At 39.4% G+C, this 144,179-nt stretch overlaps 1 protein-coding gene across 5 annotated transcripts; it reads right to left on the minus strand.

Annotated features, from left to right (window-relative positions):
• Positions 1-8,588: 8,588 nt before the first annotated feature.
• SLC1A3 (solute carrier family 1 member 3) lies at positions 8,589-119,678 on the minus strand. Of its 5 annotated transcripts, XM_020995933.2 has the most exons (10): positions 119,520-119,678; positions 117,678-117,963; positions 96,134-96,271; positions 37,244-37,448; positions 32,601-32,643; positions 25,675-25,967; positions 19,649-19,882; positions 17,939-18,133; positions 13,901-14,035; positions 8,589-10,766 (listed from the first exon to the last, which is right to left on the minus strand). In XM_020995933.2, exons 2-10 carry the CDS (start codon positions 117,856-117,858, stop codon positions 10,562-10,564), a joined length of 1,629 nt encoding a protein of 542 aa, XP_020851592.1. In that variant the 5' UTR covers positions 117,859-117,963; positions 119,520-119,678; the 3' UTR covers positions 8,589-10,561. The 5 variants fall into 5 exon arrangements, with proteins under 5 accessions (XP_020851592.1, XP_078009342.1, XP_078009340.1 ...); XM_078153216.1 differs by lacking the exons at positions 117,678-117,963; positions 119,520-119,678 and adding an exon at positions 98,505-98,583; XM_078153214.1 differs by lacking the exons at positions 117,678-117,963; positions 119,520-119,678 and adding an exon at positions 95,683-95,784 and having other exon boundaries at positions 96,134-96,218.
• Positions 119,679-144,179: the final 24,501 nt, after the last annotated feature.

Here is a 144,179-nt window from a genome sequence, read left to right on the forward strand (position 1 = left end):
CCTCTTGAAATACCCCAGTTATCACTCTTTCACTCAATCAATCGACAAATAATTTAACAAGCATCTGTAGTGTGCCAGCCATTGTACTGGATATTGGGGATATAAATACAATGAATGCAACAATTTTTATTGGTCAAGAGCTTACATTCCAAAGAATACAAGCCCATACAGGATAGCTAGGTAGTGCAGTGCATAGAGCACTAACCCTGGAGTCAGGAAGATCTGAGTTCAGATCTGGCCTCAGACACTGCCTAGCTGTGTGACACTGGGCAAGTCACTTAACCCTGTTTGCCTTGGTTTCCTCATCTGTAAAATGAGTTGAAGAAGGAAATGGTGAACTACTCTAGTATCTTTGCTAGGAAAACCCCAAATGGGATCATGAAGAATCAGACATGACAGAATAATAGCAACAATTCTGAAGTGTCAGACATGACTGAACAAAAAACAAATACATACAAAAGAATTATAAAGGCAATAAATACAGATATATACAAAGTAGTTTAATCTGAAATAGTTTGGAATGTTGGGGGAATCAGGAGAGGCTTCACATAGAGGTGATGCTTGAGCTGTGCCTTGCAGGAGAGATTTACTGTCATAGGGAAACATGCCTTTTTATGTGAGGGTTGGATAACCCAGAAGGGCAAATGGCTATTTTCCTGGGGATCTACATTTTATTTTATTGTTTGTGATGAGTCAGTGTCTTTCTCCTGAGCTTTAGCCAGTGCCCTGTCCTCATAGGAATTTGCTTGGATCTCTGTATGATATTCATCTGTAATTATGACTAAAGAAAAGTGTGAACCCTGAAAACCATGCAGTAATAATACGAATAGCTTATATTTCTACAGTGCTTTAAAGTTTGCAAAGGATATTCTTTCTAGCCATCATGTCAGGTAGTTACTTCAAGTAGCATGATTGCCATTTTATAGATGAAGAAGCTGAGGCTTTGATTTGCCCATGATCATACAGCTAGCAGCAGTAAGCTTCAGAGTTGATATAGACACCCAGCTGGCCCATAGTCACTTCTCTCCTCGTCATATTCCTGGGAAGAGCTGGAAGTCATCCCTTACTCTCCACTCAAATGGCCAGTGCTCAAGTTCAGAAGTTTATGGCTCACACTGGACTGTTAAAGTTGCCTCCTCATTGGCTCTCTAATGTATACTCCAAGATGCGGTAAGCACAGGTCTGACTGTGTCATGTTCCCTTTCAATCCAGTGGGCTATGGGTGGCTCTGCACAGGCCATCGCCCCTGGCCGGCGAGCACTCTTTCCTTACCTTTGCCTCTTAGACTGCTTAACTTCCTTCAACACTCAGCTCAGGTACCATTTACATGAAGTCCTTTCTGACCCTCCTCGTTGTTGTTGTTGTTGCTCTCAAATTATCTTGTGTTTATTTATTTATGTTTACATGTTATACTTTTCAATAGAATGTAAGTGCTATGAGGCCAAGGCCTATTTCCCTTAAATACTACCCCCCAGCCATAACACATGCATATATATCTATGTACACATAGAAAGCCTATATACATGCTAAAATATATACATTACAGAAAATATATATGTATGTATACATATACATATATCTCTCTATACACATATATCTATGCACATATATATTTTTGTTGTTACTTAGTGGATTAGTTTTGTCCAACTGTTTGTGACTCCATTTGGGGTTTTCTTGGCAGAGATATTGGAGTGGTTTGCCATTCCATTCTCCAGCTCATTTTATAGATGAGGAAACTGAGGCAAACAAGGTTAAGTGACTTGCCCAGGGTCACATGGCTAGTAAATGTTTGAGGTCAGATTTGAACTTACGTCCTCTTGACTCCTGGATCAGCACTCTATCCACTGAGCCACCTAGCTTCCCTGTATATATGTGTATATGTATGTATATATGGGTATATGTATGTATGTAGCTCCTAGCACATGCTTTGTACACAGTAGGTTATTAATAGCTAGGGTGTTTATTGAATGAATTACTTTAATTAAAGCTGTCTTACTTGTACGTTGATAGACTAAGACGACCTAGTTGGTAACTGTGGACCTTCAATGATACTGATATCACTACTCAAGAAGCCAGATGTAGCAGTTGGCACAACATTATCTCACTGCATTATAAATGTTTGGATTCAATCGTCACCCTGAAGACCTTCAGCATTCTGGGGAAATTGAGACCATATTTAATCTGCTGGCCTCCTTGAGTCAATTTTCTACTTTGCTTATTTGTATTTTGTGGGCCTAAATTAACATATCTTAAGTATACACTGGAATGACCAAGGAGAAGATTTTGGAAGCTTTCTGTTGCTTATAAAAACCCTTGGCTCATTGTTCGTTTACCTGAGGGCAGGCTTCCGGTGGAGGCAACAGCTATTGCCTTCACAGTGGGTCATGTCTTACCCTGGAACATAGCCATCAATGTCTAGGAGTGCTTGGCTGGTTGCCTGTAAGACTTATTATACCAAAACACTGTTAAGTTAAATGAGTGTCTTAGAGAAGCAGTGAGGTCCAATCTAACACCAACTTTCAGTCTCTTTGCTTCCAAGCATAAAATAGAGCAAGGGGGCAAGTACTTGGGATTTAAGACTGATGAGCATCTTTTTTTCCATCCTTCTCCATTAGGGAGGCAGTGAGATATAGTGGAAGGGGAGTCAGAAACAATTTTTTTTTGTGTGTTGGACGATAAAATTGGCAGAATAAATGTATTGTCCAGAAGGTGAGAGGTGCCGATGGCCCATTGGACTTGGCCTTCTTCAGACTTCTTCTGGACAATTGTGTGCCATTTTGAGTGCTATGTCGTGGGAGAGACAGTGACAAATCTGTCTGGAGGAGTTTGACCAGGATGGTAAAAGGACTTGAAGTCTTACTATATGAGCATCAGCTGAATGAATTGGGATTTGTCTAACCAGGAGTCCACTGACAAGAGACATGATACCTTGGCTGCAACTGGGGAAAGTTGTAGAAGGGCAGAGCAGGATAATTTAAGGGGGAGGGACTCCCTAAACATTAGTGCTGCCCCAAAGTAAGATTGTGTCTTTTTTATGCTACTGCCTTTTTTTTAATGTTTTTTTTAAATGCGACTACATTCCCCTTTTTACATTGAGCCCTCCTTTATGATAAAGAAAAATAGTTGAAGACAAGGTGGATTAGTAGGTGGCATTCTGGACTTGGAGTCAGGAAGTTCCAGATTCATATCCTGCCCTTGATCATTACTAGCCGTGTCATCTAGGGTAAGTCTATGCCTCAGTTTCCTCATCTGTAAAATGAGGAAAATTAATTCTATGACCTTTAAGGTCCATTCAAGCTCTAGATCTATGGCCTTGTGAAAATTCACCAAGAATAGTTACTCCTCAATTTAATTTTTTCTATTGTGAGCCTCTTATGGTAACAAAGTGAGTTCACCAATAATGATGGTGTTCAAGTGAAGCCGTGTGGTCATTTGCAGAGATGTTGGAGAAGGGATTTCTGTTCAGCTGTAGTTTGGAATGGATGCCCATTGGAGTGCCTGCCACTTGTCAACTGGGCAAACTTTAGCAAGTCCCTTCACTTCTATGAATCTCAGTTTTCCTCATCTCTTAAATGAGGATGATAATAATTGCTCTGCCTCCATCCTACTATAGAAATAGGAGCTGTTACTTCTATAAATTGAGCTATGATTTGTTTAAGCTATTCCATTGTGTGCTTAAAGTAGGAGGTTGCATGTGATGGTTTTGCACTAGAGTCAGGATTATTTCCCACTGAGACACTGGAAGAAGACACATTCTCAATCATATTGGCAACTGAAAAACTGTTTTGTTTGAAAAGTGTCTTTTTAAAAAATATTTGAACATTAAAAAAAAGTACACCCTTAATGAAAAAAATGTGTGTATGTTATTTGGAATGAAAATATGTGTCAGATTTTTTTTTTAGCTCTGAATTGGATTAGAGAAAAAGGCCAGAAAAGATTGTGTGAGTGTATTTGTGTGTCAGCATCAAGGGAAAAAAATGAGAGGAGGAAAGAAAAACAGATGTGAATCTGAAAATACCTCAACCGTCAATAATTGAAATAATCTTTTAATTAGTTAGGACCATGATGTGAGATTTCAAAAAGAAATGGTTAAACTCCAAGATCTGATCCCCAGAGAGGACATGAGGAAATTCGCCAGCCTCATTCTTTGGAGAGGTAGAAGACCACAGTTGTGGAAAAGGTTGGTTGCATCTGATGCCAGAACTGGTTGTACAGTGTCAGTTGGCTTTGTTTAGTTATTTTTCTTTCTTACAAGGCAGTATTTTTGGGTGGGGTGGGGGCAAGGAGAACAGAGGGAGAAAGGATAGTGGTGTATAATCTGGAAATGACTATCCTAAAAACGAAAGTTATTAATGGAACTTTTTTTTTGAAGTAAACAATTAGTCAATGTTTTAAAATTATGGGCACAAGGTTTAAGAGACAGTATGACATAATAGCTAGAAAGTCAGTCTTGGGGCAGCTAGGTGGTGCAGTGGATAGAGCACTGGCCCTGGATTCAGGAGGACTTGAGTTCAAACCTGGTCTCAGACACATAACTCCAGCTGTGTGACCCTGAGCAAGTCACTTAACCCCATTGCCTAACTAAAAAAAAAAAGTCAGTCTTGAAGTCAGGGAGACTTGGGTTCAAATTCTGCCTCTGACACAAACTAGCAGAGAAGATGTCAACCTGCATTACAAAAGGGAATTTCTTTACTTGGAAGTTCCCTTTCTAATGAAACCACAATTTTAGTTCTTATTTCTATGTTCCTGAGAAAGGGTTGAGAATAATGGCCTGAATAGGGATATACATTTATATCTGTTCTTACTGGCAAGGTGACTTCAAACCATTTCTGATGCGAAGTTTAGGCAAATTGACTTTGCTGCTGTTTGTTGTTCAGCCATTTCTGACCCCCATTTAGGGTTTTCTTGGTAAAGATGCTGGAGTGGTTTGCCATTTCCTTCTCTAAGTCATTTCACAGATGAAGAAACTGAGGCAAACAGGGTTAAGTGACTTGCCCAGGGTCACACAACTAATGAGTGAGGCCAGATCTGAATTCAGAAAGATGAGTCTTCCTGACTCCAGGCCTGGGGCTCTGTGCACTATGGTGCCACCTAGCTGCCCTTTTAAATGGACTTTGTTTTTCAGCCGTTTTTCAATTGTGTCCTGTTCTTTGTGATTCCATTCTTTGATTGACTTTAGAGGTTGGAAAAGCCTCATTTCACCACTTGTTTATCATGTGTAGATGTAGACACAGTGTGTCCACTTAGAAATTTAAAGAAAAATTTTATTTATTCTTAATTTATGGAATAAAATAAGCATTTCCATAACATAATGTAATAAAAAAAATGATTGCACATGAAACTGCAAATCTATTGGTACAATTTGCTATTCCTTTTAAATATATAATAAAGTTATCATATACATTTCTTTTTTTCCCTTTTCTTCCGTCTCACTCCCTCCGCCACCCTAGAGATGGCTACCATTAGACACAAATATGTATATAGATAGATAGATAGATAGATATGTAAAATCATTCTATACATCCTTCTATTTATCAGTTCTTTCTCTGAATGCAGATAAGTATCTTCCTTTATATATTCTTAGCAGTTAATTTGGGTATTTGTAGTCAAAAAGACTTAGTTGCTTAAAGTTGTTTTTAAAACAATATTGCTGTTACTGTATACAACATTCTCTTGGTTCTCCTCATTTCACTCTTCATTATTTCATACAAGTCTATCCATGTTTTTCTAAGATCACCAAGCTCATCATTTCTTATAGTGCAGTAGTAGTCCATCACAATCAAATTAAATGAGTGTTAGACTGTCCTACAGAGAAGGGGATCTAGTCTAATCACTAGATGATTTCCTCCCCTTCCTCACCCTCCCTCCCAACAACTCCACTTATTTTGCACTAGCACACTTCTTTCCTGCTGTGGTGAGCTCCAATGAAGCCAGATATGAGCTCGGGCTCCAACCTGTGGCCACTCAGTGGATTGCTACTTCTGTTACTTATTTTTTCCACTGGAAGTTTGACTCAAGTCTTTGTGGTCTCTCATCATCCTCCTCCCCCTCCCCCTTTAAAATTTAGTCTTCCAGTGTCCTATCCTGTGGGCTTCCTTCTATCTTTCTTTATGACATGAATCTATACCCTTCTCTCTGTCCATTCATTCATACCCTGCCCTGGCTATGACACCAGCAAAATTGCTCAGTTCCTCAGGATTTGGCTGCACAGAGCTTGACATTGTATATTCTCTCCTGGAGAACACCCCCAGATTGATCCTATAGTAAGGAAAATGGGCTGTGGAAGGGGTGAATGGCTAGCAATGGGCCCTGGGGTCAAGGACTCAGTGTGGTCCTTCTAGAGTGAAATGGTGCCTTCCTTAGTCCCAGTTTACAATAGAATACAATCTTCACTTTTGGGGTATGTAGCAGTCAAGCCCTTCAGGCAGAGAAATGAGCCCTCCACTCAATTTCCCACAAACAGATTTGCCTTTGATCCTTTCAGCATAGTTACCAGAATATTGTTTTCTGCCATGAATGAAATTTTGCTTTGTTTTGTTTTGTTTTGGTCAGGGCTTCTGGTTTTGTTTGTTTGTTTGTTTTGGTGTAAGGTACTCCTTCTGGGGAAATTCTATCTACCAATGCAAATCAGCAATGGTTCTAATTCTAAATTCTAATCTTACAGTGTTGTCTGGGACACTGAGAGGTTAAGTGATTTGCTCAGGGCCACGCAAGCAGTCTGAATGTTTTGAACCCAGGTCAAAACTCCTCCAGACAGTGAGGCCAACTCGTTATCTAGTCTGCCAAGCAGCTGGTCTTGAATGGGGAAATATTTGATGCAAGTATTGCGGAGGGAAAAAAAGGAAAGAGCTTAAGAAGAGAAAGTTAGGGCTGGGAAATGGAAATGCTGGAAAGACTTTCTGGGATTTTGCGATATATCTGACAGAACCTGGTGACCAGTGGGGTCTTGATCACTGTCAAGGCCTTGAGGAAATATAAATAAGTTAAAATGAACTCAAAGCCTATCAGTATTATAAAGAATACTGGATTTTGTATCAGAAGGCCCGAGTTCAAATTCTGATTATGCTACTCACTACCTCTATGAACTTGGTCACATTCCTTCCCTTAGTGAGGCTTCTCTATCTGCAGAACGAAGACAGCGGTTAGATGATCTCTAAATTTTATAATCTTAGATCCTTGATAAAGAAACTGCCAGCAGGACAGTGGGTTCCCAGGAGATGTTGTGGCATTTTTTTTCTTGACAATCTAGATGTCCACCCATATGGGGTGGCTTATCCTTCCTGAAGGTAGGCATTTGGCCCAGATGATCACTGGAGGTCACATCTAACCTCATGAATCAATAATTTTGTCTCCTAACTCTTCATTAGAAGCATCATACAAACAACAATGTTAATGCCACAGGATTTCTAGTTTCCTTAAAATTTTTTAAAAAGCTGCTTTTTGGCATAATGCTTCCTTCTGAAAGAAAGATCTCTTTAGATTTTATTTAGCCCCTTATGTAACTTTGCCTTCAAAGCAGCCAGGATGTGCAGTGGTTAGATACAATGCTGGGCTCAGAGTCAGGAAGACCTGACTGAATCCTGCCTCACACACTTATCAGCTGTGTGACACTGGACAAGTCACCTAACTGCTGCAAGTCTTAGTTTCCAGATCTGTAAAATGAGGATAACATCTTCTAGGGTTGTTGTGATGATCAGCTGAGATACAATCTGTAAAGCACTTTTTTAGACCCTGAAGTACTATGACTTATGATTATGATCATACACCATTGGTGAATGGGGGGGTAAGGGAATAAACATTTATATAGCACCTACTATGTGCCAGGCACTGAGCTAAATGCTTTTTTATGAATATTCTCTCATTTGATCCTGACAAAAACCCTGGAGGTAGGTGCTATTATTACCCCTATTTTATAGTTGTGGAAACTGAGGAAAAGAGATGTTAAGTCACTTGCCCAGGGTCACACAGCTAGGAAGTATCTGAGGCTGGATTTGAACTCTGGTCTTTATGAATCCAGGCCCAGTGCTCTATCTCCTGAGTCACCAGCTGCACTGGAATGACAATTGCAAAGACAGATTTAATTGGATAGTCAGATTGGAAACAACTTTGGGGGAAGAAGAATAATTTTGTAATCCCATTTTGGGATTGATTGGGTGCGTCAGAGAAATTTGACTCACAGTCATGCATGGCACATGGACAAGCTCTAGTAAAACAGAGGTATCAAACACTGACATAAATGGATTAAAATGGAATTGGGAAACATTTAACAAAATAAAAATATAATAGAACATAGATAATGTCACTATGTGGTTTTTCTAACTAAATCTAGAGCCCAGAGGAAATCCTTTGTATGGTTTAGTTCCCTTCCTTTTCTATTCGAGTTGGATACCACTGTAGAAAAGAATGCTACTTTATTACTCTACCTCTTCCAAGAGTCACTTCCTTCCTCTCTGTCAGCCTTACCCAGCCTACCAGTAGCTTTCCAAAAAGGAACCTTTTGCTCCACCATAGGACTTATTTCCAATTATTACCAATACTTATTGCCAATATTACTTATTGAAGAAAAATACCACGCTGCACAGGTGAGCTAATGTAAAACTATTTTTTTTTATTGAAAATACATCTACATAGTAATGTTTCTCAGTCCACACTGGATGTATCTACCTGCAAAGCCAATAAAGGGTAGAAGGGGATTATTCTAAAGGACCTGATTTCCATAAGAAACAGAGTTAGTATATAAAAAAAACAAGAACAAAAACCCCAAGATACGTGTTGTGTCACAATCCATTTTCCTCCATAGATGTCATAGAAAGACAGCCACTTTCATGAAGTCTTTGCCATATATTTTTCAAATAGAGCCACAAAAATCATTAAATGTTACTCTGTATAGACTAACATTAACCTTTTATATGCACAAAATGCACTGAATTTCTAGAAAAAATAGTTCTAATTACATATCAGAGGATGTGTGGGTCTAGATAGTCAACCTGTTAGCAAAAGCAAATCCATCCTTTGCTGCTTTCAGTTACAGACTCAAGCACAGCTTGCATTGTCTGACAGCTCCCAGATGATCACTTTCACTGGATATTCCTAAGGGGGGTTGGGGGGAATTATACCTGTCTCTTGACTCAAAACTGAGGAGTTGCCTTGTTTAAAACTAATGCTCCCTCCCTAAGTCCAATGAACAACACCTCACCGATCATTTGTTATTTCTCCTTGGAACAAGGATGATGTAGTCGAATATTGTGAACAATTTGATGAGTGGAATTCTAACTCAAAGAAATGTATCCTTTCCTTATTCAGTGAATATTTGATCACAAAGATAGTTTGACATGAGAGGCCCTCACTCAACTTTCAACCTCCTCCCTATCTCTAACCACATTATAAACCTCTTCCATTTTGACAGCTTCAAAATTTATGAAAAATGAAAATATATAACATTGATATTTTGATCTTCAGGTTTCCTTGGGGAATGATTTTGGACTGAACAGAAAACACATCAGAGTAAAGAGTAAATCTCCCCCCCTTTTATTCTTTTCATTTATATTCCTCAATGGAGACCCATAATGTCACTCTTTAAAATTCTTTTTACATTTCTGAAACATGTCATCCACTCACTATCTTGCGTTTCATGTGTTTTCTAGTGCCAGTAAAAGCTTAAGCACTCCATTAGTTTTCAGTTTTATTTTCTAAATTACTATTCTTAGTAGATATAGTGGATAACAATTCTCTCCCTCCCCCCCAAAATTCCCCCTATTGGGAGGAAAAGGAAGTGAAGCTTGACCTTTCACTCCTCTCTTTTCCCTGTCCAAAGCATTTGGTGAAGTTTCACTCCTGGAATGACCTCTTACTTGGTGCCTTGTACAGATGCCAGTTTGGAAAAGATGGCTTCTGATCTAGGACTGGGCTGCCACCTTGCCATCTCTGCCTTAGAAATATTCTCCCTGCAAATCTCCCCCTCTAAGAAATGCCTTTTATTGCAAGATTCCAGAAAGGGACACATGGCCAACAGCCCCTGAACTGGCCTTTCCTATACACTTGGATGGAGGTTCTTCTATTAGTGAGATGAGACAGGAAGTCACAAGCCAGATAAAGAGAGATTCTGATTGCCTATCTTCTATCTGGTTGCAGTTATATCAAGTTAAGCTATATTTTGGGACCTAAACTGGATTGTGTTCTATGGGTCGAGAAATTTTGAAATAGGAGTTAAGAAAAAATATAGATATTTCCAGCCTCTTCTACCTAATTTTGACTTTTCAGCTTATAAAATATAAGATCACATTTACAGGGTTGTGTGTGTCATATACACTTGCATTTTTTGTTGACTTGGTCAACGACCTTTCTGATCTCTTTTTGCACATACCTAGGCAAGACCAGTAGATAACTGTCCATTTTTTTTCCTTTTGTTTTGAGAAACAGAATGACAATCATACATTTTGGCCCCATCAAAATTTTGTTGATCATTTTTCAATGCTATCCAATCAGGAAGAGAGAGCAAGATAAGGGATTTCTGGAAAATGAGATGCAACTGGGTGGGAAAGTTACATTTCATTGTGCCAGTCTACATCTTGGTTTCGCTGTCAGTGGGTTTTTCTGTCTCATTTTCCTGGGAGATGAGCTGATAGGGTTTCTTCATTTCATTCTCTTCGATCACAGAATTACCCATTTCTGCATCTCGGTTCTTCAACTCATGTCGTGATAAGTGCTCAACAATTCCTGCCCCAAGAGAGTCTCCCAGAACATTGGTGGTTGTACGAAGACGATCCCTGTAGGATGAAGAAAGAAAGGAAATCAACTGCACTGACAATGTGCCCACTTTCATAGTCTTTTTAACCAGGCACTTTCCTAGAATCTCTTGCACAACCCTTAACTTTCCCCTGCTGTCCCCAACCTGCTCAGCCCTGCTCAGCTCCCGCCATTTGAATTCTCCACTCTTGACTAAGGTTGTTGAGCAATGCAAGAAAGAGTTACAAAATCAAGCACATGGGCAGAGTCTGTTTTGTTTTTGTCCCCTGTATCCTCAGTGCCTAGCATTTGCCTTGTACATAGCTGGCACTTAATTCAAATGTCTGTTGAATTGAACAGTTCTCACTACCCTAAATTTATGACCCACCACAACAGCTAGGTGGCTAAGAGGATAGAACAATGGGCTTGGAAAGAGAAGATTCGTCTCCATGAGTTTAAATCCAACCTCACATACTTACTAGCTGTGTGACCCTGGGCCAGTCACTTAACCCTGTTTGCCTCAGTTTCCTCATCTACAAAATGAACTGGAGGAAAAACAGCAAAACACTCCAGTATCTGCCAAGAAAACCCCAAATGAGGCCACAAAGAGTCTGACACAACTGAAATGACTGATCAACAAAAACCCTAGGTGGACTCTCATTTGGGCTAGGCAATCCTTCTAGTCTATTTTTCTCATCTCCCTTACTCATTTACTTACGACTCCTAGTCCAACCTTTTCATTTCTCTTTGGGCCCTCACCCTTACCCCCAATGCCCCACCCTTAGCAAAGAGAATTAAGTTTCCTATTTAGTATCACAGGATCAAAGAATGTAGAGCTGGGAGGGACTTTAAAAACCATGATCTCCACCCCGCTCATTTAACAGATGATGAAACCACAGTTCCAAGAAGCATAATATTATAGGATCATAGGTCTAAATCTGGAAGTGACTTCAAAGGCCATTTAGTTCAGTGCTCTCATTTTATAGATAAGGAAATGAAGGCTCAGAGAAGTTAAAATACTTTCTGAAGGCCAACTTAAGTCATTTGCCCAAAGTTACACAGATAGTAAAATAGATGGGTAAGCCACGCGGTTCAGTGGACAGAGTGCTGGATGTGGAGTCTGAAACACTCATCTTCCTACTTTCAAATGTGGCCTCAGACACTTACTAGCTGTGTGATCCTGGACAAGTCACTCAACCCTGTTTTCCTTAGTTTCCTCATCTGTAAAATGAGCTGGAGAAGGAAATGGCAAACCACTCCAGGATCTCTGCCAAGAAAACCTCAAATGGGGTCATCAAGAGTCATATATGACTGAAATGACTGAACAGTAACAAAATAGGTGAGCTGGGAAGGCCTGTGACATCGGCTCCTTCAGCTCTTCTCTATTCCTCAAAACACCTTAGTGTTGCCGATGCAGGTTCGCTGCCTTTGGTCACAGAAAGAGTTTTTCTCACTTTGATCCTTTCCCCTCCTCATTCACAGTTCTCCCCATACCCAAATGCCCTGCTTCCCCTTTCTCCTATAAGTTCCTACCCTTCCTTAAAGGACAACTCAAATACCACTCCCTCCATGAAGTCTTTTATCATTCCCCTAGTTGGTCCTCTCATACCACTTTGACACTCTAATGTACTTATGCAACATGGTATATCAATGGATGGGTCAGGCCCCTGATCAACCATAAATAAACTACAGGGCAGACTTATTTCTCTCTGTACCTGGAGCAATGCTTAACACATAGGCAGTGAATAAATTTTTGTTTAGTCAATGAATGAATGGATGAATGATAATGAATGAATTTCACTGGATTCCCAACTTGTTCAGAAAGCTGGTTAATTTATTTGTGATACCCCTCTACATGTGACTTAGGAAAAAATCTTGTAACTGGTTAGACAGGAGAAAGTAAAGTATTTCTAACTGTAGCTGTTGCCCTCAGATTACTCATAATTGACCAGAAGCTATTTAATGGAAGTAGTTTTGGGGATTCTTTCTTTCCTTTTTTTTTTTCTTGGAGACTTTCTCCTGCCTTAGTATTCCTCCTTATTTTCCCTTTCTTATGACTCACTTTCTTTTATACTGTGAAATTCTTTATAAAATGTTTACTTAAAAACTCCCCCTGCTCTCTATAGCAATTCATTCCTTGTTCAGTGCTAGAATCTCTCTCTGTCTCTCCATCTCTGTGTCTCTGTCTCTGTCTCTCTGTCTCTCTGTCTCTGTCTCTGTCTCTCTCTCTCTCTCTCTCTCTCTCTCTCTCTCTCTCTCTCTCTCTCTCTCTCTCTTTCTCTCTCTGTCTCTGTCTCTCTCTTCCTCCCTTTACTGAGAGCACTTGGGTTAATCTCATTCCTCCAGATTATCCATCTATGGAGCTGTCTTCAATAATGTGGTCAGTCACATAACTATGATGGACTGAATTAATCAATAAGCCTTTATTAAACACCTAGATGAGCCAGGCCCTTGCTGTGCTGAATGCGGACACCTTTAGCCCAGTTCACAAGATGGTTCAGAATATTCCCATCCTGCCATGGTGGCCATGCCCATCCTGAGAAGAGGAAGGAAGAGTGATAGAAGGAATGAAGAAGAAAAATTCAACTGGGGTGGAGAAAAGGAGGAAACTTGGGCCTCAGGGGTAGGGAGGTGAGGGCACGGGGAGGTGCAGTTCTATCCCTAGAATGCACCCTATAGACAAATGGCTCTAGTCCTAGAACTGTTATCCATCTTCCCAGGGACTGTATTTCTGTCCTTTCCTTGTTCAATTCAGATGTAAACCATCTGTATACCAAATTATGCCACTGAAATAGGAAACAAAAGGCAGAGTGATGCCCTAGCCCAAGTGTGAAAATTAATGTTTTTGTGGCTTAGTTGCTGATCTGAGATGTTGGGTCACAGGACAATGTGCTGATTTACATTTTAGTCTGATATATAGAACAGTTTCCTGGTCACTAAACTGCTTTTCTAAGTGAAAAGTATAAGAGCCAGCCATGTTGTATGGACTGATAAGGAAGTATAGACCTATGGCATCTTACGACTTCATGAATGAAGCCTTTGATCTCTAGCTATGGGCTGGGCAGCAGAGACAAGGGCCATGCAATCCTTGGTTGGACTGCCTTTCTCCACGTGGCTGTGCTGCTTGCTGCCTGGGTCTCTGGAAGCCCATGAGATGCTCTTGGCTCATACTCACAGGAACCAGTCCACAGCAATGATGAGGGTGATGTCATCCGTGGGGAGCCCGACAGAAGTCAGCACGATGACCATAGTGACCAGCCCTGCCTGAGGGATCCCAGCAGCTCCAATGCTGGCAGCTGTGGCTGTGATGCTGTTAAACGAAGCACCAAGTGCAGAGAAAAATGTGTCAATGTTTGGAAAGAATTCATCCCCACGGCACAGTAAACACTGAAAAACATTGCCCACGCCAACATGACTAGCTTAGGGCTTTCATAGCATGGAGCAGGAGTTAGGACTGTTCTAGGAAAATGTAAACCGACCCTTTGATTAGGTGATAGCTATCCTGTCTCATACGTAGGAGTGATGCAAACAGAGATGAGGTTCTAAAAGTCATGCAGAGCTTTTTGATTTCAGGTTGGTACTAGGGTATACACATGCCAGTTTTTGTAAACTAGTAGAGAGGAGTACATTTGGAGTCTGGAATACCTGGGTTCAAGTTCCATCTCTGACACATGACCCCATGCACAATGCATCTAATTCTGGGGAGTCTGAGCCTACCCTGAATTTATCTAGGAAGCTTCCACTCTGGAAGTTCCATACATGTATGAAAATCATAGGTCTGGATTAAAAAATAAATAAATGTGAGATAGTCTGGTCGACTACTTGGCAGTGTCTCAGGAATAACTTTGAGGAATGAGCCAATCCAATTCTGATAATGCCTGTTTATCAAAATCAACAACCCTCCCCAGTGGAGAAATGGGCAAAGGATACAAACAGGCAACTCTCAAGGGAAGAAAGGAAACAAGCATTTATTAAGCACCTACTATGTGCCAGGCACTGGGCTATGCTCTTTACAAATATTCTCTCATTTGATCCTTGCAACAACACTGGGAGGTAGGTATTATTGTTATCCCATTTTACAGATGAGGAAATTCAGGCAAACAGGTTGACTTGCCCAGGGTCACACAACTAGTAAGTATCCAAGGCTGGATTTGAACTTAGGTCTTCCTGACTCCAGGCCCAGTGTTCTATCCACCGTACCACCTCAACTGCTCCTAATCCAAACTATCAATGGCTCTATGAAAAACTGCCCCACACAACCACAGACAGACTGAGTGAGGAGCTCATTCAAGAAGCCTTTACTAATCCATTACCAGTTGGTTTAATAATACAGATGGCCAATGACAAAATGCTATGGCTTATACAACATCATATCAACAGATTCAGTTCTCACGGTCTGAAGAAAAGTTGGAAGCAGGAACACAAAGAGACGGGAAAGAAGCAGAGACAGGACAGCATAGTGACTGGGGAAGAGAAATATCTCTCTGCAAATAGCTGTAATATAGCTTCCTTGATGCAAGCATTAATTACAGTCTGAATTCTAACTGGAGAATCTTTTTTCATGAATGGTCTCAATGAAAAAAATGTAGATTTTAAGGGTATTAAAATATCTTTGTTTCGTACAAGAGTTTGTCGCTCTGGTATGACTCCCGTATGCATTGTGTATTGTGATTTATTACTGCTGGAGATTGGTAGGCAGTTTCTTATTTTCGTTTTGAATCATGCTACTTTTGTATAATTCAAGTGAACAGCTGGGTTAATTCATCATGTTTGCTTTTTTAAGAATAACATACAAGGGTAGAGTTCATTTTGAAGGCAAGTTGCCTTTATTATACAATTGAGTTGGTCTTGGTTGTGTAATGTCTTGCATGATAGCCTTAGCTAGATTTTTAACTGTTGATGTATTTATTGAAACTTAATTTTTAAAGGTTTTTTCCCTCTTTTTGTTGCTGGTAAACCATTCACAATTTAAGTGGCTACACATATTTTGGAGGAGAGAGTTGGGGGTCTTTTGTGTAATTTTGAAAGCTAAATGTTAATCCTTAATCAAGTGTTGTCCAACCTATTAAATTTAAAGATCCCCTGTACCCGTTAACAGCGTTTCCCGCAATTAGCAACACTGTTTATTGTGCCTGTTAATTCAGTATGTTCTTCTGAGTTAGTTATTGAAGATCTTCATTTGGCCAGATTTATCTTTGAGTTTCCTTAATTTATGAATGCTATTTGATCTCATTAATGTGTTGAGAATTTAATTTGGTACTATTGAACTGCCATCCTTTTCATTTTGTGTATTTTTTTTCCAAAGCAAAATCTTAAAATGCAACCATGTCCTCTTCTAGAAAAGGGGGGAAAACTGCTCTGATTACTTATAATAAAGGAAATGAAAATTAAATTAAAACATATGAGGTTCCCCCTCACAGCCACTGTAGATTGGCCAAGATGATGAAAATTAAAAGCGACAATAGTTGGAGGCATCTGGGAGGGAAGCCTGCTAATGCACTGTCAGTGAAGCTATAAATCGGTCTAGCCACTCTGGAAAACGATTTGGAACTACATGCCAAAAGTAACAAAATGGTACTTACCTTTTAACCTAGCAATACTACTCTGAGGCCTATATGAGGAAAGAGGGAAAGGACTCAAATACTAAAAAAAAAGAAATTCATTAGCAGCACTTTTCATTGGAGCAAAAAACTCAAAACAAAATAGGGTATTCATCAATTGAGGAACAGCCAAAAATTATGAATGTAATAGAATATTATTGTGTCATAAAAACGATGAAAGGGATGGATTCAGAGAAATTTGGGAAGATTTGTATGAAATAATGCATAATGAAGTGAGCAGAACCAAGAGAATATATGATGTCTACAATATTATAAAGAAAAAAGTCTCTGAAAGACTTAAGAGCTCGGGTCAATGTAATGAACACCCATGACTCTAGAGAATCCATGATAAGCACGTTACTCACTTCCTGACAGAGAGGTGATGTACTCAAGATGTAGAATGAGACATATATTTTTGGGCATGGTCAATGATAGAATTTGTTTTGCTTCACTATGAATATTTGTAATAAGGAAAGGTTTAAACAATTTTATTTGTTTATTTTTTGGGTGAAGGATGGCGGAGGACTGGTGAGAGGGAATGGGTACTAGTGATAGTGACGCTAACAAAAAGAAAAGAAAGAAAAGAGTCCTACTGAAACTTTTTAAAAAAAACGCACAGAAGAGATCACAAAGAAGTTTAGATGGAGACACAAAAAGAAAGGGAACATTTGTTAAGCAACTACTATGTTCCAGGCAATGGGTTAAGTGATTTACAGATTATCCCATTTGAACCTTACAACAACCCTTGGAGGTAGGTATTATTATTATCCTCATTTACAGTTGAGAAAGTTGAGGCACGTGACTTGTCCAGGGTCACACAGTTAGTAAGTGCCTGAGGCTGGGTTTGAATTCAAGTCTTTCTGACTGCAGTTCCAGGGGTCTCTGTCCACTGTGCCACCTAGTTCCTAAGCAGAACAACTTTTGAAATTAACATGTTAAATGTATTATGTATTTACATATTTTATATGTAATCCTCTTTTCTATTATTTGTATATAGCAATGTTCATGTTTGTTGAAGTTAGAAAAGTTTAGAATAACAAAAAAGTAAATGGCACAGTGGTTAGAATTTCAGCTCCGGAGTTAGAAGGACCTAAGTTCAAATCTGACCTCAAACACTATCTGTGTGATCCTGGGCAAGTCACTTAACCCTGTTTGCCTCAGTTCCGAGCTGGAGAAGAAAATGGCAAAAAGCGCCAATATCTTTGCCAAGAAAACCCCAAATGGGGTCATGAAGAGTCAGACACAACTAAATTGACACAGCAGCAACAGCAGAAACTTAAAAAAAAATTTAACCTGTAGGGGCAGCTGGGTGGCGCAGTGGATAGAGCTGGATAGAACGCAGGTCCTCCTGACTCCAGATCTGGCCTCAGACACCTGACAGTAGCTATGTGACCCTAGGTAAGTCACTTAACCCCAAATGCCTCACCAAAAAAAAAAAATTAACCAGTAAATAAGTTTTGTTTTTTGTGACATCTGCTATCTCTCCCTTTTCTCCTTTAATTCCTCAAACCTTAGGTCTTGTTCCGATCTTTTAAAGCCATTCTTAAGGAAAATACTGCACAAATACATACACACATATGTGTATATATGTATGCATACACACACATAATTACCTGATGGTAATAATCTGTCCAAAGTTCAGTTCAAAGTTATTAACTTGAGCAATGAAGATGGCGGCAAGGGCCTCATACAGAGCAGTCCCATCCATGTTGATGGTGGCACCCACCGGTAGAACAAATCTGGTCACACGTTTGTCCACTCCATTGTTCTCTTCCAGGCACTTAAAAGTGATGGGAAGGGTAGCAGAACTAAAAGACAGTTAAACAGGGTTAAGACCAGAAACACGGGCATTATTGGGAATATGACATTCATGGTACTATGACAGAGGATTCTTCTGCCAGCTACTAACTTGCTAGTAACAAAGCAATCAGTTTTGTTGTCTCCCTTTAAATAGAGGAGTAGGTATTCCCTGTCATTAGCAAGATGGCAGCTCAGGGATCTTTACACGTATGTCCCTTCCACCAGCTAGGCTGCAGATGACTCTCTCTGCAAGGGGTCACTTTGGGGGGAACATAACTATTCTTCCTTCACACGTAAACTTGGAAGATAAAGAATAGAGGGTAGGAGAAGGCAGCTCATCCTTCCTCCAGGCCAAAGAAGACAGATTTCTACCACCCAACTAAATGCAAATGGGAATGATGTTATCATAGGAGCAATTAAATCAATTCATATTCCTGAAAGTTAAAAATTTTTTTTTAAAAAAAACTTCTTGCCATATCAAGCTAATGGCCATTTATTAAAATAAAACACAAACATGGTGTGATGATCAACTTTGATAGATGGGGCTCTTCTCAGAAATACAATGATCTAAGATAATTCCAAAAGATTCATGATAGAAAATGCTATCCACATCCAGAGAAAGAACTATGGAGTCTGAATGTCAATTAAAGCATACCATTTTCACTTTTTTTGTTGTTTGTTTTTTCTTTCTCTTAGTTTTTCTCTTTTGTTCTGATTCTTCTTTCACAACATGACTAATGTGGAAATATGTTTAATACAATTATACATATATGACCTATATCAGATTGCTTGTCATCTTGAGGAAAGGGGAGTGGAAGGAGGGAGGGAGAAAAAAAAGTTTGGAACTCAAAATATTGTAAAAGTGAATGTTGAACACTTTCTATACATGTAATTGGAAAAAAATTATTAAAAATAAAATACAAGATGAATTTTAATAATAATAATACTTAGTGAAACTGAACTCTGTGTAATGATAATTATCAAAGTTGACTCCAGGGAAAAGTTGAGAAAAATGCACTTTTTATGCAGAGATGGGTGTGTGTGTGTGTGTGTGTGTGTGTGTGTGTGTGTGTGTGTGTGTGTAATACTGCATATGCTGTCAGGCAGGTTTAATATGTTCCTTTTTTTTTTTACCAAAATAACTTTTTTTCTCTTTCTTTTTAAGAAGTGATAGCTGGGGAGGGGCATATTTGAAAATGAAGGTGTAAAAAAAATGCTAATAAAAATAAGATAAAATGATATGATAATAATGCATCTCATCTGTTTAAGCCTTATTTTTTTCCCTAAAGGCTTTCACATATATTATCTCATCAGATCCCATAATAACCTTATTATCCCTGTTTTATAGATGAGGAAAGTGGAGCTTGGTGCAATTAAATACCCTGGCCCAGGTCACGGGATTATTGAGATGGTCTCTGGTGGTCTATCCCCCGGGCCAGTGACCTTTCCATGACCAACCACACCAATACTGCCTCTTAAATCCTCAATTAGAATAGGAGTAATGCCAGGGAAGGTCCAGGTACCTGGAGGATGTCCCCACAGCCGTGATGAGCGCCTGTAGTAAGCCTCCAATAAAAACCCAAGGATTTTTTCGAGTTACCAAGAAGTAGAGAAGTGGGAGGACGATAACTGCATGAATGAGCAATCCGATGATGACGGTGATGGTGTACATGGCCAGCTGCCCACCAATCACTCCCATGTCCTCCATCTCAACAATTTTTCCAGCAATCAAGAAGAGGATGCCAAGTGGAGCGTACCTACACAGAAGAAGATGAATAATAAAACTCAGAGCTTATTTTTCCATGTAATAAGACATTTAGAACAACTTTGAAGAACTAAGTCATTTTGAGTATTATAAATACTCAAATCAACTACAAAGGACCTATAAAGGAAGATGCTCTCAACATCTAGAGAAAGAACTGATAAATAGAAGTATATATAGTGTGGTTTTACATACATATACATATTTAGTGTCTAATGGCAGCCTTCTCTAGGGCGAGGTGGGGAGGGGGAAAGGAAAAAAAAGGGCACAGCAGAGAACAAAAAAAAAAGCTTAGAAGGAAGCACAGAAAAAAAGGTAGCTTTGAAAACAGTCTCTAGTATTTATTACATGATTTTACAAAAAAAAAGTAAACTGTGAAATGGAAATTCATGGTTTTATATTGAATCCTCATTTTACGTTGTGCTTTGTACATGGAAATATTCTATTTTTTCTTTCTGTATTTCTGTATTTTTTCTTTCTGTATGTTCAAAATGAGTGAATATAATTAAAAAAACACAGGTCACTTAGTTTGTTACCAAATAACAGGATAATATCATGGACTTCTTAAGCTTTCCTGTCCAGGTTCTTTTTCAGTATCTGATCAGATCTCCTAAATGCCCTTTCTGTGTTTATTTTTGTTTTCTCTTCTTGTTCCATGGCAAGGGTTGTCCTCACTTTCAGAATTTCTCCATGTTGCCTTTCTTTCTCCTAACCAATAAGAAGAAGCAGCTCCCTCTCCTTTTACCTCACCTGGGTAATGTCTACTTGGTGTCAAGTCCCTAATATATACAATCCAGGACCTACACAATTATTGACCAGAATTTGGAAAGCATCAGCTCCATAGAAGGGATGTGGGAATATATTGGTACAATTAAGTCAAGGAAGTGTTACATAATGTCAATTTTATACATTTTTAGCTAATCTTGTGTGTGTATGTGTGTGTATGATAGAGACAGACAGACACACACACACAGAGACCAACAGAGACAGAGATACAGAGAGAGAGACACAGAAAGAGCTAGGTGGAGACAGAGAGAGGCAGACAGACAGAGACAGAAAGACGAAGAGAGGCATTAACTCCATGAGTGGGTTGCTGTTGGGAAGTTTGCCATGGTGGGGGGTGTGCTGGGCTGGAGCTAGGTGACAGGGCACTAAACTGGCTTTGTAGCTGCAGTGTGGAAGGAAGTATGCCATCTGGTCACTTTCCTGTTTTGACTAATTACTCTTGCTAACTAGAGGGCATGCAAGTGTTGTTAGTGCTCTCAAAATTTCACCACCCATGGGACCAAGCCTCACTTCCCCCAAACTAGTTGTAGCCTTATCCTTCTGAAATGAAACACATATTTAAGGAGTCGTGGCATTCTGGCTTTAAAAGCTTCTGTAGGATTTTCCATTTCTCAAAGTTGTTGGATCTGGAGGATTTGACTACCACCAACTTGGAACACTTGCCAACCTACAACACTGTTGTCTAATTCAATAAATAATAACTGTAAAGCTATTGCTGACCCCAAAGCTGTTGCTCATGAGCTTACTCTTGCTGGCTCTGTGAGAAACAATGATTGATTGAAAAAAGGATAGAATGATCTGGGGGCAGAGTCTTTTCCCCTGTGGATGTGTGTGACCTATAGGATCCCAATGGCAATGTTGGCCACAGTGTATAAAAACTGATATCTCTGAAAGAACAGAATAAAATTGCCAACAAAAAGGGATCTATGGGAAACCTTGTAGGTTTCTTTGGGAGGGAATAAAAAAATACATCTATTACTGTTGGCAACAGTCTTTTAAAAACACAGACCAGGAAATCACAGCAGTACCTGTTTTATGGAATTTAATAAGAATGCAGAATGTGTGGGCTAATATACAGCTGGAAAGGATAACCAGCCAGGTCCATTCAGTATCACTGAATGGGCTTCATTCATCAAAGAGATGAAAGGTAGAGGGATTTTTAATAATATGAAGATAAATGTTCACTTGTAGTGCCACAAGGATTTCAATGGGGCCTCCCATCTAGGGGCTCATGGGTTAGCTTCTCCTGTGGAGCCAACATTCTGACTGGACTTTGTGTCTAAAATCCATGTTCAGCCTGTACAAACTCTTGAAAAATGGATTTTTCCTCCCCTGGACTCTGAAGGCCTTGGGAGCAGAGAAGACAAAAGGCATTTCTAACCGTAAAGGCTGCTGAGTGCTTTCTTTAGAAATAAATATTCCTTTTCATCTTAGGTGCCAGGGAGGACTTTGGATATTCATTCATACCGGAAAGGGATGAAACAAAAGAAGTTCCCACAACTCTACCTAAGACTTTAAATTGTCTTGCCTCTTCTGGGGACAGCCAGATCCAATCTAATACAATTCAACAAATATTTATTAAGCACCCATTAGGTATATGGAACCTCACTAGGTGTTACAGAGAAAAAGCCTCTGTCCTCAAGGAATTAACATTTTACTGTGGGCTACAGCATATCCACTAATGTCCCTCTCTCTACATATGTGTATGTGCATATGCACATGTATGCACATGTATGCATTCTATACATATATATCCATAATGCATGCATACACATATGCATATGTATACATTCTATACAGGTACATCCATAATGCATGCATACACAGTTACACATAGACACATGTATATATACATATGCTATAATACATACACATATAGACATAAAATATGCATCTACACACATGAATGTACATCTATGTATACATATACACACACTATATATACACATACATATATAAATACACATAAGCTTATTACACCTCTCTCTCTCTCTCTCTCTCTCTCTCTCTCTCTCTCTCTCTCTCTCTCTCTGTGTCTCTCTGTCTCTCCAATCCTATATATGACTGAGGAGGCAGGAGAGAATGCTAACAATTGGGGAGATTTAGGAAATGCTTTCATAGACCCTTTTTACCCATCTTCATACCCCTATGAGGCCTAGCACAGTGCCTTGGAAAAAGCTAAGTGTCTGTTGTAGGTCTGAAGGCAAATGTTACCCTCTGGGTAGAGACCTTGTCCTTGTTTCCTGACTTTAAGATTGTTAAAATATTTTTTGCAATAAACTGTCCCTTGACATTCAAAATAATTTCTTAGGAATGTTCCACTTAGATAGCCAAGCTACCATTGGCTTTGGTACCTTGGGTTGCCAATAGACTTGAGCTGTGACACCTGTGACTGGCCCATGGAAGCCAAAGACGGAGGTTCTTAGGGTCATGGTGCTTTGGTTAGGGGGTATGCCCCATGTTTGCCACATGTTAGACACGAAAGTGCCTCTTCTCGTCTAGGACTGTTGTGCTGAGGTGACTATAAAAAACAACAGCCCTAGACACCTTTTTGATGCTGGTTATAGAAACCTAGCCCATCTCTGTTTAATGGAGAAAGAAAGTGCCAGAAAGGTTCCATTTGGACCAGTTATCTATAAAACGCCACTGTATGCCACCTGATGGCCAACGCTCCCCCTCCCCCCACCAGTGTGTATATAATGTGTTTTTTACTTGGATGCATCTTTTGGGTTTTGGCATCATTGAAGATAAGTTTCCATTGTTGCTCTCTGCTTGTCTACATGCATTTCTGTGGGATTGGAGGAAACTGGATTGGCAGCTGTTCATTAGAGCTAAATTCAATTTATTCAGCATCTGAAAGTATGCCCTGAGTGCCTCCCTGTATCTGGTAACGATCCCCACAAGGACTTAAAAATAGAAGAGAGTTGTTTCCCAGATTTTGTGCTCTTTTTCAGTTGTGTTCAAAAAATGGGGGAGATAGGGCATAAGCCTTCACTTGTACTGGGGAAGCCAATTGATTCTATTAAAAAATAAACATATAAACGTAAATAAGGAAACTTATTTGTTCCATCATTTTAGTTGTGTCCAACTCTTCGTGTTTGGGGGTTTTTTTTGGCAAAGATACAGGAGTGGTTTGCCATGTCCTTCGCCAGCTCATTTTACAAAAAAAGAAACTGAGGCAAACAGGGTTAAGTGACTTGCCCAAGACTTATTGATAGCTTCAAGAAATCTTCAGACCTCGAGAATTCTTTCTATGGAATTCCCACAAGTCCCCATCCCACTTAGTTCAGAAGTATTTCTATTACATCAGTCAATCAACAAATACTTAGTTAATTAGGACATTAATTAGGAGAGTTCCCTGATCAACTTGATAAGATGACCCTGATCAACTTGTAAATCTTTGTTAGTGACCCAGTCTCTTAGGATTAGGGAACATCTGCCTGGCATGCCTTCAAAGTCTCAGATGATTAGGATAAGGTATCTGGCTCAGGCTGTTGTGGGTTGGAATCACACTTCTGTGTTGGGCCTATCTAGAAAGGGTCAATTACAGATCCTTTTTTTGAGAGATCCCGAGAAAACTGAGACAATCTAAAGACCAGAAACTTAAGAATGGCCTAGGGTGGGGGTAGAAGAGAAAGAAAGGGGACTTTTCTCTAGGGGCAGAGGCACATGGTTTCACTCACTTTTACACATGCAGCCAGTAACTATGGTGGTCTCTCAAGAAAAAAAAATTACCCATGACACATTTTCAAGGATAATCAGCACTATTGACATTTTGTCTATCACTTTCTTAGGTCTGGACAATCAACAAAACACTATATTAAGCCCTGATTTGTGAATCTGGCATATTTCTGAGGCATAAATGCTTAACACTGAAAATTTAACAACTGGCTTTCAGAACGTAGTTTGAGCTAACTCCAGCAAATGCCTGCAATTTGGTGGGTTGTTGTCCGTTGTTCTCGAAGAGGACCAAAATGACATCACTATGCCAGAGTCAAGTTATGGTGTGTAATAAGTAACTCTAGAGCTAGAGGAGTGCAGAGCAAAAAAAAAAAAAATCTGGATTTTACTCTCCATTACTACCGTATAATTTTCAAATGGTGCAGCCCCTGTGGGAATGAGGGTTGCCTTTTTAACATCCGCAAATTTATTTCCTTTGGGGAAGGAATGTAAGCCCTTAGGTTAGGTATCATAAGATTTATATTTCAGGCAGTAAGGTGGCTCAGTGAGCACTGGGCCTGGAGTCAGGAAGACTGAAGGTCAAATCCAGCTTCAGACACTTAGTAGCTATGTAACCCCTGGACAGATCTCTTAGCCAATGTCTGCTTCACTTTCCTCCACTGTGAAATGGGGATAATAATAGCACCTACTTCTCAGTGAGAGGCGAGGATCAGATAAGATCCTATTTGTAAAGCACTTAGCACAGTGCCTTCCACCAAGTAGGCCCTTCAGAATGAAACTCACCAGAAAATCAGGGGTTGTCATTTTAACAACACCAAGTTTCCTTTATGAAGCCAAACCTCAGGATGATATTCTAAGACTAGAGAACTAAATGGTTCTGAGATGATGATGGTAGGACTCGTTAGAGCGGCAGGAGCATTGTATTTGCTCTTTGAAGATTATTTTGTGGCTATTTGTGGGCAGAGTCTTTTCTGTGATTTCTGAACTTTCTGTAGGATGAAAGAGCTATTAGCCTGCATCCCTGTTAGGCACTGTTAACCTCAAGTGCTTGCCTGGATATTGGGAGCCTCTTTACCCATACCTGTGGAGATCTAGACATAAGTGATAAACTGAGATTTCCCAGCGGAAATTCTGAATTGGTGGGGGAGGGGGCGCAAAATAAGCCAAAGACAGGAATTAAGGAAGAGGTCTCCCAGACCACCCCTCAGATTTGGGGTCATCGAGCCACAGGTTACAATAGTAAAAATAAACAAACAAAATTCCCCAAATACAATCCAAATACATACCATGGAAAATAACAGAGTAAACGGAAGTACTTACCACATGATCACAGCTACCAGTCTCATAATAGCCTCATTGAGGCAATCAAAGAAATCTTTCAGTGCCTGCCCCTGCTCCTTCATATTCCCAATGACCAATCCAAAGCACATGGAGAAGACAACCAGGCCCAGGGCGTTCACTCCATTCACAGCCCCTGGGACAGGGACCATCTCCTCTTTTATACGGGTGAGGGTTTCCATGGCCTCGGAGACATTGTTTATCACAGAAGCTAAAATTGTTTCATTGGGCGACATAGGCACCTTAAAGCTTTTCTTCTCATAGTTAGTCTTAAACTAAAATGACAAAAGAAAGCAAAACAAAACAAAAAAAGAAATAAACAAGAGGTGGTAGGTGTACCATACAGAAATGCCATTCTTAGATTTAGAGTTGAAAGGGACCTCAGAGACCATCTAGATCCATGCATTTTCATTCCATCTCATTTTGCCTATGAGAAAACTGCAATTCACCCAGATTAACTGACTCACTCAAGGTCACATGTATAGAGTCAGAGTTAGGATTTTAACTGGATTAAAATTTAAAATTTAACTGGTCCTTGGCCTACAGAGTCATTGGTCCGTCTACTGTACCCTGATGTCTACCTTCTCTTCAAATGAGCCATTCTTCTTGCTTGTGACTGTGGAGAGTGCTACTGAATTATAGAACATTAGAACTGGGGAGGGAATTTAGAAATCATCTAGTCTTCCATTTTATAGAGGGAGAGTCTTGAGGCTCAGAGATATAAAATTACTTGCTTGAGGCCACAACAACAAACTAGCTGGTGGGGCTGAGACAAGAACTCAGGCACTTGTGACTATTAATTCACTATTGACTCCACTTTGCTAAGTTGGTTCTTTGGTGTTGTCTAAATGACATCACACCTATTTTTTCAAAGGGACCCATGAATAGGTATGATCCTTACAGGGCAGCAATGTGAAATAACAGCTATAGAGCTCTTCCTCAACCCCTATGTGACATTGACTTAAGACATGATCAGTTCCTAAAAGCCTGACCCCTTAGAACCCTTAGTCCTGGCAGTTTTACCTTATGACCCTCTCTCTATCCAATAGCCTGGAACCATGGGAATGTTCCTGGCTTGTTGAGTGAGCATACACTAGGTTCTTCCTGATGTTTTGAATCTGCAAGGTCTTCTAGCATCATTTTAAAGTATTCATTAATCTCTTAGGGTCAGACAGATTACTGTCATGGTGGCTTTGCCTCATTCAAGTAAGCTGTGCAAAGGCAACAATGTACTGGTAAATGTTTAACAACTGGTTCTCCCCTAAAAATTGTATACATAACACACTTTTAAGCTCAATCATCGAAATTAATATTTTCTCCATTACTTTCTTAAATCTAGATAATCAAGAAAATAACAAATCAAGTCCTGATTTGTAGGGTTTATTGATCTCTGAAATATAAATACACTGAAAATTTACCAATTGGTTCATGAGCCTGTTTGAGCTGGTTCTAGCACACCCCAATTAGGCAACTGGCTGAAGCTTTCCGGGGGTTCTGGGACTTCTAAACAAAACCCCATTCCCAAACAAAACCTAACAGAAGTATGATTTTTATCCTCTCTATCTTCAGACTCAAAACTCCCCCTGAACCAGTTTGGGCAATGGCTGTAGCTTAGGGAAATGTTAGGCAGAGAAGTTACAAGCTCTAGAGCTAGAAGGAGACATAACAAATCATCTTGTCCAACCTCCTTATTTTATGGAAGAGGAAACTGAAGATCCAAGTAGAGCCAGAATTCACACCCAGGGCTTTAGTTCAAAATCTAGTCTCTTGCAGCTACACCAAATTGCCCTCCAAAGGAAGCAGTGTCTCCTTGGGGTGGAGAGGAAGGTAGGGTAGTTGAGAGAAAGGGAGGGATATCAGTGAGTGAGTTCACTCCCTTACATCCTTTTGATGCTAAATGGGCCACTGAGGCAGGAGAGTCAGTACAAGAAAAGGTTAAAAGGTGGGAGACTGGGAGGTGATAAGAGACTTTCCTTGCTTCTTTCTTTCCTGACTTTAAAATTACCCATGTGAATTATGCAAAGAAAATGATTCAAACGTCCAAACTCAGAAATCGTATTCCTGGGCATGCACACCAAAGAAGTCAAATATAGAAAGAAAGGTCTTATATAGACCGAAGTATTTCTAGCAACACTTTTTTGTACTGTCAAAGAAATGAAAATAAAATGGATGCCCAGCAATTGAGGAATGACTAAAAAAAGATATAGTACAAGAATATAATAGAATAATATTATGCAATAAGAAATGATGAATATAATTGTAATGGAGGACTGGCCAATGAGGATCCATCCTTTAAGCAGATGCAATCTCCTCTGCCTGGTGCCAACCCACAGATATGCTTGGGGAGCTCCTTTCCCAGCCAGTCCTCATATTATATAAAGAATCCATGCCCAGAGAAGCCTGTGGAGACTTACGTGAGCTGATGAAATGTGAAATAAACAGGACAAGATGGTCTCCCAGGATAAGCTCATCACTTCTGATCTGATCACTGTACTACTGACTTGGACATTCAGCACCTTCTCCCCTCCTTCAGCCTCCTCTCCCCTCTGTCTGGAGAGCAGGAGGATGGAACACCGAACTCCACCTAAAACTTTCCTTCAGAGAGGACAGGACCTGGACTTTGCGGCTCTACTTGGGTTTAACTCACTGCAACAACATGGCCCTTCTCTGGGCACCCCTCCCCCACTTTCCAAGTTCCTTTGTGTGCTGTCTTTCCCCATTAGATTGTAAGCTCCTTGAGGGCAGGGGCTGTCTTTCTTTTCCCTACTTGTATCCCCAGTGTTTAGCGCAGTACCTAACACATAGTAAGCACTTAATAATGTTTTTTTTATTTGAATTCACATATACACATGAAGACAATAATGCAAGCAGAAAGAACAGAGACAAAACCCAAATGAAAAGTTCTGTAAATATAACAATCAAATGTGGTCCTGAAGATAAGAGGGAAAATGTACCTCCTTCCCTTCTTTCCAAAAAGAGGGAAGACTATGAGTGTGGAATACTGCATAAACTGTCAGACTCAATTTATTTGTTGAGTAGCTATGCTGAACTGGTTTTTTCCCCCTCCTTTTTTTTTTTTAAATTACTACAAGAAATGGCTCTTTGGATAGGGTATGGGGATATTTAGAAATGAAAGTGATATAAAATCAAAGCATATCAATTAAAATAAAGTTACTCATGCACCATACAAGACATGGAGATTGACCCTGAGGCAGGCCAAGTCTGAAGAACCTTCATGTAGTTGCTGCCTTATTGGCACAGGTTAGCTGAGCCAGTCCAACCTTAAGTGGCACTTTCACACACCCACTCATTTTATTTTATTTTTTTATCCAGGGAATGACACATATTTTTAAAAATTCTGAAATGTGAAACCTATGACTGGGTGTTCTAAGAAAATCACTATGCCTCCTAATTGCAGGACATTTAGATGGCTCAAAATCAAAACCCCCCTAGCAAGATCTAGACACTCCTGGCTTTGTGGAACCATTTCATAGCTCATCTTAAAATAATAGAAACTGAAGTTAAAGCTGTCCTTCTACTTAAATAAATAAATCCACCCCAAATAACATCCTGTTCATGGGGCCAAATCCAAAATTCATGTAAGCTTTTCTGCAGAGATGAATGTAACCCCTGAAGGAAGCATAGGGAAAGATATCTTTTAATTCTGACTCAGTGGGGTGTTCTTGTATTGGCCCGTGGTAAAGCTTTTGAGAGGGTTCCAGCCTAATCCTGAGGGTCAAAGTTAAAAAAGAAGGCTTGTCATTAAATGTGTATTTCTTAAGGAAAGTAGAAGAATGGAACCCTGCTCTCTGTGGCCTTGTTTATTGAGGTCTGTTTGTAACTAGACAGGAGGACAAGGTACAAAAACATGGCACTTTGGAATGGCATTCACACTCATGGGCCATGGGGACCTCCTGGTGTTTGTAAGAATTCATACATTTTCCAAAAGCTCAACTTAACCTAACAAATGAGAGGAATCAGGTTGACTGTCTCTGAACTCAGGGGAAATAAAAGGCAATTACATTCTTGCCTACATTTTCCTGGCTTGGGGGTTAAGTAGCCCAAACTAATAACAGAAACACCTGAAAAGGATGTATTGTTCATCTGAATAAAAGCATTGTTTTGAATTATAATTCCTAAATGGATGGGTAGCAAATACTGTACAGCAATCCCCTGATATATATCAATTCAATATATGAACATTATGAAGAGGGAAATGAGTTCTCCATGTTTTACCTATTACTTGAAGTTATGTAATTTTGAGCTTCTCTATGATTTCCTAATTCCATCAGATCAAAACCCCATATATTGGAGAACACTGAGGTGCCCCAAGGGGCTGGCCTGAGCTGGCAGCGTAGGGCTTGGGCATTAACAATTGTCACATCTAAAGATCCCACGCTGAAAGTCAGGAGGACATTCCTTGTGTTATCAATCCCATAAGGTGGAAATTCTATATCAAGTTTCTGCATATCAGTGGGAACTGGACCTCCTCTTACAGTGAAACCCAAGTAACACATCTCTTTGTAGTTGACTTTTGAAAACATCTGCTTTCTTGGCAGCTCACAGTCATCCAGCTGCCTGACTGCTATGTTGGAAAATAGAAAGTCAAAGTCAGGGTCACAGAGATTACAGCCCAGCATACAGAAAAATGATATGGGGCATCAGTTTTAAAAAATATATCAATAAATAGCATACATAGAAATCTTGGCTTCCTGATTCAGCATTCCTGCTATGGACCATAAACATTGTCATAAAAAAAGCCTCACCACTTCTGATGGAAGTTGAGGTATGCATCAGCAGGACTATAACCAGTGCCTGGGGAAAGGTTGATTAAACAGGGCTAAGAGTTGGAAATTTGAAAAAAAAAACGACCATAGGGAAACAGATGCCTCCAGGTATTAGCTACACGGGGCATTCTGTTTGCCCTACCCTAGTTACAGCTCTGTGTCTTTGTCCAACAACAAAACTTAATACTTATTGAGATTAAATGAAATGACATGAAAATGAAAGTGAACTGGCTTGTTATTACTACAAAGTAAATGATGACGTGAGGTCCTTTCCAACTCTAAGATTCTATGAGTTCCGAAAACCAGAATTGGCCCCCACCTTCTCCAATCTCTGCATTAAATTAAAAATATAGACACAGATATATCTTTTTCCTTTGCTAGCATTCTAAATTGGATCCAGCTGCTTCTTTCTCAACACTCTAAAGGGCAAGATGCCTGCTGTGGTTTCACATTCATGCTTCCTTGAATTGTTCATATCTTTTAATATATCTGTCATATTAGATTGTAAGCTCCATGAGAGTCACCATTCCTTCATTCATTCAACAAGTATTTATTTATAACTTGAGCATTAGGCACTGTGCTATGCATAGTCCCTGCCCTCGGAGCTTACATTCTATTGTGGGGAACAACATGAATACAGATAACTAGATACAAAACATGCAAGAAGTAAATTAAATGCAAAATAATTTCTGCAGAGGAGGAGGAAACTAGAGATTACAGGAAGCAGAGGCAAGTGGGAGTACATTCCAGGCATGGGAGGCAGCCATACAAAATTATGGCCATGGGAGATGGAATAGTGATTTCAGGGACCAGTATGTAGACTAATTCAGTTGGAATGTATAGCGCATGAAGCAGAGGGATATAAAATAAGTTGGGAAAGATGGGAAAGAAGTAGGTTGTAGAAGGATTTAAATCCCACATAGAGTCATTTGTATTTTATCCTAGAGTCAAGAGAGAGTCACTAGTCAAGAGAGGATCACTAGTCAAGATTGGGTCACTGGTCAAGAGAGACCATAGCTTCTAGCTGCTGATATAGAGAATCAAGAGTTCCCTATTTTAGTTCCTTCATTTTCTTGTACAATGAAGGCGGCTATCATCTGCCATAACAGGAAGTTTGCTCACTTATTTCAGAGAAACTAGATATTTGCTTCCTCTCTGCTGCAGCCGCAAGGTGTTCCTGCCACCCTGAATATTTCCTGGCATAGTAGCATTGTAACCTCGGCACCTCTAGGGCTCCAAATTTCCTTTCAATTCTCTACTGCCTGTAAGCAAACACAGAAGCCTAGAAAGCCCCCAAGAGCACCTTGTACTGTTACTGTTGAGCTGTTTTTTTAAGTCATGTCCAACTCTTTATGTTTGGTGTTTTCTTGGCAAAGATACTGGAGTGATTTGCCATTTCCTTTTCCACAATATCATCTTACTATTTAAATATATATATATATATATATATATATATACATATATATATAAATACAAAAATATACACACATATATGTATATATACATACATACATATGTGTGTATGTGGGAGTGTGTGTGTGTGTATATATATATATACACACACACACACGCACCCCACACATACACACACATGCACACAATGTTCGTAGAAACAGGGTATCATGTATGGAGAACTGGCCTCTGAGTCAGGAAGATCTGAGTTCAAATTCCACCTTTGACACATACTGGCTTTTGACCCTGGTCAAGTTAATTAGCTTTTCTGGGTCCCAGACAACTTGTGAAAGCAGTAAGTTGCAGAACAATTGAAGATCTGCACTGGGAGAGGGAGCTTCCTTACCAAGAGTTCTCTAAATAAATGAAAAGACAGGTCCAAATAGCAACAACAGCAAAAATTCACTTGCTGGATTTTTGGGGGGCTCCTGGATGCCCTTACTGTACCCATAAAAGGATATCAGGTGGGCTGTCTCTGGGTCAGCTTCTCTCTTTCTGGGTGACTCTCCACCATCTGCTATACCGGGAGTGAAATGAACAAGAGCATCTGGTTCCTATGCTACTTGGTACGGCTTCTTGGCCGTGATGCTTGTTTGGCTATGATGCTGATACCAGCAAAGTACCTGAGAAGAATTTTAAAGGTAAAATAAATAGCCATTAGGTTTTTACCTGTTTAAAGCAGGCTTCCACCAGATTGGGAGGGAACATGTTCCTGTGAAGAGAGAAAGGAAATCATTGGGAGAATATCCTGAAAAAATTCAGTTATATTCCTTTACCACCTCTTCACCTTTTCAAAGATGAAAGTTGATTTGATTTATGCCAGCAGTGGGCTGGGGATGGAGGTAAGAAAAAGGAGCTAGGGGGAGATGCCATCAGAGGGGCAAGTGGTCATACCTAGGCAACAAAATTTTAAGTGCCTTTTGCATACAAAGCACTGTGCTGGGTGCTAAAGGGGATCTAGTTTAGTTAAGACAGAGCAGAAGCTTATAGTCTGGTAAGGGGATAAGATACCAACACACATAGCTACAATACATAATATTAATATGATATGATGAGCACGTTAGAAAGTTATAAAATAAAGAGATATTTGAAGCAACAGAATCATAGACTTAGAGCCGAAGGGACCAACACTGTCAATTTGCAGATGGGAAATGAAGGCCCAGAATTTGACTGGAGGGTGGTGTACATATAGAGAAATATATGAGGTAAGGCTGAAAAGGTGAGGTGCCATGAGATAGTAAAGGGCCTTGAATGCCCAGCAAAGAGAATGGAAACAACTTCCGTGAGAAATAATATAGAATAGATGACATCTCTGTTGGATTTCAAACCCCTTCCCATCCTCAAGAGTAGTCTGATTCACTGAGGTGTCAATGTGTTGTGATCACTTTGGCATCATGCCATGTTTGCCTCCTCCATGAATGAAGTAGAATTCAGGAGAAGGAAGTATGACCCTAGACAAATTCCTTTACCTCTCAGGGCCTTGATTTGCCTCTTGTGCAAAATGATTTTGAAGGTCCTTTCTGGCTCTGACATCTGTAATGTAAGACATCTATGAGAGGATGGAGGCTTATATAGAGGATTTGGAGAGCCCATAGTATGCTACCGGGTACTTTTTAAGGTTATGAACAGTAGTTTGAAATGAACTTTTTTAATATGCCACCCAATCCACTGTACCAGCATGAGCACCAGGCTCAGATCTTTGACCCCTTTTCAATGGTCACCATTGCTTTCAATGTTACAATCCGTGCTAGTGTTTCCATGAACACTAACAGCAATACTGAAATCTAGGAGATTCCAGGCTTAAAGTTTCAAGGGACATGGCTTACTATGAACATCATTGGAGGCAAAGGAGGAAGGAAAAAATTCAAAGTCTTAGCCTTGGGGTGAAGTTCTATTATTAGTGCTGTTATTACATACAAGAGCACAGAGAGAGCTGGCAGGTCAGCCTGTTTCATTTTCCACAGGCAAACGTAACATGCTTTATAATTTCCCCCAAAGTTGCATTTGGTATTGGCCCAGAATGGTGAAATGATCTTCTCCTTATTCATGAGGGGGATATGATGATATAATATTATTACATGTAGTCTTCTTAAAAAATATAAACCTGTGTTTGGTTCAGTGGAGTGTTAGATTTGATGTCAGAGGTCTTCAATTCAATTCTGACCACAACTTACTACCTATATGACCTTGAGCAACACATTTAACCCCTCTTGGCCTCAGTTTCTCCATTTGTAAAAGGAGAGGGTTATCCTAGATGACTTCTGAGGTGCTTAACTATCTCTAAATCTGTGATCCTTTAAGTAGAAGAGAATTCCAGAGAACTGTTGGAAAATCTATTAACACTATTATTCAGGTCAAGATCTTTTGTTGTTATTGCGGTAAACTTGTTGGGAGGAGATCTTAGGTTATGACTACGGTTACCATATTTCCTGAACTCAAAATCAGGACAATAGCTGGTCTAACAAAGGATTTAATCAGTCATTTAATTTATGGGGACTAAAGCTGAATCTTTGAAATCAAGACTCTCCCAGAATACCTGGGCTTCTCTGGACTATGGTTCAAATTCAGCCGTACTTTAGCAACTTAGTTACGTGAACTTGGGCAGATTCAGAATAAGGTACCCACTGTTGATTGGTCCCAGTGGATGCCCATCACCTCAGTACTACCAATGAACTATGGATCAGGGAAAGCCAGAAGAAGGAACTTTATGGGAAATTCACCACTGGGCTCAGGAACCTGAATAAGAAAGAATAAAGTTGTCTTCAAGATTGTGCTGAGGACAGCATGGATAATCAAAGCCTTGGGCAGATATTACAGTGCCACAGGCCACATGGGCTCAAGGAGTAGATCCCAGACTCTGGGGAAAGACAATAAATGGATGGGCCACACTTTACCTAAAGGGAAGATCAAGTTGTTACATCTGATTAGAGAATTTGCTTCAGTAAACAGAAGCTGGGTCATGACAAGAAACAAGGTCTAAGATCTGAGGCTATTGAGATCACCAAGAGCTAAGTGAAGCAGCTGTGAGAATTTATTCCCAGAGATTAGAAGATCAGGAGGAGAAATTTTTGTAGGCCAAGTAAGGGAATGAGGGAGTCTTCTTATTTGATGGAGCCAGGGGACTAAGAATAGGACCCTGACTAGTTCAAAGCTGAGAGGATTATGGGTGAAAGAGGTTACTTACAGTCTTGAAGCCAAGGGGAGGAGGTGCAATCTGAGGCCTGAGATTCTCATACCTGTAACTAGACTGAGGAGTATATGTTGTTTCTCAGCATAGAAGGGCAGAGAAACATAATAACTTTGACCAACCAAATCTATCATGTTATAGTAGAAATAGAATTGGATTGAGAGTTAAAATATTTGGGCTGAAGTCCAGACTCACCCACTGACTTCCTGGGCAATCATGCGCAAGTAAGTTAACTTCTCTGGGCTTCAGTTTCCTCATCTGTAAAATGAGGAGGCTTGACAAGATAGCTTCCATGGTTCCTTCTAATTTTGTATCTATGATCCTATGATCCTATAATCCAATTAGTTAAAAATCTGAGTGATTGATCTAGCTTCCAGCCCAAACAGGATTGTGCTTCTGAGGACAAAATCTTAAAGAAATGGTTTTCAGCAGAGGTGTCAAATGTGGCGATGGGTCACATTTGGCCCTAAAATGTAATTGGGAAATGTTTAATAAAATTTAACACAATGTTAATATGTGGTTTTCTAAATTAATATTGGACCACAGGGATCCTCATCTAGGTTAAATGGCCCGCATTTCTATTTGAGTTGATAAACACTGGTTCATAGGATGATAGATCTAGGCATAGAAATGACATTAGAGGTTATATAGCCCCCTCCTTTTACAGATGAGGAAAGTGAGGTCCAGAGATGTCAAATGACTTGCTCAAGTAGTCACACAGCTAAGAAGTGGGAGAGCTGGGATTTAAAATCAGGTATTCTGGCTCCAAATCTAGATTTCTTTCTATTATACCATGATATCTCTTCAGTCCAATAGGAGAAGGAGAATAAAGAAAGAACAAGGCCTAGATTCTTGTACCTTTGTATAAGACTAAGATTATTGAGATGTCTATATGTCTGTATTCTTTTTCTTGTCCTGTTATTTTTTAACTTCTAGGCTTCCCTGTTGAATTCCATAAAAAAAGTAAAGAAGACTTGCACGCTGTTTGCAGGGAGCAGGTCAAAGAATAGGGAAAAGGTTATATCTCTTAAGGGCAAAGCAGGGCATCTGCTTTAATCAGAGAGGTGGTGACAGAGAGATACCAGTAGAGGACACTGGTGAGTCAATAACTCAGCCTCACCAATGGTCCATAGCCAGACATGCCATACCCTTCCTTTGTTGACTGATAAGAGTCATACGTAATCAGCAGTTTGTGTATACATGGATGCTACTGAAGTCTTTAAAAACTGTTATCTTCTAGGCATGCCTCATATATTTGGATCCCATACATGTTATATTACTAGTTTCCTTAGGTAAGACCTTCCTTCAAAAATAAAACAAAGGTTAACTTCAGCCTTGCCCAAATGCCATCATCAGAGATTCACACTTAGCAGCAAACTTATGAAGTTTCACTGTGTGAATATGTACATGGGGTTGGAGTTCTTAGGTGACCTGTGAATATGGGGAAGATGAAACTTCTGGATATCCAAAAAGGGGCTTCATAGGTGAATGTGGGAAAGAAGGTACTCCACAAATATAAGAAGGTTCGTAGCTTTAGAGCTTAATAGGATCTTAGAGTGTATCTAGAATATTTAACCTTTTTTTTGTTTCGTGAACCTCTTTGGTAGTCTGGTGAAGCCTGTGGGCCCCTTTCGCAAAATAATGTTTTTAAATGCCTCATATCACAAAGGAAACTAACTGTCTTGAAATGCAGTTATTAAAATATATATATATATATATATATATATATATATTTAAAAATCATGCTCATGGACCCAAGGTTAAGAACTCCTGATCTGGTCCCTAGACATTGAGCCACTTGCCCAATGTCATAATAAGTAGCAAAAGTGGAATTTGGAATGGGATGATCCAGCTATGGACTTTGAAGTCAGGGCCCCCCTTTAACTTGATTTGTCCAATGTATCTTTATTTCATTAGGGGATGAGTGGTTTAGGTGAAGAGAAAGAGAAGAGAGAAAAAGAAAGAATGACATGTCAAAACGATGTTTCACATGAAAAGTGGCATCATGTAGCCTTTCACACATGTCCAGTCCTCATCCAGGTTTTGATCCTGGGAAATAAGAGAGGTCTTGTGTGACTCTGTAGTGAATCACCACATACATACAAGCTTTGTTGCAAGGACATACCTGATCAAGTCAAGGAAGGCGTCTGCAGCTGTCACTTGCACAATTTTGCCTTCTCTGTGCATGTTCTCCTTTGAGCCTTTCCCGGGATGAATGATGATGACAATGATTATGCCAATCACCACAGCAATGATTGTTGTGGTCATGTAATAGACCACTGCTCTCATTCCCATCTTCCCTGAGGCCTTACTATCTAGGGCAGCCATCCCTGGTAAAGGCAAACACAAGGAGATTTGTTTTAAAGAATAAATCAACTGAATGCTTCTATGGGAAGACAATTAGTAGCTCTCCCCACCCCATGTTCTCCCTGCTCCCCAATATTGGGACTTGGCTCATACATGCTTTGAGGGTTTGGTCTCCCACCTAATCAAAACATGGACAAAATGATCCAATTATATTAGGCTCAAAGAGTAGGTCAGCATCAGTTGGCTCAAAGAATGTACCAGCCATTTTTTCTGCCTGTTAAGTAGATTCCACATCTCTGAAATTAGCCCAAATAAAAATCCAATCTTCAGTAATGCTGGGCTGGGACAGGGAAAGTATAATGAAATTCTTTCACAGGTTACTACTATTTAGTGAAGGGAGGGTGTGTATGTGAAAGTCTTATTACATTCTTAGCAGAATAGCCTAGGCTTCCCTTTAGCCCAATATTGGGCTGATTTAAGTAGATTGAGTACCATTAACTTCCTTCAAAATGGGCACCACTGTATGTATAAATGCTTTCTGCATATTTTGAGCTTTTATTCCAATCACCTGCTGACCTAACTGCAATTTCAATAGATAGCTAACCAGGTTTCAAGTTTAATTCCCTCTGCCAATCTTGACTACCCCTGGTACTTGGCTGCTGCTAACCTAGACAATCTGTTCCATCATTTGGGTCTCCTCTCACTCCATCTCCTGGTTCGCAGTACCCAATGGTGAGAACCCCTTTGCCACCTACCAAACTAATTAACTAGAGCAAGGTCACACTTTCTCTTTGGACCTCAGTTTTCTCATATGGGGTTTCAATGAGATAATTTCTAAAGTCCTACATCCTAACATTGTATAACTCTTAACTTTTACCCTCCCTTAATTTCCAACTCCTGTCTTTGGATTCCACTTCTGGCAGGAGGCCATTTGCATGAGGAAGGGTGGGCAAGGACTCCAAGTTCTTCCAACTGCCCTAGAATACAGGATGCACTCTAACTAAAAGATAATGGAAACAAAACAGAGAGTTTGAAATAATCATAAGAACTAAGGACTGATTATTTGCATATAGGACCTGTATGAAATTAACGTGTCAAGACATTTCTGATGGTTAGTTCCTAAAAAGAGAGACTGTGCTATGTTTTGTATATAATGGGCACAAAAACAGCTATTAATGTTTCCAAAGATCTGTTAACATTATTGGTTGTCTTCTATCCATTCATCCTTCCTTACGAGTCTGAGAGTCTCACAAAAATATCTATTCAATTGCATTTCCTTTTGCTTCCTAGAATCAGTATGTTAGAGCTAGAAGAGCCCAACATCCTCATTTTAGAGATGAGGAAAATTCTCGATTTTATTTTTTGTGAATGTTATCAAGATCTTGTGCCATGCCTAAATATGAACACTCCTGAGAGTAGTGGCTCCTGAAAGCTCCTAGAGGATGAAGCTGAGGGGTACAGAAACTATATCACAAGGAGATTAGTTGAAGGAAGTAGGTATACTTAGCCAGATGAAAAGAAGATAATAATTGTTTCCAATCATTTTGAAGAATTATTATCATTTGAGAGATTTCATTTATTTTGCTTAGATTCAGAGATTATAGTACTAGATGCAGTGGGTGGAAGTTACAAGGAGGCAAAATTCTGCTCAACATAAGGAAAAATTTCCTAAAAATTCAAGCTGTCCCAAAGTAGAAGGATTCAGTTCCAGATATAATGAGTTCCCTGCCCTGGCAGGTCTTTAAGCAGAGGCTAAAAGAGCCCTTCTTAGGGCCACTGTAGGTGACATTCGTGTTTTAGGTAGGCATTATAACATGACTTCTGAAGTCCTTTTTACAATTTAATACATAAGTATGAAAAACATTTGGGCTAAGCACTGAAAAAAAAAGGTTTAGAATAAAGGTGTGGAGTTGTCTGTAAATCTCTCTCCACTTGTCTGCTTCCCACGACTCTCACAACGAAACAAAGTTGATGACCAAAAATTGTTGAATCTTAGGGACTGGCTTTCTGGGTCCTTCCTGATATCTGTCACCATCTTTCCTCTACCTTCAGGCTAATCTCCTGTGACATTGTTTCTAGTCCCTTCATTATTATATTATGATCACCTTCCTTTCAGGACTCTCAGGAGTGTCCCTATTGATCATTCTGACTCAGAATAAACTCCTACTAACATTTATAAAAATAAAATCAAGTATTTTCTCCATCTGTAACCCTTACATGTAACTCTAATATCACTAGGGTTTTCAATGATGGATTCATAGAGAATCATAGAATTCTAGAGCAGAAAGGGGCTTTAGAGATCATCTAATACAGTGCTTCTCAAACTTTTTGGTCTCAGAGCCTTAAAAATACTTTTAAAAATTATCAAGGACCCCAAAGAGCTCTTCTTTGTGTTGTTTTATAAATATCATCTTATTATTATGAAAATAGTTTTGGCATCATGGACAGGGGTCTGCAGACCGCATTGAGAACCTCTGGTCTCATTCAACCCTTGATAGATGAGGAAACTGAGGCCCAGAGAGGTAAAATAATATTTTTTTCCTTTTATCCTTCCTTTATGACTAACAGTACCCATTCACAAGATGGAATGCAGGGAAAATAACAGCTTTCATGAGAACTAAAGCCATGACCTTGGCTTCATCAGTGCCATACACCGACTCACTGAGGTAACCAGCCAGTTACTATTTAAAGGAGAAAGAAAATATTAGCTGCAAGTCCTGAACTGGGCCCCTTCTATCCTTGCCCACTCTTTCCTGAAACCCAAGAGAAAATTTAATTACTCCACCACATGCACCAATTCATTAGGTCGATGCCAATTTACAACCGTTCACCATGCAATCAAAAATGGGCCAGTCCGTGTTCAACCCAAATCCCAAGTCTGAAGCTTCGACCTCCCACCCCTTCCCTTTCATTTGTTGGTCTGAATCACAACTTGAACTATCTCTGCTTTCCTGCCCTTGCAGTGAAGAGTTCCCGTGGCTGTTTGTTCACCACTTGGGACAGGAATTCTTTAGTTCTTTCGTGTTAGTCACAGTGGCATCAACAGCACAATAGGGCGGATGTCTCTCATAAGTGGTACCAAGCAGCAGGATTTTCTTTTTCTTTAGCCTCCTATTTTGTGTTCTTGTTCCGGTCTCATGTTAGTTCTTCCTCCATGGCTCTCTCTCCCTTCCCCCTCCCATTCCTGGCCTACAGCCACTCAAAGAGAGAGCTGTGCGTCTAAGACGGCTGCATTGAAAAGAAGATGTTCCACAAAGGGTGAAATTAGAAAGCTCGGGTTAGAAGAGAAAGGGGAAGATGTCCCAGGAAAGAGAACAAAAAAGTCTATCCAAACTGAGTTATTAGAGGATGGTATTTTTGGGGGATGTGGATGGCTTTTAAAAAATGAAGACCAACTTGGGAGCACACTGGTGAGGGGTGTGGCATTCTTTTCTCTATCTCCACTTTGGGTATGAAATAGCTGAAGGATGAATGAATCTCTAGAAGCCATGCTTTAGGAAACACTGGATTCAGCTCAGAGGACTTGAGTTTGAATCTTGACTCTGCTCCTTAGTAGCTGTGTGATCTTGTGCAAGTCACTTAATTCTTCTGAGCACTGGTTCCCTCATCTATAAAATGGAAGAGGTCAGACGAGAGATTGCCTCTGAGATCCCATCCCAGCTTTAAATCCTAGATCTAAGAGTATCTTTCCAACCTAAGATTTGGGCAAAGTGGCACAGTAGATAGAGCACTGGGCCTGGAATCAGGAAGACTCATCTTCCTGAATTTATATCCAACCTCAGACACTTACTAGCTGTGTGACCCTGACCAGTCACTTAACCTAGTTTGCCTCAGTTTCCTCATCTTTTAAATCAGTTGGAGAAGGAAATGGCAAACCACACCAGTATCTTTGCCAAGAAAACTCCAAATGGGGTTACAAAGAGTCAGACACGGCTGAAATGACTGAACAGTATGTATTCAGTTAGCAGGCTAGGCAAATTCCCATGGTGCCAGTCTACTGAGTAAAGGGTCATGGGGTGGAACTACCAGGAATATGGGCTTTAGGGGATCAGGCTTTCAGGAACTAACAGTGTGTTAAGTAAATGTCACGTGAGGATAGAGGAAGAGCTGGGCAGCTAGTATCTCATATTCCTTCCCTTCAAGAATGACCCCCATTTTTATTTTTGAGTATGAACTCAAGTTTTTCTACTTACTCCCTGTTGTTACCTTAGGCAAGCCACTGAGGCCCACCTCTCGGGGCTTCAGTTTCCTCATCTCTAGAACTAGTGGAGCACATTATATAATCTCAAAGGCCCCTTATTTGCAAAATGAGGGAGTTGGACTAAGTTATTTCCAAAGTCTTTTCTAGCTCTAAATCTATGATCCTAAATCAGAGAAGAAGTTTCTTTAAATCCTGTAATAGATATATTATGTATGTCTTGTTTTTCATTTAAAAAAATGATGCCACTTAAATAAAATTGAATTTAAATCCCTTCAAAAATTGTATCCACTGCTTTAGCACAGTGTCTGGCCACACAGCAAACACTGAATCAATGCTTTTCCATTTTTTTCATTCAAAAAGATGATATTTGAATGCAGATTATGTGGCATTGGGGAGAAGAATCCTGGCTTTGGTGGTCAAATCCCAGCTCTGTTACCTGCTGCCTTGTGACATTGGACAAAGCACCTGACCTCTCATGGCCTCAGTCTTCTTCATTTCTAAAGTGACCCCTTCCAGCTCTAAATTCTATTCTTCCAAGGGCCTCAGCAGCAATAATAAAGCTAGCTAAGAGGCCTCAGCAGTGGAGGGAGGAGCCAGTAAGAGCTGCCATGGTCCTAGCCAAGGCAGAGGCCAAGGGAATGTGTGTGTTTCTCTATTAAGCCATCCTGAAGTTTTCTCCCATGTGGTGATTTTGCTACTGGTTGCTCTTCTCTCTGTCTCTGTCTCCTTCTGCCTGTCTGTTTCTCTCTGTCTCTCTCTGTGTCTCTCTCTGTCTCTATCTCTCTTTTCTCTCTCTGTCTTTCTGTCCCGCTCCTCCCTTCTCCCTTTCTAGCTCTTCTTTACCTCTTTTTGCCACAGTCCTCCCTGTCCCACACCCCCAAGGCCCTTTCAACTCTAGCCACCCCATTCTCCCAGAAAAGCCTGGGAAATGTACTCTAGTTACCTCATCCCAGGGCCCTTCCCTGTTGTCAGGGCAACAGCAAGCCAACCATCTACAATCTGTACACATGAGTCTGAAAGGGAATTGCCTCCTGACCACTAGAGTACAGACTGAGAGGGTTAAGAAGAGGGCTAGTCTATGAGAACTGAAGAGACACCCAATCTCCTCTCTTCCCTCTGGCTCTCCTATTAGGGCTCTTAGTGACAACTTCCTCCAAACTCCCATCCCTACCTCCCCCATCACTCACCCTCCATAGAAATGAGGGGGTTGATGGGTAGAAATGGTCACATTGTAGACAAAATAAAGATGTTAAAAAGCAACCCTCTGAAGTGTCAAGGACAAAGAGTGAAGCCCTTGATCATTTCCTAACAAAAGAGACCAAGGCAGGAACTGGACTGAAGTTCTGGGAAGGGAACAGTAAGAAAATGAGGGAAAGGTTGCTGGGAGGAAGAGGAGGAAATCAATAGACATGTAGTTAATTACAGGGGTGTGGAAAATAAAACATGTAAAATATGAAAAATACATTATTTGGAAGGAATAGCAAAAGAATTATTCCTTCTAACTAGCAGTTGCTCGTCTCTCTTTTTCTTCATTCATAGTCCTAGGCTTTCACAGGCTTAGTCCATTAAAAACATCCTGCCCTGGCTTTAAAAGTTGGTATGTATGCTGACCTTAGTGCGACAGTGATTATCAATCCTGGACCTTCTTGATCCCAGCTATCCCCACCTTCTGATGGGCTTCTTACTCATGCTGGCCTTCTCAGAATAAGTTCTCCATGGCATCAGAATGGGAGGGTGTTAACCTGTTAGTAGCAAAGCTGGGGCTAGAACCTAGTAGGCATCCTTCTTTCTGTGAAATCCTGGCAAGCCTCCAAAGAGTAAGAACAATCTAGAAGTGATCACTAAGAATTTATTCTTGTTCTACGTGCTCATCTATGAGTTCAATACCATGCTAAGTCCTGGAGGGTGGGAGGTGCTGGTGGTGGAAATGGAAGAAGACGTCTCTGCCCTCAAAAAAATGAAAACATAACTGTACCTCTAATTCTACAAAACACTTTATTTTTTGCTTCAATGATCTAAATAATTCTTACAGAAGTAAGATTTGGTAGCAGGAGAAGCTTGAAACATTCCGATAATCATCTCCATTTGTTCCTTTAAAGATGATATTTTTGCATTGAATTTGAATAACAACCTAACGATGAACCACAACTCAGTTTTACTACATTCCACAAGTACGTAACATTGAACTTACGTTTGGCTTTACTTATTGTTACTCACTTTGGCGTGACTCTGTGGAAAACCAGAAGCTTTGCTCTAGCCAAGCCCTGAAGGACATGCCCTCACTAAGAACACTTTCTTTAGGCTCCACTTCCCACTGATTATGGTCTCACATTTTTGAACTCTTGAAAATCTGTGGCTTATAAATCAATGTGTTTCTGCACACTCTCCCACAACAACCCTGGCCACAGATTTTCAAAACATAACATCAAAAAGAGAAAGCTTTTTCTGTTAGGAATTGTCTTCCCATTTATCCCCACTGCCTTTTCATTTCTCTTCCAGGATGGCTGTTTTGAGGCTAGAAAAATGGGGAAATGGTGATGCCAGCTGCTGAGTCAGGAATATCACTCCTGTTTTAGTTTTTGTATTATTTTAGATGCATTCTTCCCCCATAATGCATGTCCTAAACACTAATCTAATGAAAGCCTCCTGTTCCTCACCCTCCTAGGATTTCAAGATGGGCAAACTTACAGAGTTTAACATGAGGAAGCACCCTGCCAGATACCATATTGGCCTGAATAGAAGATGTTTGGTTTGTTTGTGGGTTTATAAAAATTTAGAAATACAACTTGCTTTATATTCATGACTGTGGAGTATAGGATTTGAAGCGTGGGATGCCTGGAGTGGGATGTGGACCATGGGAGCAGCATACAGGATATGAAGGCTGTGTGTGTGTGTGTGGGTGGGTGCAGAATGGGTGGTGGGAAATGAGGAGCTCAGGATGTGGAATGTGATATGTGGGATACACAGCATGGGATGTGGAGCATAGGATACAGGACACGTATCCTCAATCCAAGGCTTCTGGTTTTCCACAGCATCAAGACTTGGTGTGCATGTAGGGAGTTCTTCTGGAAGGACATGACTGGGGAGAAGAGAGTCACCCTGTTCTCCAGCTGTCTCCTGCTTAGACACATAAAAACAATTTCACCAGGAAAGAAAGGATAGCATAGTATTTAAAGGAGAAGGACAGGCATAAGGATTGTGTGTGTGTGTGTGTGTGTGTGTGTGTGTGTGTGTGTGTGTGTAAAAAGACTAATGAAATTATTTTGAATAGCCAATTAAAGAGTTCATTAATTTTTTTCAGTGTTAAATTATTTGGTGCTAGCCCTTTAGACAGCAAGTTCTGGAGATGTCAAAAACTAAATCCAGAAAGTCTTCAATGGAAAGTATATAATACCTATTAAACTGTGGCTAAGATGGAAAATTTACGGCAAAAATGCAACTAAATGGCAGTTAAGAAAATCATTAGTACTATTTGCCATCAGATATCTCTCCTTTTTCTCTGTAACTATTCTCTCTCTCTCCTTCCTCCCTCACTCTGTCTTTCTTTCACTCTTTCCTCCTCTTCTCTTTCTTTCACTCTTCTCTCTCACTCTTTCCTTCTTCTCTCTCTCTGTCTTTCTGTCTTTCTCACTCTTCTGTCTCTTTCCCTCCCTCCCCTCTCTCTCTTTCTGTCTCTATCTCTGTCTCTCTCTCTTTCTGTCTGTCTTTCCCTCTCACTCTTCTCTCTCTCTTTCCTCTCTCCTCTTTCTCTTTCACTCTTCCTTCTCTGTCACTCCTTTTTCTGTCTTTCCTCTCCTCAGCTTCTCTTTTCTTTATTTATTCTTCCCCCTTCCTGGGGTGTTTTGATCACAGACTCTTAGAACCAAGATTGCGAGGAATGCTTAGACCTGTACATGGTCAGGCAATGGCAGAGTCAGAACTTGAGCCATTTTCTGACTCCAAGTGTTGGGTCCTCTCCACTACACTCCCCTCACCAGACCCTGAAGACTTGCCTGTAACTGGTGGTTGCTGTTGACTTTATTTTGTCTGTCTATAAATGGGAAAACTCAGTCATGCAAAAAGTTGAGTCTTCAGACATAAGACAACAAATAGAGTGGAGCAGAGTGGTGGGAATTGGGTCCCTCTGTAGTCAGTACTAGGGAACTTTAAAGAGGAGGGGGTATACTTCTTTTAGTCCTGTTGAGGGCACCCAAGCTGAAGAAGTTGCTGACCTCTGGCCTACAGCCAACTCATTTGAACATCTAAGGAAACTAGTTCCTCAGAGATCAGAGCTTGAAAAAACCCAACAAACAGGAGTTTGAGTAAGGAGGCCCATTTTAAGTGGTGAATCCCAATGAGGAGCTTCAAACAACCCCACAGAGAGCTGAGCCCAGCCTAATTGTGCCCTATACACACTAAATCAAAGCTCAAGTACTTTCTCACTCTTTTTTCATCCTGGCCTCATTTTTCCTCTCCATTATGCCTACTAATAATGTCGCAACTCTGGCCTTTTCATTAGCCTGGGATGCCAAGTACCTTCTCGAGGCAGCGCTGCATGAGAATGGCAAACGTGCGTGCTGGTTGTCCAGACCTGCAGTTGTGATGGTGTGTGATTTGTGCAGGGAAATCATTTTAAAAATTTGATTCTTGCATTCTGTCAACAACCTAGTCCTTTTGCTCTGCAGGTAGTGTTTCCTGGTGAATTGTGTTGTGTCTTGAAGAAAGGTAATGGGGGTTAAAAAAGAAAAAAAGGAAAAGACAATCCTCTTTTGAAAGATTTGTTCATGGAAATTTACTGGAGTGAGCTGTGTTATTAGTGGCAGACAAAGTCAGCTAAATCGCTTTGCTCCCTAAGTCTGGTAGCACTGAGCAATCAATTATTTTCCTCTGGCTCCTCTCCACCTGTGCAAATGAATATTCCACATGGTAGAATAAGAGTCAAGGAGGTGAAACTGAGGACTCAGTCCAGTAGTTACTCCTTCATGCATTGGAGGCCTTGGTTTTCAAGGCCATTTTTATTCTACTTTTCAGCTGAAAACCATCTCTCTCGGGCAATGGGTTTTAGAGGTCCCTTGGGTGGTTGAGAGGTTTCTTTCAACATACAAATGGTGGCTATTGAATAGACTCTTGTTACACCCCGAAACCACAGCAGTGCCACTGTAACAGTAAGGCAATGCCTACCATGGGGATTTACTTTCTCTCTAGCAGCAAGGTAACAGGAAACTTTCGGAAGGGCCTCAGACCCAAGCTTCCCCTCAGCTCACATCTGCCAGATTGGAGCTGGCCTGCTGCGCAGCCATTCACATCCCCATTTAACTCTTCCCATTAGCCCATCCTTTACTCACAGTATTGGAATGTGCCGCACAATATGCTTTCTGAAGGGGAAGCGGGAGTAATTTATCTTCTTTATGTGTGCTAAGCAGAGCAGGAGGGAGAGGCAAGTCGGGATTTGCAGCAAGCCGGGGAGCAGTGATTAGTAACAGCCGACAGCCTCAGACCAAGGCTCTTTTTCTTTGGTTACCTCATTGTAAGAGCAGAGGACAAAGGAATGACTGTCCCTAAGCCAAGATTTAGAAACCCAGGACCACGGAAACTAGCAGCTCTTTAAAAAAAAAAAAGTGTGCCTCAGTTAGGGAGCAGGGGAGGAGAATGAAAATAATATGGTTCTACCTGACTGGAATAGTCGTAAGAGACAGGCCTTTGAAGGTGGAAGGTTTGAGACCTTGGTCCTTTCAGGAGATGGGATGGTGGTGAGCACATCAATTACAAGCACATTGTTTTATAGAAAGGGAATGACTGCCCCAGAGAAGAGGTGAAAAAACAGTGCAGCCGCTTGCCTTCTTTGCAGAAGTTGGGGTCTATGAGTGTGAAATATTGCACAAAATGTCATAATCTGTGATTAGTAAGCAGGTTTTGTTACACTGTTCCTCTCACCCTCCCTCCACCCCGGCCTACTTTTTTTTTTTGTTATTTGTTTCAAGGGACAGATCCAAGATAAAGGAGAAGGGATGGAAATGAAGGTGATGTTGAACAAAAGAAAATTTAAAATTTCCCCAATTATTAACTGAAGATTTAGTTGGCTATGTCAGGATTGTTGATTTCCTTGGCCGGGGAATGTCTTTTACCATGCATTATCACAAATCACTATGTCTTAGTATAGTGGTTCTCAAACTTTCCCCCTCTCACAGCGCAGAAGGGGCTTTTGTGATGAGTCATCATACACTAATGAAAGAAACTGGTCTATGTGCACACATGACAAGTGTAAGTTCCATATAATTCAAGCACACATTAGCAGAAATTCTAGTGTGGGTGGCATACCCTTGGAGAACTGTTGACTTTAGTAAATTTTTCCTAGGCAGTCACCTGACACTCACGGAAGCAAGCTAATTGCCTTGCCCATGATCACATAACTGGTAAAGATTAAGTTTTCTTCACATAAGTCTGGCATAGTATCCACTATATACACCACCCGCTTCTCTAAGGTCTCCAGTATGATTATCTATCTATCCATCCATCCATCCATCCATCCATCCATCTATCTACCCAGGAACTTTACAAATATTATCTTATTTTTTCCTCTCACAACCCTGGGAGGTGGTTGCTGTTATTATCCTCATTTTACAGTTGAAAAAACTGGGGCAAGCAGAGGTTAAGTGACTTAACCAAGGTCACACCGTTATTAAGCATCTGAGGCCAGTTAACTCAGTTCTTCCTGAGAGCCTATTGTTTAATTTCCAGTGTAGTATTTACAGCAGTATCAACAATTGCTCTATCTCAGGGCTTGATTTCTTTTTTCGTTGATTGTTTAGACTTAAGAAAGCAATGAAGAAAATGCTAACAATGCAGATTAAATTTAAAAGTGTGTTATGAACACTTTTTTTTTTTTGGATAGCTAGTTGTTAAACTTTTACAGAGGCAGGTAGGTGGTGCAGTGAATACAGTTCCAGGCCTGGAATCAGAAAGATTCATCTTGAGTTCAAAGCCTCAGACACTTACTAGCTGTGTGATCCTGGGCAAGTCACTCTACCCTGTTTGCTTCAGGTTTCCTCATCTATAAAATAAACTGGAAAAAAGAAATGTCAAACTACTCCAGCATCTTTGCCAAGAAAATTTCAAATGAGGTCACAGAGAGTTGAACACAACCGAAAAATGACTGAACAAATATTTATTAGCACACCCTGGATATAGCCCATGGTTTTGTATGTACATGTAAATATATATGTATATGCATATATTTGTTTATACACATATATAAGCAACATGCATTGTATATATTCTATGTACAATACATATCCTACTTATATATTTATAACATATACATACACATTTATAACTTATTGATAATACCTGTGAAGCTACTAAAGCTTAAACTGCACTAAGACTTTTGGGATACTCTGTGTGTGAGTATGTGTGTATGTGTGTGTGCGTGTGTATGTGTGTGTGCATGTGTATGTGTGTGTATGTGTGTGTGTGTGTGTGTGTGTGTATGTGTGTGTGTACATATACATACGCACATGGATATTTGAGAGGGCGGGGGATTATTGGTTTTGGACTCAGAAGACCTAGAGTCCTCACACTTCCTAGCTTAGTAACCCTGGACAAATCATTTAACTTTTCTGAGCCGCAGCCTCCTTATCTATAAACTGGGGGTAATGCTGCAAGGATTCTCTGCTTCACATAGTGGCTATGAGGAAGGTGCTTTGTCAATATTATAGCATCACAGGCTTATTACATTGGTTTAGCTAAGAGGGAGATCACAGAGCTTGTGGAGGACATGTTTCAGAACTCTTGGATTATGAACACGAAATCTACTGAATGGGTAGTTTGTCAAAAGGTTGAAAAAACTCATTTGCTTCTTCCTTGCCAAGGAAAACACCTCATTACTATGAAGAAGCTGTTAATCAAGAAAGCAAATTTCCACATCAGTTGTTTGCTGATTCTTACTGGGGATTCCACAAACAGGCCCTACTGTCCAGAAGCTAATAAGAGAAGCTGCAAATGCTAGCACAATATGATACAGATCCAGGCTGGATCTGTTTATGGAGGACCCCACAGAATTGAATGAAAATTCACACAAAGGTTAAAAAAAACCCTGAGAATATTTTTTCCCTTTTATTGGGGGAATGAGTAGATAGAGGAACTGTAAAGTATAAAGTAGTAAAATCACTCATTTTTAAAAATAGTAGACAAAGGTTTTTTCAATTTATACGACAAATACAAATAAATTCAGTTTGATATTACAATTCCTTGGGGAGAAAGAAGATGAAGATGACAGGAGGAAGAGGAAGAAGATGAAGAAGAAGAAGAAAGAAGAAAGGAGAAGACAAAGAAGAAGGATGAGAAGGAGAAGAAAGAGAAAAAGAGAAGAAAGATAAGGAGAAGAGGAAGAAGAAGGAAGAGGAGGAGGAAGAGAAGAATTAGAAGAAGAAGGAGGAAGAGGAGGAGGAAAGAAAGAAAAAAAAGGAGGGGGAGTAGGAAACAAGATACAGAGGAGAGAAAGATCTGTAGCCATAAGGAAAGAGGTTCTGCGAAGACATAGAGACAGGTTCAATAGCTGATGTGTTTAAGTTTTTCGTTATGGCCTATGATTCACCTAAGCTCTGACCAGCAAGCAAATCATTAGTTACTGTTACTGCCTTTTGAATATATAATTCACCTTCTCAGTTTTTCCTGTCCAAAGGAATAAATGCTACCTGAGACAGCAGAAGAAATTAATCTAAGGACTAGATCTGAAAAGCCCTAAAAAAAATGGTGACAAAATAGGTTTTTATAAATTATTGGTTCATTTGAATTTTCTTCTGAATCTAACAATATTACCAAAAAACAGTGAAACTATGCGATTTGATTGTTTTCAATAAATGTTTCATAATCAGGAACAATATTGGATGGACTAGCTCACCTTGGAAGATGCTTTTTGCCAATCTTCATTTCCCTATGTATTTATATAATGGTAGTTGTTTTAGTTTATCACTAGTTTGCTTAAAATATTTGCTTTGTTTTTGCATTTATACTTTGTAAATGACAACAGTCAACTTGCCAGAACTATCAATCTATTCTTAAAAAGCTGATACAAAAATTAGCATATCCAATATATTGGGTACTCAAGAAGCAAACTCAATCAGAAGGTGTTCTTTTCTACTGAGCTAGGTTACTGGATACTTGTTTCATTGTCAGAGACTAGGTGTTTTTTTAAACCTCTTCACTGTCTTGCTTCTTCAAACTTTGCTGTTTCACTCAATTATCCAAAATGGGCAGTGCAGCCCAGTGGATAGAGATGCCTTCTGAGTCAGGAATATCTGGGCTCAATCCTCTGATATAGATTCACTGTGTAATCCTGGGTAAGTTACTTAACCTCTCAGTTCCCCAGCCCATTTTCTATGCCTGCCACCTAAAGAGCAGGAGCCTATTTGCATTGATAGAGGGATTCTCTTCATCAAGAGCTCCCTATGCCAATTAAATAACGGGTGAAGCTCACCCCAAATCCAAAATACTAACAGCTTTATCTATCTATCTGTCTAGATCTATAGATAATATAGATCTAGATTTCTAAAGATTTAGATCTATATGTAGATATGTACTATATATATAACTATATATGGAAACAACTATAAATGGAAACTTGATCATTTTACTTGTACTTTGCCAAGACAGAACATCAGGGTTTAGAGCCAAGCAGCATTACTTAATCAATACTTGTGTGGCCTTGGGCAAGTTATTCAACCTCTAAAGACCCTGGTTTTTCTTCTGTAAAATGGAGAAGTTGTACTGGATGACTTCTGAGGTTCTTTTCCAGCTCTAAATTTATGGTTGTAGAATAATACAAAAGTAAAAGCAACAATTGATTCTAGGTCAATAAGAAGCCAACCACATGATTGGTTTTAACCAATCTTGGATGGTTCTGAGCAATGGCTGAACACATGTTGTGTTATGACAGCTACAGACAGCAAAGGAGATGGGTTATTCTAAGGAACTCCTTGAACTTGATTTATGGAAGCCAAACGTCCCATGAAATGTGATTTGAGAAATGCTTATGTAATAGGGCATTTTATGATTAGAGCTGGAAAAGACATACATTAGGTAGATCCAACCAGCATCTTTTTATAGTATCAGCGTTGGTACATTACAACCAAATCTTACCTTAATAGCATTATGCTTTGGGTAACATTATTAGATCAATCTCCCATTCGTATCAATGTGTCAGACACTGAGCCTGCTACGCCACTGAACAGAAAGGGAGGAGCAGTTGTACAGTCAATGCAGTTAGGGCATCTGCTGTCTGTAATTCTCCAGGCCAATTTAAGAGTATGAATAAGTTGCCGCAGGGCTAGCACTGGGTTGTAGGAAGGTGAGAAACTAGCCCAAAAGTGGTATAGGAGGAAGTTTTAACAAAGAACTTGTATTTAGGCATTCTGGTTTGAGTAGACTTCCCTAGAATGTAAGCCCCCTGAGGGCAAACACTATTTCACTTATGTGTTTGTATCCCCCACCCCCTAGCACGGTGCTCAGCACAAAGCCATTGCTTAACAAATGTTTGTTGATTGAAAGAGGGAGACTGGAGAAAGTGAAAGTAAGGAAGGAAATCAGAGAAGTATTTAGTTAATGTGAATGGGAGAGTGATGGAGTAAGTCAATGGATTATTAGACGGAATGCATTTGAGGGTAAAGCAATGACCTTGGTCGGGTGCTGCCCTTCCAATACCTCTTAAATATCAGCAGAGAGACCTGTGATGAAAGAGATATATAGATATAGATACACACGTGTGTGTATGTATGCATATAATATGTGTATGTATGCATATATATAAACATTTCTGAATCATTTGGGTATCTGAGCTCTTCCTATTTCTGTTCTGGAAAGAGCATATTTAAGGTTGCGTAGGCTAAGACTTGGAGCCTCTGTGTCAGTTCAGTGACAGCAACACTAGAATCACCACAGAGGAGGCTCCCTCTGTGAATCACTCTGGAGGGAGTAGTGGGGGTGATGCAGAACCCAGAGGCATCTCCAAGGAGTTTGAATTACTGATAAACAATCAGAGAAACAAAAAGACCAGGGTTGTTCATGTTGCCTACTGCACCAACTGCTGTATCTCTGCAGGATTCAGTGATTATTTCCCTGCTGGTTTCCAGGGAAAGGAGGATGGGATTCTGGAGTTTGAAGGGAAGTACTACCTTGTATTTAGAACAAAGCCCCAAGGATTTGTGGCAGAGCAGGCCTGGGTAGCTCATGTCATAGGCAATCTGGGTGGCCCTGCACTGGACTGCTGCAGTGATTTTGATGGGAGCAGACAGCCTGTTGCTGGGTAACTATGAATGTTATGAATTGGAGCTCCATGGGATATTTGGATGGTCTCATGGAATACAGGATGCTATGGCTTCTATGTCCAGCATGAGGAAGGGGGTAAGGCCTTTTTGGGAAGTGTTTGGGGCTGGGAGAAGGTGGTCTTAACAAAAATATTGAATTGAGGTTAGAGTATTGAGCCCTAAGACTTCTTGGACAGCATCTTGACCCTGACAGCCTGATGGGTGAAACAGACACGCTTTTCTAGCTGAACAACAGACTATAGCTTTAGAGAGTGTATACATGTGGTGAGTATAGAGTCAGGCAGTCCAAGGTTTGAATCTTGCCTCTGACAGTGGCCAATTGTATGACCTTGGGCTACTCACTTAAATTCTTTGGGTCTGAGTTTGATTTCTTCATCTAGAAAATGAGGAGGTTGTACCAGATGGATTTTTGGGTTCCTTTCAGCTCTAAATCTTTGATCCTCTGTGAACCCAAGATATGGGTGGTGGGGGTATGTGTCTAAAGACAGGAAAGTAAGTCCAGAAGCCACATGGCTGGAGGGAAGGTATGGGAGTATTGTCTGGCATAGGTCAGATGTTCTGTGTTGGCAGTAATCCTGGCAAACAAAGGTCTATGTTTCTGTGTAGAAGGTTAAGGGACGGACTCCAGATGGGAGATGGGAGCTTGTGGAGACACAGCAGAGGAAACATTGTAGGGGGTTTAGCCCCAAATACCCAGGACATAGATATATCCCAGCACAGACAAGTAATTTCATTATAGGTGGGAGGGCATGACTCTGGTGTTCTGCCCCTGCCCCAACAGAAATCTGGGCCATGCCCTTGCCTCAGGCAAGGTTCAGAAAAAGTGAGACGAAGATGCCCCTTGACAACTGAAGCTTAGTTCCAAAATCACCAGAAGAGAGAAGCTAGTAATGCTCCAAATGAGGTGGAAAGAAGTCTACCCATATTCAAATAGTCTCAAAAAGGGGAATCCAGGCTTTTCTTCTGAGCATGAGGAGGAAATGCTAAACAGACCTCGGCCAAGAGAGAAGACCAAGGAAAGAATTGGATTAGCACAGTGATGAAAGCTTTACGGAGAGGCCACAACTGGAAGAAGCAAGGGGAAGTTTATGAGAGAAGGCTGACAGTCAGTCAGCAAGCATTTATTAGACGCTTACTATGTGCCAGACATTGTTCCAAGTCCTGGAGATCCAAAGAAAAGCAAAAATACAATCCTTGTCTTCAAGAGACTTGCAACCAATTGGTGGGGGTGGGTAGGGGAGATAATATGTACATAAATAGGCACATACAAGATACACACAGAGTAGGGGAAAGGTAATGTCAGAGGGAAGGCACTTGCTTGGGGAAGGGGGCGCCTTGCTTTCTCTGAGACCACTTGTTTGTCCCTGCCCCTCACCAGGGTGAAGTGGGGGAAGATGTACTGTGGGGATGGGATAATGGCAAAATAGTAAAGGCTACAGAGTAGAAAAGGAAAGGAGGAGGAGCCAGGAAGCCCCGGGGATGTGCAGGTGGAAACACTAAGTGAGGAGGTGATGGAAGGAGTATGGACATACACCTAGCATTTTCACTGAGCTGACATTTTGGTTTGACTAAGGGAGTTGGGGGGAGTGAGACAGTGTTACATTCAATAAGTATATACATGAGCAGGTATTGGAGACAGGTTTAATGGAGGAAGCTTGAAATTAGATGATTCAGGGGGTGTCAGTAAGGGAATGGTTGTTGTTGTTTGTTGTTGAATCATTTCAGTTGTGGCTGACTCTCCATGACCCATTTGGGGTTTTCTTGGCAAAAATAATGGAGTTGTTTGTCATTTCCTTCTCCTGCTCATTTTACAAATGAGGAAACTGAGGCAAATAGGGTTAAGTGACTTGCCCAGGGTCACACAGCTAATAAGTATCTGAGGCCAAATTTAAACTCAGATCCTCCCATCTCCAGGGCCAACACTTCATCCACTGTGCCACCTAGGGAACTGGTCAATGCTACAACAAGTGTGGAGCTGGAGAAGGCTGACTGGTCACTGAATCCAGAGAAATTGTATACGGTATAATGCAGTGAACTGGAGCCTAATTCCCACCCCCCCAACCATTCAACCAGCAGTCTAGATGCCAATAGAGCAAGTGATGAAAAGGCTGCCAGATTCAATTTCTCTCTAGTACCACATATCTGAGTTATATGCTTCCAGATGACACCACCAGGCCTGCCCCAAGCCAGCTGAGGGTATAGCAACTTCCTAGCCAGAACACAGCACATCTTGCTCTGCCTCCTTCAGGGTAGACTTCTAGAAGTCACTCAGGACACAGAAACAGGATAGTTTGGGCATTTGAGGGCTGGGCTGCAACCTCTATTCAAGAGTCGACTTCAGAACCTTCTAAGTGCCTGTCGTCATCAGCACGCTTCAAAGTCAGAGTGTCTGGACTAATTTTTCAATCTCATCCCACCTCTTGATTTTCCCTATCTTTGTGCTGGGTCACTAAATCCCAACTGCCAAAACAACAACAACAACAAAAAACAGACTAAAAAAACCTTTCTCCACACTAGTTGTCCACTCCTTTGACCGTAGCCCGGCCCCCCATGACTTCTTTTATGTCTACTCGTCTTTTCTGCTCTGCTCTCTCGAACGCCTGCTCCATAATTAACTAACGTCCTTTCACCCCACCACTTTCTCTCTTTCTTGCTCCTATCTTTGGTATTCATTGAAGCCTGGATCTACCCTGATGACAATGCTTCCCCGGCCACTGTTTTCCGTACTGCATGCATTTTTACTCGCTTTCCAGTCCCCTGTTCCCAACTCACTGGATGTGGAGGGGGACTTGTTATATTTCATAATCTCTGCAACAATATCCAAATTTTCCTTTCATCTTCTTCCTCTCTGATGGCTCCTTCCTTGATGCCTACAAATATGCTCAAATCCCTCTTGTTCTTTTTCTTTTTTTTTCTTTTTTCTTTTTCTTTTCTTTTTTTTTTTTTTGGTGAGGCAATTGGGGTTAAGTGACTTGCCCAGAGTCACACAGCTAGTGAGTGTTAGGTGTCTGAGATCAGATTTGAACTCAGGTCCTCCTGACTCCAGGGCCGGTGCTCTATCCACTGTGCCACCTAGCTGCCCCAAATCCCTCTTGTTCTTAAAAAAGAAAATAGAACCATCACTGGAGCCTACCATTCCTGCCAGCTATCAGCCAATCTTTTTCTGCTCTTCAGCTAATCTTGAAAAAGCACTCAGCACTTCTACTTATCTCACGTCTAAATCATCCGAAGTCTGGGTTCCAGCCTTATAACTCAACTGAAATTGTTACTAATTATTTCTAAACTGCCTAATCGAATGGCCTTCTCTCAATCCTCATCCTTCTTGTCCTTTCCAGTATTTGGACTTGTTGATGACTTTCTCCACCTGGATGCTCAATTCTCTCTGAGTTTTTGTGCCTCTATTTTCTCCTGATCCTTCTCCTACCTGTCTGACCACACTTGAGTATTATGCACTAGATTTTCACCCATGTCACATCCACTGTCTATTTTTTGCCTTACATTATCTCATTTGGCGGTTGTATTAGCTCCCATAGGTTCAAAATATCATTTCTATGCATATGACTCCCAAATCTATATACCCAGCCCTCGGCTCTCTCCTGAGTTATGGTTATGCATCTTCATCAACTGCCTTTTTGACATCTTGAACTGGATGCTCCATAGGCGCCTCAAGATCAATAGACCCAAAACAGAGCTCAATTTTCTTTCTCCCCAAACCACCTCTCTCTCTCTCTCTCTCTCTCTCTCTCTCTCTCTCTCTCTCTCTCTGGGGGGCAATGGGGGTTAAGTGACTTGCCCAGGGTCATACAGCTAGTGTTATATCTGTGAGGCCAGATTTGAGCTCAGGTCTTCCTGAATGCAGGGCTGGTACTCTAACCACTGCTCTATCTGGCTGCCCCACCACCTCTCTTTTAAACTTCATTACTACTGCCTAGAGTACTGCCATCATCCCAGGCACCCAGGTTCACAACCTCAATGACTCCTCACTTTCATTCACTCCACATATCCAATCACTTGACAAATATTAATTTCTCCATGACATCTCTTGTATATATGTCCTCTTCTCTTTATTCACTTGGCTACCACACTAGCCCTTATTCCCTCTCACTTGGACTATGGAAATATCTTTCTAATTGGTTTCTCTGACTTGTCTCTCCCTATTCCAATCCACTCAAATGTAGCCACCAAAGTGATTTTCCATAAATGTAGGTCCAACTATATTATCCCCTATTCAATAATCCCCCTGCTTCCCTATTGCCTTTATGTTCAAATATAATGAATCTTGTTTGACATTTAAAATTATTCACAACCTGGACCCTTCGTATTAGTCTTCTACCACATTACTGTCCTACATGCAGGCTATATGTAGTCCCACCATTCTGGACTACTTGCTATTCCTCATACATGTCATTCCATCTCTGATCTCCTTGTCTGTACTTGGCTGTCCCTCATGTCTGGAATGATCTCCCTCTAATATACTCAACTTAGAATCTCTATAGGAGGCCTTACATCATTTCCCCAGCTGTTAATACCTTTCTTTCTCAGGCTATCATCTTCCATCCACTCTGCATGTATCTTCTATGTACCAATTTTTGTACATATGAAATTCCTCCATTAGAATGTAAGCTCATTGAGGACAGGGACTCTTATTTGTTTTTTTTTCCCTTCTATTGCTAGCACTTAGAATAGTTTCTTATACATAGTAAGCAATTAATAAATGCTTGTTGAATGATTCTGTGGGCACTTTGTGAAGTGTGAGTTGTGAACTCTTTGTTCAGTTCTAGGAAAGGGAAAGGGAAGGGAAGAGAAAGGGGAAGAGAATGTGCATTTACATCACACTTGCTGTGTCAGGCACTGTACTAATCACCTTACCAATATTATCTCCCTTAATTCTCACATAAGCCTAGGAGGTAGTTGCTCTTATTATCCCCATGTTACAGTTGAATAAATGGAAGCACACAGAGGTTAACTTATTTGCCCAGGGTCACACAGCTACTGTGTCTGAGCTCACATTTGAATTCAGGTCTTCTTGACTCCAAGCCCATGATTCTATCCACTGTACCACCTAGCTACCTCAAGAGGCCAAAGAAAGTACCTTGGCATGAGTGATCAAGAGAATGGGGCATATGTGACATTTTCATGATATGCTGTTCCTTTGGAACTGACTGCCCTGTCTAATGATATTTCACTTAACCCAACTAACTACATGAGGTAGGTTTTGTGTAAGCTTAACTTCTTCAACAGCCCAATTAATCTTCAAGATTTTGGGGTGAAGTTCTCTGAAGGAAATTTTGTTTTCTTTAGTTAGAATAGATACAAGTATCATGTAGCATTATAAGAAAGGGGATATTTTGAAATCAAAGATTGCATGTTGCAACTCCCCAAGAGCTAGGAATCCTGGCATTAGTGAAACATTTCTGTTTAAATGGAAGATTCATTTTATGTTGGCTTCAATTCAGAAAATAATATTTCACAAAGACAATAGATTTAAAATGAAAGAATGAAACCACAGCTATAAAAGATCTTGAGTAATTTACAGAAAATCACAGGCACTGTGCTTGGAATATCTCTTGGAGATAATTAATCCCAACCTCCCACAAATTGTATGCTTACCTTTTACAGCATTTTTGACAGATGCTCATCCACCCTCTATTCAAATGCTTCCATTGCTTAAGACCTCCTGAGAGAACTCAATCCATTACTGAGCAGTTCTTATTGGTCAAATGTTCTTAAATTAAATCAAAATCCCACTCAGAAAAGTAGCATAGCAGTAGTGGAAAGCACCCTGAGACTGGAATCAGAAGACCCATGTTCAATGGCTGGCTACAACACTTACTAGCTTGGTGATCCTTAGCAAGTTATTAAAGTCTTCTCATCTGTAAAGTGGAAATAATACTTCCATTTTCCGACTCATCAAGTTGCTGCTAGGAAAATGCTTTTTACCCCTTAAAGTTTACAGAATCGTAAGCTGTTTTTTTTTTATAATTTTCATTTATTTTGTCTTCTGAAGCAACACAAAACAAGCCTGCTTCTTATTTTATATATTTTATATATATATTCTATGTAGCAACTCTCCAAATATTTGAAAATCCTTAGTCTTTTCTGAGCTAAAACATGTCCAATTTCTTCAATTGTTCCTTCTAGGAAACTGATCCAAGAACTGTCACTCTCCTGGTATCTCTCCTCTAGATGGCCTTCAATGCATCAAGGCACTCAAAGATGCCACCAAGAATTGAACAGAGTATTCTAGATGTGGCTTGACTCATAGTGGACGTTATAATATTAATACAGCCCAAGACTGCATTAACATTTTTAGCAGTCACATTGCACTGTTTGCTCATATTAAGCTTGTCGTTGACTCAAACCCCCCAGATGTTTAGCATGAGCCTGTCTCTGACACGAGAACTCAGCTGTTTCCAATATAGGAAGTATGAGCAGTGATGGGAAGCTGTCAGCAGCTAAAGCTTGGATAGAAGATCAAGGGGTGGGGGTGGGGCTCACCCCAAACAACAGGGCTTTAAAAAGCAACACACAATCATTTTAGCAAGTGAATGAATTCCGGAAGGATACCTTTTGAATGAGGACAAACCCATTTGGATACCCAGTTTCAAGGACACGGCATGAGCCTCAACCATGCCTACCTGTTCTGCCCTTTGGACCAGATAGTCCAATATTTCCAAACCATATTTCTAAAGCCTTGGCCTACTTTCTGCCCCTACCCCTGTCTGATGTCTATCTTGTGAAAATTGACCCTTCATATTGAATGCCCTTCTACTAGCATCTGGCCACATAGCTATTCTTCCTTCACTTTACCTCCTCTCTGTACCCCTGACTCCATGGCAGTCTCTTAGCTATAACTACTGGCCTACTCTACCCCTAACTCTTTGCTGGTCAGGGTGAAGAACAGTACACTCATACAGCTAGGTCCTTCCGTGCCAATTCATATATTTGTGGGCTTTTACATGTAAAAACTTACATTTACCCCTGCTAAATTGCATTTTGCTGGTTTTAGAGAAGCCTTCCATCTTGGAGACAATTGGGGTGTGTGTGTGTTTGTGTGTGTGTGTGTGTGTGTGTGTGTGTGTGTGTGTGTGTGTGTGTGTGTGCGCTACCTAATAGCTTTCTATCCCTCCCTTCCAGCTTTACGTCACTTACAAATGTAAAAGGTATCTCTTCTGGAATTCCAAATACCCATCAAAAGTGTTGAATAGGGTAGTTCTGATGGTGGAGCCCAGGGCACTATATTATAAAGTTCCTTTTAACCTAACACAGAATTATTAATTAATACTCTTTGGGTGTATATATAGTTGCGCCATACAAATCCACCCAATGGCATTTTTATCCAGACGATATTTCATCATCTCATCTACCCATGAGACACTATGTGATACTATGTGAAAATATGTCAAATATTTCCAGAATAACCAAAACAACTCATAGGATCTAGTGCTGGATGAGACCTAAAAGGCCTCTAGTCCAACCCCTTTATCTTACGGATAAGGAAACTGAGACCAAGGGAGATTAATTGGCTTGTTTAACCTCATACAGATAGAGTTAGAGCCAAGAAATGAAACCAAATCTGGGTCCAGAGACAATGCTCTTTCTACTATTCCATGCTTTATTAGGGTTTGACAGTCCCCTGAACAACCATAACAAGGGTATATTCAATGATGCTATTAATTGAGAAGGCTTGTGACATTTCTCAGAATGCCAAACTGTTTCATGAAAATGCTGCATTAGGGGCAGCTAGATGATGCGATGAATAGAGCTCTGGCCTTATCTGAGCTCAAATCCAGCCTCAGACCCATGACACTTACTAGCTGTGTCAACCTGAGCAAGTCACTTAACCCTGATTGTCTCACCCCCAAAAAAATACTGCATTAGCCAGATTTTGACATCTGGAAACACCTCCTTTTTATCAAGTGAGATAAGAACTTTCTGTCTAGGAAAATGGTTACATACTCTCTACAAACATGATACTGTCTGTGTATGAATTTATTCACATTGCTTAGCAAAATAATAGCATGATTAAAAACTCTTTAAAGCCAACTTATTTTTCTTCTTATCTTTTTCCTACATTTAGTCTGCAAGTACTTGGCCATCTTATAGTTAATAATAATTCATATTTATATCTGCTTTAAGGTTTGCTAAGGGCTTTGCTGGCAGTAACCTCAGGTGATCTAGGAAAAACAATAATTTTATTCCCACTTAAAGGTAAGACAGCTGAAATCTAGGTTGAGTGACTTCTCCATGGTCATATACCTAGCAGGTGTTTGAGGCAGGACATAGCCCAGATCTTACCTCTGCTTCTCAGAATTCTTCAAATTCTTCAAGACTCAGTTCCAATACCACTTTCTCCTAGAATTCTTGCCTGGTAACCTCAGCTCCAACAGCCCCCTTCTCTAATGTTACCTTCTATTTGCTCTGTCTGTATCTTGTATGAGACTCATTATTTACATATTGTCTCCTCCATTAGAATATGAACTCCTTGAGGGCAGGGACTGGTGGCTTTTGTTTTTTGCCTTTCTTCGTATCCCCAGAGCTTAGCACAGGTCCTAGCAAATGGTAAGCACTTAATAAATGTTTGATTGATTGATACAGGATTGATCAAGGCTAGCACTTACTCCACCATGCCACATCACTAAGCCATGAATCAAGCAGGATTTATTAATGTATCACCTACTGTTACCCAGGGGGAATCCACTCTCAGCATCGTTTAGAGTTTCAAGCCCTGGAGATCACAGGACATGATGACCAACTTCCTATCCATGTTCACAGCTCTGGGATTCCAGATAGCTATTCAAAATTCTCTCTCTCTCTCTCTCTCTCTCTCTCTCTTCTCTCTCTCTTCTCTCTCTCTCTCTCTCTCTCTCTCTCTCTGTATCTGTCTCTCTCTCTCTGTTTATGTCTCTCTCTGTCTCTGTGTGTCTCTGTCCATCTCTCTCTGTCTCTGTCTGTCTCTCTGTTTCTGTCTCTCTCTGTCTCTCTCTGTTTCAGGCTGTCACTTGAAGTGCCCATAAAAAAATGAAGTAAAAAAGTAAGCAGATATAGTGTCCCTCTCAGCTAACCAGGAATCATATCTCCCTTCTAGTACATAAGAGGCAGCATAGGGCTGTTCTACCTGAATGGGAGTGGGTATTACATTTAATTCGTACCACAGCCTACCTCCCATTACTATGACAGGCATTGTGGGGAATGCACAAATATGAGACACCATCCTTGTTCTCAAAGAGCTAATATTATTGGGCAAACAAGATTTACATATGCAAAATAATCTGAGAACAAAATGGCATGTGATTGCATACTTGTAGGTACCTAGTTATTTACATGTTGTCTTTCCCATTAGAACATAAGCTCCTTAAGGATATGGGCTATTCTTTGCCTTTTTTTGTATCCTTGGGTCTTAGCACAGTACCTGGCACATGGTAAGTACTTAATAAGTCTTTGTTGACTGTGACTCAACTGCATGTTTCAAGAAATAAGGTGCAACTAATGAAATGTTTTAAAGCATTTAGCAACAGGATTTGGATAACAACTACATTTTGGTTTGATTTCTACTGTGCTCAGCTTTCCTGAGGTAGTAATCAGAGAGCTAGCCTTGAAGCCAGTGAGACCTGGATTCAAATTTGTCTCTGTCACCTACTTGGCTGTGTTACCTTGGACAAGTTATTTATTCTCTCTGTGTCCCGGGGTAACTCTTTTTACTGAGAAAGTGATGACCTGCATGGGTAGAAAAAGTGCCCTTCTATACTGTTGAAATTATATATCCAATCCCTATCCTTATCAGTTACTACTAGAAATTGGTATAGCACTATGCCGATCTATGCCAGTGTTACTGACAAATAATGCATCAAACAATTCATCAGTACAAATCGGGGATGGATGCTTTTATCTAATTAAGTGAGGGAAGAAAAGAATTCAACATTGACAATCTCTATTGCTAACAGATGTGCTTACAGTTTATAGCAAGTCAAATGCAACTTTTTAAACTTCCTTGTTAAATCTAAGCAGTGTGGCAAAAAAAAATCTACTAACAATTGAGGAGTCTTGGACACTGTTTTTCTGCAGTTTAGCCAACATAACATGCTAACTGGGTCTAATTTATGACTGAGGCAGAGAAGCTTGGGCACATCTGAGAAAACTGAGGACCAGAAAGGAGTGAGGATGGAACTGTGAGCTTTGAGCCAAGAAACAGATAATCCTCAGGAAGCACGGAAACATTTAAAGGCGTACAGTTGGAAGGCACTTAAAAATTCATCTCCAGTTTCCTCATTTCACAGATAAGAAAATTAGAGCAAAGGGAGTAAGGTGTCTTGACTTATTCAAGCTCATAGTTTGTTAGAAGCAAAGTCCTGAATCTGACTCAGGCCTACTGATTCTCAGGCAGGTGTTTTTCCCTCCAGATGCTGCTGAATAATGGAATAACTCATGCTACCTTGAGAGAGAATAATTTTGAACCCTTTGAGCCATTCACATCTCTGCAAAGCCCAGCATCTGTTCAAACCTATCACAAATTCTTCTCCCAGGGAGTGAATGTGAAAACATTGCCAATAGCTGCTGAAAGCCGTGTGCTAGCATACATGTGACACTGCCACTAGGGATGTGTATTGTTCGTTCACCTTATTGATTACCCCTGATTAGCACTGATGTGCTCCACACTTGGCAAGGATTCTGATTGCCAAACAAGGTTGAGCTCGGCATTTCCAAGAGGGACATTCAAAGCAATTTTAAAGCAGAATGGTTTAGAAAGATAGGAGTTGAAAAAGAATCCACTCAAATCTGACAATAGCTTTAGAACAGCTTTTTAACCAGGGGCCACACGAACTTGCTTTTTTAAAAAGTATTTTGATAACTGTATTTCAATATATTTGGTTTCCTTTATAATTCTACGCATTTATTTAATGCATTTAAAAACAATACTCTGTGAAGGGGTCCCATGGGCCTCACCAAATTGCTGAAGGGGTCTATGACACAAAAAAGAATCCCTGCTTTAAAGGAAGGAAGGTCCCTTCTAGCCCTCAAGTGCCTGGTTCTGTTCTCTAAGATTTCTATTTGAGAGAAGCTGTATATTATGACCCCTAGTGGACATCTTTGAATTGTCAGTTCTTCCAAATTAAAGTCTTAAAGGCTACAGCAGCTGAGACCATTTCTGTAATTCTGCCTTTGAAGGTATTCAGTAATGACATAAACAATAATAGTAGCAAGGATTTCATAAGAGTTTTAAGAATTGTAAAGTTCTTTTATATATATATATATATATATATGTATATGTATACACACATACATATGTGTATGTATGTATGTATTCATTTGATTAAGTTTTGTCTTTCCCAGAAAAAAAAAAACTGGGTGGTGAGGGTCATTTTTGCTTAAATTTTCATTTGCCATGACTTTATTTCTTAAACTAGCAACAGAAGAATAATGAAAGCTCCATGTGACGTGGCATCATTACTACACGACCCTATTAGGTTTCTTTCTTTTTCTTTCTTTTTTTTTCTTTTTTTTTGCTAAATATTTTAGACCTGCTTTTTTCTCCCTAGGTAACTGGGAATTCTTTGGTGGAGCTGCTGGAGGAAGTGAGTCTAACTCTTTGTATTTGTAATCATACACCTGCCATTGATATAGAGGATGAAAAGAAAACACCAAGACACATAGTTCTCTTTTTAAGCTGGGGCACTCAGTTCTAGAGGAGGGGAAAGATGCTATTTCTCTCCTTGAAACACTATAAGAGCCAGTGGTTTTCAGAAGTTCTTTCACAGACCCAGTTTCCAAAGAGATTCACTCAAACAGCTCACTTGTGGTATTGATGAAGGGTGTGTGTGTGTGTGTGTGTGTGTGTGTGTGTGTGTGTGTGTGTAGTGGCTGAGCAGCAGAAATCTCTCCTCACGTTCTTAAATACCTGAGAGGGAAATGACTTGTATGACAATTAGCACCATAAATGCAAACTCTCTTCAGTGATCCTCAGCAAACCAAGAGGCCCACCCAATATAGCCCAAAGCAGAATTGCATGCCATACCTTCTTAGTAGGCACTCTACCAACTATTAACTGAATGAATTGACACTCTGAATCTTGCCAGGAAAATTCTTTCAGAATTCTCCTCCTGGGTAAAAATGACATCTGCTGACTGCATGAGTATGCAACAGGATACAACATTTCTCTAAGTAAAGAGGACGAGCTACTATCAACAAACTAGGACTGACTATCCCAGTAAGCCAATGAAGCATTATAGAACACAACACATTAGGCAGAAGACTGAGTCTCTTTGGATTTTTTTATTTTTCCACCCTTCCTAAAAATGATTTCTGGAACAGCTTTTTTTTTTTAATCAATAGGAATTAAAGATGAGAAGCCAGGCAAATAGATAAATAGTTATATCCTCTCAATTCTCCCCTCTCCTTTTAAGGTGGTAAATCCATGATTTTAAAAAATAGTATCTTCACCTTTTTAATGTATTTTGAAAATCGATTCCTCGATGCCCTCAAAATTGTGTCATCTCTTGCATGGACCTCCTCTATATATTCTTGGTCTAATCCAGTTGCTTTCCTGGTGTTCAGTTTCTTTAGTGCTATTTTTGCTTCCTCATAGAGCAGGTCAAGGTCCGTGTTGTTAGAGTGAAAATGTGGTGGTTTCACTGTTCCAAATGCTGAAAAGTTTGCAATCAAAATTCTTACAGGTCTTTTTCAAGTCCCTACATGTTGCCTTGCCTTGCCTACTGTTCTCCTCCCATTTTTATCCTCAAATGCTTTCAGGATGGGTTGGTTTAAGTCTGTATCGCTTGCCAAACTTACACTTGTTCCTCTTTCTCCTCACTGTTGTATGAGCCAATATGTTCATAATCTTCCTTTGTGTTGCTCTGTGAGCTTTTACAAGGGAGTTTATACTCTAAATCAGCCTTGCCCTTGGCTACCATATCTGTCAGTTTGGCAAGCGAATAAAGTGTTTGGCTGTCTGACATAGTTTCTAGGCTTTTTTTTTTTTGGCTTCTTCATTGTGGTAATTGCTCATGTTGGTTAAACTTCTATAGGAAATATGCGTATTTTCTCACCATTACAAAATCTTCACAATCAAATTTGATGAAAACACAGAAAGTAAGGTTTTACAAACAATATTCAGAAAACATCTTTAGACATACAATTGACTGAAGTGTTCAGAGTGTACCAAATCCCATTGTATGTATTATTTATCAACTATAAAAAATGATATGCATTACAGTAAAATGTAGTTTTAAAAGCTTTCCTCCAATCCAGTATCTCCCATAAGCACATGCATATATATATATATATATATATATATATATATATATATATAAAATAAAAGATTCATTCTAGATACATTAGACAAGGAATAAAAGAGGTAGATGCTCCCCCAAATGATGCCTGTAAAAGGTGTCTTACATGGTTAGAAAAGGGTGTCCAGTGCAGAATCTAAATATAAGAGGGAGTCTCTCTACATAGCATGGTTCTCCAGATGTTCCTACTTGAGAATTTGTACTGATTGCATCAAGATCTGAAGCTTTGCATACTCCCATAAATGAGAAGCAAAGTCATCCAAAAGGAAAAACCAAATGGATGAAAGATATCCACTGTCTGGGCTGATTGCAGCTGGAGGGAAGTCCAAGTGCATTTATCTGGTACAGTTGGTAAAGATGGACAAGGAACTGGGTCCAGAATTGAATCAGAGGAAGGGAATAGGTTGGATTACATTTGAGAAATTGAGCAGCGTTTTCATTGATGAAAGGAAATCCTGCTTTTTTAATCCCTACATTGCAGCATCTTATAGTTGGAAGGGACCCTTTCTACAACATCCTGGTCCAATGGTCATCTAGCCTCTGCTGGAATATTTCCCAAGAGGAAGAATCTCTGCATCTTTAGGCAGCTCCATCTCACTTTGAGACAGGTTAATTTGTTGGGAGGTTTGTTTTTTTCACATATCAGACTGAAATGAAATCTTCCTATTATTTCCATCTTTTTGCTCCTGGTTTTATCACATCCCTAGTAACTTCCTTCTGCTCCAGGTTCAATATTCACAATTCCATCAACTGATCGTCATGGGGCTTGATCTCAGGCCAGTCCCCTTACCTTCCTGGTTATGCTGTGATCTAGCCCCCTTCTTCTGGCACTTAAACTGAAAATGGAGACTGCATACCTGAACAATAAAATGAGCCAGACCTGTACAACATCCCTGTCTTTATTTCATTTCCAGGAAGTGGCCAGCTAGCTTTTGCCTGAGGAACTACAACAATGGGGAAACCATGACCTTTTGAGAAAGTCCATCATACTCTTGGATCATTCTGATTCTTAAGTTTTTCCTTAGGTAGAGTGGAAATCTGCCTTTCTGTAACTTTTACCTAGATTTATCCTAAATTCTAACTGCATTGCTCAGTTATTAAATGTTCATGGATATGTGCAATTACCAAAGTAACAAGTTAGTCACAGTAATTTGATACATGAGTCCGACTGGTCCAGTTGTCCATTCTCCAAGAGTCTTCATGTTCTTCTATATCTCAAAATAGAGGAAATGAATATGTATCATAAATCTACAGGGGGATGGCAGATTGGCTGTGCAAAGGGAGTACTCTTTTCACTTCACAGCCTTTCAGATCCTGGAAAGAAGCTGTCATGTCTGCCTAATCCTTCTCTTCTCTAGTCTCCAAGTTAGATTTTTTTTTTAAAAGAACACAACTTTTGCAGAAGTACCTTAGGTCACATAACAGTTGTATTTGTATGAAAATGGATTTTAAAAAAATCAAATGATGTTCTAAAGGCACCAAAGGAATTTGCCATTTAAAGGAATGCTATGGAGAATCCTTTTAATTTAGCTTTATAAATCCTGGTTCATTTGTCAGGTTTACTTCAAGTGAGCTACCTTTGAGTTTTTGATCCTGACGTGATATTCCCATGCAGCAAGGATTTTTGAAGAAATTTGGGCAAATGCAATTTCTAAGAAGTTGAAAGAGCTTTCTCCAGATTTTATTTTATCAACAGACAAATAATAGTGACAAATCTTAGGGGGAAAATTTGGGAGAAAAAACCAGTCCAGTGAATATATAAGAAATCTTAAAGCACTGACCTCATTATTTTGGGAATTTATTGCTCATCACACATAAATAAGAACCATCAAGGTTTTTTTGTTTGTTTGTTTGTTTGTTTTTGCAGTAAACCTAGAAAATGAGACTTTCACTCATTTCCTCTATTTTGAGATAGAGAGGAACATGTAGTCTTTTGGAGAATGGGCAACAACTGGGCCAATCAGACTCATGTATTTTGTTGTGACTAACTTGTTATTTTGGTAATTGCACATATCCATGAACATTTAATAACTGAGCAGTGCAGTTAGAATTATTCATGATGTTCACTATAAACACGTATGTTTGGAGTTTCTTTTCAATGGTCTTCTGTTGTCATCTTTTTTCTCCATTTGTCCCAGTGACTCTTGAACCATAGGTCACAAATGCAGTTAAAGCCATGAAGCATCAAAGACCTACAGTTTTTCCCTCCGTTTTTTCATATTGCACATGGTTAAAAAGAAAACAGAAGGAAGTTCTATTTCCACCCATGGACTAATTGCACTCAAGGCCTTCTCATATCTCAAGTCAGTTCTTTTTGAGTTCCGCCCTAATAATCCCATAGGGTTAGAATTTTTTAATTTAAAGTTTGGCAATTTCTGCACTTGGATCATTGGTTTGAGTGGTGAAATGTCCTAAGAAAATGAGAAGGAACTTTCTGAGCACCCTGGTAACTGATGAAGAAAATATATTCAAGCCTAGAAACATATTGTTATATTAAAATGTCATCTTTTGAACATACCAGGTTGGATCCTCTCATTTTCCAGAGTAGATGAATTCAATCCTAAAATACTACAATGTGATTTAGATCTGCAAGAAGACTTACAGCCATCAAGTCCAACTGCCTCATTTTGCAGATGAGGAAACTGAGGCACAGAGAGGTAAAATGACTTGTCTAAAATCACCAAGGTAGAAAGTAATCTAAGCAGGATTTGAAACAAAATCGGTGCTCTTTCCACTGCTCCAAGTATGCTCAAAAGTGGATAGATATTTAGTATGTCCATCCGGTAATTTATGAAAGTGATGAGTATGTATAAAATGGGTTGTTACATGAATATCACTGATTGCAATCCAAAATATCATTGATTCTTATGTCTTATCACTGGTATGATATGGCAAAAATACCCTGCTATTTCATAAAGCTATTAAGACTACTTAATAGTCTAAATTTTTTAAGGCAAAAGTGATATGGTAAATCCAACAAAAAAAAAGAAAAAAAAAGATATACTAACAACAGAAAACTGTTCTAAATAAAAGATTTAAATGAATTGTAAGCTAACATCTAATGTTGGTGATTAGTTGGACATTCATCCTATGGAGAATAACATGGAGAAAGTGGCAATTTACCAAGGAAGATGAGATACAAACTCATAATGTGTTTGTCCTAAGCATATTTAAATGTGGTACAAGGCAAGAAACTGTAGACCTCTATGAAAGGTGACTCCATCACCAATGAAAGTTTTTTTTCCCCCACTATTGTGACAATTTTCTTCCAAAGTCAAAATTAAAGATATTAAAATGTTTTGTTAGAATAATTCATGATTTGGACTTTGTTACCTGAAGGGTGGGATTTTTGGTCAATCTGAAACTTCAGACAATGGCAAGGATGTTAGAATTTGAATTTTCTCTTAACTGCAATCCCCTTCACCTTCCAAAAAAAATTAAAGGAAAATACACCTGACACATATTGGCTATGTGATCTTAGGTAAGTCATTGAACCTCTGAGTGACCCAGGCAATTCTTTGGTTATAAGTTGCAGAACAGATTTCTGTTGGCAGAAGTTTCCTCAGCTGAAGTTCTCAACATCAATGAAGTCGCAGGATTATAGATTTACAGATTTAAGGGATAGATAAAGAAACTAAGGTAATTTGTCCAAGGTCAAAGAGGTAGTAAGAAGCAGAACCAGGATTTAAATCCAGGTCCTTTGATTTCTACACTTAGTATTTTTTTCTAAGTGCTTCCCTTTTCCTCCCTTAGATCAAAGATACTTTAAATAATAAAATAAAACTAGAATAAGCATTGGCAATCAGTCCAATATATCAGACGGGTTTATTTATTTTTTGTCACTCAATAATATTTATTTATTAAATGTTTATTAAATTATTAAATATATTTATTTATATTATAATTTATTAAAATTTACATGAGAATTATGCAGGGCTAAAATAGCAGGAAGTGCCAAAATGAAATCAATTTTACTTTGTTCCATTTCATCTCACACTTTTCCTCTATATAGCAAAGAAAGATCCTGAACACCTAACTTCAAAACCAGTTACATTTTACTAAAACTAGTTTTTGCTCAGTTGTTACTCTGACAAGCACCCAGCCCAAAAGGGGGACTACAGACTTACGGACCTACTATGGTTCTTTCAAACCTTATGACATTATAACCATTAGCAAAAAACTGATATTTTTTCTCTTATCAAACCTAAACAATGTGTTGAATATCACTGCATCTAGCCTTCAGAAAAAAGGTTGTTACCATGAATGAAATGGCTCATATGCTCAGCAGGCAAATGAGCCTTTATAGGTCTTCAAAGTTACCATTTGGGGATGAGGAGCAGGGTTCATGTGTGTGCAATATGAGCATCTCTGATGCTATGGAAAATTATGACAGCTGGCTGAGAAAACAGAGGCTCAGAAATACGCCCAGCAAACCCACAGGGAAGTATCCATCCTCACATTTCGCCTCCTTGTTAAAACCACCACCACCACCACAACGACAAAAACATGGGAAATACACAACACAAATGAAATTACCTTGATTAGTTTGTTGACAGAAGAAATTGTACTGCTCTTTCAAAATGTATAGCTTGAAAGAGACAAAGGAAGATTTCCTCTCTAAAAGTCATTTCAGTTGTAAAAATAAGATGAAGTGGGTGACATGAATCTGAATGTGTTTGTGAATGAAATGGCCATTCAGCCATTTTTTTTGGTCCATAATCAGCTTTCTTCTAGTGTTGACAAAGGTTTCTTTTCACTGGAGACTCCTTCATGCCATCTGAGATTTGTGTGTGTTCTTGTATGTGTGTTTTGGTCTCTGTGTCTGTGCATGGGCATTTGCAGGGGGGACGTGGAGTAAAAACAGCAAGAAGAAAACTGCCAAAATCAAATCAATCAATTTTGCTTTATTGCATTTCATCTAATTTTTCTGTGTGCGGCAAAGAATGGTCCTGAATGCCAAGGAAAATACTGGCTAAGATACAATATCTATTTTCTACTTCTACTTAACAAATGGTATGCTTAAAATCCAAATCCATCTTGACTAAACACCACAAATTTAGAAATTTCTTTGAAAGGGATGGAAGACATTTGCTTTGCTTCTGAGGAACTTTTTAATAGTTAATTTTGCTTTTTGATCACTAAATAAACAGATTTTTTTCCTCCCAATACTCACAATAAGCTGCATGTTGACTAGTAGCTAGTTAAAAAAATAATTAATAATCATTTGAAAGTGAGCACACACCAGACACAGAGCACTGGATTTCTAAAAGGAAAGTAATGAAAATATATACTTTTCATGTAAACTATAAAAATGTTTTCTAAAAATTTTCAAACCATCAAAAGTCCTTTAAAAAAGTTAAAAGCCTAACAAATTTAACTGGACAAGTTACCAAACTCTCTTTTGTTTCTATGTGGAAAAAATTCATCTTGGTAGAGCCAAACATTACTGCTGACTAGCAAAAATATTAATTTAACATATTTATGTATATATTTGTGTTCTTTGATGTCAGAAGTATTCTGCTTCATGAAAATGAACACAAATCTTGGCCAGTGTTATAGGACCATAGAAAATAGATGATTGCAATGCAAAACAAAAACAAAAACCAAATAAAAACCAAACCAGCAAAAAAAAAACCCAAGAAGTCAATTTACTATCCTCTCCTTGTGCCCCACACCCTTGCCAATTAGAAAGGTATAAGGGTAGCATATCTTTAAATGTCTGCCTCTGTCTCTGTCTCTCTCTGTTTCTCAGCTTCCCTCAAATAGCCCTATTTGTCTTCCACTGAAGCATGAATTACTTGTACCCACAAAATTTCTAAGAATCTTTTCCTTAGAAAATATCCTTTGAGCATTATTTGCGAGCATTACTGAAAAAATAAAGCTTTCAAAGACTCAGAGATTGCCACTGGAATTTTTCTAGGACAGACCAGAAATATTATGCAATTACTCTTTTTATTGTAAATGTCAAAATCTAATTTTCCTCACCCAGGATGGGAGGTGAGTATTAATTCATCACTAACAAAAGTGGACAGAGCCCTCACTGCATGCATTATTAGGGCCCTGCATACTAATCAAAGAAAGGCAAGTTCTGCCCACATAGAGCTTATGGTTTATGCCAACACCTGGCACAAATCCACAGAAAACAGAAAAGCAAACTGAACCCCTCTAGAGGCACACATACCAAGTGGTGGTTTGGTCAAACCACTGAAGGCAGATATTACTTAACAATACCTAACATTTAGAGTTCTAAAGAGTCTTGTGTGTTTTGTTCATTTTTGAGGTTAAAAAAAAATCCCTCAGAGTAGATTCCTATTTCTCCCAACACAGAAAAAAAAATAATCTATAACAGAAACTTAAATTGGAGAAGTCAAGTGTTAGTAGTTAAAGGCCAATACTCCTTTTAAAAGATGATTTAGCCTTATTCCACACCAACACTATAATTGATTCTGCACTTCAAGCTCCTTCTTTCTTCTTAATAATGCTGTGTTTCAACTAGGAGAGGATGTGACCTACCCAAGGTTTACTCAGCTAGTACGCAGGCATTCAAACCTAGGTCTCTGACCTTTAAGCCTACCCTTGTTCTACAGGGCTTGTTCTTCTAGTAAAGCACACTGCCCCCAAAAGCACAGATTCATCCACCCCAATAATTCGGTCTCTAATGGGGGGGGATGTCTTGGAAAGTTACTTTAGGAAGCGTGGCTATGCTTCATAATATGGTGCTCCTAAGACTCTTTCAGAGTAGAGGTCAAAACTATTTTTATAATAATATGAAAACTTTTCATTTCTGATGTAATTATAAACAAAAGCTACATAACCATTATAAACAAAAGCTCTTTTTTTGGGGGGGTCGTAAATAATTTTTTAGAGTGTCAAGGAGTACTGCGACCAAAAAGGTTGAGAATTGGTGCTTCATGACATCAGCCTCTAAGGGTTGACGGTTAATTCCAAGTGCCTTGTACCCCTTGCTAATTGGAACGGTTTTATACACACACACACACACACACACACACACACACACACACATATATATATATGTATGTATGGCATATAAAATAATTTATAGGACAACAGACTCACAGGCCGGGGAGGTGAAGGCAGGATAAAATATATTGATTCCTAGGAGACTTAAATGAATAAATTGACAAGGATGATGTACAATTAGCATCTCATTTTCATGCAAATGCATGATTCTAAATATATAAGGATGTGGATAAGTGTGATTCCTTAAATATTAAAGAAATTTACCTAGGAATATTGTTAATAGGATTGATCTTCACTGTAAAAGTAACCTTTGCCTATTTTCTAGCCAGGGCTAACAAGAATTCTGCACCTAGATAAGGTAACCAGAAATTTTCTGTCTGGGTTACATTTCTTTCTTAGCCATATTTGTGGCTTATACACAAGGATTTTATTATATAAAGTAGGAAAACAATTCCATGTGGAGTTACTATTAAATCTATTTAATATCTGTTGGCATTTCTCTGTGGGCATTTCATCATCTCCAATACTCTCAGAGGAGGGCATGTGTGAAAAGAAATGCGCTCTTAAGCACCTTCTTTTGTCTTATCTTTCTGGGAATCAGGCCTCTATGACACTTCCTTCAGGACCCACTCTCAGGCAATCTCCACTCCACTTGGAACTTGGATGCTACCTATGCCTCAGTCCCTCCCCTTAGCACTGATGGTTAACTTTTTGCCTTATCTTGCTGGATCCAAGCTCCACATTTCCTGCAGTCTTCTCATACTTTTGCCTACTTTCCAGCAGCCTGTTATATATTGTCTTCTCCCATTTGAACGTAAGCTTTTTGAGGGCAGGGACTATCTTCTTTGCTTGTATATGTAGCCTCAATGCTTAGCACAGCGCCTGTCACATAGTAACTACTTAATAAATGCTCTATCTATCTATCTATTTATCTATCTTTGACAAATGGTCAGCTTGTATTTGAAGACTTCTCCAACCCCTCCAGTCATGGGGGATACACTGTTTTCTAAGGCAAATCATATCATGTTGGAGCATCTCTGATTGTTGGGAAATTTTTCTTACATCAAGCTGAAATCTGCCTGTGTTAGGTATATTCTATTCCTTTGGCTATTCCTAGGCAAGAGGCCACCATTCCTTTATTTTAAACTGTGGTCCAGAATTCCAAATTACCTTCTTATACATCTTCACTTTCCAATTTCACTTCTTTTTTCCAAAGTCTGTCTTTAATCAGGAATAGTGTTGAAAATTCTCACAAAGGGTTCTACTCAAATGACTTACTATGGCATGTGGAGGTGATCTTAAGTTATCAAGGTCTAGGCCTAGAGGAGAGTAAGCTGGCAGCTTTTACCATGATAAAAAGTTACTGAGTATGGACTTAAAAACAGACTGTTTCTTCTTTCTGAGAACCACTCTTGCTAACTTTGGAGAGGCTCATTACCAGTAGGCTAGCCACTTGGTGATTAATTCTCTGGCCATAGCAGGTCATGATATTAAGAAAAATATGAAGTGATTCTTAATCCTGTGTAGCCCCTCAGACTTTATTTTTATCATCCTCTGTGCCCAAATGTGATAGAGAGAACACTAATACACTGATTTTTTCCATCTAAGAGAATAATTTATGCACACATTGTAGCCATTCTTGATTAGGGTATCGGAAAGTGACAGATAGGACCTCATAAGTGATATTCTTCCATAGACTACATCTTTATCCTTACACAATTCACTGACAGATGCAAAATAAGTAAGATCCCAGTGTACTTATTGTCTGTGGGCTATTACAAAAACCCCTACAACATTTGATTCAGTAGAGCAGTGCCTTAAAGGCTTTCCATGAGAAGGTATCTCCTGTGTATTTGTCCAAATTATACAAACTCCTTTGAAAGGTGTATCAGGGATAATCTTATTCAATAGTCCACTAATCATTAATATGAAGTGAGGCATAAAACAGGGAGAAACATGCTCATCAACAAATATTTGTCACTGTCATGGTGGGCCTCTAGCTCAGACTCCCAATTGAAGAGGTATTTCCAATAGATGGTGATGTCCTCCAAATACTTCTGTTTGAAGATGACATTGCATTGAATGCATCAAGCCCCCAAACCTTGGAGAGCATCCTGAAAGCAATCCATAATTGTTCCAAAGAGTTTAACCTAACTCTCCACACAGGAAAAACCAAGTGAACATGAAGACTGCATATGGTCTAGCCGTGATATGCATTTAGATGGACAACCTTTTGAGGTCACCATCACCCAGAAGTGAACAGGAGGAGGAAAGCAGGTTGCAATGCCTTTGTGAGTCTATAACGTTCTTTTAATGACAATAAGCTTCTTCCTGAAACAAAAGCCTTTTTTTTACACCAATGTTTTTTTCTGGTGATATTGTATAGCAATGAATCATGAAAAGTTCTAGTCTCTGCAGGACTGACGTTGAGGACCACACAGGGAACACTGTGGAAACACATATTGGGCATAAGCATGCTGAAACATGTTAAAATCAATGAATTACAAAGGAGAAGCTGGGTGAAGGATATCATCAAAGAAATGCATGGCCAAAAAAGGAGACAAACTGCTGATGTAACCAGAGCAAATGGACAGTTTGTACATTCCAGTGGTATCTTCACAATGCCAAGAAAACTGGACGAAGGCCCCCAAAACTTTGAAGGTAGCCCCTGTGATGAATCTATAGCAAGATTTTTATGGACAAGGCTTATACTGGTTGGGCAAAAATGAACGGGTTATCTGTATCCTTAGGTGGAATACTCACATCAATGAGTTAACTTTAGAGAATTGGAGAGATAGAGAGACTTTAGAGAACTGGAGAGATAAAGCATTACTATAACCCTTTTAACAGTTTCTTGTTCAAGACTTCACAATCCTTAACTGATTCCTTCGGGAAGTATATAATTTGTCTTCTCATGAACCACTAGAAATGGGTAGTAGTCATTAGGTTAGACGCTTGTCTATCTTATCTAGGATACATGCTCTGGAAAGATATCAGACCTCTCTACTGCTCTTGTTAGGTTGACAAATGGCTTCCTTGTTACCAACCATCAGAGATTCACCAAAGAGCATTATTCGTCTCTTCTTCCCCTTACCATTGGTAGATAACCACTCTCCTGATGCCACTAGGGTGTCCCCATCATCTTTCCTTAAAACAAGAAGCTGCTTCCTCCTCCATGGGTCTGTTTCTACCCTCTTGTTGAGTAGTACTTTCCTACTCTTCCTTTTCTGCATATTTTTCCTATTGTCCAACATCCTGACACTTGTTACAATTTCCCAGTTCCTCTTTAGTTTCTTGTGCTTCTCTCTTTTTAAGTGTTAAAGAATTCTTCATTCTCTCAACAACTTGGAGAGTAGAGGAATTTCTCCAGCCCTATCACTTTCTCCTCTTGTAGGAAGGCCACCGATACTGTATGTGTACTTCATTGTAACCTAGCCCTTACAGAAACACAATGCATTTTGCAGGCTACTGGGAAATTCCTCTTGCCCTGAATACGTGTTGGTAGTGAGATTTCTAAGTCCTTGGCCATTCTTCTTGGAAGCTCTTTTTTGTTGTTGTTGTTGGTAGCTCAGTTTAGTGGTTTGCTCCAAGCTCTGTCCCTGGGGGATGTTAAGTAAAGCTCCTATAAGCACTCTGTCACTGGGAGGGTCTGGGTATAGTTTCTACAGCGGCTCTGTCACTGGGGGGGCGGCTTGAGTCAAGCTTCATTCAATTAGAGAGAACACCCTACCTTTTCTCACGATATGAAGGCAACTAGGTAAGCCTTTGTTCAATACTTGAGAAGATTCCAACCCCAATGCAAATAGGAGCTTCCTACAGCTGTTGTGGGAGATCTCAAGCAGAGTCCAATTTTCAGCTATGTCCTTTCTCTCTTATTCTCTTCCCAATGATAAGACTCCAAATTCTCCTTCCTTTATTGTCACTTTCTGCTACAGAAATCTCTGCCATAGGTATGTACACTGTTAACTTTCACATTCTAATACCCTAGAATGATAAGAGTTAGATGGGACTTTAGACATCTTCCAGTATTGATTCCTAGACTTTCCCAAAAAGTAAAGTGACTTTCCCAAAGCCACACAGCTGATAAGTGTCAGAGTTAGAATAAGAACACAGATCAACTATAACACACCCACATATAATACAAATACATGTGATATTATCATAACAGCTCCAAGTTCAATGATCTTTCCAACGTACCACAAATTTCCTTGCCCTACCCCCCACCCCCAGCAACTGTTCCCAGTTAAACATTATTATTTCCAGTATGTCTATTGTCTGAATGTCCCCTTCTGGAGAAAATCTGCTTCGCCAGCTTAAAACAACAATAATCCTTTGCCAAGAAAAAAACAAAAACCCCAAACCCAAACTCTTGCATTGGCTCTCAAGAACAACTTTATTAGGCTTGGAAAAGGAGAAATTCTCCCAAATTACCAAGGAGATTTCCTTTCTCTGAGTATTAGATTCAAGATAGCCATTATCCATGCTATGTGAACCCTAATGGATCAGCCTGGTGATTTGGGAGGAGCCTTTGACTAGTAATTAAGCACATTTTATTTCCTGATTTAACTTGATTTAAAAAATTAGTAAGCACTCACTATATGCAAGGCATTCTGCTAAATGCTGACAAAAGAAAGATAGATATGACATAGACCCCATTCCCAAGGAGCTTACAATCTAATCATAGGGAAAGACATAGACAACTCTTCCAAGGGAGAGTAATCTAAGTATGAAGAAAGTATTTAGGCAAAGTGCCGTCAACATTTTTCAGAGGGAGATCACTTTAAATGGGATGTTCCTGATGCTGCTGCCAACTTTTATAACAGAAAGAGAAAGAAGAGAAGTGGCACAGCAGGCGCAGCTAGGTGGCCCAGTGGTAGAGTGCAGGGCCTGGAATCAGGAAGACTCATCTTCCTGAGTTCAAATCCAGCCTCAGACACTTACTAGCTGGGTGACCCTGGGCAAGTCACTTAACCCTGTTTGCCTCAGTATTCTCAAGTGTAAAATGAGCTGGAGAAGGAAATAGCAAACCACTCCAGTATCTTTGCCAAGAAAACCCCAAATAGGCTAACAAAGAATCAGACTGAAAAATGACTGAACAACAACAAAACATTTACATAGTATTTTAAGATTTGAATAGGGCTTTACATTTATTTTCACTTTTATTATCTCATTTAATCTTCATAACAACTGTATGAAACAGGGCTATTATTATCCCTATTTTACATATGAGTAACTGAGGCTGAAAAAGGTGAAGTGACTTAGCAGGGTCACAAAGCTAGTGAATATCTGAAGCAAGATTTGAACTCAGGTCTTCCTAATTCCAAACCCAAAGGGAAGTAGTTGGGTTTTTGAGGCCACAAGTGACCTTGTGGTTTCTCCCTATAAAAGGAGAAAAAATAATTCCCTATGCCTACTTAGGAGCATCAAAACAGTCTCTTGATGCTTATAATTGAGTAGGCATTACATTGGAAATGAGACCCAAGTATGCAACATCAAGGCAGTGACCACTAGTGTGAATAAGTTGGAGAGAGAGGGAATAATGCCCTACTCTGAGTCAGTGTGGAGTGTATTGTGAAGAAGAAAGACTAACTCTCAATGGGAGAGTGTGTGGAATGTCTGAGAACATGTTCTCTGGGTCCTATTACCCTCCATCTCAACAAGACCAAATTTAGGGAGCAATGTGAGAGAGCCTAACGAAATTCTCTACTTCTGAAGGGCACATTTCTGACAGGCTTTCTCTAGAAAATAACCAGGGGATCGAAGAAGACCCAGACTGTGTCATGTGAGTGTGTGCAAGCAGCAACATGATGACACATTGAAAGAAGGAAGGGACTTTAACAACACAAACGTTTTTAAAGCACCTCTTATGCACCACGCAAAGTTCTGGTGATATACATTTCTTATCCTGGAGGAACCTTCGGTTTTTCTTCTAAGACCAATGGTTGAATGAACTGGGGGTGATTAGCTTAGAGAACAGGAGCCTAGGGGTGTATGTGTATGTAGAGAGGGGAAGACAAGATATCTGTCTTTAAGTGTTTAAAGGACTGTTGTATGGAAGACAGATTTGAAATGTTCCACTTGGCCTTAGAAGGGAGAACTAGAAGAAATGGACAAATGTTGCAAAGAAACAGATACAGGTTTCATAAAGGAGAAAAAACAAACCTCCTGACAATTAGAGCTATTAAAGATGAAATAGGCTGCCTTAGCAAGTAATGGGTCTACCTCACTGGAGGTCTTTTTTTGGGGGGTGGGGAGGGGAGGGTGGAGGAGGGAAATTATGTCTTCCTATCTCCACCCAGGCTGGAAGCACAGTGGACTGAACCTGACCAGCTCTTCTAATCAGCTCAGCAGCTTTGACTGGCTCCATCTCTGACCTCAAGAAGTTCTATCCTCTTTAGGCAGCTTGGTGATCCATAACTCCTTGGGGCTCACCATACTGATGATGGACTTAGTGTGGATACCAATTGGCTTTAGCCATATTGAAGCTCAGAATTTCTGAGCTCAAGAGATCCATCAGTATCAGCCTCCCCCCAGTAATGGGGATTAGAGGTATATGGCACCACTCATGGTCATTGGAGGCCTTAAAGCAAAGGCTGGATGATAACTTGTCAGGTATAGTATGTTGTAGAGTGGAACCTTGGTCAAGTATAGGTTGGACTAGAAGGCTTTTGAAGCCTTCTAGAGAGAGGATGCTGAGAGTGTCATTCTGTGAACTGGGTTTTTGGATGTCCCCCCACACATGGGATCCCTATTAATATTAAACCTACACATAGCAACAAAAGGTACTGTAAAAAAATAGCAAATAACTCTAATATTACATAAAATGGTTTTTTTAATAGCATAAGAAGGACTCCTAACTACCATCTATGACACAGATACATGTCATAAACCAGGGACGGCTAAAACGGAAAAAAGAAAAGTAGAGAGCAATATACTAATGAATACAGACGCAAAAATTTTAAATAGAAATAGCACATCACAGATTATACACTGTGATCAAGTTGGATTTATCCTTGGAATGCAGGGTTGGTTTAATATTAAGAAAACTATAAATTTAACTACATTAATAGATACAGACAACTGTAAGACCTGTTTTTGTAAAAAAAAAACAAAACAAAACCTCAAAACATTAGAAAACTTAAATTCTATAATTTAGCATTTTAAGGAAAAGTTCATTTATCCTATTATATACATAGATAAATTATACATGCATATATAATTTATCTATAAATTTATAATTTATATGCAAGTCTATAATTTATAAACATACATAAATATTTCTATAAATGCATAAATATTTATAAGTATATAGAATATGTACATATGCACATATATATATATATATATAAATACATACACACACACACACACACACACACACACACACACACACACACACATATATATATACATATATATATATATGGTGCAATCAGTTACTTCCATTATATGCAATAGAGATAAACTATCAATTCATTTGATTCATTGTCACTGTTTCTATTTGGCACAGTATTAGAGATACTGGCTATAGGAGTAAGACAAGGAAAAAAATTGAGAGAATATCCAAAGGTAAAAAAGAAAAAAAATTATCACTTTTTACAGATGATATAATAGTATATTTGAAGAGCCCTAAAGAGTCAGCTATAAATTAACTGAAACAATAACTTCAGCAAACTTATAAAATAGAAAATAAATCCACACAAATCATCAGCATTTCTATAAAATACCAATAAAACATCAGGAAGAGACAGAGAAATTCCATTTAAAATTACTATTAGATATAGTAATATGAAATAATTGGGAGTTTGTTTTCCAATATACACACAAGACCTATATAAATACAACTATCAATGACTATTTACAGAGGGGAAAAATATACATTGCTCATGGACAGCATGAGCAAATATAATAAAAATGACAATACTACCTAAATTTATTTACTTATTTATTGTCGTAATCAAACTACCAAGGGATCACATTATATAGCTGTCATAATAAAATTCATGTGGAATGGGGGAAATGCCAAAAATCTCAGTAGAAATATTAAAGGGGGCCTACCTGGGTCAGATCTCTATATCACAAAGAGTAATCATTGAAACTATTTGATACTGGTTAAAAAGTAGAGAGATCAGTCAGTGGCACAGATTAAGTACCCAGCATACAGGAGCAAATGTATCTTATACCATAGTAGGCAATATATACAAAGACTCTAGTTAGTGGAATAAAGACTCAAATTGGACAGCAGTATGGAAGAAATTAGATTTAGATCAACATCTTATACCTTATACAAAGATAAACTTCAAATGGATGCCTGATCAAGATATAAAAGTCACATTATAAACAAATTAGAGAAACATGGATGGATGACTTGATGGGCAGAGGAAGGATATATTTGAAAATGAAGATAATTTAAAATAAGATTTAAAAATTTTTTAAATGAAATCAGAAAATAGTCAGTCAGCAAATAAGCATTTATTGATCACTTGCTCTGTGCCAGGCACTGTAGGGATACACAGAAAGGCAAAACCACCACACAAAAAAAGTCTTTTCCCTCGAGAATCATAATTTTAAGGAAGCAACATATAAAAAATTAGGGACATTCAGGATATATAGAGTAGATTAGCTTAGCACAGTGATTGGCACATAGTATGTGCTTAATGATTGATTGATTGATAGATAAATAGAAATAAATCTGAAAGAGGAGGCATGAGAAGCTGGGACATTGCGGGGAAAGCATCTTATAGAAAATGGGCTTTGAGCTGAGACTTGAAAAAAGAGCCAGGGAAACCAAAATGTGGGGATGAGGGAGTAAATCATTCCAGGAATGGGGAAGAGCCAGTGCAAAGGTATGGAGTCATGTCCTGAAGAACTTCAAGAAGGTGAATGTAGTTGAACCACTAACTCCATCGGAGAAGGGGCCTGCCATATGCACCCAGTGCCAACCAACTGCCACACATAAGGCAGAGAATCAAGCCTAGCAGAAGCAGTGAGGCACCCTGAGAGACGGGCAGCATGCACTTGGCAAGCCAAACCACCACGACCCCTTTAAGATCTCCTTAGTCATTGATGAAGATAGCCCAGGACCCAGAGCCCAAGAGCCTGAGGAAGAGCAATGTTCTCAGCCCAGCACCCTCAGCCACCATCACCTTGGGAAACAACCAGTATGGAGATGCTGCCTGGCATCTGCTCCAGCAGGTGCTCCAGCCTTAGCTACTGAAGACCTAGAAAAGAAAGTTCTTGTCACCAAAGTCCTTAGCAGTGTCAAATGGTTCAACATCAGAAATTGAGATGATGTTATCAATGGAATGACATTAAAGAAGAGGCCTCAAAGCCTCCTTTGCTGCTGCACTCTGAGGACCATGGGACTTTTCATCTGACTTGCAACTAAAACCTTCCATTTGTGTTGTCTCCACCATCAGAATGTGGGCTCCCTGAGGGCAGGCACTGTCTTACTTTTCTTTTGGTTTTCCCAGTGCTTGGCATAATGCTTTGTATATGTTAAATGCTTAATAGCTTAATAAATATTTCATCCATTCACAGAGAATGTTGAGATGAGTAAAGTATGAGAAGATTGGAAAGGTAAGAAGAGATCATTTTTTATTTGATCCTGAAAGAAGCGAGGAGCTACTGGAACTCAATGAGGAGGGTGGTCAGACCTACACTTATCACTTTGGCAGCTGAGTGGAGGAAGGATTGAAATGGGAAGAGCCTCAAGGCAGGGAAACCATTTTGTAGTCCAGGAGAGAGGGAATGAGGGCCTGAACTAGGACTGTTAGCTATATGAACTGAGAGAAAGGGATGAATACAAAAGATATTGTAAAAGTAGAAATGACAAGATTTGGCCATACATAGCATATGTGAGATGAGTGGGAGTGAAGAGTTGAGGATGACATTGAGGTTGCAAACCTGGGTGATTGGCAAGATGGCAGTGCCCTTCCCAGTGATGGGGAAGTTTGGAAGCCTGGAGAATTTATGGAATAGGTAATAAATTCTGTTTTGGAGTCATGAGTTTAAGATGCCTCGAGGGCATCCAGGACTGCATATGTAGATCTGAGAATCATCTGCATAGATAGATGATAGCTGAATCCCTAGAAGCTGATGAGATCATTCAGTGATATGGTGATGGAGAGTTGAGGATTAAAGAGTGCAGGATAGAATATTGATGGATGCTCAAGTTATACTCTAGTGGGTGTGACACGGATGAAAAATCAGCAAAGAAGACTGAGAAGGGTCAGTGGGACAGAAAACTAGTATCACAAAAGCCTAGTGAGGAGAGGGTATCCAGGCAGAAAAGATGATCAACATTGTCAAATACTATAGACAGGTGCAGAAGAATCAAGCCTGAGAAGAGATCCTTGGATTTAGCAGCTAAGAGATTATTGGTAAATTTGGGGAGGATTGAATGATAAAGTTGGAAACCAGATTGCAGAGAGTTTAAAAGAGAGTGAGTAGAAGTAGAGAGCAGGTAGAGGGACCAAGTCTTGAAAGAGAGAAGAGATATAGCATGATAGGTAGCAAAGAGGGTAGGGTCAAGTGAGGGTTGTGTTTTTATTTTATTTTATTTTTTGGATGGTAAATGCATATTTGCAGGCAGCAAGAAAGGAGCCAGTAGTTAGAGATACACTAAAGACAAAGGTGAGGGGAGGACAGGGGGGCATTTTGCTGGAGAAGTTGAGAGGGTATTCCATCAAGGGTACAAGTTCAGGGGTTGGCCCTGCTCAATGGAAGCATAGCCTGAAGCTGCTTCTTGAAGAACAAATTGGTAGAGTTGAATTATACCAACCTATCTTGATTTCTGACAAGAGTGGATCCACCATGTTTTTGATTGACACAAAAAAGTGGTAATGGTGCTGAACAAGAAGAAGCAAGGAAGACATCTTGCACCTGGAACTTACTACCTGGGTAACTATGAGTCATCCTGAACCTCCTTATCTATAAAATGATGGATTTGGACTAGATGGCCTCAGGAGACCATTCTAACTCTGAGGAGCTGATCTTAATAGCCTTTAGTGCTTACCCTTTGCCTAGAGAGTAAAGCTCAAATTCTAGTCTGACATTCAAGGCTACCTCATTCTTTCAATTAATCTTACAGCAGTGAGTAGAACAGATTGGAAGGGAAGAAGAAGCCAGTAAGACTATTTAGGCCATTGAAGTAGTCTAACTAAGAAGTAATGAGAGAAGGAAAAGAAAGAAGAGGCTATGCAAGACATGGGTGGGGTAAAATTGATAGGATTTAATAGATGATCGCCAATAAGGAAAAAATCAATTATAATTCTTTTTTTTTTTTGAGACTGTGTCTTGCCATCTCACCAAGGCTAGAAGTGCAGCAGTAACTTCATGGGTCTTACCCCATAGTCAAACATAATTCTGATGTCTGCCACAAAAGTTACTAAGAATGGTGGTACCACAAAATTATCAGGACATAGGAGGAAAAACAGGATTAGGGGGAAAGATGTGTTTAGTTTTGTATGTATGTGTTGTTTGTATGTGAATATGCCAGCAGGAAAGTGATGTGGAGAGGCTTAGGGACAACTGTGAATTTGAGGCTTAATTTCAGGCAAGTGGTAGAATGAAGATATAAGTTTGGGAGTAATCATAGAGGGGTTTATTAAAACCAAGGCTAGAAATGAGGTTAACAGAAAACAAGAATGTGAAAACAAAAGATATCAACAAATACTGTTACATAAAATACTGTTTTTACAGACTGAGTAGGGAGGTAAATTAAGCTAGAAGAGGGAGATAGACTGAGAGAATACACAGGGATCACAAGAGTGGAAGTTTTGATGAGGATAAATATGAAATTTATTTGAGTGGCCAAATAGGATGGAATGTTATAATTAGAAAGAAAAATGTCTGAGGTTGAAATCTTAAAGGTAGGTAGTTGAAGTGGAGTAGATCATAGACTCACAGAATCACAAAATGTCAGAGCTGGAAGGGACCTTAGAGATCATTATTTCCAATCTTCTTTGATGCTCGAAGAAGAGAAGTGACTTTTCTGAGGTCACCTCTCTTGTTAGTGGCAGATATGAAGTGGGGTACTTGGGAAGGGAGGGGGAGAAGAAATAAACATTTATGTAGTGTCTATTATGTGCTAGGCACTGTACTAAATGCTTTCCAGATTTGATATAAAGGTCACTGGAGTTGAGAGTGTCAAGTAACTTTTGAGGCCAGGAGTTGGGATAGTTCATCATCAAGGATGCCGAAGGCACTGAGGATGATGGCAGATGAGGTAAATGGAACTGTGAGCTATGTGCAAGAGGGTGAGCTGAAGATGGATAAACAATAGCAATGACGATGGAGTGCAGTCAAGTGGGATGAAAAGTTGGGGGGTGAGCAAATGGGGCCTGAACTAAGGTGGGTAGTACGAAGGAGCACAGAGGGTATGGGTACAAGAAAACCTCTGGAGGAAGAATCCAATGGAGCCAAGGGACTGATTAAATGTAGAGTTGAGGAGCAAGGAGAAGAAGCTGAAGGCAATTCAAAGGAATGTGCCTTGAGTGGTTGTGGATATGGTGGAAAGAGATCATAGGGTCATAGAGATTCTTTAGTCCAGTGGTTCCTGACCAGCAAGCTCTGGATCCCTGGAGGTGGGTGGGTTTAAGGAATTATTGCAAAGGGTCTACAAATCCATATGAAAAACCATAAATTAGCAAGTATACCTTCTGTAGGCTGAATATTAATTCAGCATATCTTGCAGACACAGACCTCACATGCATGCACACATACATATAACTGTTTCAAGAAGTATGTAGATGCTGTTGTGATTCATAATAGTCATTTAAAAGCATTATTAAATTCATCATACTTTCTATCCTTGTGCATTTTTCTAATCAACAGATGCTGATGGTGTTATCATTTGGGGGTCTACAACTTTCTTTGATGTTAAAAAGGAGTGCTTGTGCTAATAAAAAAGACCATGACATCAGTCCAATCCCAAATGGGGTTAAGTGACTTGCTCGGGGTCACATACAGCTAGTGAGTGTCAAGTGTCTGAGGCCAGATTTGAACTCAGGTCCTCCTGACTCCAGGCCCAGTGCTGTAGCCACTGTGCCACCTAGCTGCCCCCCAATGCCCTCATTTTAACAGAGAAGGAAAGTAAAGTCTATGAGATAATAATAGGTGGCATTTATATAGTGTTTTAAGGTTTGCAAAGCACTGTGCAAATATTATCACGTATTATCCTCACAACAACCCTGGGAGGTGGGTGTTATTAAGTGACTTACTCAGGGTCACATAGCTAGTGAATGCCTAAGGCTAGATTTGAACTCAGGTCTTCTTGATCCTAGGCTTATTATCCAATAAGGTCACACACTGGTAAATGGTAGACTAAGATTTGAATCTAGGTGTTCAAACATCAGATCCAATACTTTTTTCCATTATGTTAATAATGTTGCATAATGAAAAGAATCACTCCATCCTTCTGCTCCTTTCTTCTCCCCCCTTTTTTGCCCTTTCTTTTGATGTTTATTAAAGATAGAGATGTTTATTAAAGAATATATATTGTCAGGTGGAAATCAGAGGCTCCATAGTAATCTCACACTAGCCATGAAGGTGCACCCCACTATTCATCATCCATGGCCCTGAGTTTCTCCTTCCACAATTAATTACTCAATTTTCAGCCAAAGTCTGCTGAAAATCACAGGTGAGAATGTTTAGCTGTCATAGGCCAAAGTCCTTTCTCACCTCTGCTTCACACAGTCCATTGAGCATGAAGGAGCTCAACAAATATTATTTAACATTTATGTAAAAGAGTGGCTCCATTTTTTTGCTACAAATACTCTTAAGAGTAAAATTTTCTATCTTGGGAGTTTTAGCTAACCACAAGTTTAACTTGTAGGAGCCAGAAGTATGATGTGGCTGCTAAAAACGCTAATGAAATTTCAAGCTGCCTAAATAGAAGCAGTGTTTATGTCCAAGGAAGGCAGAACCAGTCAGACTTTACTCAGGATTATACATTATTTAGAGCTGAAAGACCCCTTAAAGATCATCTAGTCAAATCCCCTCATTTAACAGATGGGGAAACCAAGTCATCTAGATGTGAAGAAACTTGCCCTAGGTCACCCATGTGACCAAGGTAGGATTCAAACTCTGGTTTTCTGACTTTCGATCTCGGGTTCTTTCTACAGCCACACTGCTGAATTGTTCTGTCTAGTTCTGTGCAACGTATTTAAAGAAGAGTCACTACCTGAATGCAGAATGTTCAGTCTGGTGAAACATCCAGAAACCAGGTCCTCTAAGAAAGAGCTTGAGGAACTTGAGATATAGAGCATGAAGAGATAAAATCGTGGAGAAACATGACACCAGTCTGCAAATATTTGTCAGGCTGTCTAAAGAAGAGGAAATAGACTTGTATTTTGTCTGGGTAACCCCAGAGGTCAGATCTAGGAACATTGGTTGAAATCATTTCAGATTTCAGCCTAAGCATACAAAATTTCCTAACAATTAGTGCTGACTAAAACTAGAACAAGCAGTTCAGGGAAGGAGTGAGCTCTCCATCACTAGAGGAGTGTCTGTACAAGCATCCATTCTTAGAGATGTTGCAGAGGAGATTGCTGAACTGGGGAGAAATTTGGACCAATGCCTCTCTAGGATCTTTTCCAACTCTAATATTCTCTGATTCTAGTGCCCATCTTAGAAAACCTTCTTTGGTGCCTCCTCCCAAATGGAGAGTCTTCTTAGGGAAACCTTTAATTGGCACCTTCTTATTCTCTGATTCTTGGCTTCACAGATTTAAGGTTATTTCCACTGATGTGACTATTGAGGAATTCCTCACTGAACTTGGGGATTGATGCACTGAATAGGAGCACTGGAGAGCCAAGAAAGGGGTGCTGGGTTGGGAGTCAGAGGATCTGGGCCTAGATCCTGGCTCTGCCACTTCCCATCCACGGGACTCCGGGCCTCATGGTTTATTCTTCTGTAAAATGAGGGTTAGGGTTTGAGGACTGCACAAGGCTTCTAAAGGTCCTTCCAGCTCTAGATTTATGGTGGTAAATTATTATTATTGCTGTTCAGTCATTTCAGACTCTTCTTGGCCCCATTTGGTGTTTCTTTGGCGAAGACATTGGAGTGGTTTGGCATTTCTCTCTCTAGCTCATTTTACATGTGAGGAAACTGAGGCAAACAGGGTTAAGTGACTTGCCAAGGGTCACACACAACTAGTAGGTGTCTGAGCAAGCAAAACCCTTCTTACCTTTTGGCTAATAAAGCTTGGGGCCAAAATGACTAGGTAGCATTAGTGTGTTAAGGGACCAGGTATGACAGAATTTCAAGTCATGAAGTGGGCTATCATAAAACAGAAAGTCTTCTTATAAAAGAGTCTAGAGCAATGGTATCAAACTCAGATAGAAACTGATCCCTGATCTGAGTCTGACAACTCTGGCCTAGAGAACACAAATCAGGAACCAGATCAAAAATGGTGCATTTCATGGACCACTTGTTTCATTTATCTATAGAATTCAAGACAGCCAACTTGATATTACATAGGCCCCCTTGACCCGACCATGATCAGTTGTTCTGATGTGCAGCTACAACGCCCATCTATATATAACTGATTTCTCTCCCCACCAGGATTTAAAAATATATTTCTACAGATTGTACCAAATGTCTTAGTGGACTTTCAAGCTATAATAGCTTAAAAGCTACTATATATAGCTCCTATATCTTAGAACTTCATTAAGATGTTTGGAACATTCTATTGAGTCCATAGATAGATATCATTATCTTTTGTTTTTATATACCCTTCATTTTCAAATATATTCTTCCTACCATTCTCAATCTTTATGAGATACTTTGAAGGAAAATAAAGAGGACCTAGCCTGTTGATTTCAGATCACCATTCTAGAGGCTCTGGTTCTTCTGTAAGGCTGGTTGGCACCCTCTGTAAAACAGCCTGGAGGACTGAAACTGAGCCTCCACTTGCCTGATGTCTTGGTTAACTGAAAACTCTCTGTACTTTTTCACAGTGTGTAATCAGCTTGTGGAATTTGCTGCCCCAAGAAATACAGAATACCACATACTGGAGATGGATTTTTTAGGAAAGAGAAATCAACTAGATAGTTGTATAACTAATGATAATATTTATAGTTATGCAGCTGAGATAAGGATAATCAAATCTCATGCTACAGGGGAGAAGCCAACCCCTCCCTTCAGAGGTAGAAGGAATTTTTTCCACAAGCTCCAGCAATGTTTAATTGGGTAGGTTTAAGATATGCTTTTCCCCCCCGTCTTCTATAGGAAATTGGTCTCTGAGCAGCATGTTGGGGCTAGTGAGCCCCATTGGATCTGGAATGGTAAATCCTAAGCATATTTCCACAACCCCAAATTCTGTCTTCGTGTGAAGGAACTCTATTTTGTCCAGTACGAGCTGCCAGATGAAGCCACAACAGCTAGTGTATTCATGGAGATGTTGCCTGGCATTTACTCTAAACTCATAATCACAATGGGAAATTTAGACTCTTAGGTCCTAGCTGTTCTCCACTCCATTGTTCCAACCCATTCTACTGGGAAGCAGTGAAGGAAAAACATCAAAGAGAGGCCTGAGGATTTGGAAGTATTCTCTCTTGCACTTAGACTTCTAGCACATCCTCAGACTTGTTTCATGGAAACTTCTTCTGTTGAATCAGGAGGAAAGAAGCTGTCTATTGTCCTTTTATCATTTTTGCACGCCTTGTCATTGGCTGATTGAGCTGTCAATCAGCATTAACATAGACACACATGATATAACAACCCATTAAAGCCACTGTTGCAGGGCAGGTAGGTGGCATAGTGGATAGAGCACCAGACCTGGATTCAGGAGGACCTGAGTTCAAATCCAGCCTCAGACACATAACACTTACTAGCTGTGTGACCCTGGGCAAGTCACTTAACCCCATTGCCTAGCCAAAAAACAAAAATAAAAACAAAGAAACCCACTGTTAGCTAGCTCAATACTGATTGATAGCTTAGTCAACCAATTGATGGAAAGTGGGAGAGGGCATGTGCCCTTTCTTTTTTCTTTGTTTCTCTCTTCCACCCTCTCTCCTTTCCTTTCTTCCATCTTTCCTTCCTTCCTTTATTCCTTCCTTCCTTTCTCCCTCTTCAAAGGTTTCTTTAGTGACTACAGAATAATTTTTTTTTAAGTAAGAAGAAAACCAATCCAAATTCTGCCATTCCTTTGCTTGTAAATGATTTTGTAGATTTTTTTTTCGAAGGGGTGAAAAATCTATCCATGCCTTAAATATCCAAATGGGGTTACAGGAAAGAAACAGCATAAGTGAAAAGTAAGAAGCTTGCTGAATTCAGCCTCTTTTCTAACACATACTAAAGGTATTATGGGTGGACTATTTAAAGTTTTTCTTAAGTTTTTTTTTAAGCCTCAATTCATGTAAAGAGACAATGGCAGAGTGGAGAGAGAATGGTATTAGAAACCATCAAACCTAAATTCCACTCTTAAATTCTGACACATACTGGCTGTGTGACCCCAAGGTCACTTAATTTCTCTAACGTTGTAGCCCTCTGAGGCTAAAAGTGGCATAGAAGGTGCTGACCTGCATTGGTGAAGGTGATTTCCTTACTTGGGATTTTCCGAAGTCAGCAGTTCTCAAAATGGAGACTCTTTCAGGGAACTTGCAGGGGCAAAATTATTTTTATAATAATATTTAGATATTTTAATTGCTAATATGGTAAATATTGATAGATATAACCCACATAAACAAAAACTCTTTGTTGTTAAGAATGTAAAGGGATCCTGAGAACAAAAACTGCCGTCTTACATCATTGAAATCATAGGTCTAAGCCCCATCTCCTTGTTTATGCAAGCAATCAACCTTTTCAGTGCCCAAGCACTGAGAATTACATGTCCAATTAAGTTACATGAAGCCATAATAACTTTGGGTTAAATTTCTCTCTTTGTTTGCTCCACATATCTTGCACTTAAAAATGACTATCTCTATAGTATGCAAACTGACCATTTTTCCCAGATACAGAAGATCCTGGTCTGTAACTGTGAAATCTTTTACAATACACAAGTTTCCTGACTTCAATGGCAATTTGTTTAATAAATTTACTGTTGAAAATATGTGGAGGGAAACTATTAAAATACTATGTGACGTGTGCCATAAAATTACCTCAGAGACCCAACCCCTAGCTTACAGCTATGCACACAGTGGGTATTTGAGAAACATTTGTTAAATTTGAATCTTAAGAAGACCAGGAGAATGATACAGCTCTACCTTTTGGGTTATATCCTTAGTCAATCAAACTTTCTCTTCCTCATAGCAAGTTGTGAAACTACTTTTTCTTTCTGTAGTCAGTCTTAACTAGAGATGAAATGATATTTTTTATTCGTTTGTTTTTGGAGAGGCAATTGGGGTTAAGTGACTCGCCCAGGGTCACACAGCTAGTGAGTATCAAGTGTCTGTGGCCATATTTGAACTCAGGTCCTCCTGACTCCAGGGCTGGTTCTCTACTCACTGCATCACCTAGCTGCCCCACTGTTTGCCTATGTTGTTATTTGAGGTGCGTCAGGAAGGCCCACTGGCTAAATGTATCTTTCCTACCTAAGTATCATAAAGCCTGGAATTATGCCATATGATTTCAGAAGGGATAGAGGAGGGGAGCATACTGAAAATAATTTTTTCCTGCTTCATAGTTTTACCAAGGGACATAAGTATTGAACATGTAAAACTCCTGACTAACTATTCTAACGCCAGCTGTGTGCCACTTACCTTATCTTCACTTTCTACTGTGGAAACATGAACAAAAAGATGTCTTTTATGCAGATTTTGGGTGTCAAAGATGCTGACAGTGATCCAAAATAAATGCATTTTTATGGACTCCGAAGTGATAAGGATGGAGTAAGTAAGACAAAAAGAGGAAGAAGTATAGGAAGAACAAATCTAAATGGGAAAGCTAGCTCTCATTTGCTGCAGAGATTCCAAAAGTCAACAGGGGGCCATAGGTCATGTGTCATGAAGATTTAATCATTTTCCTGTTAACTTCTTCAGAAAGCCAACATGTGTAATGTCTTTGGCCTGAAAAAACCTAGTTGGATGGAGCCAATGATGAAATTAGTCACATATTGCCAGATATCCATTTATTCTATATCGAAATAGACTTACTCTTCTCTTAAGAAAATGAAGTCCTTGGCTAAAAAGCTTTTACTCCAATTTTTTCCCTTAGTTTCTCAAATTCTGATATGCCCTCCATGTACTCCAGATGTTCAGTAGGTATGGGGATTTGAATTTCAGAAAAACATGTACAGCATGGCTTAGAGGAGTTAGAATGATCAAATATGATGATGCCACTTGGAAGAGCATAAATGGGACTTCACAGGGGAAATTTCAAGGTTAAGATTGGCAGAATTAAAGTTAAGGTACATTTTCCCTAATTCCCTAAAATGAAATGCCTTGGCTAAATAAAACATTAAAAAGTAGTGGTTTGGGTTTGGTGCATACTAAGGACCTGTCCTACTCAAAAGCAGAGAGTGCTGAACTCAGAATATTCTCTCTCAATAGATTTCCTTTTGGGAAAAGCATTTCACTTAGGGCACCACCTCTGAGTTCTTAAACTGGCATTCATGGCGTGCAGAGAAAAGGCCAGCAGCTCTTAAACAACTTGAGTTACACCAAGAAGGTAGAATGCCTGTTTTCTGATAGCTATTTGTTTAGCAGGCAGGAAATGGTGTGTTGAGTAGCAGAGTCCCTGTTATGGGTTAAGCTTTGGCCCAGAGCTATCTGTCAGTAGGAAAAGTTGCATACATGAGGCCCAGTCACAACCTAGTGTGTGTCTGAGTCTGATGATGCTTCATTTCAGAAAGACAGGCTCCCTCTTCATGAAATCACCTACCTTAGAAAGGCCACAGAAGGCTCCTAGGTTACTGTATACCCCAACCCATCAGAAACAGTCAAACTAATATGTAGCTTTGAATTACTCCTTTGGTACAAAAGCCTGACGCATCTTTGCCAAGTTGAGTGATACCTTTGAGACTTTTTTTTCACACAGGTGAGTTCTCTGAAACTGAACAACTACTTAGGATCTTTTGTGCCCGATAACCACTTTTTAAGACCAAGATTAATCTACTTTCTCTTTCTGATGTAAATGAAGCAGAAGTCTAGCACAGACTCAGTCCACGGAACCCAACAACAATCCCCAAATTACATTCTGTCCAAAAGTTTTAGCTTTCTCTGCTATCAAGCCTTTAATAAGATAGGCAAAATAAAAGAGCAAAATCAACTTGGTCTTTGTCTTTACTTGCAATTGAGAAGTAAATTCAGTATGTGTAACACAGGAAGAGAAAGGGAAAAGGAAAAGACTAAATCAGCCACCTGTTGTATAGCCAGCTCCTGAATATTGCAATTCAAACTTCTCTCATGTCTGGATTTTGCATAGCCTTACAAGCATGTCACAATACTTCTGCTAACTTAAAAGGTGCTTACATAAGCTCTACATACTTTGTTTGCTCATCTGTTAGTGAGCAGGTATACAGCTATCTCCAAGGATGCTAAAAAAAAAAAGGAAGGACAGGTGGAGTTGGGAGGAGAACTGGGTCATAAGGCTCTCACTCAGGTGGTATAGTTAAAAGAGAATCAGATCCTGGGAGGGGGAGTGAGCACTGAGAGTTTGGCTCCTTATTGTCATCCCATTTGCGGTGCTGCCCAAACTACTTTTCTATTCCTGAACTCAGCAGGTACCCATAAAGTGGCAGCAACAACTTGCCTGCAATTCTGTTTTCCTTTGTTTTTTAAACTTTAGGTTTCTACCTTGGAGGTTTCCAGTCACAAAATCCTTCCAAAGAGAGTTGCCAAAAGCTGTCTTTTGGGGTCTTGTCCTTCCAGTCAGTACCTCCCACTCCCTCCAGGAAGCTCTTTCAAATCAACAATGCCAAGCTTACAGCTGTCATTTGGGATGTCTGAAGAATTGAAGAAACATTTTCTATAATCAAATAACACACAACAGGATCTCTGGCTGACCTCCTTCAACCAGTGATTAGTGACTATTAGCAATGGGGGTCTCAGCAGAGCTGCCAGGAGCAAAAGATTTTGGCCTTTGTCCAAAACCTCTGAGCAGCAATAGCCCCACCTTGCAGGACAGGAAAGCAAGCTAAAAGGAATAAAGGACCCTAATGGGGTGTGATCCAAATTGGAGCCTCAACTCAGGAAAAGAGAGAGATGGTCCTATCAGGTGACACTAAAGGGCTGTCAGAGGAGCAGGAAGCAGGAACAGTGGTGAGGAACTCATTGTTCCAATGAAACCCACTAAAAAAGTGTGTTTTTCTGTTCTGGACTATTTGTACACAACTTGCTTCCCAGAAAAACTGCAGCGAAGGAGTAACAAATGTGGAAGTATCCTTGTGCAATAGCCTATATCAGGCTATTATTAAGAGTCAGTTTTGCAAACAAATACCAAAAATGTGCCAGACAGAAATATCTTTTTTTGAGGGGATTGGGGGTAGGTGTCAGATTTCCCCTCCCTGACTGGGATACTTGCAAATGCAGTGAATCTGATGCTGGTGAGTGGAGACAAGTAATACTAATAATGGCTTACATTTATAGGGTGCTCTAAGCTTTACAAAGCCCTTAACAGTCACTCATAAATCTCTAAAGTGGATCATGACAGACATCATGATAAAGTGAATCAAGCACTGACTTTGGAGTTCAAGGGAGCTGTGGTCACGTCCCAGCTCTGCTACTAACTAAATGCTGGACCATAGGTAAGTTGCTTCCTTTCTTTGGACATCCCTCAGTTTCTTCATCTGTAAAACGTGGGAATGGGGTAAGAAGATCTCCAGGGTCCTTTCTAGCTCTAAAATCCTATTACTTTGAAATATGCCGCCCACCCCCCAAGAGGTGTGAGAGGTAGCTGGATGGGTCAGACGCTGAATCATAAACAGCTGGAGTGATTTGTCCACGTTAGATAGTGAACTGGGACGGAAGGGGAGCGGGAGGTGCGTGCTGCTGCTGGGTTCTCCTGACGAATGCAGCTCCGATTTTAGCAGCTAAGCTTCATAGCTCCTGGGCCTTCCTGAATTCTGCCTACACATAGTGGATGTGCCGCAGTCGGGGGAATTAGCGAGTGGGTGGGATGGAATGCTCAGGAATGGACATTGCTCTCTAGACTTTCAGTTCCACGGGTGTGCACCAATCACGAGCGAGCATGCAAATAAGCCTTCGACAGCAACCCCGTCAAGAGTTACTTGCGGCCTCTCTCCCAGAAGCGCACACACACACACACACTCTTTTTTCTTTTCTCTCTCCCTTTCTCTCAAAAGGACACAATCCTATCCTGCTAGTTTCTACTCTGGAATTCCAGAGTTCAGGAGGTGAAATTAACCTTGACATTTTATAGGGTTCCAGATGGAAAGTCTCCCCACCCCCTCCCAGTTCTCCCCTCTGTTGAAAAGGTTTGGGAGGTGGGGAGTATAACTGGAGAAGGAAACGAAAATCATGCAGGGAGGCAGAAAAGATACATTGCTGGTGGCAGCAGAGTCTTGTGAGTGTGTCGTGGGCATTACCTCGTGGTGAGGCTTCCACGGAGGCCGCAGTTCAAGTCTTGGCGGTTCTTAGAACAAGCATTCTTGCATCAATAGCTAATAGGCTGTCCAACCAGATGTTATCTGGGTGGGATAAGAGGGTGAGAAAACAGACCTGTTGTACGCGGTAGAGAACGTGTTTTCAGAAGGGTACCTCTTTCATACTGAAGACAGAGCAGATTAATTGGCTATTTAAAATCTGTTTCCCTTTGTGATTGGTCAAATGGGAGAGGCGTGATCACTCATGCATTACTAAAAACAAAAACAAACAAAAAAAACCTCCCTGCCACCATTTTGAAGGAAACTTTTCATTCTAGACTTGAGCATGCATCCAGCCAAGACCGAGGGGCTTTTCACGTTTACAATGTATGGTGATAAAAGGTCTTCCATATACAAAAGATAGGGAAAAGCAAAACAAAGCTGACTTTAGTACCTGTGACTAAGCTGGAGACGATGAGCGGTAACACCAACATCTGTAACATCCTCATTAAAAGTTCTCCTGGAAAGGAGAAGTACTTAACTTCCCGGTAGCTCATTCTGTATGGCCGGAGGGCAAATCCAAGGATTGTACCTGAGGAGAAGGAGGGGTAAAAAAAAAAAAAGAAAGAAAAAAAACTGAGTCTTTTCTGAAACAATATCAAGACTTTTTGAAAAGGGGCAAATGTTTGGCTGGTGTTTGCCATGTGTCCGACACAAGAAAATTTATTTAGGAGGCAAATATTTGCGCTGCTCTGGGAGAAAGGGGGTATGCACATCTTTGACAGTCACTCTTTTGAAAAGACTGGCTTATTCTTTTAGTTTCACATTCTCTGGTTTTACTAAATTCAAATATCTTTAGTTTAATTTTTATACTGTGGGACAGCATTCTGATATGGTTCAACATTACACTGATTAGGATATACCCCAGGTCAAATTACATCATCATAAAATATAACTATACGGGGCAAAAGCCTGCTGTCACACAGCTAGTGTATAGTACACACAATTGTTAGTCCTGTCTTCCAATACCAATTATAAAAGCAGGCTGTAATCTAATTTTTCAATTTAAAAAAGTTGTGCTCTCTTTCATATTTTGTAAATCTCATTTGACACTACTTCAGCAACTTGGTGGCATAAGTTTCTCATAAAGACCTGAGGGTACAGGGGCAGGGGATGGAAGGAAAACAATAACAGGAAAAAACTAGTTTTCCCTGAATTTTTGTTTCTTTTTTTCTTTTTCCACCTTCACAACTCTAAACATAACAGACAAGATAATTTTATGAGTAAATCAAGTCATGCATAATACATTTGTGTATTCTTAAACTAATAAGCTGACTTTACTTTGGAAAATGGTACTAAATAATTATTTACTTTTTTGCATTTCTCCCATTTTTGAATTCAAGATAAACGTGATTTCCCATGAGGGTTTCAAAAATTCCAGAAATTTTAATGCTGCTATTTGTCAAACACAGCTGATTCCAATTCAGGCTATCTGTACTGTTCCCTCCCCCTCTTCTCCACAGGTAATCTGTGGGAGAGGCAATTTGACCACTTGAGTGAATGTCATCAAATACATCCTTCGATGTAGTGGTTCCAAAAAGCTGACCACTTCTCCAGCTTTGGCAATTCTTTTAACTAGGAGTCAGGTATACATGGACTCCTCTGCCTGTGCAAGGAGCTAGGCATTATATTTCTAAAGCATTCTTCAGTAGCCAATCATTATACTATTCTGTAATGATGGCTGCATCTCTAATGATCCCAAACTTTGTGTCCTTTATCTGTATCTACATCTGTATATCTTTATCTGCATCTGCATCTATCTGTATCTGTATCTATCTCTATCTCTATCTCTGTCTCTGTCTATCACATGCTAATATTTTGGCTGCTTACTATAATATTCACTATGTGATTACATTATGCAGAGGCATACTAGGGCCTTATCCAAGCCCACATCACTAGAGAACCAGATTTCTAAATCACAAGATAAATCAGTCACATGCAAACAGTGGGCTTGCAATGGATACCTAGGTCTGTATTGCCTACCCACGGCAAATTGAATGGAACAACATTTTTCTAAGAATGTATATATACATATATATCTTTTAAATTTTGACCTTGGACAAGTCACTTAATTGATCTGCAGTTTGCAAACTTTAAAATGCTATATAAGTGTCTGGTGTTATTTGTCTTGACCTGTGATATCACCCATATAGAAAGCTCCTGGTGAAGAAACTTGCCCTGCTAAAGGCAGACCAGCAACTGTTCAGAAAATTATGATCTTAGAGAGCTGTCTAGGGCACTGAGAGGTTTAGGTGACTTGGCCCAGGGTCAGAAAGCCAGTATGGATGAGGAGATTTCAACCTTGACCTTTTGGCCTTTGAAGCTGTGTCTCTTTCCAGTATGTCATGCTGCCTGTCTCAGATATTATTATTATTATTATATTACAGTTATTAATGATAATAATGTTTATTACATATTTTTAAAATATATTTAAACACTTAATATTTTGAAAATCAGTTGCAATTGAATTGTTCACTAAGCATATTCAACTAAATAGCTGTGTCTTTTGGGACTGGGACCTGTCAGAATACCAGGAAGCCTAAGTAGCGAATAAATAAAGGAATAGTGATTTAAGAACTCAGGCAGACCTGCAGGTTACTGATGGAATGTATTCCAAAAGCTTACCTTGTAAATTGCTTGTTTGGAACTCAGGACACATTTCCCCATAGAAACAATGTTCTAAAAGGTGATCAAATTCCCAGGCCAACCCAAAAAAGCCTATTTAACCCATAATATAGTAGAACTATAGTCCCATTAGTACTAGCCTGAGTTCTGGGTCCTGTGAGCAGGAGGGAAGAGGAGGAGGAAGAATTTCGTCCTCCTTTCCGGGATGCAGGGCTGGCCCTAGGCAAAATTTTGAAATAAGTGAAGTTTGTCCTTGACATTTTCCCACCTCCTTATCTGCACCCTCCCCCACCTCCTGGTGCCCTCCTCATTAGGCCCCCAGGTCCCCATAACCCTCATGCTGACCGAAGCCCCCCACCACAGCATCTCCCCCCCCCCCCGGCCTGCCCTACCCCCAGGTGCCCATGTGTCAAACTTACCTACAAGTACTCCCTTCAGCCTCCCCATGCCCAATCAGAAACCCTTTTCCCTTGATCTAGATGTTCTCAGGCAAATCTTAGAATAAAGTAGTCTGACTGAATTGTTCATGAATGACAACTCTTTAACCTTCCAGGGGTATTTGTATTTTTAAATAGAATATTTGGTAACCCAACTTAACCTCTAATTGTTGTATTATCAGGTGGACCAAGGTGAAACCACACACAATTCTGCTGTTTACTCTTTCTTGAGGAATAAGGTGAAATGGAAAAAATTCAGGTAACACATTCTGTGAGAGGAGGATTATCATCAAGGTAAGCAGGCCAGCCGCACCTGGACGTCTGTCCCTTATCGGGGAAGGTAGGGGAGCGGGGGAAGAGAAGGGAATAACATTCTCTATGATGCCTACTAAGTGTCAGGTGCTTTATAAGTATTATCTCATTTGATCCACACAATAACCCTTCATAGTAGGTGCTGTTATTAGCCCCATTTTAGAGTTGAGGAAGTTGAGGTAAATAAGTTAAGTGACTTGCCCAGAGTCTTGCAGCTAGCAAGTGTCCAGAGACTGGATCTGAACTCATGTCTTACTGACTCCCACTGCTCCATCTATCTAGGGAAATATTATAAAGAAGAAAATTTAGGTTTGATGTAAGGAAAATCTACCCAACAATTAGTATTGTTTAAAATATGCACAGGCTGCCTCAGGACATGATGAGTTCTGTTGCTAAATAAATTAATGTGAAGGTTGGATGCTTATTACTTATGTGGGATGTTGGAGTGGAGAATTCTTATTCAGGTATGACCTCTGAGGTAATGAGCCTGAGAATGCGTGGTCTTGAGCCAAAGGGAATGGAAGATGAGCGAAATCATGTAAAATCCTGCTGCTTGAGCTCTTGGGAGACAGGGCAGATAAAACCCCTGGAGCTCTGTTATTGGTTTCCTATGTGACTTTGAGTAAGTCATTAAGATCCTCTCTATTTGCCCTCCTCTACCATCCTGTGTGGTTTCCTCAAAGGTAAACTAGGAAGAATCACACTTGTACTACCAAACTCACCAATTTTTGATCCAGTAACACTGGCCCCCTGGATGTTCCATGAACATGACATTATCTCTGGGCCCTGGGCATTTTTTCTGGCTATTCCCCATGCCTGGAATGTTTTCCCTCCTCAATTCTGCCAGCTGACTTCATTGGTTTCCTTGAAGTCCCAGTTAAAATCCCAGCTTTTACTGGAAGACTTCCTCAACCCCTCTTAATTCTAGTGTCTTCCCTTTGCTAATTATTTTCCATTTATCCTGTGTGTGGCTTGCTTTGTATATATTTGTTTGCATGTCCCCCCCCCCATTAGACTGTAGGCTCCTTGTGGGCAGGGATTGCCTTTTGCTTCTTTTTGTATCCCCAGAACTTAGCACACTGCCTGGTACCTAATAGGCATTGAATAAATGTTTATTGACTGAATGGTTATGAAAAAACATTCTGTAAAGCAAAACCTGTGAATTCAATGTGAGCTATAATCAAATTATTTTATTTTTATGATTAGATCCAGGTACCAGGAGAAGCAGAATCCCTGGCTTTCCAATATCTGCTGCAACTGTAAGGGTCTGCTCAGCTGCTAGAAGTATCTGAGACCCAGCAGGACTCAGGATTAAGAACGACTTTTAAGTTGTTTTTACATGTAACTAGGAGAAAAACAAAAAAAAATTAATTCTATTTTAAATAAAGAATTACTTTTAGGCCTTCATCGACCACCTCAAACTCCAGCTATTAGCACCAGGGCACTGTTTAGAACTATAATAGTTGGGGGCAGCGAGGTGGTGCAGTGGATAGAGCACCAGCCCTGGAGTCAGGAGGGCCTGAAGTCAAACGCAGCCTCAGACACTTGACACTTACTAGCAGTTTGACCTTGGGCAGGTCACTTAACTCTACTGCCTAGCCAACAAACAAACAAACAAACAAAGCAAAACTGTTATAGTTTTCAGTGTTACTTGATTTGTGTGTGTGTTCATAGAAATACACATACACACGATAGTACTTGAGATTACATTGATATTGGAAATGCCTAGTGAGTAAACTCCCATCACAAATGTGGATTAGTACCTGCCCTACAACTTCAGGACCAAGAGAGCAGCCCCAGGCACTGAGGGATGAAGTGATTTGATTAGGGTCACAAATTGTCACATAGCCAGCAGGTATCAGAGTTAGGATTTGAACTCAGGTCTTCCTAACTCCAAGGCTGGCTGTCTATACATCATATCATGTTTTGTATAATAATATGGTATTAAGAATTAAAATTTCTATAGAATTTGTGGTTTATAAATTGTTTACCCTACAATAACTTTATGAGCCAAGTAGGAGAAATATTATTATTTCCATTTTAGTGATAAGGAAACAGAGGTTCAGAGCAGTTAAGGGATTTGCTTAGGATTACACAGTAATGAGTATCAAAAGTTAGGTCTGAAATCCAAGTGTCCTGACAACAGCAATCCTCTAAACACTGTACCAATTAATTTCTATGTATGCCCGTATGTGATATATGGAAAGACCTATTTGTTTCTCCGTCTATCTCCTCTCCCCCCGCCAACACACACACACACACACACACACACACACACACACACACACACACACACACATACATTTATGTATTTATCTGTGTAAATTCCTCCAGTAAAGGACTCCTCTGACGCTACATTGTGACAGGGAGGTAAGCCTGGGATCTTAAAAGCTATACCAGCTGAGTGTAATCTCTGATAGTATCTACTGAGCTGCAAAGACTAAGAGACAGGCTAACTATGTGTCTAAGGGCCACATTTGAGGACCTAGAGGGCCACATGTGGCCTTGAGGCTGCAGGTTCCCCATCCCTGTCCTAAACCTTCATAGCTAGGTGCAGGTAGGGTTATCACCAAAAGGTCACCCGTTATTTGATTTGAGGTTTTTTGGGTTTTTTTTTAATCAGGACATTAAATTATCTTCTAAGGCATGAAAGTATTATAAGTCCTTCAGCAGAGGGAATGCCCAGAGTAATGAAATCAAGGCTCTTTGGAAGTTGTGATGAACACATATATTAATATAAATATTCTATGTTATAGGTTTATTTATAGTACTTATGTGAACATCCTTCAGTCCCGAGGAACCCTCAGAAACAGAGTATTACAATAGGATTACTGACAATGGGCCTATATATGTCCTGTTTCTCCTGCTTACAATTTCAAACTTATTGTGCAATATTTTTCCCTATCTTGGACCCAGCTGAAACTAGTCAAACTAAATCTAAAACTTAGGGGAAAATTTATTTGGCTTTTGCTCAAAATCAAGTGCATATCTAGCTTTCAAACTTCACCCTTCTCACCCCTACTTTCCTACAAGAGGAGTGTGGTGTTCTTTAAACCCAGCCCTCTGCTCTAACAGAATTAATTCTGCGGAGCAGAATTAAAAGGTGAGACAACTTTCAAGGTCAGTGATCAGAAACTAATCTAGAGGAAATGTTCTGAATACAGAGATGGATTGCTTTTTTGGTGAGCAGTTCAAGTTTCTGATTATATTCTAACCCAGTAATACAAAAAGCTTCCCCTGAAACATGTTCCCACAGTCTATGACACTCCCTCTCCATCGCCAATGACAGGGCACAGAGGAGTTCCTAGGTGCCTTGCTTTGCTTTAGAAAGGGGGCTGGCCAATTCCTTGTTTGTAAGACAGAATTACTGTTTGTGGGAACTGATTTCACTCAGGGTAAAGTTAACATGAGTAACGTGACACAGAGCTAATGAATAGAGTTTCATTGTCCCAGGACAGATCCTCTGCTGATTTACACTATGAACAAAAGAAAATTACAATTACAAAGAGAATGACTTCTAATGAGGTTTGATATCCCTGACTCTGTGCACACATTACATTTGGGGCTAAAGGAAATGAGATAAGTATTGCCAACTTGAGACTATATGAGCAAAGTTGCACTTGATTTGATTAATTTCTCCTTCATTTGTATTTAAAAACTTAAAAAGGGAGCCTTTGAACAGTATGCCCCAATCCCCCTGGGGAGTCCAAACAACAAACATGTCATTGGAACATTAAATATCATCTCAATTTCTAAGCTAAAATCGAGTGGACACAGCAGATCAAGAGAAAACGCAGCTGAAGAATAGACATTGTAATTTCTATATGTATTTCTATAAAAGCTTAAAACTGAAAGAACGTTGCTGTACTTTGGCCCATTTTGCAAAACTGGCTCCCTCCCTTTCAACCAAGAATATGATAGAGTGAAAAACGTGCTTGATTTGGAGCTGGAGGACCTGAGTTTAAATACTTGCTCTTCCACTTACTACACCTGTGACCTTAGTCAAATCACTTGACCCTCTAGGCTTTAGTTTCCTCATATGTAAAATGACAATGTACCGGACATCCCTGCACCCAGGAATGCACTAGTCCCTTCTAGCTCAAAGTTTATGATCCTACTAAAATTTTTTAGGTGGGCAGAAAAAAAAACAAAAAAAAAGGATACATCATTTTGAAATGGAATTAGAACTCGGATATTTTGTCAACTCTGGGAATAAATGTTGTTGAATGAATGAATAGATGGATGAATGAAAGAATGAATTATTAATGTCTGTCTTACAACATCTTCTACTATACCAATTCTATCATCGACAAATTACAGCATGAAGTATGAATCTTCAAAAGGCAGCCTTCTCCAAGAAGGAGTGGGGGGCAGACAGGAACCCAGATGCCAAAAGGGAATCTAAAAATAACAATCATTTTGACCTCAGTAGACAGGCCTTACCCTTTGAGAATAACATCCTGGTCCACAAGAAAGCTACCAGATGCTTTAGCCCACCCAAGATGAGACACACAATCTCTTCCACATAGGACCAACATCCCAAATTGACCAGAAGACAATTAAGTCCCTAACCAGCAAAAGCTAGAGTTGCTGATTCGATCAAATTGAGGATGTAACAGTGTTTGAGGATGAAAAACAGAAATAAGGGGAAAAATATTTCTCTGGGTGGTTTACTCAACCATTCCCACAGGTTCCGTAGAACCTGGTGCTCACATTTACAAGAATTATGCTCAGCATAAATTTTTGTAATTCTTACAAATGCCAAACTCATTACCACTTTCACTACTTCCGATAAGGAAGAAAAATGAGTCCGTTTCCTTCTTTTTTTGTAAAGCCTTTTGTTCTGAAATAGTATGAACTAGAAAAGTCAAGAACTGTACTATGTTTATTTTTCTGTTTACAATCTGCTAGTGACCTTTAATAGTATGATTATAGGTCTAGAGCCAGAAGGGATCTCAAAAGCTGCCTTACAGCAACAATCTTTTCTAGAGTGAAGGAACAACTTTTGCTTTTTCTTTACATTACATCAAACCGCATGGCTCCTTGAGACCTTGCTCAAGAATTGGCTGATATAACATGGTGAAATTCTTTCATAGTAAGTGAAAGAGAAGATGGCAGAATTTGGAAAAAGGAGGTGAAATTTTGCTTTTGATCCAAGATTTGAACTTAGCTCCTTCTTATCACCTCAACAGAATGTTGCTGAAAAGTCTTCATGGCACAGTAAGGCCTAGTCATTGAATTTCAAAGGAATGGAAGCCATCATCAAAGAAACATTTCAAGTTCTCTAGTCCTACTAGTCTCCTCATGTATTTTTAAAATATTTATTTATTTATTTTTAGTTTTCAACATTTGCTTCCACAAGATTTTGAGTTCCAAATTTCCTCCCCATCTCATCCCTCCCCCCGATTCCAGACGGCATGCATTCTGAATACTCCTTCTCCTAATCTATCCTCCCTTCTCTCTTTCCCTTCTCTTATCCTCTTCCCCTTCAATTTTCCTGTAGGGCAGGATAGATTTCTATGCTCCATTTCCTGTATTTCTTATTTCCCAGTTGCATGTGAAAACATTTTTTTTAACTTTTGTTTTTAAAACTTTGGGTTCCAAATTTTTCTCCCTTCCTCCCTCCCCACCCACTCTCATTGAGAAGACAAGCAACTAGATACAGGTTATACATGTGTAGTCATGCAAAACACTTCCATAGTAGTCATGTGAGAAACTAAGTATATTTCCCTTAATCCTATCCTGCCCCTCATTTATTCTATTCTCTCTTTTGACCCTGTCCCTCCTTAGAAGTGTTTGCTTCTGATTACCCCCTCCCACAATCTGCCCTCCCCTCTATCATCCTCCTGTTATCTTGTCCCCTTCCCTCCCTATTTTCCTGTAGGGTAAGATAGATTTCCATACCCAATTGAGTGTGTATGTTATTCTCTCCTTAAACTCCTCACGTATTTTGTTATAGGAGCATGTGTCTAATAAAAACATCTCTGAATGAAGAAACAAACAAAATGGCCTCTCTGGATGTGGAGATCTGGTGTCTTATTTTGGTTTCTCATTCTCTATGGATTTCCATTCTCTAGCTGTGGATCCATCCATCTCATACTCTTCCCTGCTTCCATTCCTAAACCCTTTTTGGGCAATTAGAATACTAATACCTACTCCTTCCCAATCTTACAAGAAAATTAAGAATGTAAATGAAATGACTTCTAGGCTGAGCAGAATTATAGAAACTTAAGGTATTGTTAACATATTTCTTGCTTCATATGTGATTATATAATCTTTCTAACTCTACTTTAACCTTCTTCAAAGCTCCTAGGGCAGTTAGGTGGTGCAGTGGATAGGCACTGGCCCTGGATTCAGGAGGACCTGAGTTCAAATCTGGCCTCAGACATATAACACTTACTAGCTGTGTGACCCTGGGCAAATCACTTAACCCCAAATGCCTACCCCCCAAAAAACAGGGGCCCCATTTAAATTTCTTTTGTACCTCCCATAGAACTTTATATAGGGTTAAGTAACCAATCAACAAATATGTGGTGATTACTACCCATGTGACCTTAGTCAAATCCACTAAAGTCTTTCATTTCATCATTAATCTAGATCATGGGCCGGGATTGAGTAGTAAGCATTTCTTGTGTTAACCTTGGTGAAGCTGGTGAATAATCAATCATATTGCCTATTCATATATAGGGAAACTGAGTCACACAAAAGTTTAAAATAATTTGGGCAAGCCAATGCAGTGTGTTGATGGAACAGCCCTGTCTTCTATCCTTACTTGTCTCTCAGACCTCAGCACATTTGCTCATACCATGTAAGGTTTGAAAATTGTGTTCTATGTGTGTGTGTGTGTGTGTGTGTGAGTACTTTGTAACACATAATGCTACTTATCACAAAATAAATGTATACATGTCATAGAGAGTACATCAAAAATTTATTTCTGGCATCAAAAATATTTATATTTGGAAAAATACTTAAAAGTACCCTTGTTGTACCTCCTTGTGAGTTTCTTTTTCCAACTGACTGATTTGCCTATTCCTGGTTCCTGGTTCTGGACCTAGAATTGTTTAGTGACTTTCAGTAAATAGTATTTCTAACATAGCCCCTGGAACCTGACACTCAGGCCTGTGTAACTCTGAGGCAAACTTTATAGAAAAAAGTGATGCTTCTTTCTTGGATCTTAATCCTATAAGAGGTATATGGAATGGTATGCTTAGCATCAAATTTTTGTAATTATGACAAATGCTTCACCCATTATCACTTTTACTCTTTCTGAAGAAGGAGAAGGAGGAGAAGAAGAAGAAGAAGAAGAAGAAGAAGAAGAAGAAGAAGAAGAAGAAGAAGAAGAAGAAAAGAAGAAGAAGAAGGAGGAGGAGGAGGAGGAGGAGGAGAAAGAGAGTCAAGGTCATTCTTTTTGTGATATAAGGTCTTGTTCTAAGTGTAAGGACTAGAAAATTCAAGACTTTTTTTCTAATGACCCTAAATACTAGAATCATATATCTAAAACTGGAAGAGGCCTCAAATGTTATACAGTCCAATCTCCTCATTTTATGCATGAGGGAAACTGAGACCCAGAGAGGTTGAATGACTTGCCCAAGGTCACAAAGATACCAAGTGTTAGATGTAGGATTTAGACCTATATCCTTTGACAACAGAACCAGTGCTCCTTCTATTTCACCATGCTGCCTTCCCTACTTGTGAACTTTGTGTCTGCTCTCCAAGCTAATTCTAAGTGTATTTGTGAAAGAGTGTACTGGAAGTAAAAGGGAGGAAAGTGTTATTGCTACTTTTCTTATCATGCCATTTCAATAAATGTTTTTGACTTGAGCTAATTGTATCTTTTGGCTGATTACTGAAAAAAATACATTGGTGGGGGCTCATGAACTATAGCTTTAGGAATGTGGATCAACAGAGTGCCTTTAACCTAGGGTACTTTTTGTCCAAGGAACTGACCTATGGTTTGGGATCAGGATGCTTCTGTGTGCTGGGCCTAGAGTCAGGGAGATCTGAGTTCAAAGCCAGCCTCAGACACTTTTTAGCTGTGTGATTCTAGGAAAGTCACATAATCTCTGCCTCAGTTTCTTTAAGTGTAAAATGGGAATAATAATAGCATCTACCTCTCAGGTTGTTGTAAAGATCAAATGAGATAATATTTGTAAAAAGCACTTAGCACAGTGCCTGGCACAGAGTAGGTGCTATATAAATTATTATCACCTCCCCTCCCCCCCACACACACTGTGGGGAATAGAATAATAAGGTCCTGTATAATTTGCTTGTTTCTCACTTTTTGCTAGTGATCTTTTATAGTAGTAGTAGTCATAGTAACAATAACAACAATGAAATAAAAATATTTGTCACACTTGTCTAGGTTTTTTTTTTAGTGAGAACAAACTAGGATAATACAGAAAAAATGACAGGAAAAATGAGAGATTATGCAAATTACTTTTCAAATATTAGAGCATTACATAAATGTGAGTTATGGTTATTATATTGAAAAATTATACAGAAATTTATTATTAGTGTTATTTTTGTCCCTTATTTAAAACAAATCCTTAATTTTGAAGTAGGAAGAGAGTAGAACTTTCATAATGTAATTTTTCCCTAAAATCCTTGTTCATCAGTCTATTTTTTCTTTCTTTCTTCCTATTCTGGAACTTCAGGTCAGCCAATCCCAACATCCAACTATAGATCTAGTCGATTTCACTGGACTCGGCAAAATTACACTTCTTTTTCCAAAGGCCACAGTCTTTCCTCTTGCCGATTTGTATTCATTGATTCCACATCTTCTGTGCTCTGCCCTTCCCTAGGATATCAGCCTGGATGCTGATGGATACTGCATTAATGTTACAAAAATTGGCTTCATGAAACCAACAGCGTGGGATGTGGCAAGTGGAATCAGCCTGTTCACTTGAGATTGTGGGAAATGCACCCCTTTCAAGCTAAAAAATCCTTTCAACTCTTTCTGGGGAAGGGAGAGAGAATGTGAAAAAATATAAACTCATCTATACTTGGACTCTGTCTTTGTTTTAATCAATCAATCACCAGTAGCTCTTGTATATTGATTTTGGGAGATCATGTTTATATATCCCTTGATAAATTTATTTAAAGCCTCTTAAAACTGCTTTAATACAGCAATCAGTGCTTAGCTATGTGGCTGAAGTTGTACTCTTTGGCACTCTTTGTTTAGCTAGATTGAATCTCACCCTCTGTTTTCCATTATGTGGAAACTGTTTTTTCTTCTACTTAAAAAAATCAATTCTGTAAACAAAGAAAGACTGATTATAAGTCATCTTCACTTTTCATCACTCCCCAACTCTCCACCCTGTTCTTTCTACACTATCTAAAAAAGGTCAATCCTTCACTTTCCACCTTTGCCCACACATGCACTGGTTTCCACTAAGGTCTGCATAGAGGAAGGTAGAAGCACATGTGTCAGAATTTTACCCTCAAAACAGAATTCTAGGAACATAACTCATCTAAAAACTAAGACTATCTATAGATAGTTGGAGAAAGATAGCCACATCTATATACGTAACGAGGTTAGACCCAAGTAGCCACTACTCTTGGCTTGACACTAATAAATTGCTCTCTACTCTCCACCGTGCAGTAGCAGGCTAGGTCTAAGCAGGTTGTTGAGAAGAGGTTTCTTCTGAACCACTGAAGTATAGGGTTAGGCTCTGTCCTTAAATTCAAAACTCTTTAGCTTCTTTCTACTCCTAAATTAATTTTCAAATGTCTACCATGAACCCTGAAACAAAACAAAGGAGTAACCTTTAAAGTTTATTTTCCATTTTTTTAAAGTAAGGCCTAAATCCAGGACTTAAATAAGCCACTTACTTAAGCTGGGGTCCAGCTTCCTTTACCTAAGCTTTCTCTTCAGCCTAATATTTTAAGTTTTAGAATGGATATATCCTACCTAGAGGTGTAATGTCTTATGAGGATGGATACTCAACCTTCAACAATGAACCTGAGGCAACGTCTGTAGCTTGACAGAGGATTCTTAAATTCTGATTAAATGTGAGCACAATGTTTATACATGAATACAGCATTACATATCCCATGTCTCTTTCCTCTCCTGCCAAATATTGATGTTGATGGTGTTCACCAAGCTGTCATATTGACTAAAATAAGTGAGCCCGCCCCAGTGTTTGATGAATACTAAGTACTGTAGTCCCCTGGAATGTATCCCTTAGAGAAGAGGGTTCTCAGCTCCTCATTCTCACTCCCTTTCACATGCATTATGCATCTGTAACCTCCTTCATCTCATGGTGCACATAGGAAATTTTAATTTTGACATGCTATCCTAGGTGGCACATTGAATAGATTGCCCAGCCTGGAGTTAGGAAGACTCTTCTTCTTGAGTTCAAATCTGACATCATTTGCTAGCTGTGTGACCCTGGGCAAGTCACTTAATCCTGTTTGCCTCATTTTCCTCATCTGTCAAATGAGCTGGAGAAGAAAATGGCAAACCACTCCCGTATCTTTGCCTAGAAAACCCCAAAAAGGGTCATGAAGAGGTGGACATGACTGAAAAACAACCAACAACAGAAACAATCCCAACTTCATTCCTGAAGATCAGAAATTATGGGGAGGTGGGGGTAGAAAGAAGGAGGAATGTGAATCCATGCTCTCAGAGAGAGTGGCAGAATTGACCTGAATAATAGCAATAAGAATAAAAGCTGATGTCCCTAGAGCACTTTAAAGTTTGCAAAGCATTTTATGAACATTATCTCATTTCACCTTCACCAACAACCCTGTTAAGTAGACATCTCAGGTATTATCATCTTCATTTTACACATGATGAAACTGAGCCTCAGAGAGGCTAGGTAACTTGTACAAAATCACAAGCTAGTAAGCATCCATGGCAGGATTTGAATCCAGGCCTTTCTTACTCAAGTCATGAATAAAGCAAAAAAGGAATAAAATAACTCAGTAACAGCAGGGACCTAGTTGACACAGGGTGTAGGGTTTAGGTGAGAGAGGGAAGGGACTCAGCTTAGATGGTAAACTGCAAACTGGACTCTGATTTGGGAGGGACATAAGTCGTTGGGAAAGATGGGGGTAGAGAGAGGACAGGAGGAGGAGAAATGACCAGCTTGTCATGGTATAGTTAGGTATTTTCCCCACAAGTGCATTTATATGTTGTGATGTTTTATTGCCACAGAGACAATAATGGATTAAAACCACCCTCAGGAGGTCATTATGAGAAGTAGTGAGGTAGAGATAGAATGTAAAGCATGCTAGACCTGGGGCCAGCAGCAGTGGCTGAAAATTCTTTAGACAATTACTATATCACAATGGGCAAATCACTTCATCCTTCTGAGTTTCATACTTGTAATGCCTACCTTACCAGATTGTTGTGGGGAAAAGGACTTGGTAAACCTTAGAAGGTTCTATAGAAGTCAGTTACTGTCTACCTTCCTATTTCCAGACAGGATCCTATTTGGTGCTTATACTTACGTTGAGTGTTTGCATTTTTGAGCATCCTTCATCTTTTCATTTCCCTCTATTCATTTTGCTCTGGAGGATGGAGGTGGTGAAAACCATGGTGGGGAGAGAATGGAGGATGAATGATGGTGTGTGTGTGTGTGTGTGTGTGTGTGTGTGTGTGTGTGTGTGTGTGTTATAGTTGGGGAGCCAGGGGTAGATAAATGGCTGGCAAGCTGGTCTTGGCAAGTTCACAGGTGTCCTATGAACTGCAAATGTCAGCTAACAGTCATATACCCTAATGACCTGCAGACACACTACTAGGGGACAAACTTTACTTAGGCTGTTAGAATGTTAGAGCTGGAAGAGACCTTAAAGATTGTTCATTCCAATCTCCTCATTTAATAGATTAAAAAACAGGGAAATCTAGAGATTACAAAATCACAGCCTGTTTGAGTTGAAAGAGACCTTCCTTAGAGGTCATCTAAGTCCAACCCCATTGCTTTATAGGAGAGGATACTGAAGTTCAGAGAGGTTAAGTGATATACCCAGGGTCACACAGGTATTGGTGGCAAAGTTGGGGCCAGACCTGGAACCTTTGATTTTTTGCCTACTGCTCTTTCCACTCACTACACTATGGGGCTTCTAAGGTAAGATAAGACTGGGAGAAATTAGGCTACATCTCTGACCTCCTTTAGCCCTGCCTCACTTTCATGGAATAGTGGTGCTGAAATCTCACTGCTTTTCTACTAGTAGGCTTATTTATACTCCTGATAGTGGCCCTCCATAGAAAAGGTAGGCATTATGTTGAATGTACACTTACACCATGGAGAGCTCCAAAGCAGTAAGCCCAGATTGTTGTGCTGGAAAGCACCAGGGATTCTCACACACAGAATATCAGATATTAAAAGGAAATTTAGAAATCATTTAAATTAACTCTTTCATTTGGCAGCTGAGAAAACAGAGGCATAAAGAGATAAAATGACCTGCCCAAGCTCATGAAGCTGCTAAATGGTAAATACATAACTAGAACCCAGCTCACTTGACTCCAAGACCTAGAATGTACCCCCTTGTCTTACCACACTCTCATGCCCTCCATCTCCAGTTTTAGTATGTCTAGGCATTATCCCCAAATTGATAGCTTTGAAAACAAACACCAACTATTTTTTTCCTTAATATTTAGCCTGGACATCTAATGCTGTGGTGAGCCAAGTTTACCCCATACTACTGTGGCTCTCTCAATAAATCCGTCAACGAACAAATGCTTAATAATTACCTACTACATGCTAGACACCATGCTAAGTCTTCCAGGTCTCTATATTATATTTTTTATATGATAAGATGGTATTGCTCACTAAACTGTATGCACTTTGTCTTTTGCTTTTCTTTGTATACCTAACATTTAGCAGTGTCTGGCAGAGAATAAGTGCTTACTAAATGATTGTTGACTGACTGATTGTGCACCATTATGTTTGTTGTTCAAGAACCTTCCTAGCTAAGTCTGGGGAGGCTTATCACCAGATTAGTTGCAGGGTGATAATTTTTTTCAGCTGAAACAACAGTAGAAAACCATCTGTTAATTTATAAAAGGGTTATGAGCTGTGACAATGGAGGGAATACCTACATTAATGAAATTTCAGGTTCTGAAATATGTAAGAGTTAGCCAGGGTCAATGCAGTTCCCTCAGGAACCCAACTTATAATCATGGAGTACCTTATACACTGGGATCACCAGGTTCACTGTTTATAGAAATAACTTAAGAATCCAATTTGCTACCAATGAGTGATGGATGATTTTAGAACCAGGAAGATAATCCCTTAAACTCTTTCTTCACAATATTTTAGTGTTTCTTGACTTGACTTGTTGATTTCCCAACTGGCTTTAACCTACTTTTCCAACTTTTTATAGATTACTTCCTTTCCTACACTCTGTAACCCAGACAATTTGGCCTTTTTGCTTTTTCCTCTAGAGCCTGCCTCTGTCAGTTAGTAAACAATTGTTAAATGCTTACTGTGTTCTAGAACTATGATACGTACTGAAGATACAAAGAAAGGCAAAAACATGGTCCCTGCTCTCAAGGAGCTCACATTCAAATGGGGCAAATAACATGCAAACAACAATGTTCATTCAAGATATATACAGTGCAAATGGAAGGTGATCTTAATGGGAAGTGCCTTTTCACTGGTTGTCTATCATGCCTGGAATTCATTTCCTCTTCACCTCTGCCTCTAAGAATGTCTTTTTTCCTTCAAAACTCGGTTCAAGTATCACAAAAAAAGACTGCAGAGGGAGGCTGCAGAGGCCACTTACAGGCCTGATCCTATTGCTGATTGGCAGGGTAACTTTGATCTACTCCATTCTACCTGGACTGATTTACTCTTCTATGGGCAGCCTGGTGGCCTTCTGGTCCTAGGAGTTTGTCATATTTGCTCCAGACACAGTGCAGACACCCAATCAGCTTAGATAATAGTTGTAAAAAGTGTTTAGTATTGTAGATATTATTTGTAAGAAGTGTTTAGCACAGTGTCTGTCATATAATAGATACTATATAAATGCATTTCCTTTCCCCTAGCTCAGAATGCCCAAACTCAAGCAATCCGCCAGTTTCAGCCTCCTGTCAACAAAGATTACAAGTATGAGTCACCACACCTGACTTCAAGTTCTATTTCCTACATAAAGCTTTCTTGACCCCCACACCCCCCGGGTGTGTCCTCTCCCTTGACTTTATATTCATTGGGCATATACTTTTAGATATGTATGTCTACTTTAACAGAATTGCAGCTTCTGGGTGGTAGGAACTATTTCATTGTTTTCTTTGTATTCATAGTGCCTTGAGCAGTACACACAATAAGCTCTTAATAAAATCATCTGTGATGGGATGGCTTTTAAGCCCCCTTCTAGACTCCAGATCTATGATCCAAAAATTTTGTCAAGACACTTATTCTTCCCAAGAACCCATCAATTCTTCTTTAAAGCATTTTTTATCATCTCTTCTCTTAAAGAGTCCCTGTGGAAACTTGCTGATGGTCTTAGAACTTGCTCTACATTGGTGAAGTACCTGAGAAGGGCTGATAATTCAAGCAGTGCTTGAGCCAAGGTTACCCTATGCTGGGGGCCATCTCCAGTCATCCTGATCTATATCTTGCCACTGGACCCATATGGCTCTGGAGGAGAAAGTGAGGCTGGTGACTTTGCACAGCCCTCCTTCACTTAAATCCAGCTCACTTGCAAGACATTCTATCACCTTCCTGATGTCATGGTCCTCTTCAAGAACAAAGGACAGACAACAATGCACTCCATCACTCCAGCCAATCCTGCGAAATATTTACCTAGAGTCTAAGAATTCCCTATATTCCCAAAAGACATGAACTTTAATGAGACAAAGGATTTATCTTCTCCTCAAGTTAAGTTGCCTGTTTCCCAGGACCATCTCTACAAAACTCAAATCCCTCTGAAATAAGGAAAGTCTTCCTGGAGGAATGGAGGGCAATAATGTCCTTGCATTGATGGTTTGGGGCACCCAGATGACTTAATAACTCCTGCAACCCCACTGACAACAGATCCCACCAAAGCTGTTTAGTGCTTAGCCTGGCCCTTAGTTTCTTTATCTACTGCTTCCATATTTCATAATGTCTAGAATAAGTTTCTTTTGTTTTTTGGTCTGGACCTGTTTTCATCCATGGTGTAGGTGGTACTTTGTAGACCCTAGTCCAGAAATTCCTATGGTAATTGGTCCATAAGGTCTTAGAATATTGCCTGAGGCAGAAAGAGATTACATGACTTGCTGATAGTCACACACAAAGCTCATTCCTGAAGCAGGATTTGAACCCAGGTCTTTCTGCCTCCAAGGTCAGTCCACTATCCATTATAACTTGCTTCCTCTCCTAGTGTATGGAAGATTTAGGAGATAATGTAGATGACTTTCCTATCATAAACTATTTTGTCAAATTGGTAAGCCAAAATTTGGCTTGGGCTCATGGAGGAAATGGCACTGAAACAGTCATAGTTTTGTGCTTTTTCAGCAACTGTGATCCTCATTGTACAAGGTGAAGCTATATACCACCACCACCACCCCCAGCTTCATGGATGGAATGTACGTTTTGAGTGTGTATCTATGGTATGGGATTTGGAGTCTAAGCACCTAGGTTCAGATCCCAGCCCTTTCACTAAGTATGTGTGTAATCATGGCATAATCACTTCACTTGTATGGGCCTTGGTCTCATCTGCAAAATGAGAGAATTAGGTAATGATTTCTAAGGTACTTCTCTACTTTAAATTCCATAATCCTTCTATCAAAAAACCCACAAGAAGACATTTCGTCCTCAGTAATTTTTACCAAAAATACCCTGAATGTTTAAAAATGACAAATACTAATCGAAGCTTGCCTCCTCAGTTGGGGAAAATAACTTTTCTTTGGCTTCATTCTTTTCTAGCACCTGTCCCATTGTCTTTATGTCTTCCTGTGTTATAGAAATCAAATTAAAAAAAACAAACAAACACAATATCCTGCCTTGTTCTTTCCCCCTTTCTTGGAGTGGCAGGGGTGTTGGTAAATGACCATATGCAGATATATGTAGGTTTTGTTCACACAAGTGCCTTGGTGGAAAGCACACCTAATGAGAAGGCTCTTCCTTTTCCTTTGGTGACTTATTGAATCATCCATTTGACTATACACATTGTTGATGCAGAATCCAAATGGTTTCCCTAACTGTCAGTAAGGTCTTTTATTTTTCCTCTTTGTCAATGTCTTGTTGTTACCCCTACCATTGGATGTCTGTCAGCAAAGGCAACGAAACAGGCTTTAAGCCAAGTTATCTTTCTCAACTTAGTTCCCACAGCTCTTAGGAAAGGCACCCCTGGCAACTTCAGTTGCACTATGAGAGAATCAGAACGCCAATATGGTAACTGGGCCTTTAAATACTGGCATCCTCTTCCTTTCGTTAGTGATCTTAGTTCTTTTCACTGACTTCTTGGGAGTCTTCTACAGTATTCTGCCTCTCTTTGGACTTCTCATCACTTCTCTTCATTCAGGCTTTCCCACAAACAAGTCTATTCTACAAACAATACCCCTCTGATGACTCCATTTTTAATGGGTTTCTCCACTTCTTTCCTAAGAGAAAATGGCCAACAAGAAAAACTAGTGGTCTTGAATTATTATACAATATACACAAAGGACTTTAGTGACTTTACTACTAGAGAGGTGGCAGAGTCTCTACTTAGAAAAATAATAGTTATTGACTGATCCACTGTACAAGTTTTAGCTGGGGGGTGGGGTGGGGGTGGTACTATATAAATCCAGCATTGGCAATGGGACTGTATTAAGAAGCCTAGAAAAGTCTTCTCTTCCTTCCCTCCTCTCCTCTCCTCTCCTCTCCTCTCCTCTCCTCTCCTCTCTCTCCTCTCCTCTCCTCTCCTCTCCTCTCCTCTCCTCTCCTCTCCTCTCTTCTCCTCTTCTATTCTCTTCCCTTCTCTTTTCTTCTCACTAACATTTCTCAGAAGATCTCAAGCATTGTTTAAACTATTTAAAATTGGAATTTGTAACAAAGAGTAATATCACATTTCAAATAATCCATTAGATATCTATGAAATAGATATCTTCAGATTCTTCTTCCTTTTAATGTAGTAAGCTACCAAGGAAAGTTTTATGATCCCATTATCAATTCCCTGGTCCAATATGTATATCTCTTCTTTGACTAGCTCCCAACTCATGAATGTATGCCATAATTGATAGAACCATGGACTTGGACCTGGCTTCAAGACCTGAGTCTGAATAGCACTTTAGACATTAATTTAGTTGTCACTTAACAACTCTAGACTGCAGTTTCCTCATCTGTAAAATGAAAGGGCTGGACCTGATACCTTCTAAGGACCCTTCCGGCTCTAAATCTATAATCCTATGATCAACCAACCAACCGATCCAACAATTAGGAATTATCACCACAGCCAGTCCTGTCAAAGTCTATTTGCTCAAATTTTTGTGATGCCTAATGACTTTCATGAGATTTCATTTTATAACCAGAGCAACTTGGTTTTGTATTGTTTTTTGGTAGGTATTCTTATTTGTGTTTGTGATCTGTTGGATTTCACCAATTTATAGAAGACCAGTTATTAATTATCTATAGGCCTAAAATCATGGCAAATGCTAAACCTGTGTTCATAACTGTGATGAAGTTCTTCATAGAGATATTTTAGCAAAATTTCATTTATTGTTATTTGGTGGGAAGTTATTGAAAATTGGGACATTTCTTTTTTAAACAGCAGCTAATTTAAAGGTTATATTTTGGTCTAGTAAAAATGCTAAATACGAAAATATGATAGTGCCTTTTTGAGTAGGATCTTAACGCCTCTTAGAAGTTACAAAAGAAAACTTTGTAGAACTTCAGTCAAGCAAAATGATAACATTTCATTAATACAAATTAGTATCCACATGCTTCCAACAATGCAGAATTGATAATACCTAAAAAAAGTTTCCATAAGTTTAGAAATATAGAAAGGGTTCTAGCAAGTTTTGTAAAGATGAGAATGAAAGAGCTCTGTGTGCAAAGGAAAGCATTCAACAAAATAAAAGCATTTTTTCCATTCAGCTTTTGCAGCCCTTTGGGTGCTCCGCTTTGATATCTGGCTTTTGCTCAGCAACGAATGACCCTATAATTAACATCAGAGAACTGTATCTCTCCTTTTTGACAGGCTAATTGCACATGTTCTTTAAGTGGAAGTGACAGCTTAAGGTAATTGCATTTTGGCAGAATCCAGTTTGCTTTTTTAAAAAGTCGCTCCTGTCTAATAGTTATAGTTTCATTTTGAATAGTCATAATGATGATAACAATTCTGTACACTTGCATAGCTTTTTATTGTTTATATAGCACTTTTCCATATTTCACTCACTTGCCTCTGAAATATTTTCTTTTCTCTATATGAACTAGGGCTTTGTAAAACATCTAATGATGTTTCTACCAGATTCCCACATGTGCACATATATCACCCCAAACAGGCCAACAAACTGTCCTGTTACAAATGGCTGCAAATCTAGAAGAAAACTGGAGATAGCCTTCTAATCACTCACAGTTAGCCCATCTGATAACTTCCCTGGGCTGCCAGATGCCCTAGAGAAACAAGATACACTTCTGGGATCCAATGACTTACCCACAATGACAGCGGTGACAGTGAGGAGAACAAAGGCATTCCGAAATAGATAACTTTTAACATCCTCCTTTGTGATGCTCTGTACTTTCTTCTTAGCCAAGAGTGTCCGTTTTCGGACTCCTTGCTGGAACCGCTCCATTCTACCCCCCAGCCGGGGCTCTTCTCCATTACTTTTGGTCATCGAGCTTCAGGGAGTGCTGTCTTCTATGAACGTTTATCAGAACTGCCAAATCTCCTCTCCAGAGAAACCCAAGGTGCTTCTCTTCCTTAGTACCAGACAGCACAGCTGGAACACAAGAGGCACAGAACTCTGTTATACACTCCAGGAATGATCAATCAGAGCTACTATTGGCCGGTCTGTAAATAACGTTGCACAACATTGTCTGGAGTGGGAGAGAGAACCTAGTGCTAAGAAGCAGCAGTACTCTGGTGCCAGGCTTCAAGAATAGACTGTACATATTTTGCTTGAGTGCATGTGTGAAAATCTAGATGATGCTGGCAGGCACTGGGTTTTTTTGTCTATTTTTTTCTTATCCTGCCATGGTATAAGAGAGGTGCTTGATAAATGTTTGAAGACTTATTTTGTACACATACTACAAATGTATGTAGTTCAATATAAAATGCCACAAGATATAAATATACAGAAGTCATGGTTTTTCTGCTACATAGAGTAAGTACTTTGACTTACTTTTTTATTGAGAAAAAGTTAGAATATTTATTTCAATAATAAGTATGGAGAGAGAGAGAGAGAGAGAGAGAGAGAGAGAGAGAGAGAGAGAGAGAGAGAGAGAGAGAAAGAGAGGTCACTTTATCGAATACATGGTATACCAGGGAAATAGATTTGGCAGTTTTATATGGGTAACTATTTTTTCCATAAAAAAAAAAACGTGTGAAGTACTCTGAGCACATATGTAAAGTATCAGTGGCTAGAATTTATTTTCACTTATTATAACAACAAACTAGAAAGTAGCATTTGTCTCTGATTGCATAAAAATACACCGATATGGACATTTTATCATTGATTTGCTTAGTTTTGGGGCTTTCCAAATGCCCTTCTTTGTTATTTGGACTTTATGAGGAGGTTAATCTAATTTTCATTCCAAACATTATCATAGTTTCTAGGTCCATTCATGCACTGATCATTCAAAAAAGAAATTAAACAAAAATCTCTTTCCTAGGTGGAAGTCAGTTATTCTGATAGTCCAGGGCTCCATGTCACTGCCCTATGATATTTCCAATTCATTGCAGATCCTTGCCAGGATGAATCAAAATCAGAATTGGAAGCATCTGTGGATGTCTGAGGATGATACTGCATATAGTTAGAGGGATGTAAATTGAGGGATTCTTCAGAAGCTAAAAAAGAGTATGGAAAAGCCAGCTGTCCAGCAGTTTGGAATTTCAAATACGATTGCAGGTGTGAGTATATTGGGAGAGGGGGAGAAGGATGAGTATGCCCGATCACGTTTAAAAGTACCAGATAAACGCGTGGCTCGGGGGTGGGGTGAGGAGGAGAAGAAAGAGAACAGTTTTTTTTTTTTTTTTACTTAGCAAGAATCTCATTCGCAATTTTACAACTGATCATTTCATCTCGATTACCTTACCACATCTTTGGCCACAATCTGCCACCAACCTGGCCTGAATGATAAATCCAGACTAGGAGAGGCGATTGGAATCTCACTGAATAAGCGATTGGAACGACGTTCAAATACTAAGCATGCAGTTTATCTACCAAAATGGCTAGCTAGCTCACTCTCCCAACTCCTTTGCCCCGGAAAACAACACTTTGGCAAAGCCAGAGGATGAAAAACGAAACCGGGCAAGAGTTATAGGTATTAAACTTACCTTTTCAGATTCCGCAGTGGTTTGAAGCCCCAGCAGGCAAGGGACAAGATAAAATCCCCCAGCAGGTACAGCGGCTGCTAACAAAACGCAGGGAGAGAGGGCCAGGCTAGCGCTGACACTCTGCATGTGCTCTGCTCTGAAACAGCAACTTACTATCAGGGCAACTTAAGAAAAGGGGAGGAGACTGGGATCCGGGCTGGGGGGTGGGGGAGGATGAAAACACTGCAGAAGAGGAGGGGAGACGGTGGAGGGAACCCCAGGGTTTCTGGAATATTGATTAGCTTTGGCACTCTCAGGGTAGGCTTGCTGCTTTGTTTTTCTCTTTAGACCACTTCTACGCTTTGTCAATTCACTTTCATTGGAAATGCAAAATCAGGACCAGGAAGAATTGACGATCACACACACGCACACACACACACACACACACACACACACACGGAGAACACTGGAAGTCTTCATGATTAGACGCTCCATAGCGGACTTTCAGAACACGAAATTTAATTACATAACATCATCTCAGTTTCTCTCTTAAAGAAGTATGAGACCGTACGCTCTTTTGCCAGGCGGAACAACCGTGTTGAGCAAGACTCTTTTTCCAGGCTAGGGAACGGAACCTGACATTACTCCGGAAAGACCTGGAATATGACCAAGTATGGAGCGGGGGAAAAGCCTTGTTCCGATTCTCAACTTTGCCTAAAGTTACTCAAAAACAAGATGAGACCTGCCTATAGGTAAAAGCCCATTATAACAAACCTAATTTAGCCCACGTTGGCTGCCCTCACTCCACACGTTGCCGGCAGGGGAGGGAAATACAAGCCCTCAGTCACTTCTAATGCAGAAAATTAAAAAAAAAAAAAGTAAGTCCTTTCCTAGGGGCAGTGCAAGCAAATGGGAGGAAGTTTTGGGTTTCAAAAGGCAATTTGGGGGTTAAGTGGCTCAAATGAGAAAGGATGCTATTTTAATTTAACTATTTTAAGTAATTCAACAAACCTCGTTACTCGGAGAATGTAACTTTTGGTTCTAATCCACTTTTCTTAAAAGGAAAATAGATTGGAGGGGAGATCTGGGAATCAAAATCATTTTTTTAAGTATGAATCACACCCAAAGCTTATGACCTGTTGGGCAAAGAAAACAGTTAAAGAGGAGTGGAAGGATAGGCACCAAATCACAGTAATCATTTTGTATTATTGTTCAAAAAATTTCAGTGTCACCTTGTGAAATCTGGCCCATTTTTGCCTGGTGACACAAAGGTGTATCAATTCTTTTTTCTACAGGCAAATTAGGAGAGAAAGTGGAGGAGAAAAGTCTCACCCAATGACAGTCGTGTCATTCTTAACAAGAAATTAGAGATTGGTAAATGATTGTAAACGTTGAGGTTATGAAGGGAAGAGAGGGTTCCAAAGTGTGATTTCATTAATAGAGGCAACTGCTTTTATCACTGCCAATCAATAATTGCTCTTCGATTTAAGAAGTCACCGGGGCACCATGATTAGCCCATGTTCATATGGCTGGTGCATGTCACAAGCAGAACTTGAAACAAACTTTCTGTCTCTGAGGCCTGTTTCCTAGCCTTGCTACTCATTGCCTCTCATAAATACTATAAGGTAAAATATTGGCTACAGTTCAACAAAATTTCTGAACTATTCTAAGAAAGTGATTAAAACCTCAATATCCTCTGATCCAGAAATCCCACTGCTAGACAGACACCACAAGGAGGTCACATATGTATGAAAATATTTATAGTAGCACTTTTCCTAGTATGGTAAAAATGAAATGATTTAATCAGTGAATTGAATCAAGTTGACCCATTCCACTTTAAGTGACAAGATGCCCAGTAGATTATTCAATCTCAATCATAGGCTATAGACTAAGTATGAAGTCTTTAAAGCCATTGAATGAAACGATTGTCAGTCTCTTCCAGTTGGTTAACAGATTTTCCCACACCTTCTGGGTCCTATATAAAAGCATCAAGAGACTGGAGGGGGAGAACTCTAGCAAATGGCTAGTGGTCCAGTAAAAAATAATTTCTTTGGGGGCAGCTAGGTAGTGCAGTGGATAGAGCACCAGCCCTGAAGTCAGGAGGACCTGAGTTCAAATCTAGCCTCAGACCAAACACTTGACACTTACTAGCTGTGTGACCCTGGGCAAGTCATTTAACCCCAATTGCCTAAAAACAAAAAACAATTTCTTTGGAGGAAAGGAGGAACTTTGGCTCCTGCCTTTGCCTTGGTCACCTTCTCTTTAGTTGGAATATGAATGTGTGAATTTCAAAAAGTCCAGAGTATGTTGGACTTTCTGAGTTCTCATTGTGTCCTTATATCATTTCTGAGTCAGTTGATCTGGCTCCTGCTTTGGGAGCCAAGAATAGACTGGACCTAAACTGACATCTGGGAAAGACCTTAATTTAAAAAGGCCAAGGTCTTGTCACTGGACTCCAATGAGTCTGGAGGAGATAGTGAAGTTGATGACTTTGTGCAGCTCTACCTCACTTAAATCCAATTTAAGGGCAAGTCATTATCTTTGTGATGTCATTGCTCCTCTTCAAGAAGGACCAGCAACAAGTTGTACAAGGATCCCAGCAAAGAAACCATCCTGTGCCTAAGGGAACCTTCTGGAGCACTTTATGAGGGGCAGAAGAAGACTTCTATTAGCCAGGAGCTGTGACATACACCTTTGCCACGTGTGTTCTCCAAGCCTGAGCCCACTTTTTCTGCACTCTGTGTACTTGTGGAACAGTGGGTCACAGGCTTTTTAGAGGGGAGGTTTCTGCCAACTGTTCTTACCCTTTCTCCTTAGTAAATACTTGTTTCAAAAATCTGCTTAAGACTATTTGACTAGAATTATTCTCAGTTGGTCATTTTGGGGGAAGCCTTCCTTATTCCTTTGGTATACCCCTAGAATTCTGAGCAGGGCATATAGTATTCTCTGGCACCAAGAGTATTGTGAGGGTCAAATGAGATAATGAATGTAAAGTACTTTTCAAATCTTGAAGTGATACATGTGCCTATTATTGTTATTATTATCACTAGTCTCCAGTCACCAGGTCTCCAAGCTGGTGATAATTTCACTTCCTGAGCCATCTGCTGCTATCCTGCAGTGCTCAAGCAATGTTTATAAACCAATTCAGGGATGTGCTAGTAAATGTTTAACATTCAGGCTCTCAGGAAAAAAAATGTAGGCAAACACGTTTAAATTTATTCTGCATTACTAACACTTTTTAAAATCTAGAAATCAATAAAATAATAAATCAAGCCCTGATTTGTAGTGATTGCCAATTTCTGAGGTGTAAATGCTCGCACAAAAAAATTAATAATAAGCTTTGGCAAACCAGGTAGAGCTGGCTCCAGTACAGCCCTGTCTGGCACCCTATGAGAATGGGAGTTGGAATAGGAATCCTCAGGGATACAGTAGCAAAGAACTGGAAAGAAAGAAGATGCTTCACAAATCTAATAGAATATTACTATGCTATAGCAAATGAGTGCAATGAAAATACAGACCAACTTGGAAATACTTTTATGAGCTGATACAAAATTAAATAAGAATGAGGAAAACACTATATATGACAATAACAACAATAGTAATAGTAACAATAGCTTGTATTTGCATAGTACTTATTATGTGCTAGGTACTGTACTTTACGAATATTATCTCTTTTGATCCTCATTACAACCCTGGGAAGTAGGTGCTGTTATTATCTCCATTTTACATGTGAGGAAACCGAGGCAAATCGGTTGTGACTTGCCTAGGTCACACTATTAAGTGTCCTAGGCCAGATTTGTACTCCAGTTTTGCCTGACTCCACACCCAGCACACAGTGACAGAACTATACAAACTGAATGCTAAATTACAGTAAAAATCCTGGTTAAAATAAATGGCCCCAGAGAAGAGTTATAAGGAAGCACTTCCCTAGAGACAGGAGATTATGCCCATGGAACTCTTCATGCAATGAAGTGGTTGATGTATAGGTAAATTTTACTGAATCTCAATCTCTCTCTCTCTCTCTCTCTCTCTCTCTCTCTCTCTCTCTCTCTCTCTCTCTCTCTCTCTCTCCTCTCTCCTCTCCTTTTTCTCTCTCTCCCTTTTGATTCTTTTTTTACAAGGGATTCTTGGGGTGGGATGTTATATTGGAAATGTAAATGATTCACAGAAAAAAGATATTAATAAAAATGAAAAAAAACCTTACACCTTCTTAACTTGTGTCCTGAACACTCTTGCCTTTACCTATCAAACTCCTTCTCTGAACTTTGCTAGCTTTTACTTAGCTTTTCCACACAGTATAGCACCTAATTATAATGGCATTTATCAATTAAGCCATTTTGACTATTATAAATATCCAAATGAACTATAAAGGACATATGAAGATGCTATCTGCATCTGTCTGATAAATAGAAGTTGTATAGAATAATTTTACATCTATATACCTATTTGTGTCTAATTAAAAATAAAATAAACATATGTGAAAAAATAAGGGCCACTGGGGGGTAAAAGATATAAACTTACATGGAGATTAAATGATTTAATTTGTTTTTAAAAAATGAGGGGTTTACAAAGAGATCAAACAAATGGGAAAAGGACCCACATATACAAAAATAGTCATAGCAGCTCTTTTTCTGGTGGCAAAGAATTGGAAATTGAGAGGATGCCCATCAATTGGGGAATGGCTGAGCAAGTTGTGGTATATGAATGTAGTGGAATACTATTGTGCTGTAAGAAATGATGAACAGGCTGACTTCAGAAAAACCTGGAAAGACTTATATGGTCTGATGCTGAGTGAAGTAAGCAGAACCAAGAGGACTCTGTACACAATAACAGCCACATTATTCGATGACTAATATTGTTAAACTGAACTCTTCTCAGAATTACGAGGATCTAAGACATCTCCAGAGGTCTCAGGATGGAAAATGCTGTCCACATCCAAAGAAAGAACTATGGAAGTTGAATCGCTATCACTTATTTTTACCTTCTGTTGAGCTTTGTTTCATCTTTCTGATGGTTCCTCCTATTGGTTTTAATTTTTACTTACAACTTCACTAATGTGAAAATATGTTTCATGGGTATGTAAATGTAAAGCCTATATCAGATTGTGCGCTGTCTTGGGGAGGGTGGGAGGGAGGAAGGGGGAGAAAAATTTTCAACTCAAAAGCATATGGAAGTGATTGTTGATAAATCAAAATAAATTAATAAAATTCAGAAAAAAGAAAAAAAAAGAAAAATGAGGGGTTTAAAACAGATAACCTCCCAGTCCCTGCTGTGCTCTCCTGGTTTTAATTGAGTGGCATCTCAGAATGCTCTCCTTTGCTAGATAGGAATGAAAAGAAGCCAAAGTATATCCTTTGGATTAACATTGATATGGGGAGTAACTGGTTGCCCTTTTTCTCCCTAAGCACTAATGCTTTTTGAGAAACAATTTCAGTATTTCTATCAAGGAGGCTTTGTGGGAGCCTCGGGTACTGTTGAAAGGGGAAGTAATTCACCACTGAAAGTTTTGTTAGATGCAATAAAACCTAAAGAAAAAAATGAGATGCAAAGAGTCTTAAGTTCAAAGTTCATGCTGGTTACAAGGTTTCAGTCCTGGGGAAGGGAGTTCTGGGAATTCCTTCTTCAGAGCACCTTAGGGAAGATATGCCAAAAATATATCTTGGACAACCTGCTGATAGAATGCATTTTTCTACCCATTCATTTGACTTTATAGGTGAGGTATACCTTTAATATTTGCTACACTTTTCTCTCAGTATAGAAATCTAAAGGAATGGAAGATTGGCATACTGAACACTCTTTGTCAATTTTTTCATTTAAAGTGATTAAAGAGACAGACATAGGAAATTTGGTTAATCTCAACAGTAAGGCAGAAAAGTAAATGCACACCAATGCAGTTGTTAATGTTCTGTGAAAATCTGGTGAGGTATTTTGTTTGGGGATTAAAAATTAAGTCATTATATGGTTTCTTTTGAGGGGAAGGGAATGGGGTATCCATCCCAAGGTAAAGTATCCAATTTTTCTTGACCAAATAGGGTATTCAGACTGCAGTCAATTCCATGAGGACAAAGGCAAAATTCAGCACAGATTAAAAACTCGATTTACTGGAATATTGGAATATTTAGCTAATTACATTTTTAAAGCTTCAGAGTTTACCTGAGAACCCTTTTTATGTTAAGCTTAGTTGAAAATCTTTCTAAAATGTATGAATCCGTGTGCTTTTCTTTTTAAAGAAAATATTAACTAGCATAAGCATTTATCTTTCCTTCCCACTGCCCTTGATTGAATATTTTTTTTTTGTTGTTGAGGCAATCTGGGTTAAGTGACTTGCCCAGGGTCACACAGCTAGTGAGTATCATGTATCTGAGGCCAGATTTAATGAATTTTTTTTTAAAAAAGAGAAAACCTATCATGACAAATATGCATAGTCCAGTAAAATAAATTCCCACATTGGCCATGTCCGAAGATACATATCTCATTCTACATTTTAAGTCTCTCATGTCTGTGGCAAGAGGTAGGTAGCATGTTTCATTTTCAGTTTTCTGGATGAGTCTATTTTCTTAGTGTAGTAAGTGGAAAATACTGAAAATAATTTCATCTTTCTTTAATGATTCACTATCTTATTGTGTCTCAGTCTCCCTGGACAGAATAAGCTGCAGAATTGTAAGGGAATGTTGTATTGAATCTGTACAAATTGCAGGAAAAGGTCTGGAAGTTGCTTTTTTAGACAATAAATCCTCGATATCAGCTTGTGCCTTTTTTTTTTAATTGAAAGCAGACCCCTCCCCCCTACCCCCTGCAAACTATCCCTCTGTCTCCTCCTCCAGCTCTGGTCAATTTAAAGTTCTGGTTCATTGGTTTTGGGTTATTATAAACACTTCTGAAGTGCAACAAATTCCATTGTAGACAGATTAGTTGTAATTTACCCACATGTGAAAGCCTTTGTAATAGCACATTCATCACAGGATGGCTGGAAATAATATAAGGGAAGGTATAAATTCTCTCCTTTGGACTGAATTTGGGTTTCTCTCTTTAACACATCTTCTCAATAAGTCTACTAAAAATAAAAAAAGGCTCCCTTGTGAAATGTGGATTTCACAAGTGGATTTTCATATGTGAAAATTCATATTGTAAAAAGTCATTCTTCAGCTTTTGGGCACGGGACAGACTCAAGAGGATCTAGTTTTAGTTTGGGGAAAGAATGTAGTTATCATTAGGGTTAATGACAATGGATGTTTTTGAGATATTTCCCAATATCTTTGTTTCTACTTCTCCAAAGACTGGACCCATTTTACAGAGATAACAAAGATGTTAATCCAGAAAGCTTAGAAATAAGAAAAATTCAGTCTTCCATATGTGATTTTTTAAAAAATGAGTTATTGGCCTAGCCATCAGCATCCTTCCTGGGTGGTAGAGAGCTGAGACAAATGACATTTTGGTCCTGCCTCTCTATCCCTCCTATATTTTTATCCAGAAGAAATGAGGTTAAAATGAACTTTGGAATAGGAGAGCCAGCTGGAAGGGACAAAGAAATTTCAGGGGAGATGTGTTAAAAGATGGAGTCTGACACTTTACCTTGGCATTTGTCAAAGGAGCTGCTGAAAGAGTACATGTATGCATGTGCTTCTTGACTTCTTTCATATTAGCTCATTGGGGAGCATGGTGGAGAATTAACCAAGATAGGGTAAAAAGAGTACTTCGCAACAGTGAGGACCCAATTAAAAGGAGATTTCAAGAACTGGTAATTGACCTAGTCAGTATGGTTATGTGTCTTTCTCTAGTAACTCAGAAAGAGAGATGGAAAAAGGAGCTGGTGAAGACCACCTATGGTTGAAGGTTTGTAAGGCTTGAGTAAGAAAACAAAAATTGTATAGTTAGTATAGCATAGTAGACAGAGAAGCAACTTCAGAGCCAGAAAGACCTGGATTCAAATCCCACCTCTGATGTTCACTCTTTGTGTAACCATGGTCAGGTCATATAACCTCTTCATGTCCTAGGTAACTTTCTAAGATTACAGAGCTCCTAGTGAAATCTATTGGCAGATGGAATTTCCTTATAGGGGTTCTCTACACCAATGAAATCATAGGTCTTGACACCCACCCACCCCCAAATAGCTCACATTTATGTAGTGCTCAAAATTTGCAAAGTGCTTCCCATGCATTGTATGATATGTTCAAGAAGGTAAGGGATTGAAGGTTGGAGGACAATGCATAACTATTAGTTAAATATAGGATTTAGAAGTGAAAGGAAAAAAATGAGTACAAAGTAGGGATGGTGGCCTAGGAGAATAGACAAGATATGAAGGGACTGGAGGTTGTAGTAAGAATGAAAAGTAAGTTTGGGAAGAGTAAGGCAGGGGACAAGATAGAGAACCTAGGAGACTATGATCAGAGAAGAGAATTTCTGAGATCAAGTTCTGGTGACTGGAAGAGTTGGGGCGAGGGGGTTACGATTATGTCCAAGACGCCAACACCCCTGTAGATGACTGAGGAAAAGTTGAGGTATAAGTTATATCAGAATGTTCAAGAGGACATTACTATGAATATGATACTCTTAGATATGAGAGTTTGGAAAACTGAGAGTCAGATTTTGAGCATCTCAAGAAAGTATTGGACCATAGCTCTGCACTACCACATAAATGCTGGACATCTCCACCTTGATTGATGTCTGTTTAAGTTTGAAGAGCTGAATCCTGGGGTTGGAGAGGTGATCAGTTTCTATCACCCATTTTTAAGAATTTAGCATTTATTAAATGTTTATTGTGTGCCAGGCACTGTGTTCAACTCTGGAAATACATATATAAGCAAAAAGACAGTTTCGGCTCACAAGGAGTTTCCATTAATGTGGGAAGACAACACATAAAACAGAAAAGAGGGAGGAAGGAAGGAAGGAAAAAACAAGCACTTATTAAGTGTTTACTATGTGTCATATACTGTGCTAAGAAGTGAGGGAAGGTAGAAATGGAGTCCAGGGAGTCAGTTACGGAGCCAGGTTAGAAGTGAGCTTGGCTGACGTAGGGGCTTTCTCAAATGGAAGTCCTGAAGAGGAACTCAACAGTCAGAAGAAGCAGCTGCAGAAATGGAGGCAGCACCATCATGAGAAGACCATTGGAACAGAGATGGAAAAGTAGACCAAAGGCAGGAGCTGAGCTGGGTTAGAGGAGTATTTAGCTGGGAAATGGTCTTTAAATGGACAGGTATATGGCAAATACTGCCACAACTCCTCTAAAAGAGGAAAATAAAACTCAACGCACAGCTCATGTGTTATAGTAGGGTTAATTGAAAGACAGAGGACAGCCAACCAGATAACGGATGGAGTACCAAGAATATAACTGCTAAAGCCTGCCTGTTCTCTACTAAGACTTTCATTGAGGATGCATGGCTAGGTGACACAGTAAATAGAGTACTTGTCCTGGAGTTAGGAAGATCTGAGTTCAAATCCAGTCTCAGATACTTACTAGATCTGTGACCTTGGGAGAGTCATTTATCTGGCATACCTATAGTAAGACAGCCAACTTCTTAGAACAAAGACCAAAAGTGACCAGCACAAACATCCTTTGAGTATACTTGCTCTAGTTCAGCTGCTTTTCTCATCTATTTTTTTCAGTGTCATTTCCATTTTTTTCTAGCAGTACATCGACGGCTATGATGTCCAGATCTAAATGTGGCATCCTTATCTCTGATGGTCAAAAGAATGCATTTTAAATATCTCTGCAGATATTTTTTGGTTTTGTTATTTGTTGTCTTCTTTCCAGTTTCACACTTGAATACTCTCAATATGACCTTGCTTAGTTGAATCTCTTACTAAACTTTCTTTAAATTGTTTTTTCCTCCACTGCTACTTGTTTTATGAGAAATAGTGATGATAAGAGCATGCGTATTTGTATGCTTTAGCAAAGAATTAATATTCTGAACCAGTATTGCCCTGGTAACTGCTTCACATTTGTTAAATTTCTGTATGGTCTGTATCTATGTCTTTTCCTCCACCTATATCCCATTTTTTATCATCAATAATTTGTTTAAATAGATCAAGACGATGGCATTCAAATTGAATATTATATCTTATTTTTATTATTCTAGCTTTTTCCCACTTTTGGTGTTTGTTCTAAGAAGTTGGTGGTCTTACTATAGACATCTGATTCAGGAATGACTGCCTCATCAGTAACAAGGCCTTTCTTGTCTGTTGAAATCAATTCTTTTTTTTTTGTAATATCATTCAGTGCCTTCATATTTAGAGTCATTTTATTCTTTTCTCAAAGAAAATATTATTTACATATGTATAAGGCTGTTTGTGGTTTACAAGTCTTTTTCCTTATTAATAATCCATATTTTCTTTTTAAAATAATATTTCCCCCACTACATGTTAAAACAATTTTTAAACCTTTTTTTTTGAAATTTTGAGTGTCAAATCCCATTCCTCCCTCCTTTTTTCTCTCCCCTTCCCCGTCCTTGGAACGGTAATCAATCCAACATGTGTTATGCATGTGCAAGCACGTAATACATTTTCATATTAGTCATTTTGTACAAGAAAACTCAAACAACAATAACAAAAAGGGAATGAAAGAAAGTGAAAAAAATAGTGTGCTTCAGTCTGTATTCAGACAATATCAGTTCTTTCTCTAGAGGCAGATAGCATGCTTCATCATAAGTCCTTTTCCAATGTTTCTCGTAATCCTAACTTTTTTCCACATTTGCATTGAAATAAATAACCAAATATTTTATTTAATTTAAATCTTATACAATTATTTGTAGAATTTCTCTATTTCTAAATCCCTTGCATCAGATTGGTGTATAAGCTATATTTATTTTTATAGTAATCATTTTGCAAAAACTTATCATGAACTGACACGTGAAATGATCAAAAGTCCTATGAAATAATGTTTCTCATGGCCTTTGGACTCACTATAAAACCAACCCCTCCAACTCCTTTATTTATCTCTCATAGGAGAATCTGTGAACCATCCCTTGACTTAACTACAACTTCTTTATTTTGGTTTTGTTTATAGAAATAATGTCAAGATTGATATGATTCAGTTCCTCCAGTAGTATGTCTACACATTAGTCATTGGACAAGGATCTCGCATCTCGACTGCCAACAGCTCTGTGTTTAAGTTTATAGATATTTAAAAACTATGTGATTCTCAGCATTCTCTGCTCTCTTTTCTATCACTATCACTGCAAAAGCAGAAGGGAGTCAAACAGGAGTATGGGCCATTTTGTATTTTTCTTTGTTTCAATGGTTGCCGTGGCCAAAGGACTCATTACCAGGTGGCCAACCTAGAGGTGATGAATACTTAGCTGGGTACTTAGCTAGGCTGGTCCTCTGAAAGGAGACTCAGTCTGCTGTCTTCTGAACTATACTTGAAGCCTTTCTTCAATAGCAGTACTTGCCAGAGCTTGCCCTCTGCTGGGCATAGCTTTTGAGAACCAAGGGTCATTTCCATGTCACAATATAATAACGCAATAGGACTTTGTGGGACTGATCTCGAATAAAATATAAATTCCTTAGCCTGACATCTAATGCTTTCCACAATCTTGCTTCACATTGCTTTCTAGACTTTATTTTATACTCTCTTTCTATGTCTCAAACCGAAACACTACTTGGTTCCCCAATCTATCTCTTGCTGCCATGCCTGTCTCCATATGAACTGTTACCAATGATTGAAATCATATATCCTTTCCTGGCTCTTCCCTACCTTTCTGTTTCCCAAGCAGAATTTCAGATTCCAGGGTAAAACAGTAATCAGAAATAGACTTATTCAGATTGTTTGAATTAATTTCAGATCCTGAATTTCCTAATCTCTCAAAAGAGGATACTAATACTTGCATTTTGTGAACTCAGAAGTTGTTGTGAGGATCAAATGAGATGAGTTGTTTACTTAGTCTGTTTTTTAGTTTAAAAATTTTAAAGGCTTTATTGATACCTTTTATTGTAAAATTACAATCTTTTTGAACATGGCCTCTTATGATCCCCATTCTCTACCATCATTAACAAAAAAAAACAATGAATAACAATTAAATAAGACAAAATATCAGTGGTCTGACAATGTATATGACACTGTTCTCCCTACCCCTCATATTTTTTGTTTTTTGGCTAGCAATGGGATTAAATGACTTTGCCCAGGGTCACACAACTAGGGTATGTTATGAATACAAGACCAGATTTGAACTCAGGTCCTGCTGACTTCAGGGCCGGTGCTCTACTATCTACTATGCCACCTAGCTGCCCCACTACCCCTCATATTTTTCAGGAGGGAGTCGTCTTTCATTATATATTTTAATTACTCAGAATTGGGCTTCCTTTTAGCATTCTTTTCATTTGCATGCTACATCAGTTCATATAAGTCTTTTCATATTCCTTGTTTCTTATAGAACAATAATGACATATATAGATAATTGATAAAGTATTTTGTTATCATACACTGCTTTGTTTGATGCCATCAGTGTGAGGAGCTCCCTGCTTCTGTGGTCTCTGGAAACCATCTAGATTGATCAATGCCAGGGTCTTGCCTGAAGCACATAGTGACTAAGTGTCTTTCCCAGAGTTACACGGTTATTAAATGTAGGAAGGAAATGAGCCCAGGGCTTCATAACACAAAGGCTGGACCCCACTACACCAAACTGCCCTTTGTACTTTGTAATAAAAAAAACTGAGCAATATATTTGTATTCATCATTATTATTATTTTTCTGGACTTGTGATTTAATTGGGGTAGGGACTCTGTGTGTAGACTCCCTCTATCAGTGTAAATTGACTTAGCTAAAATTTATAGGTTAAATTGGCTTGCCCCAGGGTTACAAAGTCAACAAGAAAACCTACTTGAACTTAGTTTTTTGTGACCACAGGCCATGGTACTTCTCTGTGTTCAGGATTAGTATTACTTTTTGACTGATGAATTGTTCAAAATGTATTCTGCCAGAGTAGCATCACTGCAGGTTTCCCAATCTGTCCTCATCCTTTCCCTGCCCCCACCCTGTTATATATTCTTAATATATGGCTTCAGCTATTTATTATAAATTACACAGACAAGAAACATGAGTAATGGGGATTTGATTCTTTCTCAATCCAGCTGTTTTATATTTTGTTGGCCTAGAACAGTTCCTGGCACATACAAAGTGGTTAATAAATGTTTATTGAATGAGTGATTCCATCTACAAGTCAAAGAATTCTGCAAATCATAGAAATTTAGATTGGAATGCAGCTAGAGGGCATCTATCTCTTCCCCACCTCTGCCTCACCTCCGTATTTTACAGAATAAGGAACTGAGGCCTAGAGAAGGGCATATTATTGTTCTTTAACGACAAAGGCAATCTTGTTTATTTTTCCCACCTCAGAGTTCTAAGTTCTTTCAATTATACCATGTGTTTTGTGCAGAGAAATGTGTAAAATGAGGGTATTGGAAGTAGAGATCTAATCAGGATGGTCTGGTAATTATTTAAAAACCTCCTCTCTGGAAAAAAAATTGCACACAGGGCAGATTTTAAAATTTTGTCTTTATTATTAACATATTCATTTTTTCTACCTTTGTACAACTTTTGGTCTTTGCTCTAAGAAGTAAGTGGTCTTATCACAGGTTCAGGAAAGGCTCCCACATCAGTAACAAGTTATTTCCTGTCTTAAAATATAATCAATTTCATTCTTAAGTCTAGCAAATCAGAAAACCAACAAATCGAGACCTGATTTGCAGTGTTTGTGGATTTCTGAGATGTAAATGCCCAGACTGAAAATTTGACGATCAGCTCTCAAACTGACTCTAGCACACCTGTGGATCAAATTCACCTATCTCTTATCTCTCCTCCTTATCTTTAAATCATTCTTCACATAGCTGCCTGACTAATTTTCCTTACATAGAGCTGAACATCTGTTTCCTCTGCACTGAACACTTCAATGGTTCTCTATTACCTACTTAATAAAATTCAAATTTCTTAATATCTTCCTAAATCTTTAAGAAGAATTTTCTTCAAGGTTTTAGCCTTGTCTTCTTTCCTCCTCTCTTTAAATGATCTCTAATGTCAATCTTATTCATCCTTATGCTTTGGCAACTAGCACTATATAAATGATTCTCATATTTTTATCTCTAGTCCTGATTTCTTTTCTCCTCCAATCTGAAGATCTTCATCTCTAGTTACTTGTAGGACAACCTCCTCCTTGATATCCTGTAGGCAGCAGACCACAAAGTAGTAAAAATAGTAATTCAGAGAATATAAGCAAATGACACAGAGCTAAATGGAAAAATATTAACAATAATACTCATGAGTGGGCTAAAGGGAAAAAAAATCATAGCATCAACTAATAATTATGTGAAAAAGAATGATAATGATGGGATAACATGCCAAAATTTCTGCAATGCAACTAAAGAAGTCGTCAGAGTAAAAATCTTACCTCTGTGAACATACATTAACAAGATGAAAGGATGAATGAATTATGCAATTAAAAAACTGGAAAATCAACCAATATACCCAAAATCAACACAAAAGAGTAAAATTTAAAAATTAGAAGAGAAGTAGAAAAAAAGAAAGACAAAAACACTAAAGAATTGATAAAGCTAAAAGCTTGCTCTTTGAAGCAAAAAGCTAGCAAAATCCAGGTAACCTAATCAAAATAAAGAGGGAGGAAATCAAACTTCCAAAATTTATAAAACTGAATATAGTTCATATCAAGAGAAGAAATAGAAAAGAATTATATAGTTACTTGAAATTCAGAGACTTTTTATGAACAGAATTAGTGCAATTAAGATAAGAAAGGAAACTTAATCTTTGCATCAAATATCTTTAATAAACATTTGATATCCCAGTGATGTGGGCAACTCACAGAAGTACATTTGACCAAGAGCCATTCCCCAATGGATAAATGGTCAAAAGATATAGTTCTTAAAGGAGAAATTACAAACTATTAACATTGAAATATGTACTAACATTGAACACATGAAATATTGCTCTGAATCACTGCTAATAAGAGAAATGTAAAACAAAATAATTTTGATATTTTACCTCACTCAGTAAACTGACAAAATTACAGAGGATGGGCATGGTCAAAATTAGAAGAGCTGTCATGAGACAGGTACCCTAATATCCTATTGGTGGAACTGTGAATCATTCCAAACATTCTGGAAAACAATTAGGAATTATGCCTAAAAAGGCTCTAGAATGGCTATCTTTTTGACCTAGAGATTTCACTGCTGGGCACATGCCCCTTGGATGCCAAAGACAGAGATAAATGGCTTATGTATATTCAAATATTCGTAGCAGTACTTTTTATGCTAGTAAAAAACTAGAAACACAGTAGAAGGGCAGTCTTGCTGGATCTTAGTGTATGGGAAGGGGAAGTAAAGTATAAGATCACTGCAAAGGTAGGAAAGGGCTAGGTGTGGCTTTGAAAGCCAAAATAAGCATTTTCTATTTGATCATCAAAGGAGTAGGAAGTCATTAGAATTTACTGAGTATGAGTGTGTGTGGGAAGAGGTAGGGGAAGGAGGGTGATGTGGTCAGACCTGTGCTTTAGAAAAATCATGTTGATAGCTTAATGGAGTATAAAATGGAGTGGGGAGACACATGAAGTAGGGAGACTAACTTACAGGCTACTGAAATAGTTCAGGTATAAGGTGATACAGATCTGTACCAGGGTGGTGGTCATGTGAGTGGAGAGAAGGGGATACATAAAAGAGATTTTGTGAAGGTGTACAAGAGATGCTGTAAAGGTAGAGATGACAAGTCTTCTCCAAAGATTTGTTATATGAACTGAGTGTGGGTGAAGCCTTGAGGAGGACAACAAGGTTGTGACTTGTGTGACTAAGACGATGGTGGTGCCCTCCATAGCAATAGGGAAGTTGGGAAGAAGGGAAGATTGAAGGGAGATGATGAGTTCTATTTTGGACATTTATGGTTAAAATGCCTATAAGATATAAAGTTGGAGTTGTCTAATAGGCAATTAGTGATGAGATCTAGAGATCAAGAGAGAAGTTAGGGCTGGATAAATAGAGAAACCCATGGGAACTAATGAGATAGTATAGATTTAGAAGAGAAGAGGGCCCAGGACAGAGCCTTAGATGATACCTATAGTTAGTGGTTGTGATCTAGAAGAAGATGCAGCAAGGGATACCAAGAAGGAGCAGTCAAGACAGGTAGAAGGAGAACCTGTAGAGAGAGAATGATGTCACAAAAACCTAGGGAGAAGAGAATATCTAGGAAAAGATGGTGATCGACAATGTCAAAGGCTGCAAAAAGGTCAAGAAGAATAGGGACTGAGAAAAACTCATTATATTTGGCAATTAAAAGATCATTGGTAACTTTGGGGAGAGTGGTTTCTGTTGAATAATGAGGCTGAAAATAAGCTGAAGATGTCTTAGAAGAGAGTGAGAGAAGGAAAAAGTGGAAGTACCAATTATAGAAAGATTTTTTTTCAAGGTGGTGAGTCATGAAAGAAAGGAGTGATATGGAATGATAGAAGTGGGGATGGTTGTTTCCAGTGAGGGACTTTTTTTTTAAGACAGTAGAAAAGTGAATATACTTGTAAGCAGCTGCTTGGTAAGAATAAAGATTAGTGGGAATGTAGGGAAGCTAGAGGGGCAATCTTCTGGGAAAAACAGGATGGAAGTGAGCCAAAGGTCCATTTAGGAGAGTTTGCCTTAGCAAGAAGAGGGGCTATTTCATTTGGGTCAAAGGTGGAGTAGAAAACAGTGGGGAAAAGCATCTGAATGACATGAGAGGAGAAGGGGAAATGAGGGACTTCTTGATGAACAGCTTTAATATTTTGGTGAAGTATGGGGTGAGGTCGTCACCTAAGAAGGTGGTGGGAGGGGATACCATGTGAGGCTTGAGGAGGTATGAAAAGGTTTGGAAAATCTGCTATGGGTAGTGGATTTACTAGGGAGGTATAAAAGGCTTGCCTTGCTGTAATGAAGTCCCTTTGAGATTGTGTAATATAAATTTGTATTAGTCTCAGCACGGTTTTGAGATTTTCTCACATTCCCTTGAGCAGCATGCAAAGGGAGGCAAAGGCAATGGATCGTGGGAATAATCCATGTTTTGGCAAGGAACGATTAATAATAGGATAAGGGGTCAAGAGATCCTTATATCAAGTGTATAGCATATTATAGAGGTGAGCTGATTTACCAATGAGTAGACAAAGGTAATGAAGGTAAATACAGACAGTGCAGGGTTAATGATCTGGGAAAGAACAGACATTGCAGGGGTAATGGCCTGGGAAAGAACTGAGGAGCAGGGGGATTGGAGGTCACAGTGAGAATGAAGGATGGGGCTAAAGGTCTTAAGGGAGAAGGAAAATTCAAATGATAAAACGTTAGAATCAGATAAAGAAACTTTGGAGTTCATGAGCACTTGTGAGTAATGGCAAGATCAAGGGTATGGCCATTTCTGCGTGCAGCCGAGGCAGAGGAGAGAAGTAGATCCTGGGAACTGAGCAGACTGAAGAAATGATGCAGTTGAAATCCTCTGACATGAAGGTAGGAGTTGGAATGGAGAGAAAATCTATGAGCCAGGCACTGCACTTACTGAGGAAAGGCATGTGTCCTGAGGGAGAAGGGGAGCTCAGTAGATAACAGCTACTAGAATCCTGATTGAGGGATGAATTTGGATTGAAGGAACTTCAAAGGAGGGGGATGTTATTGAACAATGGTGGTAGAGGAGAAGTCTGCAAGTGGCAGTGGGGAAGCAAGGAGTATTCCAACTCTTCCATCATAACCAGTTTTCCTATATATGAAAAGGGTAGGGACTGTTTCTTTGTTTTTTGTCCTTTCTCCCATTGCTTTGCACATAGCACGGCTTAATAAAGACTCATTGAATCGAATTGCCCTAGCAGATGCTTAATGAATGGTTGCTCACTAAATCTCCAAGGTCCCTTCCAGCTCTGACATTCCACAACTCTAACTCCCATAGGATTAGCAGTAGGCTGACTGTTGATGTATTTATGTTGCTCTATTTACTTCAATGCCATAATTTGTATGTACACTAAGTAATTAATGGTTTACCATTAGCCTTCACTGTCACTAGCTTGGCAATATAAGTACAAATATAAACACTCATTGAAGGAAGCTTATTTAAAGACACCCCTTTATGCAGTAATGACATGAATTTTGATAAGACTTACCCAATCATAATTGCAGCAATCAAGTTGTGTACATTTTGTTAAAAGAGAAAAAAGGATGATTACAATTTGAAAGCCCACAGCTCAAAGTTGCCATCACAATAGCAACTATTATAGCAACTGTTTAGCATTTGGACATTTTTTTGGCAGGCGCTCCTAGCATTGTTTATTGTGAATTAGGAACAAGCAATGAAAAAAATATGCAAATTGTTTTCAAGCAAGGGAGAATGCAGCTACCCATGTAGGAAACGGGATAAATGGCAGAAACTGTCTGGGCATTTAAAAAAATCCACCCGTAGCCGTGGAGATGATTTCGGGTCATTGGTGTCTCTTGTGTTACAGTAATATTGGGACGTGTTCAAGATGGGTCCCATATCAGTGATGTTTCCATCTCAACATTCTTGTGTCTCTGTTACACTGTGCAGTCAGGTTCTTATAGACTCCCCTATCATAAAATAATAGATCAGAAAGAAATCTTTGAAGATCACAGGTCTAGAGCTAGATGGGACCTCTGAAAGCCATATGGTTAAGCCCCCGCCATTTTATAGATGAAGAAACTGAGGCCCAGTGAGGTGAAGTGATCTATCCATAGTTAGAAGACAGTGAGCATCAGAGGCAAGATTTGAGACCAGGTCTTTCAATCTGAGCAAGTGGTATTTCTAGTGTATCATACTACCTTCCAAACCTCTGCTTTTAGAGTGAATTGCCCATGGTCACACAGGGAGTAGATTTGTTGAGTTAGGATTTGAACCCAGGCATCTCTGACACCAAATACATGCCTCCTGAAGCAAAAGGTGAAATGCAATCAAAAGAGTCTTTACAACTCTTCCAGGTCCGTTTAAAAAAAATTTCATCTGAGCTTTAGAAATAGAACAAGCATTTCCATAACACAGTAGAATAAAAACAAAAAAGATGATTGTACATGAAAACGCAAATCTATTACGTACAACTTGCTATTACTTTTAAACATAATAAAGCTATCATGTAACTTTCTTCTTTTTCCCTTTTGTTCTCCCCCCACCCTGCTCTAGAGATGGTTACCATTAGACACAAATATGCATATATATATATATATATATATATATATATATATATATATATATATATATATATATACAATATATATATATATACACACATGCATGCATACACATACATATATGCATACACACGCGGAAAACCATTCTGTACATACTTCTATTCACCAGTTTTTTCTCTGGATGCAGATAACATCTTTCTTTATATGTCTTTTGTAGTTTATTGGGGTATTTATAATAGTCAAAATGACTTAGTCACTTAAAACAATATTGTTGTTACTATATACAACCTTCTCTAGGTTCTGTTCATTTTGTTCTCCATTATTTCCTACAGGTTTATCAATATTTTTCTAAGATCATTGAGCTCGTCACTTCTTATAGCACATTAGTATTCCATCACAATCATATACCACATCTTGTTCAGCCATCCCCCAATGTGCTGCTATTAGTGGATAGAGTATGATACACAGAGTCAAGAAGACCAGAACTGGAACCCTGCCTTAGATACTTACTAGTGGTGTGACCTTGGTCAAGTCACTAAACCTCTCTGTTTCACAGTTTTCTCATCTGTAAAATGGGGATAATAATAACATCTACTTCAGAGAGGTGTGTGAGGATCAGATGAATTAACATATGAAAAGCACTTTAATAACCTTAAAGTTAGGGGCAGCTAGGTGGCACAGTGGATAAAGCACTGGTCCTGGATTCAGGAGGACCTGAGTTCAAATCCAGCCTCAGACACATAACACTTACTAGCTGTGTGATCCTGGGCAAGTCACTTAACCTCATTGCCTAGCAAAAACAAAAAAACCAAACAAATAACCTTAAAGCTCCATGTAAATGCTAACTATTCTTGTTGTACTGTTGTTTTTTCAACTGTGTATGACTCTTTGTGACTCCATTTGGGGTTTTCTTGGCAAAGAGAGTGGAATGGTTTGCCATTTCCTTCTCCAGCTCATGAGCAAACAGAGGCCAATAGAGTTAAGTGACTTTCCCAGGGTCACACAGCTGATAAGTGTTTGAGGCCAGATTTGAACTAGGGAAGGTGAGTCTTCCTGACTCTACACCTGGAACAGTTGCCCCTTCCTTATAAAAACACCTCTGGAACAAGGCACAAACAAAATCTAGCTTTCTATCCGAGATCACATTCATGGACATGAAATTAATTTAGGATAGCCATTTTATTAACATTGGTGATCTTCAACTGCAAAAGATGTATCTATTTTCCCCATTAGAAACTGTCAAATTTTGAAGATTCTTATAAATGTCTTTCTTGTTTACAGGTGCAACTACAGAAGGTAGGTTGGTACCATAAAAAACATATTGAGCTGGATGTCAGGAGACTTGGGTTCTCATGTCAACTCTGACATTAACTGGCTGTGTAATCTTGCAAAAAGCATTTTATTTCTCTGGGTCTCAGTTTTCTCATCTTTCAGATGAGGACATTTGAGCAGTTGATTTCTAAAGTCCTTTTCACCTCAAAATTCGTATTCATATGACCTGCAGACTCTGCTTATATCCTGTATATGTTGCTGCACATGCTGTAGTCATAGAGCTAGAAGGGACCTCTGAGAGCACAGAGTCCAACCACCCACGATTTTGTAGATAACAATCAGTGAACATTTATCAAGCACCTACTACTACCTGAGAAACACTGTGCTAAGCTCTAAGGATGCAAAGAAAGACAAAAGATAGTCCTTGTTCTCAAGGAACTCACAGTCTAATGGGGGAGAAACCATGTAAACAGTTATGCTCAAACATGCTACGTACAATATAAGTTGGAGATAATCAATAGAGGGAAAGCACCAGAACTAAGGGGAATCTAGAAGGGTTTTTCAGAGAAGATGAGATTTTAGCTAGGAGGGAAACAAGGAAGCAGAGGAGAAGAAAGACAGTTCTCCAGACATGGAGAACTGCCAGTGAAAATGTCCAAAAGATGGAGATGGAGTGTCTTATTTGAGGAGCAATAAGGAAGCCAGGGTCATTGGGTCACAGGGGAGAGGAAGACGGGGAAGTGGAGGCTCAGAGCCTCCAAACCCAGATCTCCTGACTACCTGTCTTGCACTCTTTTCACTGTAACAGTTGTTTGCATTTACATAATTCTTCAGGATTTTTAAAAAAGAATTTTCATCACAACATCCTTGAGAGAGTTCAAGTGTTATTATTCCCATTTTGCAGATGAAGAAACTAAGGCCATGAGCTAAGTGATTTGCCCATGTTCATACAGTTAGTGAGTGTGAAAGCCAGGACTCAAACCACTCTCCTGACTCGAATTCCAATGCTTTTTCTGCTATGCTATACTGCTTCTCCCGGCAGCTAAGTGAATAGAGTGCTGGGCCTGAAGTTGGGAAGACTCATCTTCTTGAGTTCAAATCTGGCCTCAGACACTTACTAGCTGTCACTTAACCCTGTTGGCCTCAGTTTACTCATCTGTAAAATGAACTGAGAAGGAAAAGGCAAATCGTTCCATTATCTTTGCCAAGAAAACCACAAACGGCTTACAAAGAGTCAGACATGACTGAACAACAGCAAATAGTGCTTCTCTAAACAGATATAATAAGTTATCTTGCCCTAATGAAAATCTATGGAAAACAAAATGTTCAAATAAATTCGAGCTCGTTATTAAAACTACTTGTTATTCCTGTTATAGTTTGATCAACATCTTCTGTGAGTGGAGCTCTTTTCTAACAAATTTTGCCTTTGATGTTTATGTCTTCCATGGCTCAAGGGGTATTGGTTTCTCAGAAGGGGACTTTCCTCTGGATACTGGCAGCTGGGAGGATAAGTGGGAAATGGATCGAGAAAGTCTTCATATTGAAGATATGGCTATTTTCCTCAAGGAAGTGGGGTAGGGAAACCCATCTACAGAAATAATTTGATCACATCTTTTATACAACTATCTTGAGTCACTTCAGGTACATTTAACAATTTCAGAACCTTTATAGGGCAAAGTGATGGTATCCACAGTTCAATTAGTAAGGAGAGGAAGATTTAGAAAGGAAAGTTTTTGTATGCTCTGGATTCCTGACCAATAGAGGATACCCTTCCCCCAAAACTCCCTTGACATATTCCCAAAGAAACCCCTGTTTTCATCTATCTAGTCAGCCTAAGTGGTGAGGGTTGTCCAGTGTCAATGGGCCATAAATTAGTTCATTAAAGTGAGGTATTGAGTCCCCCCCTCAAGGGATTAAGCAAAGACCTAATGAAGTCTTTTTCCAGTTACAAAAGAGTTTTGTACTATTTTGTTTCTCAAACCATTAAGTATGCCTTGCCAGTTAAGATTGTTCATTTAGTCCAGAAAAAAAGAAGTTAGGGGAAAATTCTATGTGTATATGTCTGTATCTTAGGTCCACAGAGTCCACCAAGACAGAGGAAGACACATACAGAAACTTTTATTGAACTACTAAATTATTATTTTAATTTCCAAGATCCCTGTTGAGATTTTTTTCTCTCTCTTTTTTTTGTGAGGCAATCGGGGTTAAGTGATTTGCCCAGGGTCACACAGCTAGTAAGTATCATGTGTCTAAGGCTGAATTTGAACTCAGGTCCTTCTGACTCCAAGGCTGGTGTTCTATCCACTGCACCACTTACCTGCCCCTGATTTTTCTCATTTTTTCATGGTGGGGCTATTGCTGTCTTATTTCACTTCCTATACCTCTTGAATTCCTACAATTATTTCTTAATCTTTCCTTTCTCTATCTATTTTAGTAGAACCTTCCTCACTGAATCTTCCCCTCCTTGACTAATTGAACTTTGTCCCTATACTCCATAGAATTGCCAAAGAACTAAAATGTTTTTAGAGTGGGCACCATTTTTAAAGTATGAGGTATCTACCGCGCTTGTACAAGTATCTCTAAATGCAAAGTAAATCTGACTGGACTGAGGGAGTTCAACCTTGAGCTCCTTTAATTAAAGTACTTTCTCTGTCTCTCTTTTTACATGCATGCATACATACATACATACACACATACACACATGAAGAGAAGAGGAAGGATAGAGAGAAGATAGCAATTTCGATTTTTCTTCGGCTTTTTGCTGAGGACCCTCATTTCCCTCCTGAGAATCCAATATGATTTCTTGACCAGTGAATTCTTAGTCTTAGCCCCAAGGGCAACCATTCTGTCTCATTTAAGCCACTTTGTCTTCCATTTAGACAACCTGTGATTCACTGACCCCTTGTGAATCCACAGATCTATATTGAACTTGAATTTTCACTAATCTCTAACTGAAATTTAGCATTTCCTTCAATTATTTAGAAATAATCTATTCCTAGCCTTCACCACACTACTGGGAATTGATGACATAAAAAAAAATCATTTTTGCCTCAATTTACGGATACAGGTTTTATAGAAATAGCTCCAGAAAGGTGGCGTATTGTCTGTGGGCACTCAAAGAGTAAATATCATAACCAGGAACTGAACTCAGTTTCTCTGATTCTAAATCTACTTCTCATTCTTCACAGACCCCCAATAAATGCTTCCTTGCACGTGAGTGACATTCTATATCTAACCTCCACACATTTGCACAAGTGGTTGTTCTTGTCTGCAACGTACTGCCTTCTCATTTCCCTCTCACAGAATCCCTAGCGTCCTTTAAAGTACCTCTCAGGTACCATCTCCTACAAGAGGTCTTTCCTGATCTTCCCCTACCCTTTCCCCTACTTCTCTCCCTCTTGAAATTACTTTGCAGAAAGGACACTTTTCTCTCTTTGTTCTCATACTATTTGGTTGTTCAGTCTCTTTAAATGGATCATCATTCTTGCCCTACTGCCTGTGGGTATTACTTCCCCACCCCCTCTGCTAATCCCTCCCCGCCCCCAGGTTGTTCCAGGTTTTCTTCTCTCCTCCTTACACTCTCTAAGTCACCTCATCAGCTTCCAAAAGCTTAATTATAATTTTCATGCAAATGACTTGTACATTTATGTTTCTAGACATATTCTCTCTCCTGAATTTTAGTCTTGTATCACAAGCTGTCTATTGGGCATTTCCAGCTAGACATCCTGGAAACACCAAAACAAAACTCATTCAGTCTGCTATCAAAGGCACCAGGAAGCCACTGAACAAGCATCCATTAAATGCTTACTATGTTCAGTCAGTCGTGCTGCAGTTGGACATATGCTTCTCAAAAAGCACCAAGCTACTCAGACGTGCAATAAAAACAACAGAGTTTATGGGATGAAATGGGGTTAATGACACAAAGCTCAAAAATTTCATCAGTGATACATTAAAAAAAAAGATAGGAACCTAATTTTTTAAACAGGAGCACAGTTTTATGTATATTAAATGGTTAAGAAATACACAGTTCTCTCTCATAAATTTGCATTACACAAATTTGACCTTGCTAAAGAATTCTCAAAGAAATCCGCATTCCAAAAATAACAGCTATGTTAGCTTTACTGTACAGTACTGAGTTCTCTCTTTATTCCTGCCACTTAGTGTTCTGCGGCTTTCCCAACCCTCCTCACCAAAAAAAGAAAAAAACCTGAAAAAATCCCTCCAAGTGAAAGCAGAAGAAAGAATGTGCAGAGACCGGCTGCCATAGTTGCC

This window comes from Phascolarctos cinereus, unplaced genomic scaffold, assembly GCF_003287225.1.
Source record: "Phascolarctos cinereus isolate Bilbo 61053 unplaced genomic scaffold, phaCin_HiC Scaffold_4;HRSCAF=312, whole genome shotgun sequence".
Taxonomy (NCBI): Eukaryota; Metazoa; Chordata; class Mammalia; order Diprotodontia; family Phascolarctidae; genus Phascolarctos; species Phascolarctos cinereus.

Excerpts from the sequence above, each read along its gene's own strand:
- SLC1A3 (XM_020995933.2), bottom strand. The coding sequence starts at position 117,858 with ATGACCAAAAGTAATGGAGAAGAGCCCCGGCTGGGGGGTAGAATGGAG. Across the intron at positions 96,272-117,677 it reads TGTCACCGCTGTCATTGTGG|GTACAATCCTTGGATTTGCC; the intron begins GTAAGTCATTGG and ends CCTTCTCCTCAG. Across the intron at positions 37,449-96,133 it reads CGTCTCCAGCTTAGTCACAG|GGATGGCTGCCCTAGATAGT; the intron begins GTACTAAAGTCA and ends TGCCTTTACCAG.